Below are 144179 nucleotides of genomic sequence, written 5' to 3' on the forward strand. Positions count from 1 at the left end.
AGGGGTTCTTCAAATTGAAACTGTGGGGGAACCCCTATAAGTTCTTCAAAGAACCCCTTTTAATAATGGATCCTCAAAGAACATTTTTAACTAGCCCTCCTCCTTATTATTATTATTAATAATAATGATATGCATAACAATAACAATAACACAATATTTTAGTTCTCAGTGTTTATTATGATTTTAGTGGCAAAGCAGAATAAAAAAATCCAAATATGAGGTAAACTGCCAGCAAGTCCAATGGATATATCCTCTGGTGTGGTGATATTAATGTGTTGATGTTCTCCGTATCCATAGCCAGAATGATTTTGCAGTGCATGGTGATCTAACAGGTTTTCTGTTATATTCATCAGAGGTGTAGGGAGGGTGAAGTCCGTGAATCCAAAGAATAGTAATTGTACAGATGATTAACAAAACATGCACATGACAGAATTCATACCTTGGTTTTTGTGGTGAATGTGAATGAAAAAAACCTTTTTGATAATGGTTTTCATACACATACTGTCACGGATCCCTCCGGAACATTCATTACGCACACCTGCCCTGTATTCCAATTGATGAGTAATTGTATAAGTGTGCCCTTGGTTTACCATGTCGATTATTGTTGCTATGCCCGTTGGTCTTGTGAGTACCTGTGCTGTATGTTTTGGCTTTCTCGTGTATTGTGGATTGCGCAGATGATTACGGGTCTCATCCCGTGTGTTAATCATTGCGCGTTTGTGTTATTTAGGTACTCGAGGTACTCCTCACTCTTTTGTTTGGGTTTCAACCATGTGTGTTGTATATGTGTTTGTTTGGTCTTCGTCCCCGTGCCTTTACATGTAATTTGGGTGAAATAAAACAAATATTACGCATTCCTGAGCTTGTCTCCCGAATCATTCATACCAAAGTGACACACACCTTGTCTATAATGTAGAGGCCTATGGGATATTCATTGAAGAGGTAAGGGAGGAGGATGGTACATGTGATCAGCATAACATACCAATTGATATAACTTTGTATGCCTCCTTGTCTGTATACCTGCAGACACAGACACACAAGTGAGTAGTTCAGTCATCTGCACGCAATACAGCTAGCCTTCAACATATTCTAACAGCCTACATATTCTTACCTCTTGATATCCATTGAATTGTGTCCGTTTTCTGTTTTCGAAAGATTGGCACAAATATGAAAAGATAGATGAGATGGTATCATCATAAAACAATATACATTTAGATCATACAAGGGACAAACCTTACCTTAAATTGAGGAGATCTTTACATTCAGTTAAGTGCCTGCATCTGTTGATCTTTCAAATCAAAATGTTTAAATTGGGCAGTTAGGTTCCTGCAAGAACCCCCACCAACTAAGGAGGTTCCTCGATGAACCCCACCTCCTATGGGGTTCTTGGAAGAACCTTTTGGGGGCCATTTTCAGTGCCAAGAACCCTTTGTGATGTACTGGGCTGTCCGCACCAATCTTTGTAGCACTTTGCGTGTTCATAATATTTTGTACACTCAGTGTTCGTCACAGCGGTACAGTATTAACTTCCAGTCTGCCCATGGAAGAAAATAAATAACTTACTTAAGCTCTTGATTGTTTCTCTGTATTGAACACTGTTTTTCAGAGATGAAGGTTCTTACCTCTCCAAACCTGTCCAGCGGTAACCCAGCCTTGTCATCTAATTAAATCTTCTGTACTACTTCAGTCTTTAGCTTGATTTACAGAGGAGATCTTGGATTCAACATAATGGGCTTTGCCGGACTACAGAGAGCTTAGCCACAAACAAGGATGTCCGGAGCTCTTTGTCGTCTCTCTTTATCCAAATAATCATCTTGTGCAGCCCTGATCCCTTGTAGGAGTCTGTCATTCAGCAAGGCAATGCCTCCAATCCCTGCTAATCTGTATTTATCCAAGTAAACACTTAATCTGTATTATCCATAGGCTGAGAGGTGATCTGCAAGTGGCCAGATGAGTCCCTCTCTGGGCAATTTCACGACATTTGTTATCTGCAGATTTACGGTCTTTTTCGTGGGTAATCCTGAGATTCCCTCCACCCCCTTCAGTCTATATGTACACCTGCAAAGACATCATCCCACCAAGTTGTTAACTTCACTTCAATTTTCGTTCATGTGGCTCACTGGCTGTCTTTCTGCCCAGGTTCCTGTGATGGAAAGAGTGGGATAAGTTGCCCACCTAATCACAGGACAGCCACTGAGATCCATTCTAATTTAACAAGACAGAGGATAGAAAGAGTTTTGTTGATGCTGAGAACGGAATGTATATTTTTTTTAAATAACATATTTAGAACATTCTATGAATGTTCTAAAAGATTTCTTGTGGTTTTTAAGAAAGTTTTTTTCACATTCTGAGAACGGAATGTATGTTTTGCAACCGGGACACTCCAATTAGTATGATATGTCACGTTTCGTATGGTAGTTATTCGTTTGTGGATGTCCATCTTCCATTTCCTATGATATGTTGCAAATTACAATTGGTATGATATGTTACGAATTGCAATTTGTTGTGGCTAATGTTAGCTAGGTGACTAAGTGGCTAATGCTAACGTTACCTAGGCTAGTGTTAGGGGTTAAGGTTAGGGCTAGGGTTAGGGTTAGGGTAAAGGGTTAAGATTAGGGTTGGGGAAGGGTTAGCTAACTTGCTAATTAGTTGTAAGTAGCTGCAAAGTTGCTAATTAGCTAAAGTTGTCTGTAATAAGATTCGAACACGCAACCTTTAGGTTGCTGGATATTCGAGTTACTGTATGCGCCCACCAATCCACCCTGACTAACCAACCTACTTTCGTTTTTGTCTTGAGGAACCTTCTATCTTATGCAACCATACCAGACATAACAAATCATATTAATTTGAGTGTCCCAGATTCACATTTACTATGTTGCCTCTAGCCTATGAGACCAGGTTGGTTTTTAAATAACTTTCTTAGAAAATGTTCTGAATGACTACTGGACACTTCCAGGCCACCAGCAGAGGAATGAGAGAAATGCCCTGCAGGTCGGGTCATGCCATAAAGGTGATACCTACTCTCTCCACCTGCCAGGAGTTGAGCCGTCAGGCTTTTGTTCAAGAGTGTGTTTGTGAAATAACTGTGAGAGCACACAGCGGCATAAGAGGCCGTCTAGACATCTCACCTCGCCCTGTTCCCTCACTCATCACTTCAAAGGACCAGCAGGAATGGGTTCAGCACATAGTGTCCAGTGGCAGTGTGTGTGTGTGTATGTCTGTGTGTGTACGTCTGTTTGTGTGTGTGTGTTTGCATGTGTGCGTGTGTGTGACTGTGTGGCGAGTAGTGAGGGATGGGAGTGAGGCCCGAGAAGGTTGGTCAGACACCCTCAGATACCCTTAGTGTAAGGACCCTTAGTGTGTTTTGACAGAGTCCCCACCGTCCGGCCACTTAAAGGGATGAAAAGAGGGCCCCTTCAACACGGTCAGAGGGTTTGGCGTGTGTCTCCCTCGATTAGGCACTCTGACGCCAGCGCTGTAGAGGGGAATACAAACACCCTCAGATTTCCATCACACAGTCAGGAAGGGTGTAGCTGTACTACAGGGGGGTCTGTTGGGCTGAATACAGACAGTGAATGGCCAACACCTCCCCTTCCTTCCCCTAACTCTTCAACATAACCCTGTTCCAAATAACCAATGCATCTGATAAAGCAGTTTAATTTGTGTATAGGAGTATATGATATGTTTGAGTGCATTTTTATGTAACTTCATATATGGGAGTGTGTGTGAATGTCTGTGAGTGTTTGGTGTATGAAGACGCTTCCTATCTGTCAGATGGTGCTGATAGGGAGAGGGGGTCCATATCTCTTGCTCTTTTAAGGCAGCAACACTGAACATGCTCGGGAATGTGGAAAAAACAGAGATGTCTAAGACAGTCTTCAGATATGAAGTAAAGCACCATGTCTGCAACAGTAACGCTTCTTTCCTACTTTGCGTGTGAGTGTGTCTGAGTGTGTGTCAGAAAGATAGAAGACTGGCAGGGCGCCTGAGGTGCCAGACTCATACCCTCTCCTTGATAGAGCTGATAGCTGCCTAACAGAGCACAGTGATGAGGGAGGGGATATCCATGGATGGAAGACAAACACAAACAAGTATCACTCTAGTTTTGATCTACATTTGGTTCAGTTGTCAACTAATGTGAATTCAGTGTTGAATCAACAAAAAATATCACAATGTCATTGAATTTAGGCAAAAAGTTAGATGAAAAACAGACTAAATTCCCTTACGTTGATGAGTTTTTGCAAATCCAATGAGTTTTCCACGTTGATTCAACATTGCAAAAATCACTGAAGCTGGAGACGTATATCTCCCCCACTAACTTTAAACATCAGCTGTCAGAGCAGCTTACCGATCATTGCACCTCTACATAGCCCATCTGTAAATAGCCCACCCACCTACCTCATCCTCATATTGATATTTATTTTTTTGCTCCTTTGCACCCCAGTGTCTCTACTTGCACATTCATCTTCTATCCCTCCAGTGTTCAATTGCTAAATTGTAATTATTTCGCCACTATGGCCTATTTATTGCCTTACCTCCCTAATCTTACTACATTTGCACACACTGTATATAGACTTTTATATTGTGTTATTGACTGTATTTGTTTATCCCATGTGTAACTCTGTGTTGTTTGTGTCGCACTGCTTTGCTCTATCTTGGCCAGGCCACAGTTGTAAATGAGAACTTGTTCTCAACTGGCCTACCTGGTTAAATAAAGGTGAAAAAACAATAATAATAATAATCACATTGATAGAAATTTTGGTTGAAATGAAGTGGTGACAACAACGTTGATTCAACCAGTTTTTGCCCAGTGGGATGTTGTTTCAGTTTCCACTCCCAGATCAACCCTTCATGACAGCCTAACAGGAGCTGGGGGCTCTCGGTTTGAGCCTGCCCCCCTCCTGGAGCATTTAGATCTCACCCCCTTCTCCCCCTCTACATGTATCCATCAGTCCCAGCAATGTAACATGGCATCTACAAACACCATCCCTGCAGATTACCATGCCCCCCCACCCCGTCCTCCAACCCCCACCTCTCCACTGTCTGGTGTGTCTGGCCCCAATCTTGTTAAGGAAGTAGCCAAACACTGATAATGAGGCTCTGTGACAGAGTTCATCCATTGACAACCACTGACATCTTGCTCTGGGCAGTGAGTAGAAAACTGCAGTGACGTCACATACCAGCAGCAGGTATTTCCCTTTCATCTCTGTGTCTGGGTGTCTGGCTCACCTGAAGATCCCTGGTCAGCTCATTTACACTATTGTGTAAATGAGCTGAAAGAGGTTGGTCAGCCTAATGATTAATTCCCCTGACTCTGTCTTACTCTGTTTAACCACAAACAGGAGAGTATGAAGTCTGTCCACTGCCCTGTTTTCTTTCACACACTCCAACACTTTTTACCTCACACAAGCTTAATTGGGATATAGGATATATATAGTTGACCAAAACAGTTAGGTTTTGTGTGTAATTACACCTATAGCACTTACAGACATTCCTGATTAATAGGGTTTGCTTCACCTTCAGCAATCATGTCTAGATACTTAAACAAATGTAAAAGACACTGGATGTATTTAAGTGTTTGTATTAAGGTGAGATCTGTGAATGTACTGACAGAGTTGGTAAGCTAACAGAAAGCTTTAAAGGGAGGGAACAGGGCTTTATATACAAAGGTATGTAACATGCTACAGACTATGGTAAAACGTCATGGTAAATTATACAACAGGTGTTCAGTTTGACCATTACTCATGCATATCTACTCAATTAATCTCCTATTCTTATTCGATTATGCTATGTGTCGCAGACAGTACTTTCTCTTTTCTGTCTAAAACTAGAGCGAGCCCACATCCGATTCACACAGCAATTACAGAATGTGTCACTGTAGTTCAGCCAGAGCAGTCAGCCAGTAATCATTTTTGTCCAGTGATTAGCTACCTGTTGAAAGTAGCTTTCCCTTATCCCCTGTGCAGGCTCTGGTTGGGCTCTACTGTTCTACAGAGAGATAATAATGATGCATGGATCCCCTTGGGTGTGGCAGCAGCTCATGAACCCTCAGAACAACTGTCTTTTGGTGAAGTTATGTTTTGAACAGGAGCAGGGTAAACATTGACATAGAGGGGAGGAGAGGAGAACCAGGCGGCAGAGAAAGGAGAGAGTCTGTAGTCTCTTGTGATGAACGAGGCTCAGGACATTCCTCAAAGTGTACAGAGTCAGGGTGAGGTAAGAACATCCACACTGACATCTACTGGCTAGACACAGACACACACACACACACACACACACACACACACACACACACACACACACACACACACACACACACACACACACACACACACACACACACACACACACACACACACACACACACACACACACACACACACACACACACACACACACACACACACACACACACACACACACACACACACACACACACACACACACACACACAAACACTGTTATCGTTTGACTACAACCATCTCTCACCTACTAAAGGTGAGGCACTCAGATTCTCATGTCCTCTGGTTTTGGCTAAGGGCCTTGTTTTGTGGTGGGAGAGAGCCTCCCCTGAATCAACAATCCAAACCCCAGAGTCATGATAGAACTCTAAAAGTATGCCCTATAGTTAGGGCTTATTCAGACAGAAGATATTTGAAGCAACAAAATCTCAATTGACATAATATGTACTGTACATTATCTTTTTAATTTACATTAGCAATGGAATGTCACATGCCGAGAGAGGGTTCGGGGGTCTTGGCGACGTTACTTTCTAGCTCCGCAGGTCAAATTTACCGTAAATATCACAGCAGCCTTCACAGCAGCCTTCACAGCAGCCTCTAGCTGGTAAGCATGCAAACTATTCAACTATACAAGCAATTTTTCATCTACTATACTACACTCTTGAATAATGCAACAATACACAAGCATGTTCAGACATTTAAACGGTTTATTTTCGTGTCCATACACTCATTAATTTAGCTGCAAGACAATAACACAGCCAAAGTGGTACAGCTTCTGCTAGCTACCTTGCTAGCTAATGTTAGCTAACAACATTTGCTTCATCAGGTAAATGTATTATTGCAAAAATGATCGTTTACCCCTCTCAGACGAAGATAAAAAGTACAGTAATGTTATCATACAGTGTCATTTATATGATACAGAGCTAGGTAGCAAGCTAATAGCGTATTGAAGTTACTTTAGAACAAACCATGCTTAATTTCATCAATATCATGCAAATCATTACATAAAATTCTGATTGAAAAAGTAGTTAATTCACTGAGTTTCTGCTATCATTCTTGCTTGCTTTAGCATTAAACTAAATTACGTGTTCTGACATTCCCTTATCAATCAGCTTTTAGTGCAAATTCAGGTAAAAACTCAATGAAACAATTCTCTAACATAAGGAAGATGCCTATTACTTTCAGCTGTTTAAAAAAAATTGCTCTGCTATTAAGAATTTCACTGTAGGAGCATTTGGCTCAACGAGACAATTCTGTTTACATCTGACGGCTCGGAGGGGGAAGACCCTTGATTAAAGGCACGCCCACGACCTCCGGAGGTGGCATAGGAAACCAGACCAGTTCATAGTTTATATTACAGTAAAAGGTCTAGCCGGGGGTGTTTTCTTGAAATCTCTAGGCAATCTCTCGTAGTGAGAATAGGCCCTTAGTTTTGTTCCATCCAAAGTGGGAACAAACACATCAACAGAGCCAGACAGAGAGCCCTGTCTGGACACACTGAATTAACTCTGTCCCTCCCAAACAAAGCTCTACAAAGCCTCCCACACAGGCCTCCCTGGTTCCCGCTAGCACAGTGACACTTAAATGAGTTTCAGAGGCTGTTGAGGGAACATTAGTCTTTCCCTGACACAAAGGCTTCAGAAAAATGCAAATATGGTACAAATCACATTAGAGCCATTTAATCAGTGGGGTTACGGGGAGAAGCCCTCTCTGTGGTACTAACTTTGGAGCCGTGGCTAATTGTCTGTGCATTGTCTATGCCTGCCCTGGACAAGAGAGGCTCTGTCACAGCACCAGCCTATGGCTGGGAGAGGAACCAGAGACCCATGTTTGTTTTTGAGGTGTTCTCCTGTTTTCCTGTGTGCCACTCGTATTGTTCATGTGGGTTGTGGCTATTGTCTACTGGCCCGATAACCCACGGAGAAGCATGCATGTGTGAGTCAGCCTGGATCCCTGGGTCCGTCTGGTAGTTCTGTTTCTTTGTAGGTCTCCACCTACACAGACTCTCCCCTAGCCCATTCACTCACAGACCATAATCCCTCGTCTGACAGGACACACAAAAACAGCCAAGCCAAGCTCTTTTCAGGGCCTAAGTACCTTTTATCCCCATACCAACTAATTGAAGTTTTATGTTCTGTTTAAGTGTGCTTTTCAGGTTCAACATCGTTTTTTTCAACCCAGGAAACAAAGGGAAAGCAGTTGTTGTGGTACATTTCTTACTGTTGTTAGTCTTAATCAAATACTCTCGAGGTGAAACAGAATATAGATGTATTTTGACTTCTAGATTATTTTCATAAGAACAGTTAACCACCTGTCTATTCCTTTTGTGGTGATATTACAGTATCGATGTGAAAAGGTGTAATGAAAACAAAAATATATTGAAGAATACAAAATATCAAAATCAACAGAGAGAGTGAAACAAAGGTAATTCATGACACAATCTGCTATTACTTTGTTTTAATATTCCAAAACTGTCTGTCAGCAGTCTGTAAAACAACTTTCACAAATATACATTGTGTGTGTGTGTGTGTGTGTGTGTGCGTGTGTGCGTGCGTGCGTGCGTGCGTGCGTGCGTGCGTGCGTGCGCGTACTTACAGATACAAACTATTTTGTCTCAACATGCAGGCTTGCATATTAAAGTCCATGTCAGTCAGCAGGCTTCATTATTCCAAAGCCAACCTCAATGGCTATTGGAGGCCCCTCTCATCCCCAGAATAGTTGCAGCTCTGCGTGTTTTGACATATTACGTTTCAGCACTTCCAATATTTAAACAGTCACGGACCACCCAGGGAATGTAGCTTTGTTGCTTTATCTGAAATTTCATTGAGTGATTTGGACTTACACATTTTTTCTCACCGTTGGCCTTCATATGACACTCTTTCCTTAAGGAAAGGGAGGGTGTCATGATCCCTCTATTATCGACATGACAATCTCTATTACTTTGTGGTGTGCCACTATTAGTCCTCCCATGATCAGCATTCCACTCTCATCACACTGGAGGTGAGGACAGATCTCCTTATGATTGATCTGATCCACTCCTCCTTTGACCCAATTCACATTATCTCTGTAGCTAAAAGCAAACTGTGGAAGCAGTTGTTTCAGTCCTGGCCCTCCCCCAAGCTCACGGTGTTGGGAATGGGAATCATCCATGGGTAGTTTATGGTTTATGGGTTTAGAAGAGTAGGAAGGGTATAGAAAGATAAATATTGAGCACATACTATATCTACAAGTGGGAGGCACATACTATATGTACTCAGCTGAACTCTGTCATGTAGTTATCATTTAGAGCAGAGGTGTCAAACTCATTTTGTCCCGCAGGCCGCATTCGGTCTTCCCCGAGGTCTGGAGGGCTGCACTTTAAATGTATTATATTTCCTTGTGTCAAAATTTGCAAAACAATTGTCCTCTATCCATCCCTTTTGGAATGTTCAATGCTCCCTGACTATCTAGCTTTAGTTTCGATGACTCTTAGCAAACTGGACACAGTGAAGAGACAGGTTCATTATAATTTCTACACAGTTTTGATTTAGTTTTTGTCATTTCAATGTTGATTGAGATCGTTCCCCTCCACCAATATTTTTGTACAAAAAAATGCTGTATTTTTTTAACCGAAACCACCCACGGGCTAGGTTGAATGGCTTCGAGGGCTGGATCTGGCCCGCAGGCCGTATGTTTGACACCCCTGGTTTAGATCGTCATATTGGGCTTAGAGGTCACATAGCTCATTTGAGGAGACACTCCAGTGCCTCCAGCAGGAGCCAAGCCGAACAGCATCAGCCTCAGTGTTTTTGGGTTGGTGTCAAGTCTGTTTACACGCCGAGGAGTCTCCTTTCACAACCACCTCACACTGTACATACTTGCAAAGTGGCATCATTCACAACTTAGGAGATCACAGCCACATCACCCACACCTTTTGTAACCAATATGGGTCTATACCTTACACACTTACGTAACACGTGGGGTGAAAAAAATGCGAGAAACTACACCCAACTGCTCCTGATAAAATGACATGAGGTCTATTAAAATCATAAATGTCCCAATGCATCAAAGATGGTGCGTGTTATTTATCCAACCCTACACCTAGACATCTGTCCTTTAAGAATATATTCCTAATAGACTCAATAATGCTGAAAAAAGTCCACAAATGTGACCCCATTCTAAAGCCTGCTACTGGACTGCCAATGTTTCACTATTAAATGGAGATGGTAGAGGTACCAGAGACCAACACATAAACAGTCAGGGGAAAAGAGTACAAATAAGCTTGTCAGACAAATAATACTGTCTGAAGCATCCTGGGGTCAAGCAGAAACACACACTGACTTTCCTGCTGGCTAATGCCCCTCAGAGCCAAGATTATCTTATTAAGAGATTTGCACAAACAAGTTACAGACCAGAGGAAACTTTGAAGATCTTACGAAATGTCAGATGTTGATTATATTGCTAATCACTGACAAACCCTTCTAAGAAGCTCCACATGGCTCCAATGTCTGGCACCAAGCCATTACCTATCAACAACTTTACTGATTAACAACTTTAGCTCACTGTACTGTCCTGTAAACTAGGGTGATCGAGGATGAACTAAGCCCATATCCTAATGCTACTTCCATAAAAGTAGAGAAATCTTAAAAATGTGCACAAAATATATATTACTCATAAAAGTACATTCTAATTTATTCAGATCATGACATTTTATCATTGTCATCGGCATTGCCATCAAGTTGTTTTCAAGCAATTGGTGGCTTATTTGAGTATAAACAACTTATTTGAAAAATAAATCCGCTCACTTCACAGCACGCAAACTGCTTTATTGAAAGTCAGTAATGCTCTATTCTAGTTCTTTTGGATCTCAGTGCCACGTTTGATACTATTGATCATAACATCCTTGTTGACAGGCTGGAGAGGTGGGTCGAAATATCTGCCGTTGCCCTCGACTGGTTCAGGTAATATCTATGTAGCAGACATTCCTCAGCGAGCATGGATGGTTCAGTTTTGTCCCCAGTAACTATTTACTATGGTGTCCCTCAGGGGTAAATGCTGGGCCCCATCCTTTTTTCCCTTTACTTACTTCCCCTTGGTAACATCAACAGCAATCAAAACATTCAGTTTCACTGCTATGTGGATCACACTCAGCTTTATTTACCAATCAGACCCATTGCTGACATCAAATGTTGGATGTTGTCACGAATACCACCGAAGGTGGCTCCCCTTCCTGTTCGGGTGGCGCTCGGCGGTCGTCGTTGCCGGTCTACTAGCTGCCACCGATCCCTTTTTCCTTTTCGTTTATGTCTGTCTAATTGTTTTCACCTGTTCCTTGTTGTGGTTTTGGGATGGGTGCTATTTAGTTTTGTTTTGCCCGCTAGTGTTTGTGCGGGCTTATTGGTTGTTATGTTTGGTGATGTATCGTGTCTTGTTTTGGGTTTTTCGCTGTCCAGTGTTTGTAACAGGGTTTGGGGTTTGTTTAGCGCCAGTGTTTTGGGCATTCACCCATGTTTGGACCTGTTACTTTTTTGAAGGACATTAAAGCGTTTTCCCGTACATTTCGCTCTCTGCAGTTGACTCCTCACTCATTCACTCACCCGTCGTTACAGATGTCTAGCTATTTTTTCCAGCTGAATGATAAGAAATCAGAGGCTGTTTTATTTGGCCACCACCTTGCTAGAACCCAAATTGGAAAGGCCACGGCCAAAAACCTAGTCTTTTTGACCCTGACCTAAACCTTGAGCATGTAAAGAAGGTTGTCTAGTCCTGCTTTTATAATCAACTAAATATAGCTAAAGTCTTTCATTTCAGTCACGATCTGGAGAACGTTATACATGCTTTTATTTCCTTACGCCTAGATTACTGTACATGTCTCAGTCAGAAATCACTCCATCGTCTACAGTTAGTTCGAAAAGCTGCAGATCGGCTTTTAACAGGCCCCAGAAAATGTAACCATATCACACCTATTTTAGCTTCTCTACACTGGCTACCAGTCACTTTTAGACTAGATTTAAAATGTTATTAATCACGTTTAAAGCTAGGCTTGGTTTAGCCCCATCCTACATCTTTGCCCTTTTATCTCCCTACGAGCCAGGACGCAGCCTGAGATCCTCTGACAGGGCACTGTCGACCATTCCAAGTCTAGGTTGAAAACAAAAACGAGACAGAGCATTTGCCATTAGGGACCATAGAGTATGGAATGGTCTGCCAGAGGAGATTAGGCTTGCAGATTCAGTGACGCTTTTTAATCCCTGCTGAAGACACTTTTTATAAAGATGTTTTCAATGTATGATTTTCAAAAGCTATCTTTTATAGTTCTCCTTCATCTCTTTGTTAGTACTTTATTACTTTATGTGAAGCACTTCGTTACTTGTTATGAAAAGCGCTTTACAAGATATTATTATTATTATTATTATTATCATCAGTCATAGGCATCATCATCCTCCTCCTGATCGTTGTTGTCTTGGTCAACAACACCAAGGAGTACATATGATCAATTCCACCATATAGCGCACATGCAAGGGTCATATCAGAGAGTTTATGTTGTAATGGGGTAATCGTTTTGATATAGTTTTGGTCAAAAGGGTTAAGTGGGAGGCCTTTGACTGTAAGGAGTCAATTTGAAGACTATTATTTACATATAGTGCAGGTGCAAATGGATAATCCAGATTTCTTTCTAATCATTCTGTTGTATCCTTCTTCATTGGCACAGAGTTGGGTTTTTACAGTCCAGCAGGAGAGAATAGATATGCTTATGAGCTTAAGGGTCTGCTCGTCGAACATCTCATTCCAAAATGATGAGCATTCATATGGAGTTGGTCCCTCTTTGCTGCTATAACAGCCTCCACTCTTCTGGGAAGGCTTTCATCAAGATGTTGGAACATTGCTGCGGGGACTTGCTTCCATTCAGCCACAAGAGCATTAGTGCTGAAACAGGAAAAGGCCTTCCCCAAACTGATGCCACAAAGTTAGAAGCACAGAATTGTCTGGAATGTCATTGTATGCTGTAGTGTTAAGATTTCCCTTCACTGGAACTAAGGGGCCTAGCCCAAACCATGAAAAACAGCCCCAGACCATTTTTCCTCCTCCACCAAACTTTACAGTTGGCACTATGCATTCCGGTATGTAGCGTTTTCCTAGCATCTGCCAAACCTAGATTCGTCCGTCAGACTGCCAGATGGTGAAGCGTGATTCATCACTCCAGAGAATGTGTTTCCACTGCTCCAGAGTCCAATATCAGCGAGCTTTACACCAATCCAGCTGACGCTTGGCATTGCACATGGTGATCTTAGGCTTGTTTCCATGGCTGCTTGGCCATGGAAACCTTTCCATGAAGCTCCTGACGAACAGTTCTTGTGCTGAAGTTACTTCCAGAGGCAGTTTGGAACTTGGTAATGAGTGTTGCAACTGAGGACTGATGATTTTTACGCACTACGTGCATCAGCACTCGGTGGTCCCATTCTGTGAGGTTGTGTGGCCTACCACTTCGCGGTGGTCCCATTCTGTGAGCTTGTGTGGCCTACCACTTCTTAGCTGAGCCGTTGTTGCTCATAGATGTTTCCACTTAACAATAACAGCACTTACAGTTGACCGGGGCAGCTCTAGCAAGGCAGAAATTTGACAAACAGACTTGTTGGAAAGGTGGCATGCTATGACGGTGCCACGTTGAAAGTCACTGAGCTCTTCAGTCTGGGCCATCCTACTGCCAGTCTTTGTCTATGGAGATTGCATGGCTGTGTGCTTGATTTTATACACCTGTCAGCAACAGGTGTGGCTGAAATAGACAAATCCACTAATTTGAAGGGGTGTCCACATACCTTTGGCAGTGTAGTGTATTATCCCCTAAACTGATCTCATCTTCTATGTGACAGACAGAGATATTTCTGAAAAAAGCTACCAAAATGTGGACAAGATTGTTACAACCTGGCTCAAGATTGTAACAAACAATGGGAAACCACACACTGAGTAAAGGAATAACAAAATTCATTTATTCCATAAATAAAGTAAACACTCACAACACTAATCAGGTGAGGCATGAAGGTCAGTAAATTAAGTGTCCACTGCCAAAGTCACAATAAAACAACCAAAAGTATGCATGGAGAGAGGAATCTCTTGCTGAATAGGGAAACAGTGGCTTTATGCCACAGCAGAACTTTCACAGGTGTGCCCCATCAGCACTGACGACCCTCCCAGCTCCGCCCACCTCTCCTAGTCCGCCCACCAATCTCTTGCAGAAAGTAAGCACAGCAAAACCCAGTAGACAGAGCAGAGGGGCCGTCACACCCCCACCCATAAAAACGGGGACCTCCCATGTCCAAACAAAACCAAAATGTTTTAATAAACACAAGCAATAAACAATACAAATGTACTTGCACTCCCTGAACATCCAACCACCCAGGTCCACCACTTAATTCAACCCACACCTCCACCTCCGGCAACCATGGCGCCTGGATGCAAATTAAGAAAAAGAGAGGAAGAGAGAGACTCCGACAAATTGTCGGAGAACAGACAACACAGTATTAAACAGGACACCATCATCTGGGCTAAGCAACCCCCCCCCCCCCCACAACACGCTGCCACCGTGGGTGAAACAGAAGGACACAATAATAATTCAGGCCCTGAACTCGTTAAAAGAACAGGTTTAGTGTCCCTTGCAGGTACAGGCAAGTTTGAGGCAATAGAGGATGGGGCTGTGTAGCCTTTTTCCTTTGAGGAGTTGCAACCACATAGTTCAACTCCGAAACCTGATGTACCACTGTATATGGCCCACTACATTTAGCCTGAAAATGAGAACCAACAATAGGTAACAGAGCGAGGACTTGGTCACCAGGACTGAACTGGCAGCGCTCAGCTCGCCGGGCAAAAGGTCGCTTAATCTTACACTGAGAAGATGTTAACATTTCCTTAGCCATCTCCCCAGCTACATACAGGTGTCGCCTGAAGTCATTTGCATAAGATGACAGTTTCTTAGGGGGCTCTGTAGTACCCCAGACATCTCGTAAAACGGCTAGTGGACCACGTACTGTGTGCCCAAAAACTAGGTCATTAGGGCTAAATCCTGTGCTTTCCTGTCAAACCTCTCTAGCTGCAAGTCAACCAAGGCAACCCCTCCTCCCAGTCTCGGTCCAACTCAGTGCAGTAAGCACGCAACAACGACTTCAAGGTCTGATGGAACCTCTCCAGGGCTCCCTGACTCTGTGCATGATATGCGGTCGCAAGATTGTGTCTGATGCGAAGTTTGGCGTAACACCTGTGCAAACATGTGAGAAGTAAAGTTGGAACCTTGATCACTTTGAATCATTTTGGGTGTTCCGAAAACAGAAATAAACTGAGTCAATGCCCTAACAACGGACATGGTTGTTATGGTACGGAGAGGATAAGCAGCGGGATAACGGGTCACTGGGCACATCACCGCCAACAGGTAAATACTACCAGCTTTGGAACGAGGCATTGGGCCAAGACAATCAATAATTAGATGCTCAAAGGGTTGGCTTACTACTGGCATTGGGTACAAAGATGCTGGCTTTAAAGTCTGGTTAGGCTTCCCAGTCAACTGGCAAGTATGGCAAAGTTTGATAAATGCTGAGACATCTCTTTTCAGCCAAGGCCAAAAGAAATGATGCACAATATGGTCATAAGTCTTCCGAACACCCAAATGACCAGCAACATCCCCATGAGAGGACTGTAAAACCAAATCACGGAAGGTATATGGTACTACAATTTGAATGACAGGGTCACCCAGAAAATGGTCACCATGAGGCAGCCATTTCCTCACCAACAATTGATCCTGTAAGTAGCATCCCTGTATTACACTTGGAACATCATCAGCTGGGAGGACCTGCTCAAACAACCCTTTCAAAGTAGGGTCAGCCCGCTGTTCTGCTACCTGGTCACTATGGGAAACAGACAAAGGAAGGTCAGGCACACAAGTTACAGAATAGTCTGTCACCTCGCTGGTCCCTACACTAGACTCAGACACGGACTCAGCGCGTCTCATTGCACGAGTCACAGCACAAGCAGTAAACACTTTGGGAAACTCTGAGCACTTTCATCTGGCACCTCTCTGAGATGGGCCGAAGGCATGGAAACCACGGGAGGTGGTGATACATCTTGCCAGATCCGCCCACCGGCAAAGACATAGAATCACTGCCACTCTTTCGACAAGCAATGAGGGACGCACTGCTATGAAGACCTCATCTTGTACCAGATCTGTGGAGAGCACAAGTTTGTGTAAAGGGACAGACACAATATGCAAACCTATTCCTCGGTTCAGACACTGTGTCTTGTATCAGTCTCTGGAGAAAAAGGGAGCACTGACTGCAGAATGAAGGACTCTGAAGCACCAGTGTCTCGCAGGACTTTAACTGGGACCCTCTCTTGGTTATCTATCAGCGATACATAACCCTCCGTAATGAACGGTGAATAGATGGATGCACTGTCAACCATACCCAATGGTTCTTTTAACTGGTCCTGAGGTGGAACAATTGAATCCCTTAACTTAAAAGCAGGTGCCGCTAATGCCGTAGGCTTTACGACGCTTTAACCCCAGAAGGCCTAGCTTTAACTCTCAGGACAGGGCATTCATTTTTCCAATGACCTTTACCATGGAAGTAATTGCAGATTTTGCATGGGAACCACAGTCAACCCTTGAGACAAGATCAGGCCCAGTAGGAAAGAATTTAGTCCCCAAACTCTCCCTGCGACCATCACTGCGAAGACAAGGTTCCCCAAAGTGACCTTTATGCTTCAGCTTATATTCATCAGCCAACACGGCAGCCTCCGAGGCGGTCTGCACCTTGTGCTCATTTATGTATGTGGCAAGGCGGTCAGAGACAGAATCTTTGAACAGCTCCAGCACAACTAAACTGCACATCTGCTCGTAGATTGTAACATCCAACAAAGTGCACCATCGGTTAAACTGGGTGTGCAAATCCAGTGCGAACTCAACATAAGTCTGTTTGTTAGCTTGGCGATACGCTTCAGGAACTAACTCACAGGCGGGGAACACAGCAGCTTTAACTTTGCCATAGTTTTGGCTGTCAGCAACGCTAAGAGCCGAGTAAGCCTCCTGTGCAGTTAGCACACATTGCAACATCAACGTACGGTCGGTGTCAGAACAATTCCTGGAATCTGCTATCCTTTCAAACAGTGGAAAAAATATATCTGAATGTCATCAGGAGCCTCAAAATCCCTGTAACTGTCATTAAGAGACATGTCAGAGAGCTTACCATCTCTGACCAAATCTAAACGGACTTGTTGAAGCGTCAGTTTGGCACGCTCGTTTTATTCTTCAGGCTAGGGTCCTTTTTCAGAATTTCTGCCTGACATGTCCAAAGTAAACTGACTGTTACTCAGGCCCAGAAGCCAGGATATGCATATAATTGGTATCATTGGATAGAAAACACTTTGAAGTTTGTAGAAATGTTAAAATAATGTATGAGACTATAACACAATTGAGATCCCACGCTCTTTCAATGGAAAGCTATGGGTCCTATGTAATTCCAGCTCCCAGATTGCAATTCCTATGGCTTCCACTAGATGTCAACAGTCTTTGTTCAAGGTTTCAGGCTTGTTTCTTCCAAAACGAGGAAGAATTTAGAGTTTTGGTACAAAGAGTCACAGTTGGAAATCAGTCTGAGGGCGCGCGAGGAAGAGGACGCACACTTGCTAATTTTACTTTTCTATTGAACATACTTCTTTCCGTATTAAACATTATAGTTTATTTACATTTTAGGGTATCTGAGGATTAAATAGAAATGTAGTTTGACTTGTTTTATCAAAGTTTAGCAGTAGCTTTTTGGATTCCTTTGTCTGCATGTTGAACGAGTGGAATACTGAAATCGATCGCGCAAACTCAACAGACTTTTTGGGATATAAAGAAGGATTTTATCTAACAAAACAACCATGCATGTTGTAGCTGGGACCTTTGGGATTGCAAACAGAGGAAGATTTTCAAAAAGTAAGTGATTATTTAATTGCTATTTGTGATTTTATGAAGCCTGTGCTGGTTGAAAAATATGTTGATGTGGGGTGCCATCCTCAAACAATCGCATGGTATGCTTAAAAAGGCTATTGTAAATCGGACAATGCAGTTAGATTATCAAGAATTTAAGCTTTTAACCGATATAAGATGTTCATAAATGTTTAATATTACGATTATATATTTGAATTGCGCGCCCTACAATTTCACCGGATGTTGTCGACAGGTGTCCGTCCCGCTGACGGGACGCCTAGCCCAAGAAGATTTATTAATGAATTAATTAAAAGCCTTTCTACCTCCATCTCCTTTTTCTGTTTCAGCCTATCATGCTCTAGTTGTAGCAACAACAGTTCCTTTTACTGTTCAAAAGATAAGACACGATTAGGGGTGTTTGTAGTGGACCGAAATGTAGCCAAACCAGGAGAAAATGACTCCATTAGAATGCCGGATTCAATCAAGTTGGCATTTAGTATGGACTTAACCGTCTCTTTCAGACATTTATCATCAATCTCAATGTTATAATGTGCCGCAATTCGTAACAATTGGTCTTTAGTATAGCAATCCAGAAGCTCCTCCCTCGGGACTTGGAAGAATTCCTCAATGTTAACCATAGTTTAACAGTCATCCAACTATGGACGAACAACAACCTGCATTCGCTCCAATTGGGTACACCAAACCAGACAAAACAGAAGCACAGTGTCAACCACACAGGACAGAAAAAACAAATGGAGCTTCCCCAAGACCTATTACTAGCTCAACTCTAGACTTCATGCAGTTACTGGCGCTGGGAATTTATGCACTTCAGCCCGCTGCCGCAGAAAACTTAACTGTTCAATCTTACAATCAAAGTTTCACATTCAACCTTTTAGTGTGAAGAACAAAATAAAACCTCCTTAAGCATGTTTTATAATATTTCAAAACATTTATTTGAAAATCCAAAGTTCATCATCAATATAAATGACAACAATAATAATTGTTAAAGGTGGTTTTATTTTGTTCTTCACACGAAAAGGTTGAATGTGAAACTTTGATTGAATTTTCATAATATGTTATCATTGAAATGTGTAACAAACTGTTAAAGAGCGACTAAAAACATTTCAAACAATAAAATAATTATTGAAAGGTCCAAATCATCACTCAAAATAATGATGTTACACAAAATGGATAATATTTTACACCCATATAAATTAAACACAGATATTACACTATCGGGTCATTTTGACTTGGCATATACAGTGGGGAGAACAAGTATTTGATACACTGCCGATTTTGCAGGTTTTCCAACTTACAAAGCATGTAGAGGTCTGTAATTTTTATCATAGGTACACTTCAACTGTGAGAGACGGAATCTAAAACAAAAATCCAGAAAATCACATTGTATGATTTTTAAGTAATTAATTTGCATTTTATTGCATGACATAAGTATTTGATACATCAGAAAAGCAGAACTTAATATTTGGTACAGAAACCTTTGTTTGCAATTACAAAGATCATACGTTTCCTGTAGTTATTGACCAGGTTTGCACACACTGCAGCAGGGATTTTGGCCCACTCCTCCATACAGACCTTCTCCAGATCCTTCAGGTTTCGGGGCTGTCGCTGGGCAATACGGACTTTCAGCTCCCTCCAAAGATTTTCTATTGGGTTCAGGTCTGGAGACTGGCTAGGCCACTCCAGGACCTTGAGATGCTTCTTACGGAGCCACTCCTTAGTTGCCCTGGCTGTGTGTTTCGGGTCGTTGTCATGCTGGAAGATCCAGCCACGACCCATCTTCAATGCTCTTACTGAGGGAAGGAGGTTTTTAGCCAAGATCTCGCGATACATGGCCCCATCCATCCTCCCCTCAATATGGTGCAGTCGTCCTGTCCCCTTTGCAGAAAAGCATCCCCAAAGAATGATGTTTCCACCTCCATGCTTCACGGTTGGGAGGGTGTTCTTGGGGTTGTACTCAACCTTCTTCTTCCTCCAAACACGGCGAGTGGAGTTTAGACCAAAAAGCTCTATTTTTGTCTCATCAGACCACATGACCTTCTCCCATTCCTCCTCTGGATCATCCAGATGGTCATTGGCAAACTTCAGACGGGCCTGGAAATGCGCTGGCTTGAGCAGGGGGACCTTGCATGCGCTGCAGGATTTCAATCCATGACGGTGTAGTGTGTTACTAATGGTTTTCTTTGAGACTGTGGTCCCAGCTCTCTTCAGGTCATTGACCAGGTCCTGCCGTGTAGTTATGGGCTGATCCCTCACCTTTCTCATGATCATTGATGCCCCACGAGGTGAGATCTTGCATGGAGCCCCAGACCGAGGGTGGTTGACCGTCATCTTCAACTTCTTCCATTTTCTAATAATTGCGCCAACAGTTGTTGCCTTCTCACCAAGCTGCTTGCCTATTGTCCTGTAGCCCATCCCAGCCTTGTGCAGGTCTACAATTTTATCCCTGATGTCCTTACACAGCTCTCTGGTCTTGGCCATTGTGGAGAGATTGGAGTCTGTTTGATTGAGTGTGTGTACAGGTGTCTTTTATACAGGTAACAAGTTCAAACAGGTGCAGTTAATACAGGTAATGAGTGGAGAACAGGAGGGCTTCTTAAAGAAAAACTAACAGGTCTGTGAGAGCCGGAATTCTTACTGGTTGGTAGGTGATCAAATACTTATGTCATGCAATAAAATGCAAATTAATTACTTAAAAATCATACAATGTGATTTTTTGGATTTTTGTTTTAGATTCCGTCTCTCACAGTTGAAGTGTACCTATGATAAAAAATGACAGACCTCTACATGCTTTGTAAGTAGGAAAACCTTCAAAATCGGCAGTGTATCAAATACTTGTTCTCCCCACTGTACATACTTGGGGCGTCATGTTTACTATGCATCCTAGGGTTAAAACTTTAACTGATTGTAAGACTTTTAATAACAGTAAGCTAGGTTTCCATCCAATTTGTGATAGATATTCATGCGAGTATTCTAAAATTTGCACATTTTTCCACCAGAGATGTCTTTCCATCAAACGTACTTTTTGTAGATAAAAGGCCAGTGGCGTGTATTCATGGATGTCAAGGATGCCAAGGGAATTCATGGATTACAAATTATTATTTTGTCTCACTGTGTTTCATAATTTTCCTTTATTTCGCAAGAGCAGAATGTATCTCACCGAAAAAAGCATCTGAGCGAGCGAAACAGCACCCCTCTGTCTCTGTCTCTGTATCCCATCTATCTGTTGCTGTCTGGTCCAAAAGAGTATGACATTATTGCCACTCGTAGCATTGAATGCAAGAATGCAAGTTACTTTCAATATTTATCTTACGTATGCTTGTAAAAATGTAATGTACCTTTTGGGAGTAAAAAGTACAACATTTTTTTTAAGAATGTAGTGAAGTAAAAGTTGTCTAAGATATAAATAGTAAAGTAACCCCAAAAAAGCTAAGTAGTACCGTGAACTTTTTCTATTTAAGTACTTTACACCACTGCCATTGGCTAATTGATGTTGATGTGATTTCTGATGTGTGTATTTAAGCCCCATTATTTGTGTTCTAGGCGGCCAAAAGCTGTAGAATATACACACATTCAGGTACTTTCCGCAGGTGCTGGAATTGTAGGCAAACTCATGGGGAAAAAACGCTGCTCATGCTCCCAGATTATATTTATTTCTAACAATGTTTCAATTCTTTGGTCTTCATCAGGCATCCATTATCCCAGGTGGGGGTGGAAGGTCATATAAATTCAGCAAAAAAAGAAACGTCCCTTTTTCAGGACCCTGTCTTTCAAAGATAATTCATAAAAATCCAAATAACTTCACAGATCTTCATTGTAAAGGGTTTAACTTCTTGCCGCACGAATCCATTTTACGGGATCATTTTCGTAAACAACCGCTGAATTGGCAGCGCGCCAAACTCAAAAATAATGCTAAAAATATTTATAATCATGGAATCACAAGTGAAATATACCAAAACACAGCTTAGCTTGTTGTTAATCCACCTATCGTGTCAGATTTTGAAAATATGCTTTACAGCGAAAGCAATCCAAGCGTTTCTGAGTGTATCAATCACTGCTAGAACAATTAGCCTTAAATTAGCTTGGTCACGAAAGTCAGAAAAGCAATAAAATTAATCTTTGATAATCTTCGGATGTTTGTACTCACGAGACTCCCAGTTACACAATAAATGTTCTTTTTGTTCGATAAAGATTAGTTTTATAACCAAAATCCGCCATTTCTTTTGCGCGTTATGTTCAAAAAACCACATGCTCGTTCCGGCCCTGAAAGGCAGACACAAATTCAAAAAAGTATAAAATTCAAAAGAAATACAAAATGTATTTATAATCATGAAATCCCAAGTGAAATATACCAAAACACAGCTTAGCTTGTTGTTATTAATCCACCTATGGTGTCAGATTTTGAAAATATGCTTTACAGCGAAAGCAATCCAAGCGTTTGTGAGTTTATCAATCACTAGACAAAGAACAAAAGAATAGCTAGAACAGCTAGCCTTAAATTAGCTTGGTCACGAAAGTCAGAAAAGCAATAAAATTAATCGCTTACCTTTGATAATCTTCGGATGTTTGTACTCACGAGACTTCCAGTTACACAATAAATGTTATTTTGTTCGATAAAGATTTGTTTTATAACCAAAAATCGCCATTTGGTTTGCGCGTTATGTTCAGAAAACCACAAGCTCATTCTGGTACTGAAGGGCAGACGAAAATTCCAAAAAGTATACGTAATGTTCGTAGAAACATGTCAAAGGTTTTTTATAATCAATCCTCAGGTTGTTTTTAACATACATAATCGATCATATTTCAACCAGACGGTAAACTGTTCAATTCTACAGAGATAGAAAATGTCGAGCCAAATCTCTCCTGCGCAGGAACCAATCAAAGGACACCTGGTCATCCACTGATGCGTTTTGATAAATATCGCTCATTTTTCAAAATAAAAGCCTGAAACTATGTCTAAAGCCTTGTCACATCCTGAGGAAGCCATTGGAAAAGAAATCTGGTTGATATGCCTTTAAATGGAGGAGGGGCAAGCAATGGAACAAGGATTTTTTTTAAAGCACTTCCGGGTTGGAGTTGCTCAGGTTATCGCCTGCAAAATTAGTTCTGTTATACTCACAAATATTTTGACAGTTTTGGAAACTTTAGAGTTTTCTATTCTAATCTGTCAATTATATGCATATTCTAATATCTGAGCCTGAGAAATAGTCCGTTTACCTTGGGAACGTTTTTTTTCCAAATATAAAAATTCTGCCCCCTAGCTTCAAGAGGACACTGTTTCCCATGCTTGTTCAATGAACCACAAACAATTAGTGAACATGCAGGTTTTGTCTCACCAGTGGTGATGGTCGGATTCGTGTTTATCATCGATGGAATGACCGTTACACTGAGGCCTGTACTCTGGAGCGGGATCGATTTGGAGGTGGAGGGTCTGTCATGGTCTGGTGCAGTATGTCACAGCATCATCGGACTGAGCTTGTCATTGCAGGCAATCTCAATGCTGTGCATTACAGGGAAGACATCCTCCTCCCTCATGTGGTACCCTTCGTGCAGGCTCATCCTGACATGACCCTCCAGCATGACAATGCCACCAGCCATGCTGCTCGTTCTGTGTGTGATTTCCTGCAAGACAGGAATGTCAGTGTTCTGGCCAGCGAAGAGCCCGGATTGGGAGCGCGACCTGTTGGATCGGAGGGTGAGGGCTAGGGCCATTCCCCCCCCCCCCCCCCTTTGCAGGTGCCTTGGTGGAAGGGTGGTAACATCTCACAGCAAGAACTGGCAAATCTGGTGCAGTCCATGAGGAGATGCCCTGCAGTACTTAATGCAGCTGGTGGCCACACCAGATGCTGACTGTTACTTTTGATTTTGACCCCCCCTTTGTTCAGAGACACATTCATTAATTTCTGTTAGTCACATGTCTGTGGAACTTGTTCAGTTTGTCAGTTGTTGAATCTTGTTATGTTCATACAAATTTACACGTTAAGTATTTACACATGTTAAGAATGCTGAAAATAAATGCAGTTGTCAGTGGGAGGACATTTCTTTTTTTGTGTGTGTGTGTAGTACTCGGCGACTTCCGGAAACAGGAGGTACATTTTTTATAACATAGGTTCACAATATTAACATTCAATGTATCAAAATATATGATCATACACAAGGAATGTGATCAATATTTACGTACACATACAATATTCAATTAGGATTTAAAAAGAATTCTAGTTAAACTCCTCGTTAAGTCCAAGAGGAGAGGCGGCCACACACAGGGAGTGCTGCAGTCCGGAGGCATGGTGGAACCGTTGTGCAGCTGTGGTGTGGTGAGAGCACATAGAAAATGGAGTTTGTTTGAGAGGAAATGGACATCTGCCTGCTGTGCCCCTCTGTTTTTGTGTGTATGTTTGTTCTGTGTAAGGGTGTAGGAGCTGGGGGGGAACAGATCCCCTCCCCCAATGTTAGAAGCAAGTAGAATTACCCCCCCACAGTCAAATAACATTTTATTTGTCACGTGCTGAATTTGTAGACTTTACTGTGAAATGCTTACATACAAGCCCTTAACTATATTTTTTGAACGGCATTGTTGGTTAAGAAAATATTTACTAAATAAACTAACGTTTAAAAAAGAAATGCATAATGGGGGTACCAGTACCGAGTTGAGGTAATTTGTAAAGTGAATATGTGTAGGTGATGAACAGCGAGTAGCAGCAAAGTTAAAAACCAAGGGGAGGGGTCGATGTAAATAGACCGGGTGGCCATTTGATTACCTACCATCTGTAGCGCCTTACGGTCAGATGCCAAGCAGTTGCCATACCAGGTGGTGATGCAACCGGTCAGGATGCCCTCGATTGTGCAGCTGTAGAACTTTTTGAGGATCTGTGGACACATGCCAAATCTTTTCATTCTCCTGAGGGGGAAAAGGTTTGGCCGTGCCCTCTTCACAACTGTCTTGGTGTGTTTGGACAATGATAGTTTGTTGGTGATTTGGACACCAAGGAACTTGAAATGCTTGACCTGCTCCACTTCAGCCCCGTCGATGTTAATGGGGGCCTGTTCGGCCCTCCTTTTCCTAAAGTCCACGATCAGCTCCTTAGTCTTGCTCACATTGAGGGATAGGTTGTTGCCCTGGCACCACAATGCCAGGTCTCTGACCTCCTCCCTATAGGCTGTCTCATCGTTGTCGGTAATCAGGCCTACCACTGTTGTGTCGTCAGCATACTTAATGATGGTGTTGTAGTCGTGCATGGCCACGCAGTTGTGGGTGAACAGGGAGTACAGGAGGGGACTGAGCATGCACCACTGAGGGGCCCCAGTGTTGAGGATCAGTGTGGCAGATGTGTTGTTGCCTCCCCTTACCACCTGGGGGTGGCCCGTCAGAAAGTCCCGGATCCAGTTGCAGAAGGAGGTGTTTAGTCCCAGGGTCCTTAGCTTAGTGATGAGCTTTGTGGGCACTATGGTGTTGAATGCTGAGCTGTAGTCAATGAACAGCATTCTCTCACAGATGTTCCTTTTGTCTAGGTGGGAAAGGGCAGTGTGGAGTGCAATAGAGATTGTGTCATCTGTTGGGGCGGTATGCTAATTGGAGTGGGTCTAGAGTTTCTGGCATGATAGTGTTGACGTGAGCCATGACCAGCCTTTCAAAGCACTTCATGGCTACCGACGTGAGTGCTACGGGGCGGTAATCATTTAGGCAGGTTACCTTCACTTTCTTGGGCACAGGGACTATGGTGGATTGTTTGAAACATGTAGGTATTAGACTCATCAGGGAAAGGTTGTAAATGTTAGTGAAGACACTTGCTAGTTGGTCCGTGCATGCTTTGAGTACACGCCCTGGTAATCGGTCTGGCCCCGCGGCTTTGTGAATGTTGAACTGTTTAAAGGTCTTGCTCACATCGGCTACAGAGAGCGCAATTACGCAGTCGTCCGGAACAGCTGGTGCTCTCATGCATGCTTCAGTGTTGCTTTCCACGACAAGACACTGTGAGTGAGAGGAAAAGGACTGTGCAGCACCATCATTACTCACTGCACCAGGTAAAGTAATTGTTGTTGGCCACAACCAAGTAAGGTGAGGCAATCTGCAGCTCAAACAGTAAAGCATGTTTGGTAAACTGATTTGGTAAACCGCGGTGGGATGGGGCTTCAGAAATGTAACCACTCTAAAATTCATAGACAGAGCTATGCATACAAGGACTGACCATCTATAAGATCAAAAGTATAGTTTTAACCCTCCTGTTGTGTTCCGGTCTAATTTAACCCATTTACAAGTTCTCTCTGACAAATGTAGTTCATTTAATCTGATTGTCATAAGGTTCCATGACTTTGTCCACACAGGGCATCTGAACACACAAAATACATTTTGATGATTTTCATTTCATTTTGGGTGTTTTATTTAAGTTTTGTACACCTGTGGTGTTCCTGGTCAAAAATGACCTCTCATTAGAAAGGAATGGGTGAGACTACAATTAGTGTATAAAATTGAGTTCAGGCACATGCCCATTCATCAGATGGACACACTTCCTCTCCTAGAACCCCACATGCTATAAGGGCACAAGGCAAGACCCAGATGCAGATGGTTTGATTCTTTGATATTTATTATAATCCAAAAGGATAGGCAAGAGAATGGTCATGGACAGGCCAAAGGTTCAGAGTCCAGGAGGTACAGAGTGGCAGGCAGGCTTGAGGTCAAGGCAGGCAGAATGGTCAGGCAGGCGGGTACAGAGTCCAGAAACAGGCAAGGGTCAAAACCGGGAGGACTAGCAAAAAGAGAATAGAAAAAGCAGGAGTACAGGAAAAACACGCTGGTTGACTTGAACATACAAGACGAACTGGCACAGAGAGACAGGAAACACAGGGATAAATACACTGGGGAAAATAAGCGACACCTGGAGGGGGTGGAGACAATCACAAGGACAGGTGGAACAGATCAGGGCATGACACATGCATGTGTGTTTGAGCACACACACACCTCAATCCCCTTCTTGGCTTCCATGGCAACCCCCACGGGAACCTTTCCCCAATAGAATCTTTCCCCCACGGGAACCACACCTGTTTGCATTCTCACAAAAAATCCCAACATTGTTTCAATAATATATAGAATTTTTCTCGCAGCTCTGGTATATAAAGCTTTTTTGAGGCCTTGCTCACAATTCATTCTATGGCAGCACAATGACCAAACGATATACTGTAAGTGAGGCTCTTGATCATATCTTTGATCATGACACTGGTGAGGAGGAGAGAGGCCAGGAAACTGACAGTGAAAATGCTGTTCTCGCAGCTCTGGTATACTCAAAAACAAGTTGTATGAGCTCAGGTTAATGAGGCCTACAGGCCATAAATAGCAAATAGAAGTTCAAAACTTGTAATGTTCACAAGAACTTAAGTTGATAAAAAGATCTAACACAACATTAGGTGATAATATATGGATTATTATGGATTTATAATCAGCTGTAATGGGTCGGTCATTTTGGACCGGGAACACAGAATTAATTAACATGAAACGAACACAACAGGAGCGTTAACCATGGTTTGAGGCTATACAGTGTTTGTTTACAATGACATTGTTTACAAACAATAGAGTAAAATAAGCTTTTATGGGTTGAAGCCAAGAATACTTAGTCACCGTCTTAGTCTTCATCATAGGGTTAGCAATGGGTGTGCCACCAGTCAACAAGAGGGCAAGAACTATAAGGTTCTTTGCAACTGCCCGCACACCACCCCTAGCAAACTAGCAAATTAGAGTGCTTTAAGATTAGATGTCTAACTTCATCACAGTGATTATGAATCATGCAGGTGTGTTCCATGTGTTAAGACTTTGGTGCTATCATGATCATGGTAGGAGAGGGACAGCCATGAACAGACCGACAGGGTGAGAGCGAGAGAGGCCACAAACCAACAGGTAAGATAGTCAGAACTGCCTCTCCAAGCCCAGAGTTCATAGACTGATGATATGTCATAGTGTGAATAATCTGAATTATCATATGATTTCTGATTAAATGACAGCAGCTTAAATTACAATGCATTCAGAACATATTCACACCCCTTGACCATCTCCACATTTTGTTGTGTTTGATTGTTTTTTTAAACATTTTTGAATAAGTCTATACACACACACCATAATGACAAAGCGAAAAGTGTTTTTTATACATTTTGGCAAATGTATTAAAAAAAATTAAACAGATGCCTTATTTACGTAAGTATTCAGACACTTTGCTATGAGACTTGAAATGGAGCTCAGGTGCATCCTGTTTCCATTGATCGTCCTTGATGTTTCTACAACTTGATTGGAGTCCACCTGTTGTAAACTTAATTGATTGTACATGATTTGGAAAGTCACACACCTGTCTATATAAGGACCCACAGTTGACAATGCATGTCAGAGCAAAAATCAATCCATGAGGTTGAAAGAACTGTCCATAGAGCTCTGCGACAGGATTGTGTCGAGGCACAAAATGTCTGCAGCTTTGAAGGTCCCCAATAACGCAGTGGCCTCCATCATTCTTAAATGGAAGATGTTTGAAACCATCAAGACTCTTCCTAGAGCTGACTGTCTGGCCAAACTGAGCAATCGGGGGAGAAGGGCCTTGGTCAGGGAGGTGACCAAGAACCCGATGGTCATTCTGACAGAGCTCCAGAGTTCCTCTGTGGAGATGAGAGAACTTTCCAGAAGGACAACCATCTCTGCAGCTCTCCACCAATCAGGTCTTTATGGTAGAGTGGCCAGACGGAAGCCACTACTCAGTAAAAGGCACATGACAGCCCGCTTGTAGTTTGCCAAAGGGCACCTAAACACTCTCAGACCATGAGAAACAAGATTCTCTGGTCTGATGAAACCAAGATCGAACTCTTCGGCCTGAATGCCAACCTGGCACCATTCCTACAGTGAAGTACGGTAGTGGCAGCATCATGCTGTGGGGATGTTTTTCAGAGGCAGGGACTAGAGACCAGTCAGGATCGAGGGAAAGATGAACGGAGCAAAATGCAGAGATCCTTGATGAAAAACTGCTCTCGAGCGCTCAAGACCCCAAACTGGGGCGAAGGTTCACCTTCCAACAGTACAATGACCCTAAGCACACAGCCAAGACAAAGCAGGAGTGACTTCGGGACAAGTCTCTGAATGTCCTTTAGTGGCCCAGCCAGAGCCCAGACTTGAACCCAATCGAACATCTCTGGAGAGACCTGAAAAAACAGCTGTGCAGCGACGCTCCCCATCCAACCTGACAGAGCTTGAGAGAATCTGCAGAGAAAAATGGGAGAAACTCCCCGAATACAGGTGTGCCAAGCTTGCAGCTTCATACCCAAGAAGACTCAAGACTGTAATCGCTGGAAAATGTGCTTCAACAAAGTACTGAGTTAAAGGTCTGAATACTTATGTAAATGTGATACTTCAGTTTATTTTAAATGCGTTTGCAAAAATGTATCATACAGTAACTACTGCAATGTTGTTTTATTGCATATATCCACATTAACAGTCACACTGATATTCAGTACATTGTGACTGGCCAAGGCCCTAAGACTGATTGTACAGTACCAGAGTACTGCTAGGCCCCACTTAGAAATGGGATAATTTACAAGCCTAAGTTAAGATTTGTCTGTATCCTTTTCTCAAATCATGAGAATAGTTTTTCTTTTTATCCAGTGGCATGCCTGCAGACCTCTGTATTAAAACAATGTCAGTCGCTCTTATGCCCCTGGCTCTGTGATTGTTCTTTTTTTAATTAGCATGGTTTTCAAAGTAATGAATAGAAGAACTGAGAAGTGAAACTAAGTATGGATAAAAAACGAATATGGATTGATGTGCTGAACTTAACATTTTTGGGAGAAAACCATGTCTTAAAAATAAATGTTTAAAAACTGTTCCTTTGTCTGTCTCTGCTTGCTCAACATATCTCCTAAAGAACCTGTCACTTTCCACCATGTGACATTTCCACTAAGGCCAGAAGGACAAGGGCAAGAAAGGGAGAACAGATTTTGTGCCAAGTTTGACACCATAATTCTAAAAATCCCATTTGCTTGTTGTCCTCGGTCTTCATGCAAATATGTTGGGCTATCCCTGTCTTTCAGAAAAGCATTGCCACAAGTGCCCTGATGCCTGTAGATTCTCCATTCCTAAGGTTCTGACCTTTCAATGTATTGTTATGTGGGTCAACCAAGCCTCCAGAGAGCGAGATCCCCGTCAGAGCTGTATCCAAGGCTTTCCTCGCTCACCTGAGTTTACTCCATGCACAAGCAGTCTCTTGACAGAAAGAAACGTGAACATCTGCCAGTTTTCAGCCACTGCCCTTCATTTGAGTTTTGGCACACTAGTTTGTAAATTGACAGGTGATAAGTTCACAAATATCCCACCTGACAGGCTGTGAGGGACAAGGAGAGGAATTACCCTTTGAACAGGTACACAAGGAGCCAAAGAAGGCCTCCTCTAGGCTCCAGGCCATGGCAGGTACCCCATGGTGGTGGGTCACGTAGTTCTCATTGTGGAGACCCAGCTCTAACACACACTCTGAGAGGCCAGTCAGCCTAACACACACTGACAGCTGTCATATGGTACATGGCATCATTAACACACAGACCACTAGATCTATGTCATCTTCCTTACAAGTCCCCCCCCCCCCCCCCCAAAAAAAAAAAGAAACAACAACATGTACAGCAGGAGAAAGCCCCAAATTCATCATGACACACTTCCATCCTGAACAGGAGAGAATGAATCCTATTGAGTTTATTGCCAGGAGCAGAGGTGCCAGTCACTCAGTCCAAGAGAAAACATGTCATAAAAGGCCACTAGTTTCCTGATGAGATCTCATCCGTCTCTGTGACACCAGCAGGGACAGGGCGTTGAGCGAGGGGGATGGGGGGACAGTTGTCAAAGGAAAAGGCCAGTAGCTCAAGGGTTTGTTGTCATTTAGATCCAATCGCAATCCAGCGCCCAATCCAACCTGACAGGTTGCATATGTTAAAAAGTCAATCTTCGCTACCAGCCAAAGATCCCCAAAAATAACAAAACCACAAGCTGGAAGGGAATAGCTTAAATGTCATTAGACAAATGTGCAGTTTTTTTCCCTGTGTCTTTTTTGTTAATCTTACCTGTTCATCCATGAAAACATACAATTAGCCATGAGGCATGTTTGGTGGCCGAGCATTATACTGTGTGTGGGTCAGTCTGCCCTGGGCCATCGGCGGCCATCTTGTGTCTCTCAGAGATTTCAGCATGCTCTATCTGGGTGTCTGTCTGGGCTGAGAGGCTGCAACAGCTGAGGCTTTGATATACTAAGGCTCATCTGAGTCTGGTACACCAACTATGCATCTAAACATGTGTGTCTGAAAGTAAAACCATTTCAAACTTATTAGAGAGACTATTACAAATAGGTAGACTCTTTTTACGTTCTGTGCCTTTAGCATTTACTTTGATCAGATTTATGTTTCTTCTGAATGTGTAGCCTATATAGAGCTGTGACCTCTGTGTGTTTGTGCCGCAGCTGCATGTCCCTGTGACACACAGCAGGCCAGGCACTGTTATTGTCACTGACCTGTCACTCACCCTGGAAGAACAACCAGGTCATCAAATGTAAAATTCTCACTTTGCTTGTGATAAGAAAATGGTCATGTGCATGAGAAATATGGGCTCACTGAGAATATAGATATTGGATGTAGTGAGGAAAAGCCTTTAACGGGGACATAATCCCTATTGAGCGCTTGTGCACTGTGGTATGTCTTGTCAAATCATAACATAGGACCTCAACACCCTGACCCCTGGCTGGGCTTGGCACCATTATTGTGAAAGGGTAAGAATAATTTGTCTGGAGACTGTTAGCACAGGGTACAGAAAACTGTCAATAACAGCTTGTGGCATTTGGGCCATGGGGAGGGAGTGACAACGGCCAGGGACGCATGCCTACTTGCAACCCCCTTCCCCCCACACCCTCTCTTCCTCCATCCCACCCTCTCATCCTTGGTGCTGGATACTCAGAGGGATCAGGAACAAGCTACAGAATTCAGATATAATGCAGCCTGAGTCCACTTCCCCATGTCCATCCGAGTGGAAGGGGGGAAAATCAAAGCCTGTCACTCTGCACAACTCTGGTTGTCAAGGTGAACGTCTAGGAAGTGTCAATCATCTGGCCTTGTCCCCACGGTGACAGAGGCAGTCAGGAGAGCCTTTGACATTCTCTGACAGGTAGGCAACAAAAACAACAACAGCAAATTATGCCCAAAATCATTTTAAAAGGTCAGTTTGCTCCTTGCCGAAGTATATGCAAAAACGTTTATTATGCTTCACTAAACACAAGAGATGCAGATAAGTTTTTCTCTTAAGTATTCAAAAGCCTGGTTGCATTTTACGTATCTGCAAAAACAAAGTACACTCTATTTGATATTCTATTTGTGAATTGTCAATCTGCTATAGTTTCAGAAATGGCTCCGCTAGCACCTCCTTTAGTCTATGCAAACAGATGTATATTACTGCCTGATGCTGGAAGTACTGAGGCAGTATGATTATCTGCACCGGCAGGCAGGGAATCATGAATGAATGAATGTTTCTGTTGGAGGTTACATTTTAATGCAAACGTTTGTTTAAGAAAAAAAATAGATTATGATTACAATAACATTTAGTCATAAATTAAATGGATGAATTTGGAACTATATCCTTCCCAACATTATTTCCCAATCTCTTTTCTAACTTCTCTTTTGATTATCATAGTTATTGTGAACATGGCCATAAATCAAATGGAAGCTAAGGGAATCCCACATTCTAGAATGCAAATAAATCACATTCCAGTGGCTATTGTTTATCACAATGCCCTAGAACAGGGGTGTCAAACATATGGTGGTTTGAGGAAAAAAAAAAAAAAAAAAAACGGTGAAAAACGAACTCAATCGACATTGAAATGACCAAAACCAAATCAAAATTGTGTAGAAATTATATTGGACTTACATCTATAGTCTCTTCACTCTGTCCAGCTTGCTAACAGTCATCAAAACGAAAAGAGAGACAGTCAGGGAGCATAGAAAACTCAACTCAAAAAGCAATGTAGAGGATTTTTTGGGCAGCAAGGAAATATAATCAATTGGTTGTCCCTAGAATCATGGTTGCCGTGAAAATTCTCTTGACTGTTCCAATGTTCACCTTAACATTCATACAAGCAAACTTCTGATATTTGAAGCATAGTGGAAGACATTATAAGCTTGCTTAAAAAAAAATGTTTAACAGAAAATAAATAGAAAAGTCTCCCAACAACATTTGGCGATGGATAATATGTTTTAAACATTTGTTATTACAACCTGATTTGAAATTACATACGGACAATTATATTACAGGAAAGGCCGAAAGGGTTCTCGCCCTATAGTTTGAAGTTTTACATGTACCATGGTTTTGTTAAGATATTTGACATTGCATTTAGGTCTATATTCATCATGAAAACTCCTTTTGCAATTCTGTTCAAAAATGACACGTCAACTGTTTTGAGCATGAGTTTATCATCCATGAGACTCACGTCGTCTCCTCCAGCGATGGGCATGGATACGGACAGGGTGACCTGGAGATAAAGCCAGAGGCCACAGGGCTCTTCCAGCCCATCCATGGCGTCCAGAACCTCTCCTATGCCTTCGTGCCTGTGTATAGGTCATCAATCAAACGACGCCACGATCAGTCTGATGATGAAAAGGAAACGTTCCAAAGATAACAGCCTCTCATTATGAACTCCCCACAGGTTCTTAGTTCAGCCTAACAAACCTGTCAGACATCCCTGTAAATTATATGTGCATATATAGCAAATAGGATATACCAAATAGGATATAGCAAATACAAGGAAATGTAAATGTATCTCTTTTTCTTCCTTGTCCAGAGCAGTGGACCAAGCAGTCACCGAATCCTGAAAAGAGCCTGGCACCTTACCAAATCAGTGATGAAGGCAGAGAAAGACCGTTGTCATATATATGACCAATCCGAGTGATGACAACAGCAGTCGTTCTGTCATGCTGACCCTGGTTGTGAAGATGTCCATACCAGTGGTACCCACCAATGTTGATCCATCCTGAGGAAGACCCCTGCACGCTGGTCCTGCCCCCCAAGAAATGCTGGAGAGAGGCCCTGTCTGACTAATGCTACATATTTACCTAGTTTAATAAAGCTATCTATTATTAACAGTCTGATTGTGACCTGTCCTCTCATCATGAATCACCAAATAGGTCCAGAATACATAGAAACAAAATGGCACAATCAATATACAACAGAAATGGTCTGATATTAAAGTCCAGGTTCATGCCAAAAGGCTGAGGGGTTTTTAGTTCAGCATTACCTTCATTTCAATAGCGCCCTGTTCAAAAGAGCCACAGTGTTACCATTTCATGACACTCTGTGATTTCAACACACAATTCAGCTGTCTTTTCGTCCTACAAGAACTCCTATTATTTATCACCAGACTAACACAAAAAATCCCCACTCATCCCCTCTTTCTTTGCTCTTTCTTTCCCATCTTGGCAGAGGAGCTGTTGTGTTTTTGTTGTCCCCTGTGCAGTAATAAAATCAGTGTGGCTGCCTGCCTTCGCTCCATGCGCTGATTGTAACTGGTGCAGGCGGTCAGGCGGTCTCCAGAGAGGAGCATTGATCTAAAAGCCCTCTCCTCCACTCATGTCCCCGCTGGGTGGATTTTCTCCCTGACTGAGCGTGGCTTCACACTGAAAGAGCATCTCCACTGGCTTGGAAATGTGGCGGAGAGGTCAACTACAAGTTCTTGCAGTGAGCAAAAAACTTCTCACTGCAGGGCTCAGTGAGAGAGTGTTCTGAATGGTGTTCGGAAGGGAAGAGGAGGCTTTGGTATCAGGATGGACAGCAGCAGCAGCCCAAGAAGAGCTCTTCTCCCTGTGCCAGCACCCCCCACCACTCCCCCCTCTCTCTTTCTCTCTCTCTCCCTCTAACCCCCACGTCCCCTCTACCGCTGTGGGCCCAGGCTGCTGGGGAATGGAGCAGGAGGAGTAGGGGTCGGAGAGAGAATGGTATCAGCTCACACTCTGCTGTGTGTAGAATACTCACTGAGGCTTATTAATAATTTCCTGCAGTCAAATGACCAAAGCGTCCTCTAGTGGCCTCAAGGGTGGAATGTAATTAATATTTTTCATAATTTCATAATTGATAAACATTATTTTTTTTAAGAAAAAGAAAATCACGAGTTTCTATGTCAAACGGTTTTGTTATATTTCAGTCTTCTGTGACGTATATAAAATGTAATAATAGATAACTATATCTGACATGGTACAGGTGTCTTCTTTTTTTTAAGCCCATAACAATGTGTGTGAGGTGTATACTTTTGTTTCAAAGTAGATTTGTTTAAGACTATCAAGAAACACTCTGTGTGACCCTGCAGTAAAAGGTATTAAAGAGACAAATAAGAGAACACTGCACCCCTGAGCAGAACACTGCACCCCTGAGCAGAACTCTGCACCCCTGAGCAGAACACTGCACGCCTGAGCTGGATTGTGAAATCAAGCAAGGCCATACTTCCTCAGGTCTGTAAAGGTGGGGACAGGAAAACAAGGATATGACTTAATAATTAAACATCATTCTTTGCGTGCTGTAATGTCGAAGCAACAAAAAAACCTGTTTGTCAACATTTGCCAGGGTTCCCCAGAAGAGCATTTGTCCTACAAGTGCACTCCAATTCCATAAAGCGCTGTGTTGAAATATTAATTACACAGAATTTACTTTCATCATAATAGCTGCAGTCACTTCAGCTCGTCTAAACTTTAGCGCGTAATCCTACAACAACACAGATGGCAGAGAAATACACTTAGTGAAGGCCTGTGAAAATATCTCAGCAATATCATACAGGAGATAAGCGGTCCAGTTACAGTGTGTTACACATTAAGCAACCTAGTGTATTTTTATTACCTTTACAGTATACAGACCAGAGAGAGACATACAGCTTACAGACAGGGCTTGGCACATATGTACCAGGAAAACCATATCAAATGCATGCATGACTACACTGCTGACTACACCACATAACATTAACACAGCCTACCGTAACTAGAGATGATTGTATTTTCAATGCATTTCAATGTGGTGCAATTCATCAAGAAAGGTGCTGGCTTTTCCAAACAAAACCGCTCAAATATTTGATTTGATCAAGTATCTTTCTTATGGATATACCTTGCAATGTGTTGTCTGGTTATGACGTTACCTTTCCTTTAGCTCTCTGACGCCCCAGTAGAGGCTGGTGGGAGGAGATATAAGAGGACGGGCTCATTGTAATGGCTGGCATAGCATGAATGGAACGGAGTCAAACATGTGGTTTCCATATGCTTGATGTGTTTGACTCCGTTCCATTGACTCCATTCCAGCCATTACAATGAGCCCGTCCTCCTATAGCTCCTCCCACCAGCTTCCTCTGGTATGCACCATAAATTGCATTGCTGTTTTTTCCTTGAATAATGGAGGGTGTCAGCAGCATCATGGCCACATAAATGAAACATGGAGAAGAAGCTCTACAGAGGCAACATGCACCAGGATGCACATGGAGATGTGAAATTATTCACACTCTGGACATCACAGACATGATCCCACCAAGGACGGTGGAGCCCAACTACATCTACCATGTTGGGACAATGGAGTTGTGGCATGATGTTACATTGATAACAAACTATGGACAACAACATGATTTGACCAATAAACATCACATGACTCAAATCCAATCAAATTGTATGCGCCGAATACAACTGTCACGAACGTCGTAATCCTCCTCGTCTGAGGAGGAGCAAGGATCGGACCAAAGCGCAGCGTGGTTTGAATACATACTTGAATTTATTTAACGAAGACGAAACGAAGAACACTTGACAAACTAACAAAACAATAAACGAACGAACGTGAAGCTATACTACTAAGTGCAGACACAGGCAACTTACGTAATGACAGACAATAACCCACAACCCACAATACAAAACAGACTACCTAAATATGGTTCCCAATCAGAGACAACACAAAACACCTGCCTCTGATTGAGAACCATGTCAGGCCAAACTAGAAAACCCCACATAGAAACAGACAACATAGAACTGCCCACCCCAACTCACGCCCTGACCATACTAACTAAAGACAAAACAAAGGACAATAAAGGTCAGAACGTGACAACAACAGCTGTAGACCTTACCGTGAAGTGCTTACTTACAAGCTAAACCAACAATGCACAATTTTTTTAAAGTAAGAAAATATTTGCTAAAAAATCTATAAAAAATGTAATAAACTAAAGTAAGAAAAAAAGTAACACAATAAAATAACAATAACGAGGTTATATACAGGGGTACCGGTAACAAGTCAATGTGCGGTGGTACAGGTTAGTCGAGGTAATTGAGGTAATATGTACATGGAAGTAGGGGTAAAGTGACTATGTATAGATAATAAACAGCGAGTAGCAGTAGTGTAAAAAAGGGTTCAATGCAAATAGTCCGGGTAGCCATATGATTAACTGTTTTGCAGTCTAATGGCTTGGGGGTAGAAGCTGTTCAGGAGCCTTGTGTACAGCGTGCCGTTCGGTAGCAGAGAGAACAGTCTATGACTAGGGTGGCTGGAGTCTTTGCCAATTCCTAGGGCCTTCCTCTGACACCACCTAGTATAGAAGTACTGGACGGCAGGAAGCTTGGCCCCAGTGATGGACTGTGCCGTACACACTACCCTCTGTAGCACCTTGCGGTTGAATGTCGAACAGTTGCCATACCAGGCAGTGATGCAACCAGTCAGGATGCTCTCGATTGTGCAGCTGTAGAACTTTTTGAGGATCTGAGGACCCATGCCAAATCTTTTCAGTCTCCATAGGCGGAATAGGCATTGTCGTGCCTTCTTCACGACTGTCTTGGTGTGTGTGGACCATGATAGTTTGACAGTGATGTGGACACCAAGGAACTTGAAGGTCTCGTCCCGCTCCACTTCAGCCCTGTCTATGTAACTGGGGGTGTGCTCGGCCCCCCTTTTCCTGTAGTCCACGATCAGGTCTTTTATTTTGCTCATGTTGAGGGTGAGGTTGTTGTCTCTGACCTCCTCCCTGTAGGCTGTCTTATCGTTGTCGATGATCAGGCCTACCTCCGTTGTTTCGTCTGCAAACTTAACGATGGTGTTGGAGTCATGTGTGACTATGCAGTTGTGGGTGAACAGGGAGTACAGGAGGGGACTAAGCACGCACCCCTGAGGGACCCCTATGTTGAGGATCAGTGTGGCAGATGTGTTGTTGCTTACCCTTTCCACCTGGGGGCGGCCCGTCAGGAAATCCAGGATCCAGTTGCAGAGGGAGGCGTTTAGTCACAGGGTCCTTAGCTTAGTGATGAGCTTTGAGAGAACTATGGTGTTGAACGCTAAGCTGTAGTCAACAAACAGCATTCTCACGTAGGTGTTCCTTTTGTCTAGGTGGGAAAGGGCAGTGTGGAGTTCTGCAATGTTGACTAAAAGATCTGCCATGTTGCCTGCTGAGTAAAGTATTGGAGGGGGCACTGCTGTGTACAACCACACATCTATGAACAACAGACGAGTGAACTAAGCTTCAGACATAAAAATTAACGGCTGTTATAACATATAGCAATACGGACTGTATATGAATTGATCTGGAAAAGTGTGAACGCTTCAAAATGATTACTGTAGTAAAATTAGTGCTGAGAGACAACATGAAAGACATTGAATTATTCATCTCAATAGCAAAACAGAACAAAGTGGACAACAAAGCATGTATCAATGGGCTCCTATGGGTAAACACACAGCTTGTAAACTGATACAAGGGAAGGTTCAATGTGAATTGTGAACTGAGGTTTAGGAGTGGACATAATTTATTATACATGCTAGCTGCCTATTGTCACTGCATCCATCTGCACAATGAAGAATTATAGGATGCATAACATAACAGTAATAGGACAACATTGTAAGGGCAACATGTTTGTACATGGTAGCTGACCAGTGTCAAACAATGTCCTCTGTAGCCATCTAGTGGATTAGCAAGGCAACTGTAATTTTAGAAAGGAAAGATCCAAACCAAGAGGAATTCATTGAGAAATAGTATATGTGTGTTTTATTTTTTTCTCTTGGGAGAGAAGGCTATCCTGTGGCCACAGGGTGAGGGACCGCTGTCTGAGTGAGAGGTGATGTGATTGCACCAGGTAGCCCTTGATCTCTGTGTAAAGTGTACGGCAATTTCTAAATTGGTTCCCGAAGCTATCCTCCTCTGCTGCTGTTCCACATCCCAGAATTCATTGCTGTTGAAACACCAAGCACATACTGTACACAGGCACTCAATATCACTCACTACACACATTCAATTCATCAGTGTATCAAAGACCCCAGCTCTATGGATCAGGAGTCTCCTTCAGAGAGGTGTTCTGGTACTGAAAGCAATTCACAGCACTATACTCAACAGCTTAGAAGGTGGTGTAATTATCAGAGATCTGAGCTTATTCTTTTATATTGTCCTCTATCCATTGCTTTTTGAGTTTTATGTGCTCCCTGACTGTCTATCTTTCAAGTCAACCTCTTTTTACATCAAAGTGACGAACCCGTCATTTCCGACACAAAGGCAACACAACTACTGAGCTACATCAAGGAGAAGCCACGTTCAGCAACATCCTCAAATAACAACTCTATTCAGCCCTCTCCTTTTTCAACCTTTCTCTTTTCAAACTGTGATCAGTAAGGCTATATCCCTCATAAACAAATAGTAAGCCTATGGCGTGTGTTGCACCACAATACCAGGGATCAAGCTGCCTCCTTAGCCCCCCGTTGCGGTGGAAAGCACAGGTTCTGGTTACCTGCCGTCCTTCTCAAGCTTGTTTGCCATTAAATATTACAATGCGCGATAGAGTGGAGGTGAATGTGACCCCTTTTTCGAGCTGTCAGTCAGGGAGAGAAAGGCTCCGCTGATGTGCCAAATAAACAGAGTGCTTGGTGGCAGGTAGGGTTACAGCCCTGCTGGAATTGGTACACACTCGACTCCAGTTGCCCATGACAGGTGGATCGCTTTACCTAAGGCTGCCACATGAAATAGTCCGTTCCAAGTGCCGTCCTCCGTGATAGAATAATTACTTATTCATCACAGTGCCGAAGAGGGGGAAAGTGGTGAATGGGGTTCCTTGTCAGCTGCAGTGCAGGAAACAGCTGACATAAGAGTATCTGTTACACGTCCCCCCAATCCACCCCACCCCAACCCTTCACCTTGGAGATGCCTGCCACAGTCTCAGCTTCACTCACACAGTCACCGCAGCAGACCAGGATTTACCTCTGGAATGCAGGTAACAACCCTCCATCAGAGTGACCCCTTCCATCCTAAGGTGGCTAAGGTGGCTAAGGTGGCTGAGATAAGGTATTTGCCAGTGTCCTTTACAGACAGGCCTTAGTTAACAGGTTATCAGTCTTTTCACTCGGCAGAGGTAGCCTGATACCCAGCAGCTTCTGGGCTGTGGGGAGAGAAAGGAGAGACAGTGGCCTGGCCTGTGTGAGACTGAGATCTCTCTCTCCCTCTCTCCTGCACGGCTGTTCAGACACCTGAGAGCGGCTACGCTGTTTGGGCAGTGTGAAATCTCACACGGCCGGCCGTTCCAGGGGACCTCTGGCTCAACTAAGCTGGCACAGCCTCACAGTGGCCCCAGCAGCTCTCCTCTGGTTCCCCTGGTCTCCTCTCCACCAGACCCCACTGAAGGGCTCTCTAGAGAGCTCCTGTCACAAAGCATCTGACTGTATCCCGGGCGTCACGCACTAACCAGCAGATGAACTCCATTCAATATTTATCACGAGTGCTCTCAGGATCACTGTGAAGCTGGGCATTTTAATACGCTGAACAAACATATAAACACAACATGTAAAGTCCCATGTTTCATGAGGTGAAATAAAATATCCCCAAAATGTTCCATATGCACAAAAAGCTTATTTCTCAAAAATGTTTGTTTGTTTACATCCCTGTTTATGAGCATTTCTCGTTTGCCAAGATAATCCATCCACCTGACAGGTGTGGAACATCAATAAGCTGATTAAACAGCATGATCATTACACAGGTGCACTTTCTTCTGGGGACAATAAAAAGCCACTCTAAAATATGCAGTTTTGTCACACAACACAATGCTGCATGTAATTTGCATGCTGACTGCAGGAATGTCCCCCAGAGCTGTTGCCAGAGAATTGAATGCTAATTTCTCTTCCGTAAGCCGTCTACCAACGTCGTTTTAGAGAATTTGGCAGTACGTTCAACCGGCCTCACAACCTCAGACCACGTTTAACCACACCAGCCCAGGACCTCCACATCCGGCTTCTTCACCTGCAGGATCGTCTGAGACCAGCCACCCTGACAGCTGTTGAAACTGAGGAGTATTTCGGTCTGTAATAAAGCGCTTTTGTGGGGGAAAACTTATTCTGATTGGCTGGGACTGGATCCTGAGCGGGTGGGCCTGGCTCCCAAGTGTGTGGGCCTATGCCCTCCCAGGCCCACCCATTGCTGTGCACCACCATCATGTGAAATTCATAGATTAGGGCTAGGTGAATTTATTTCACTTGACTGATTTCCTTATATGAACTGTAATTCAGTAAAATCTTTGAAATTGTTGCATGTTGTGTTTATATTTTTGTTCAGTATACTATAGACATGTTGTTTTTTACTTGTTATTTATATTTGTTATTCACTGTGCATTATTTCCTCATGTCACTATTTTTATTTGGTATCTTATCTTTAACTCTGCATTGTTGGAAATGGACCCATAAGTAAACCTTTCACTGTTAGTCTACACCTGTTGTCTACGAACCACGTGACAAATAAAATGTGATTTGATTTGCATTCCAGGATGTCAATCAGCGATGGAGGGAGGGAGTGATAGCATCTCCGGCGACTTTCCTCCTCGATGGTGCCTATTGTAACAGTCTGCCAGACTCCAGGAACGTGTAACTGAAGTCACACTGAGCCCATTGAACTGGTTGTAAGCAATATGTTCCTCTGTGTGATAGGTGAGCAAATTAACACAGTTTCTTTTCACTGCAGGACTCCTGATACCCAGGGTGTTAGTTACAAATGCATTTGATTTTCAATGACTCCTTGCAATAGCTGGCATAGAGGGACGGAGAGCAATGATAGGCCTCCACTGATCTTTTGGCTATTTTTATTACAGAATTTTCAACAAGCTTTCAAACCCTTGTGAAAATAAATGTGATCTATGTATTTCAATCAACATGAAACCTTGATAGCTGGGGAAAATAATTACTTTGGAAATTTGGTGACATCTTGGTGAGTGTTGTAGAACATGGCTGTGTGATACATTACTTCACGGCCAGAAAAAAAACATACTGTCATTATCAATTGCAACAAAGCTCTTTTTTTATCTCCAGAACTTTTTACTCACAAGGTAAAGCACACTCTCCCCAGGTAATTTTACATTCGGATTTGATTATTTCCAAGCCATTTCCCTGGTTCTGTGCATGTGGTTTTGTACATATCCAAAAGAAAGACGGGACATTGCTGCTGGGCATGTCCTGGCTGGATTCTGCTGCACTCTGTTGGACATTGGACAACAGAGCAGACAAACACAGGTAAAGCCAAATATGGAGACACTTGCAGTGTTAGTAAATGCCCACTGGGTGGCAGGGTTTAATTGCCTCAAAGCAGCATGTTAGTTTGTTGCTTGCTTTGTCTTGAATGCAGGTGCTATTGCTATTTCTATGTTTTCCAAGTAATTATGAGAGAGAGAGAGAGAGTGAGAAGTGGTCCATTGCTTATTACAGAGTTATTACACCACATAGATCACTACTACTTCCTTCACAGAACAGCGCAAACTGGCCCTAACCAGAATAGAAAGAGGAGTGGGAGGCCCTGGTGTTTACTCAAAAATGAAGAATAATATTCCAACACGGAAAACACAAAAATCCAAAGCACAAGAACACGAACCCACATGACAAACAATAACGCACAAAACAGAGAGGGAAGCCAGAGGGTTAAATAAGGAACATAATTAATGGAATAGAAATCAGGTGTGTATAATGAAAACAAAACCAAACGAAAATGAAACATGGATCGGTGGCGACTAGAAAGCCGGTGACGTCGACCGCCGAACGCCGCCTGAACAAGGAGAGGGACCAACTTCGGGCGGAAGTCGTGACAGTACCCGCCCCTTGACGCGCGGCTCCAGCAGCGCGCCGACACCGGCCTCGGGGACGACCCGGAGGACGAGGCGCAGGGCGATCCGGATGGAGGCGGTGAAATTCCTGCAGTATAGATGGATCTAGGATGTCCTCCACCGCACCCAGCATCTCTCCTCCGGACCGTACCCCTCCCACTCCACGAGGTACTGAAGGCCTCTCGCCCGACGTCTTGAGTCCATGATGGCTCGCACAGTATACGCCGGGGCCCCCTCGATGTCCAGAGGGGGCGGAGGAACCTCCCGCACCTCAGACTGCTGGAGCGGACCAGCCACCACCGGCCTGAGGAGAGACACATGGAACGAGGGGTTAATACGGTAATCAGGGGGGAGTTGTAACCTATAACAAACCTCGTTCAATCTCCTCAGGACTTTAAATGGCCCCACAAACCGCGGACCCAGCTTCTGGCAGGGCAGGCGAAGGGGCAGGTTTCGGGTCGAGAGCCAGACCCGGTCCCTCACTGCGGTAGCGGTCGCCTGATGGCCCGTTGTAGACGCACATGAGCAGCGTCCCATGTCGCCTCCGAGTGCCGAAATCATTCATCCACCGCAGGAGCCTCGATCTGGCTCTGATGCCACGGTGCCAGGACCGGCTGATAACCTAACACACACTGGAAAGGAGATAGGTTAGTGGAAGAGTGGCGAAGGGAGTTTTGGGCCATCTCCGCCTAGGGGATGAAAACCGACCACTCCCCCGGCCGGTCCTGGCAATAGGACCACAGAAACCTACCCACATCCTGGTTGACTTTCTCCACCTGCCCGTTACTCTCGGGTGAAAACCTGATGTGAGGTTGACCGAGACCCCCAGGCATTCCATAAACGCCCTCCAGACTTTAGACGTGAATTGGGGACCCCGATCAGAAACTATATCCTCAGGCATCCCGTAGTGCCGGAATACGTGGGTGAACAGGGCCTCCAGTCTGTAGAGCCGTAGGGAGACCGGGCAAAGGAAGAAGACGGCAGGACTTAGAAAACCGATCCACAACGACCAGGATCGTGTTATTACCCCGTGCCGGGGGAAGATCCGTCACGAAATCCACCGATAGGTGTGACCACAGTCGTTGTGGAACGGGAAGAGGCTGTAATTTCCCTCTGGGCAGGAGTCTAGGTGCCTTGCACTGTGCGCACACCGAGCAGGAGGAAACATAAACCCTCACGTCCTTAGCTAAAGTGGGCCACCAGTACTTCCCAGCAAGACAGCGCACTGTCCGACCGATGCCAGGATGACCAGAGGAGGGTGACGTATGTGCCCAAAAGATCAAACGATCACGGACATCAAACGGAACGTACAGACGCCCAACTGGACACTGTGGGGGAGGGGGATCCGTACGTGGCGCCCGCTCGATGTCCGCGTCCACCTCCCATACCACCGGTGCCACCAGGCAAGAAGCTGGAATTATGGGAGTGGGATCCGCGGACCTCTCCTCCGTGTCATACATCCGGGACAGTGCGTCTGCCTTAACGTTCTGGGAACCTGGTCTGTAGGATAGAGTGAAAACAAAGCGGGTGAAAAACATGGCCCACCTCGCCTGGCGAGGATTCAGTCTCCTAGCTGCCCGAATGTACTCCAGATCGCGGTGGTCACTCCAAATGAAGAAAGGGTGTCTAGCCCCCTCAAGCCAATGTCTCCACGCCTTCAGAGCCCTGACAACAGCCAACAGCTCCCGGTCCCCCACATCATAGTTTCGCTCCGCCGGGCTGAGCCTCTTCGAAAAGAAAGCGCAGGGGCGGAGCTTTAGTGGCGTACCCGAGCGCTGAGACAGCACAGCCCCTATCCCAGCCTCGGACGCATCCACCTCAACTATGAACGCTAAAGAGGGATCAGGATGAGCCAGCACGGGAGCCGGGGTAAACAGAGCCTTCAGCTGACTAAATGCCTTGTCCGCCTCAGCTGACCACTGCAGCCGCACCGGTCCCCCCTTCAGCAAGGAGGTAATGGGAGCTGCTACCTGACCGAAACCCCGGATAAACCTCCTGTAGTAGTTGGCAAACCCTAAGAACCGCTGCACCTCCTTTACCGTGGTTGGAGTCGGCCAATTACGCACGGCTGAAATGCGGTCATTCTCCATCTCTACCCCTGACGCTGAAAAGCGGTACCCTAGGAAAGAGATAGACTGTTGGAAGAACAGACATTTCTCAGCCTTGACGTACAGGTCATGCTCCAACAGTCGACCAAGCACCTTGCGCACCAGAGACACATGCTCGGCGCGTGTAGCGGAGTATATTAGAATATCATCTATATACACCACTACACCCTGTCCGTGCAGGTCCCTGAAAATCTCATCTACAAAGGATTGGAAGACTGATGGAGCATTCATTAACCCGTACGGTAGGACGAGATATTCATAGTGCCCAAATGTGGTGCTAAATGCCATCTTCCACTCATCCCCCGCCTTAATACGTACCAGGTTGTACGCGCTCCTGAGGTTCAATTTTGTGAAGAAGCGCGCCCCGTGCAAAGACTCTGTCATACTGGCTATGAGAGGTAGATTTGATTCAAACCTCGATAGTCTATACACGGGCGCAAACCTCCATCTTTCTTCTTCACAAAAAATAAACTCGAGGAGAGAGGTGAAATGGAAGGCCGAATGTATCCCTGTCCCAGAGATTCGGTGACATATGTTTCCATAGCCGCCGTCTCCTCCTGTGACAGAGGATACACGTGACTCTTGGGAAGTGCAGCGTCTACCAGGAGATTTATCCCACAATCCCCCTGTCGATGGGGTGGTAATTGAGTCGCCTTCTTTTTACAGAAGGCGAGTGCCAAATCGGCATATTCGGGAGGAATGTGCACGGTGGATACCTGGTTTGGACTCTCCACCGTAGTGGCACCGAAGGAAACACCTACACACCTCCCTGAGCACTGACGGGACCATCCCTTGAGAGCCCTCTGTTGCCACGAAATAGTGGGATCATGAGAAGCCAACCAGGGAAGGCCCAACACAACAGGATACGCAGGAGAGTCGATCAGAAAGAGACTAATACTCTCCTCATGACTCTCCTGCGTTATCAAACGGAGTGGAGCTGTGACCTCCCTGATTAGCCCTGACCCCAAAAGACGACTATCTAAGGCATGTACAGGGAAGGGAACATCAACAGGAACAATAGGGATCCCTAAACTAAGTGCAAAAGTACGGTCAATAAAGTTCCCAGCTGCGCCTGAATCTACTAGCGCCTTATGCTGGAACTGGGAAAACTCAGGAAATGCTATATACAACCACATGTGTGCAACAGAGAGCTCTGGGTGAGGTGTGTGCCTACTCACCTGAGATGATCCACCAGTGCTCCGCCTGCCACCTCTACTCCCTGGAGAACCTCCCCAGCACTGACCAGCAGGGTCTCCTCTGCGGCCACAGGTGGTGCAGGGAATGGTCCCCCCTCCGGTCCCCCTCATAGCAGCACCCCCCAGCTCCATGGGAGTAGGATCAGAGGTGCTGGGGGATGGAACTGACGGACCCCGATCCGGACGTCCGCGGGAGGCCAACAGGTTATCCAACCGGATGGATAGGTCCACCAGCTGGTCCAGGTTAAGGGTGGTGTCCCTGCAGGCTAGCTCCCTACGAACGTCCTCTCGTAAACTACACCTGTAGTGGTCGATCAGGGCCCGCTCATTCCATCCCGCGCCGGCAGCCAGAGTTCTAAGGTCCAGAGCGAACTCTTGAGCGCTCCTCATCCCCTGTCTTAAATGGAACAAGCGTTCCCACGCCACTCTCCCTTCAGGTGGATGATCGAAAACCGCCCGGAAGCGTGAAATCTTCGTAGTTGTCCAACGTTGGGCCTTCTCTTCCCCAGATGGCGTTGGCCCAGACCAGTGCTTTTCCAGTCAGACAAGAGATGAGGGCGCTCACTCTCTCGCGTCCCGAGGGGGCCGGCTGAACAGCTGCCAGGTAGAGCTCCAGCTGGAGTATGAACCCCTGGCACCCGGCAGCCGTTCCATCATACGCTCCCGGGAGCGAATCCACCTGGATCCTGATGAAGGAGGTGTGGACATCTGTGTCGGTTGTTGTGGGACCTGGAGAGGTGCTGATGGGTTGACCGGAAAACCCCCTCTCTCCCATCGTTCCATGGTTTTCAGCACGCGATCCATGGCTGTACCCAGACTCTGTAACATGGTCGCGTGCTGCTGAACACGCTCCTCCATTGGGAGAGGAGGGCTGGCTGTACCTGCTGACTCCATTTGACGGTGCGTTATTCTGTGGGGGTGTTGGTGAAATGGAGAAAGGTGGAGTCAGGCGCAGGACACAGAGATGAGTATAGTCCGACAGTACTCAAAAATTAAGAATAATATTCCAACACGGAAAACACAAAAATCCAAAGCACAAGAACACGAACCCACATGACAAACAATAACGCACAAAACAGAGAGGGAAGCCAGAGGGTTAAATAAGGAACATAATTAATGGAATAGAAATCAGGTGTGTATAATGAAGACAAAACCAAACGAAAATTAAACATGGATCGGTGGCGACTAGAAAGCCGGTGACGTCGACCGCCGAACGCCGCCCGAACAAGGAGAGGGACCAACTTCGGCGGAAGTAGTGACAGAGAGTCGAACAGGTCAGGGTTCCATAGCTGCATGCAGAACAGTTGAAAGTGCAGCAGCAGCACGACCAGGTGGACTGGGAACAGCCAGGAGTCAACAGTCCAGGTAGTCCTGAGCCATGGTCCTAGGGTTCATGTCCTCCGGGAGGGAAGTGAGAGAGGGAGAGAGAGAGAATTAGAGGGAGCATACTTAAATTCACACAGGACACCAGATAAGACAGGAGAATTACACCAGATATAACAGACTGACCCTAGCCCCCCCGGCATAGACTATTTCATCATAGATACTGGAGGCTGAGACAGGGGTGGGTCGGGGGACACTGTGGCCCCTTCTGACGATACCCCCGGACAGGGCCAACCAGGCAGGATATAACCCCACCCACTTTGCCAAAGCACAGTCCCCACACCACTAGAGGGATATCAACAGACCACCAACTTACTACCCTGAGACAAGGCTGAGTATAGCCCACAAAGATCTCCTCCACTGCACAAGCCTGAGGGAGCGCAAAACCAGACAGCAAGATCACGTCTGTGACTAAACCCACTCAAGTGACGCACCCCTCCTAGGGACGGCATGGAAGAGCACTAGTAAGTCAGTGACTCAGCACCGTAATAAGGTAAGAGGCAGAGAATCCAAGGGGAGGGAGGGGAGCCGGCCAGGCAGAGACAGCATGGGTGGTTCGTCGCTCCAGTGCCTTGCTGTTCACCTTCACACCCCTGGGCCAGACTACACTCAATCATAGGACCTACTGAAGAGATGCGTCTTCAGTAAAGACTTAAAGATCGAGACCGAGTCTCAGTCTCTCACATGGATAGGCAGACCATTCCATAAAAATGGAGCTCTATAGGATAAAGCCCTGCTTCCAGCTGTTTGCTTAGAAATTCTAGGGACAGTAAGGAGGCCTGTGTCTTGTGACCGTAGCGTATGTGTAGGTATGTACGGCAGGACCAAATCTGAGAGATAGGTAGTGGCAAGCCCATGTAATGCTTTGTAGGTTAGCCGTAAAACCTTGAAATCAGCGCTAGCCTTAACAGGAAGCCAGTGTAGAGAGGCTAGCTTGGTGGTAAAATCATCTAATTTTGGGGTTCTAGTCAAGATTCAAGACACAGTTCCCGCTCAGCCCAGTCAAAACTGTTCGCTGCTCTGGCACCCCAATGGTGGAACAAACTCCCTCACGACGCCAGGTCAGCGGAGTCAATCACCACCTTCCGGAGACACCTGAAACCCCACCTCTTTAAGGAATACCTAGGATAGGATAAAGTAATCCTTCTAACCCCCCCCCCCCCCCCCCTTAAAAGAGTTAGATGCACTATTGTAAAGTGGTTGTTCCACTGGATATCATAAGGTGAATGCACCAATTTGTAAGTCGCTCTGGATAAGAGCGTCTGCTAAATGACTTAAATGTAAAATGTAAATGTAAAAAGATTCTAGCAGCTGTGTTTAGCACAAATTGAAATGTATTTAGTACTTTATATTGGTAGCCAGAGAGTGGATCATTGCAGTAGTCTAATTAGAAGTGACAAAAGCATGGATTAGTTTTTCTGCATCATTTTTGAACAAAAAGTTTCTGTTTTGTTAAATGTTACAAAGATGGAAAAAAGCTGTCCTTTAAATATTATTGATATGTTAGTCAAAAGAGAGATCATTGCCCAGAGTAACGCCAAAGTCCTTCACAGTTTTATTTGAGACAACTGTACAACCATCAAGATGAATTGTCAGATGCAACAGCGGATCTCTTTGTTTCTTGGGACCTAGAACAAGCATCTCTGTTTTAAAAGTAAAACATTTGCCGCCATCCACTTCCTTATGTCTGAAACACAGGCTTCCAGGGTAGGCAATTTTGGGGTTTCACCATGTTTCATCGAAATGTATAGCTGTGTGTCGTCCGTATAGCAGTGAAAGTTGACATTGTGTTTCCGAATGACATCACCAAGAGGTAGAATATATAGTGAAAACAATAGTTGTCCTAGCTTAGTAGAACCCCCTCCCCCAGTTTAGACAGGGCTTAGACTAGGGGGTTGAGTGAGGAACAACTGATTCGGAGAAAGTGTCAGTCCTGCTGCCTCCCCAAAACCCATCAGGTTATACTTGAAGGACCTGTTTTAAACATGGACTCATTTCAACCTATTCCGTCTCCATTGTGAGTCTGCGTTGAGATAAATAGCTCCAAATAACAACAAGAAGGCCTATTTATAATCAAAATTATAACAATCATGTCAGGCAGACATACAGACTGCTTTAACGGTTTCACTCAGTAACATGATGGGGAACAGGGAAAAGTTACTGATCAAGCAGACAGACAAGGTATTGCAGACTGTCTGTAATTCGCCCAATTGGCGTTAGATCTGATCTTACCACATCTCTGGCAGCTCTGGGTAAGTCATAAGGGTCAAGGCTACACGTTTACTGGGGACACAGGGGCCTTTGACCAGCCAAACTGTGGTGCGTCAGCCAGGTGATGGTCCAAAGTACAGTTCAGGTTCTGTATAATGAGTAGGACAGTCAGGTTTGGGTGTGGGTAGGGATCCAGTTGCAAAAGGGAAATCTCCTGTACCATGTCCCAACTCCCTCAGTTTATTTCAATGAAAATCTATAGCTGCTCATTAGGTGCAACAACAACAGTTTTTAATCATTGGGGGACAACTACTGAGATAATGACAGTCTATTTAACAAAAATAATCCACCCTACATCAGAGCTTGATTTGTTCTTTTAAAAGGACAAGAAACACATATTGCCTGTTGTTCTGAAGTAAAAGTAAAAGTTGTTCAAAATATATATCGTAAAGTACAGGTAACCCAAAAAACAACTGAAGTAATAGTTTAAAGTATTTTTACTTCAGTACTTTACGCCACTGCTAAATGGTGTGTACTGCTAAATGGTGTGTATGCTGTTATGCAATATCTTGTACTTGGTATGGTTCCTGGTACGTTACACATCATACCCTGTGTTTTTTCTTTTCTTTTTGTTAAATCAGAATAGTCTGGAAACTATTGTACGATCAGAAATGACTTTGCCAGCCTGCCAGGGAGGATAGGTTTGAACAGATCAGGCCATACTGGACCAAACACGTGGGATGGTAGAAATGTTTTCTTATTGGGCACACCTCCTCCCAGTCAATTCCAGTTTTGTCTCTTTCTGCCCGCCTCGGATATTTTCGGGGAATCCGATTGGCCCGCTACTGCAACACAGCCAAGGTCAGAGGTGGATGGCCAAAAGTAACCCATCTTCGCATCATACCACTCCCTACTGTTAAATGCGCCTCTTGTAGTCACATTAGCTCATCATAATGTGTTTTTTTGTCATCACCGGTTGGAAAGACATGTCTGACACCAGAGTGAATTAAATAAATCACCACCAATCCTTTGGGATCAACGATTCAGGATTGCTTGTCGGTTTATTTCTCACGGTGAGTACTGAGTCTTAACTGTTAGCTTGCTAGCATAGCTAGGTGATAAGCTAATTAGCTACACTGACTGTAAGTTACAGTAACGTTAGCAGACCGGTATCTTGCTAGCTAGCTGTCCGACACCTCACATGCTGTTGTAATAACTTAGCCAACGTTAACAAGATACCGGTCTGTCTTTCTAGCTAACTACCTAGATAGCCAGAAACTATTTGTGAAACCTCCCTGCTCATTCACATCGACTAGAGTTCTATTGAGACTAACGAGTGTTTTTTGATTTATATGATTTTGGTTAGCCATAACGCGACACAACATTACTAGCATGATTTGATTTAATTTGCTTGTTCGACATTGGATTCCCATCCATAAGATAAACCAGTTTTGGACCAGGGTGCGGGGCGACATTTGTTTCCTATCGTTATCATTAGAGCCTATCATTATCATGTGGGGTACGTCTATGTTCAGTGCTGTTCGCTGCATTGTTGGGCTTGTTTTTCAGGTCCAGCAAGCAGCTAAAACTAATGCTGGCAAGGTGTGTCTGTCTTGTTCTAGTTTCTCTGCTCGTGCACAGTTGTAGTTTAAGAAAATTATACCCTCGCAAAGACTAGCAAATAGCGAGGCAGACCATGCCTTTCAAACCAGTGGTTTTGGATTGAAGTTTGTTGTAACTATATGTGTATGTATGTATAAATAAATATATATTACAGTTACAGTAAGCATTTTATTTAAGGAGGATGGGGAGGTAATGCCCTCTGTACCATTATTTTGCAATGTCTTGCAATATGAATGCAGGGTCAACATCATTTTTGTGAAACTCTCACTGACGCAATCTGACAAACAGCAGCCAATGCCAGGACGGCCTGGTGTCATCACGCTGTGGCCCTGACTTACTTGAGGACTCAGCGCTATCTCCAGCTTTATAAATACTTGTGGTTTTGACTCTCCTCATCCACTCCTTTCCCTCCACAGTGTTCGCAGCCTGCCAACGTGGTGACGGTCCAGCCATGGCACAGCAGGACGCGCCTGCCAATAAGGCTGCTGCCCCGAACCTTGCTGCGCTGCACTCCAACTTCATCATCGGCTCTGTGTCGGAGGAGAACTCTGAGGATGAGATCCTGGGAAAGCCAGACCTGACGCTGGGCCTGGAGGAGAAGGAGCACTCCATATCCCCCACTTCTAGCCTCAGCTCAGAGAACAGCACCTACGAGATGGGCTTCGACCACATCGACGGCCCCCACATGAGGTCAGAACCCGGGCTTTTCTCTCTGGTTTGTGTTCCCTGAGCCTCTCTGTTTGTGTTGTGTTTCCAGGCATGGCAACCACACAGAGGTGTTTAATCATAGCATCTATACTGAGGTTACCAGTATCTCAATGCCTTATACAAAATGGTACTGCACAGTTTTTTTTGCAGCAATAATCTGGCCCCAGTTGTATGGGATGGAGAAACCTCCAATACAGATATCAGACGAGTCTGGAGAGGAGTATTCTGAAATGGCAGCAGCAGGAGAACACTGGGTTCAGTGATCTCCCCCTGGCGGGCCTCCCTTGCTTCTCTGCTGTGGGTGGGTGGTGTGTGTGAAAAACGTGGCCAGGCCAGCTTCACACCATGCCTGCTTGCTATAGAGGAGCTGTGTGTTCTGGATGGACTGCCCTCCCTGCTGCTGTCCCATTGCCAACAACCTCAGCTCTGAGCCCTGAGCTCTCCCTGGAGCCTGGCCTCACCAGCTCTCCTTTGTATTCAGTGGCTCTTTTTACAGCCACTGGGACTAGGCTCTAGAGAATGGACATTGTGAATGCAGATGTGGTGCTGGCCAGAAGAATATGTAAACATTCGTACACATACAGTAGGCTCAGGCTATTCATTTAGAATGGTGTTCAGATTTGTTTCTCAGTCTTTCTTGTTGCGAACTCTGTGTTTCGTATGTAGGCTATTCTAGTGAGTTTTGGTTCAACTATATGCCTGCCACAGGTTTGGGCTGTTGTTGGAATTGAATAGTTGTAACAGACTGACGTGAGAGTCAGGCCTACTACAGTCAGTCTAGCAGTAGGGTTTTAGTGTTGTGGTGGGCCAGAATACTGACGAAGAAGTAAATATCTGTCTCCAATTCCACTCACACTGCTGTTCACCTGTCAGCTAACTCTTTCCACACACCTGGCACTACTTTCCAAAGCCATGATTGGAAAATAGCGGTGTACAGTACACACTCTTATATTAGCTGATGGGGCAATCATTCCGTAGCATGATAGAAAGAACTTGATATCTGAATCACATTCCAATAGTTAAGTATAACCAAACATCATGCTCAGGTATTTACCTCCAGTCTATATGGGATTGTCTGAGGTTGCAGGCTGTTATGATGTACCTTTCTGACAGAGATAGAGGGAAAGGTTTTTCATGATCCTCTTTTAGCACCTCACGTTTCAGTGATTAGTTTCACAGCTCTCTACAGCTGACCTGTCCTGTGTGCCTGAGTATGTGATGGGGAGGGTTGATGATGAAACCGGAATTACTGGCAGAGCCCGCAGCTCTCTCCCATAGGACAAGGGGGAGCTCAGATGGTGGGAAGTGCCCTTCTCTGGGAGCTTCATTCTCTGGGGCTTCATTCAGAGGCTTCTGTCTGTGTGTCTGTAGCATGCCATCATGATGCAACAGTGCAGTGTCAGGCCACAGCAGCCGGCCGAACGCACACTGAGGGGTTCTGTCCCTGACACACCCTCCTGGGTGACTGGATCCATCCTCCCACTGGCTCTCTCTGAGGGTGCAACCTAGTTTAGGTGCCCTATTTTTTTCCCCCCTGAGGAAAACCTTGCAGGTTGCCCTAGCATGTTAATAACATGTTAGGATTGAGCTCCTCCTGCGACTGGTTGGTGATGGTGTGCTGTTCCTTTTTTTTAGTCGTGGAAGATCTAATTGTGTACAGTTCAGAAAAACGAGAGAACATTTAGTCTTCTCCTCAGGGGCCGATATGCCTACTCAGTTAAAGACAAGGACATTGATTTCAAGTATTTTTTTTACTGTAGGTAGAGTGGACTGTTTACATTGATCCATGATGGTTCTGTCCCTTGATGTGACCATTAGAGCACTAGTTTTAGCAGTGTCTTGATATTAGTAAGCAGTTATGTTTTGAGGAGGAAAAATGTTCTGCCTTGGCCAGTGTCCACCACACAGTCTAATCTAATCACAGTAGCTCTTTTATCATCGCAGCTTTGTTATTTTTTTGTGTTAGGTTGCGCCTACCCAACATTTTCCAGGAATAGGCTTGTCTTGTGTTACTATGCGTATCCAGAGTATTTTCAGATTTCTTTATCAACGAATGCAGCAAAAAGTAGTGTAAATGTAAAATGCACATAAAATCAATAGTGTAATATTTGGATTCAGTCTTGTCAGGAGAACTGTTGTGTACTCAACTTTGGTCTAATCATTTTGCCATTATCCAGGCTGTATCACAACCGGCTGTGATTGGGAGTCCCATAGGGCGGCGCACAATTGGCCCAGCGTCGCCTGGGTTAGGGTTTGGACGGGGTAGGCAGTCCATTGTAAATAAGAATTTGTTCTCAACTGACTTGCCTAGTTAAATAAAGGTTAAATAAAAAAATTATACAATTATCTCAACTGTTCCTTTTCAATTGCTACTGTGGTTATGCTTTTCATGTTTCCTCTGTAAGAAACATTTAAATGTAGCCCTATCCATTTAGGCCAATTCCCAGGAGTGTGAAGGGTTAAAAGACAGCTGAAAGCTCAGTCAGCCAACAAGGTCACAAAGATCTCTATTGGTGTTTTTCCTGGCCGAAGAAGGCTTACGCTTAAATTAGACTTGGTGTAAAAAGACGCTGCAACTGCGTTCCACGCACGTGCTGATGGCACGGCTGGTGTAACATCTCTGATGGATCACAGTGACTGTTTCACCAGCGCTGGTCTTGAGCTACGTGTGCGCTATGCTTACGCTACGTGTCAAGTGTAGTTTGGGCCGTTAGCCGTATGCTTGTTGTGTATGTTGACTGTAGCATGAACTTTCACGTCTTCTTATTATAGAAGTTATTATGGATGAATGTAAAATAATATGTTGATGACAAATGCTGGGGGATCGTGACCCCCCCCCACCAACCTTACACTACGGTGTTCTCTTCATGCTGAAGTAATTTCAGTTGTTCACACAGACCGAGCATGTCTGGGCTGCACCTGGTCAAGCAGGGCCGAGACCGGCGTCGCATCGACCTGCAGAGAGATTTCACCGTGGCCTCCCCCGCCGAGTTTGTTACCCGCTTTGGTGGGAATAAGGTCATCGAGAAGGTAAGGCCAGGGCTTCTTTAGCTTCTAGGGCCTGGTTTTACCATATTTTTGACATACAGTCATTTCAGAGGCTAGTCCCCCGCTCACACCTCTTCCCATCTCAGGTCCTCATTGCCAACAACGGCATCGCAGCGGTCAAATGCATGCGCTCCATCCGCCGCTGGGCTTACGAGATGTTTCGCAACGAGCGCGCCATCCGCTTTGTCGTCATGGTAACCCCTGAGGACCTGAAGGCCAACGCAGGTGAGCTTTACATTACGGTATCATCACAACTAGTAACAGCGGAGTAGCCGTGTCTCTATTCTCTACCCAGCCCCTCTAACTTTGCTTAATGAACCAGAGAGAGACAGGACAAAACTCCAGCCAGTCTAATGTGTTTAAACAAGCAGACCCACTAGGCTTCCAAGAATGGACCAGAGCAGGATGTCTGTTGGTTTAAACCTGCACTGCACTGAACAGGCAACCCTGACCTAGTTCAGCAGAAAGGGCTTTGTCTGATTGTGTAGAAAATAATGGCTTTCTCAAAATGCTATCATGTGTAAATGGTTTGACACTGGTGGTGATGTTTTAGATGTGATGATAGCAAGCTAATATTTAGAGACGAAAGATGAGATGAAATGTTGGACTGTTATACATGCTATTTTATGGGCAGAGCAGAGCTAAACAGTTTTCACCCCACTATCTTCTACAGAGTACATAAAGATGGCCGACCACTATGTGCCTGTGCCAGGAGGGACCAATAACAACAACTATGCCAATGTGGAGCTCATTCTGGACATTGCCAAGCGTATACCTGTGCAGGTACTCCTAAACATCCATTTATTTAGGCCTAGAGTAGACTTTCTTCTAAATAGTGATTGAACTCTCTTGTAACCTGTATTTGAACTTGTTGTGTTTGTAATGATTTCTCCAGGCTGTATGGGCTGGGTGGGGTCACGCCTCAGAGAATCCCAAACTGCCAGAGCTGCTCATGAAGAATGGCATTGCCTTCATGGGTAAGACTGTGTTTCCTACTATCTCCTCTCCACTGAGTCTTCCAGCCACACACAGAGCCATGGATACTGCTTTTAGCCCCTCTGTCCTGTAAGATGATGTGTTCTGTGCCTACTTCCAGGTCCTCCTAGCCAGGCCATGTGGGCACTAGGGGACAAGATCGCTTCATCCATCGTGGCTCAGACAGCTGGCATCCCAACCCTGCCCTGGAGTGGAGCAGGTATGTCTGTACCGTTGAATACTCTGGATGGCTTTGAAGTAAGTGTGTTGTCAGAGACTGATCCCGTGGTGTGTGTGTGTGTGTGTCTCAGGGCTAACAGTAGAGTGGTCAGAGAGCGACCAGAAGAAGAGGATCATCAACGTTCCCCCGGATCTGTATGAGCTGGGCTGCATCCATGATGTGGAGGCAGGACTGAAGGCTGCGGAGGTGGTGGGCTACCCCGTGATGGTGAAGGCCTCCGAGGGAGGTGGAGGAAAGGGCATCCGCAAAGTCAACTGTGCTGATGACTTCCCCAACCTCTTCAGACAGGTGAGGTCCAGTCTAATTCCAGTATCACTATATGGTTATGATGGGCTGAAAGACATGTTCAGTATGATTTAGATTCTGACTAACCCATCATGCTCCCTTCTCCTTGGCTCAGGTCCAGACAGAGGTTCCGGGCTCACCCATCTTCGTGATGCAGCTGGCCAAACACGCTCGTCACCTGGAGGTCCAGCTCCTGGCCGACCAGTACGGCAATGCCATCTCCCTGTTCGGCAGGGACTGCTCTGTACAGCGGCGACACCAGAAGATCATAGAGGAGGCGCCCGCCACCATCTCCACCTCAGACGTGTTTGAGGACATGGAGAGGGTATGGCACAATTTGTGCTATTGGATGGAGACATTACCATTGAGGGAGCCATGTCAATGTGTTGAAATTTGAGAGGGACTATGGCCAGATGGACTCGTTGCTCTGTGGTTAGGTTGCCAAGTTGTGACTGTGTCTGTTCCTCACTCCTCAGTGTGCGGTGAAGCTGGCTAAGATGGTGGGCTATGTCAGTGCTGGCACAGTGGAGTATCTCTACAGCCAAGATGGCAGCTTCTACTTCCTAGAACTCAACCCTCGTCTGCAGGTGGAGCACCCCTGCACTGAGATGGTGGCCGACGTCAACCTGCCTGCTGCACAGCTGCAGGTCAGTTTCAGCAGCAATGTGTGTCCAGCTCCTATTCAGTCTGTGTCGTACGTCTCTGTTGTGTAGGCACACCTCACTGCTCTCGATGGTTAGTTTCATCCCGGGCCTCTGTCTCCATGGTAACTGGTTAGGTTGGAGTGAGCTAATGTGCAGAAACATGAAAAATCCACCCCTCCCTCTTCCTCCTCCTCACCACCCCTCTGGGGGTGTTCCAGACACCTCCAGCATCAGTGGTGGTGGTGTGTCACGTGTCCACTCAGCAGTATGTAGGTCTGTGGTGGGTCACGTGTCTACTCAGCAGTATGTTGGTCAGTGGTGGGTCACGTGTCCACTCAGCAGTATGTATGTCTGTGGTGGGTCACGTGTCCACTCAGCAGTATGTTGGTCAGTGGTGGGTCACGTGTCCACTCAGCAGTATGTAGGTCTGTGGTGGGTCACGTGTCCACTCAGCAGTATGTAGGTCTGTGGTGGGTCACGTGTCTACTCAGCAGTATGTTGGTCAGTGGTGGGTCACGTGTCCACTCAGCAGTATGTATGTCTGTGGTGGGTCACGTGTCCACTCAGCAGTATGTTGGTCAGTGGTGGAGGACAGACCGACAGAGCTGCTGCTGTAGGGGAGGGATATACTCTCTGTCCACCTATCCGCAGCGTTGACACTGTCTAATCTCACTGGGCAGGAAGGATCAGACGGACAACAGTGGGATACAACAAGCTGTGATTCCTCTCAGTGAGATGAACAAAGGTTTCTCAAAAGCATCTTAAAGGCCCAGTGCAGTCAAAAATGTGATTTACTGTGTTTTTATATATATTTCCACACTATGAGGTTTGAATAATACTGTGAAATTGTGAAAATTATGATAATGCAATTTTTTTGGGCTCCCGAGTGGTGCAGCGGTCTAAGGCACTGCATCTCAATGCTAGAGGTGTCACTACAGACCCTGGTTCGATTCCAGGCTGTATCACAACTGGCCGTGATTGGGTGTCCCATAGGGCGGCGCACAATTGGCCCTGCATCATCCGGGTTAGGGTTTGGCCGGGGTGGGCTGTCATTGTAAAAAATAATTTGTTCTTAACTGACTTGCCTAGTTAAATAAAAATTCAATGGTGTAAGAGCTGTTTTGAAATTTTCACACTCAACTGTTTCCCATGTGTATCAAGAATGGTCCACCACCCAAAGGACATCCAGCCAACGTGACACAACTGTGGGAAACATTGGAGTCAACATGGCCCAGCATCCCTGTGGAATGCTTTCAACACCTTGTAGAGTCCATGCGTCAACGAATTGTGGCTTTTCTGAGTGGATCAAATGGGGGTGCAACTCAATATCGGGAAGGTGTTCTTAATGTTTTGTACACTCTGTGTATTTAAATCATATTGAAATACATTTCATGTCCAATCAATTGAGTTATATTTTGCTACTTTCAGTTTATTATTTTTTGCCTGAATTTATTTAATGATGTGTAACAACGTCTGTGCAATGATGTGACATCTGTGGTTTAGTGTATTATTATTGGGTAAACATAATAAGCCGCCTCAGACTATTTGTAGCCATCGGTGGTAATATCTCTATAGGAGCTGATCCATCGTCAGTATCGACACATGGTTTAACGACACATTTAGCAAACTTTCTCTCTGCGTGGTGTTCTGGGGAAAGTATGTCACAACTTCTGCCGTAGGAACGATAATGCATCATTAAAACACTTAAGCCTAAGTTCCATCGCTATCAGGAAACTGGGCCCTGGCCAGGAAGAGGAGAAAGTTAATAACCGTGTTCTAAGTGAGAGAGAAATATCATTCAAGACCCAATGTTCTTCTATAGTCAGCCAATTAAAACGCTAGCAAACATTTTTATTATTAGATTTTTTTAGGGGGTGGATCAGCTTTAATATTGCAGATGGTAGCTTCCATCAATGTAATTGTCTGCATCATTTCCCATCCCCCATATATTTTTGGGTAAATATACATTGCCAAGAGTGCGCAAAGCTGTCATCAAGCCAAAGGGTGGCTATTGTTGTTTAACACTTTTTGTTTAGGTTACTACATGATTCCATATGTGTTATTTCATGGTTTTGATGTCTTCACTATTATTCTACAATGTAGAAAATAATAAAAAATTAAGAAAAACCCTATATATATACTCAGCAAAAAAAGAAACGTCCTCTCACTGTCAACTGCGTTTATTTTAACTTAACATGTGTAAATATTTATATGAACATAACAAGATTCAACACCTGAGACAAAAATTGAACAAGTTCCACAGACATGTGACTAACAGAAATTGAATAATGTGTCCCTGAACAAAGGGAGGGTCAAAATCAAAAGTAACAGTCAATCTGGTGTGGCCACCAGCTGCATTAGTACTGCAGTGCATCTCCTCCTCATGGACTGCATCAGCTTTGCCAGTTTTTTCTGTGAGATGTTACCCCACTCTTCCACCAAGGCACCTGCAAGTTTCTGGATATTTCTGGGGGGAATGGCCCTCACCCTCCGATCCAACAGGTCCCAGACGTGCTCAATGGGATTAAGATCCGGGCTCTTCGCTGGCCAGAACACTGACATTCCTGTCTTGCAGGTAATCACGCACAGAACGAGCAGTATGGCTGGTGGTATTGTCAAGCTGGAGGGTCATGTCAGGATGAGCCCGGAGGAAGGGTACCACATGAGGGAGGAGGATGTCTTCCCTGTAACGCACAGCATTGAGATTGCCTGCAATGACAACAAGCTCAGTCCGATGATGCTGTGACACACTGTTCCAGACCATGACGGACCCTCCACCTCCAAATCGATCCCGCTCCAGAGTACAAGCCTCGGTGTAATGCTCATTCCTTCGACGATAAACGCGAATCCGACCATCACCCCTGGTGAGACAAAACCGCAACTCGTCGGCGAAGAGCACTTTTTGCCAGTCCTGTCTGGATCAGCGACGGTGGGTTTGTGCCCATAGGTGACGTTGTTGCCGGTGATGTCTGGTGAGGACCTGCCTTACAACAGGCCTACAAGCCCTCAGTCCAGCCTCTCTCAGCCTATTGCGGACAGTCTGAGCACTGATGGAGGGATTGTGCGTTCCTGGTGTAACTCGGGCAGTTGTTGCCATCCTGTACCTGTCCCGCAGATGTGATGTTCGGATGCACCAATCCTGTGCAGGTGTTGTTACACGTGGTCTGCCACTGCGAGGATGATCAGCTTTCCGTCCTGTCTCTCTGTAGCGCTGTCTTAGGCATATCACAGTACGGACATTGCAATTTATTGCCCTGGCCACATCTGCAGTCCTCATGCCTCCTTGCAGCATGCCTAAGGCACATTCACACAGATGAGCAGGGACCCTGGGCATCTTTCTTTTGTTGTTTTTCAGAGTCCGTAGAAACGCCTCTTTAGTGTCCTAAGTTTTCATAACTGTGACCTTAATTGCCTACCGTCTGTAAGCTGTTAGTGTCTTAATGACCGTTCCACAGGTGCAAGTTCATGAATTGTTTATGGTTCATTGAACAAGCATGGGAAACAGTGTTTAAACCCTTTACAATGAAGATCTGTGAAGTTATTTGGATTTTTACGAATTATTTTCAAGACTCATTCGTTTAACAGGAACTTCCTTCTACTACAGACCGGAACTGTTTCTTCTTCCTCAGATTTCCATGGGGATTCCCCTTCACCGTATCAAGGACATCAGATTGATGTATGGTGTCCAGCCCTGGGGAGACTCTATGATTGACTTTGAGGGTCTGTCCACGGCCCCCTCCCCACGGGGACATGTCATCGCTGCACGCATCACCAGTGAGAACCCTGATGAAGGTTTCAAGCCGAGCTCGGGCACAGTGCAGGAGCTGAACTTCCGCAGTAACAAGAATGTGTGGGGATACTTCAGTGTGGCCGCGGCCGGAGGCCTGCATGAGTTTGCAGACTCCCAGTTTGGCCACTGCTTCTCCTGGGGAGAGAACCGAGAGGAGGCCATCTCGTGAGTACACACACTAGGGGAGAAAATCATGTAAAGTTAATTGTGTTTTGTGTGTGTGTTGTCAGTAAGACCCAATGATGTGTGGTAACACCTCTCCTGTGTGTGTTCAGTAACATGGTGGTGGCCCTGAAGGAGCTGTCGATCAGAGGAGACTTCAGGACCACAGTGGAGTACCTCATCAAGCTGCTGGAGACTGAGAGCTTCCAGCACAACACCATCGACACAGGCTGGCTGGACAGACTCATCTCCGAGAAGATGCAGGCGGAGCGTCCTGACACCATGCTGGGCATAGTGAGCGGGGCTCTCCACGTGGCCGACGTCAACCTGAGGAACAGTGTCTCCAACTTCCTGCACTCTCTAGAAAGGTCAACACTATTTTAAGCATTTTAAGAACACACACAAACACACACACACACACCATCTCACTCTCCTCTCTTCTCCTCCTCTCTCCCCCTCTACAGAGGCCAGGTGCTGCCCGCGCACACTCTTCTCAACACAGTTGAGGTGGAATTGATCTATGAGGGTACTAAGTATTGTCTGAAGGTGACGCGTCAGTCCCCCAACTCTTACGTGGTCATCATGAACAGCACCTCTGCCGAGGTGGACGTCCATCGCCTCAGCGACGGGGGCCTGTTGCTCTCCTACGACGGCAGCAGCTACACCACCTACATGAAGGAGGAGGTGGACCGGTAGGATGGATGGAAGGAAAGAAAGATAGATAGACAGAATAGATGCATTCTTTATTTAAAGGAATGTTGAGGTTAGCTTGGGGTTGATTTGGGCAATGGACTAAAAGAGATTCTTTCCCCGCCAGGTACCGCATCACCATTGGGAACAAGACGTGTGTGTTTGAGAAGGAGAACGACCCGTCGCTGCTTCGCTCGCTCTCAGCAGGGAAACTCATCCAGTACACCGTGGAGGACGGGGGGCACGTGTTCTCTGGCCAGTGTTACGCTGAGATAGAGGTGTGTGTGTGTGATATAGTTGTGGCCATGGTCACACACTCCGTTAGTAGAGCAAGCAGCCATGTAAACCGCGTGTGTAACTGTGTCAGGTGATGAAGATGGTGATGACTCTGACGGCGCTGGAGTCTGGCTGTATCCACTATGTGAAGAGGGCTGGTGCCGTGCTGGAGCCTGGCTGTGTCATCGCCAAGCTGCAGTTAGATGATCCTAGCAGAGTCCAACAGGTCAGTAAGGGACGGTGTGTCTGACACTGGGGAATTTAGCAATTTTTAGACTAAATATGCTCCTTGTATTTTGTAATGGAAACGTGGATAGCTATACAGTACGTTTTGATGCAAGACTAAAAGTATGTTGTAACGTGTGTGTCTCAGGCGGAGTTGTACCACGGGGCGCTGCCCGTCATCCAGGCGGTGGCATTGAGAGGAGAGAAGCTCCACAGGGTCTTCCACAGCACCCTGGACCACCTTGTGCACGTCATGAATGGCTTCTGCCTGCCTGAACTCTTTTTCAGTGGGAAGGTAAGTGGTCCATCACAGCACACACAACAATCTACAAACAAAAGATGGCAGTATTCTGTGTTTGTACGTTAATCAATATCAGTTGGTAATATTGTGAATGTGTGTTTCCCCAGCTAAAAGAATGGGTGGAGACGCTGATGAAGACTCTCCGGGACCCCTCTCTGCCTCTGTTGGAGCTGCAGGACATTATGACCAGTGTGTCAGGCCGGATCCCCCTCGCTGTGGAGAAGTGCATCAAGAAGGAGATGGCCCAGTACGCCAGCAACATTACCTCAGTGCTCTGCCAGTTCCCCAGCCAGCAGGTACACACACACACACACACACACTGTATTATTCAGGTTGGTTATTGTATTATTTATGGTTCTGTGGAGTTGATATGCAGAGTTCATTAGGAATACACCTGACTGATTTTGCCTGTTCTTCCAGATTGCCAACATCCTGGACAGTCATGCTGCCACTCTGAACAGGAAGTCAGAAAGAGAGGTGTTCTTCATGAACACTCAGAGCATCGTACAGCTGGTGCAGAGGTGAGTCCTGCTCTCAGCTTCAGGGCTTTAAATGACCTGATGATACAGTTGAAGTCGGAAGTTTACATACACTTAGGTTGGAGTCATTAAAACTCGTTTTTCACTATAGTTTTGGCATGTCTGTTAGGACATCTACTTTGTGCATATGACACAAGTAATTTTTCCAACAATTGTTTACAGACAGATTATTTCACTTATAAATCACTGTATCACAATTCCGGTGGGTCAGAAGTTTATATACACTAAGTTGACTGTGCCTTTTAAACAGCTTGGAAAATTCTAAAATGGCTTTAGAAGCCTCTGATAAGCTAATTGACATAATTTGAGTCAATTGGAGATGTTCCTGTGGATGTATTTCAAGGCCTACCTTCAAACTCAGTGCCTCTTTGCTTGACATCATGGGGAAAATCAGAAGAAATCAGCCAAGACCTCAGAAAACAATTGTAGACCTCCACAAGTCTGGTTCATCCTTGGGAGCAATTTCCAAACGCCTGAAAGTACCACATTCATCTGTACAAACAATAGTACGCAAGTATATAAACACCATGGGACCATGCAGCCGTCATACCGCTCAGGAAGGAGCTGCGTTCTGTCTCCTAGAGATGAAAGTACTTTGGTGCGAAAAGTGCACACTATCCCAGAACAACAGCAAAGGACCTTGTGAAGATGCTGGAGGAAACCGGTACAAAAGTATCTATTTCAACAGTAAAACGAGTCCTATATCGACATATCCTGAATGGCCGCTCAGCAAGGAAGAAGCCACTGCTCCAAAACCGCCATAAAAAAGCCAGACTACGGTTTGCAACTGCACATGGGGACAAAGATCGTACATTTTGGAGAAATGTCCTCTGACCTGATTAAACAAAAATAGAACAATTTGACCATAATGACCATCGTTATGTTTGGAGGAAAAAGGGGAAGCTTGCCAGCTGAAGAACACCATCCCAACCGTAAAGCACAGGGGTGGCAGCATGATGTTGTGGGGGTGCATTGCTGCAGGAGGGACTGGTGCACTTCACAAAATAGATGGCATCATGAGGTAGGAAAATGATGTGGATATATTGAAGCAACATCTCAAGACATCAGTCAGGAAGTTAAAGCTTGGTCAAATGGGTCTTCCAAATGGACAATGACCCCAAGTATACTTCCAAAGTTGTGGCAAAATGGCTTAAGGACAACAAAGTCTAGGTATTGGAGGGACCATCACAAAGCCCTGACCCCAATCCTATAGAACATTTGTGGGCAGAACTGAAAAAGCGTGTGTGAGCTAGGAGGCCTACAAACCTGACTCAGTTACACCAGCTCTGTCAGGAGAAATGGCCCAAAATTCACCCAACTTATTGTGGGAAGCTTGTGGAAGGCTACCCGAAATGTTTCACTCTAGTTAAACAATTTAAAGGCAATGCTACCAAATACTGATTGAGTGTATGTAAACTTCTGACCCACTGGGAATGTGATGAAAGAAGTAAAAGCTGAAATAAATAATTCTCTCCGTTATTATTCTGACATTTCACATTCTTAAAATAAAGTGGTGATCCTAACTGACCTAAAACAGGGAATTTTACTGGGATTAAATGTCAGGAATTGTGAAACTGAGTTCAAATGTATTTGGCTAAGGTGTATGTAAACATCCGACTTCAACTGTACCTAGCAACCCATACGCACACAAACATGATTCTAAAGACACATACTGATTCATACTGATTCATACATTCATACTGATACTGATTCATACATTCATACTGATACTGATTCATACATTCATACTGATACTGATTCATACATTCATACTGATATTGTCACTGACCATGACATTTTGTCTCTCTGCCCAGGTACCGCAGTGGCATCCGTGGTCACATGAAGGCCGTGGTGATGGACCTGCTTAGGCAGTACCTCAAAGTAGAGGTCCAGTTCCAGAATGGTGAGGAACATTGGACTCTACTGCTGGCATTAACAGGCTATGTAAAGCAATGGGTTTTCCTGAGTTGGTATAGGGGAAATGGAAAGGATTAGCCTTTGATTATTAGTCCTGCCTGTCTTTGATTTATGAATAGGATTCAATGGTCTTCTCAGGACTGCACTTGCTCTATTTGTCCACATGAGGGTACTGTTACACAACAAACTTTTAATTTGCACCTTCCTTTGAGCTCCGGTTGATTTGATTTCTCTTCTGAATCCTGTATACTGTGTGTGTGTGATTCCAGGACACTACGACAAGTGTGTGTTCACACTGCGTGAGGAGAACAAGAGCAACATGGCCAACGTGTTAAACTACATCTTCTCACACGCCCAGGTCACCAAGAAGAACCTCCTGGTCACGATGCTCATTGTAAGTCCTTCCCTCTTTAGAAATACATTTGTCATGTGTGTTAGACAGAGTTAACTGTGTTCTCCCTGTGTGTAGGACCAGCTGTGTGGTCGTGACCCCACCCTGACTGACGAGCTGATGGCCATTCTGACAGAGCTCACCCAGCTCAGCAAGACCACCAACGCCAAGGTGGCACTGCGTGCCCGCCAGGTCCGTAATGCATCACTTCCTGTATCTCTAAATGTTCTCTTGTTTTTGATTGGTCAGGCTTAGTGTTGTCATCTTCTCACTCCCCTCTGTCTCCTCCTCAGGTGCTGATCGCCTCCCACCTCCCCTCCTACGAGCTCCGCCACAACCAGGTGGAGTCCATCTTCCTCTCTGCCATCGACATGTACGGGCACCAGTTCTGCATCGAGAACCTGCAGGTAGGGACCATGGCCGTTGTTGACTTTTTACTGCCATTGCTGGAGGCCATTCAGACACTCAATGAAGTAGAAAGCTTTTCAAACCACATTTTATTAGGCACATACACATATTTATCAGATGTTTTTGCGGTGTAGCGAAATGCTTGTGTTCCTAGCTCCAACAGTGCAGTAGTATCTAACAATTCACAACAATACACACAAATCTAATGTAAAATAATGGAATTAAGAAATATATAAATATTAGGATGAGCAATGTTGGCGTGGCGTTGACTAAAATAGAATAGAATAAAGGGGCCTCCCGATAGGCTCAGTGGTCAGAGGCACTGCATCGCAGTGCTATCTGTGCCACTAGAGATTCTGGGTTCGAGTCCAGGCTCTGTCGCAGCCAGCCGCGAGCACGGGAGAGCCATGGGGCGGCGCACAATTGGCCCAGAGTCATCCGGGTTAGGGGAGGGTTTGGCCTGCAGGGATGTTCCTTTCCCATCGTCTCTAGCCACTCCTGTGGCGTGCCGGGCGCATTGCACGCTGACACGGTCGTCAGGTGTACGGTGATTCCTGCGACACATTGGTGCGGCTGGCTTCCGGGTTAAACAAGCATTGTGTCAAGAAGCAGTGCGGCTTGGTTGGGTTGTGTTTCGGTGGACTCGCGGCTCTCAACCTTCGCCTCTCCCGAGTCCGTACAGGAGTTGCAGCGATGGGACAAGACTGTAACTACTAATTAGATATCACGAAATTGGGGAGAAATAGGGGTAAACAAAACAAAAATGAACAGTAGAATACAGTATATACATATGAAATGAGTAAAGCAGTATGTAAACATTATTAAAATCACTAGTGTTCCATTATTAAAGTGACCAGTGATTCCATGTCTAAGAATATAGGGCAGCAGCCTCTAAGGTGCAGGGTTGAGTAACCGGTTGGTAGCCGGCAAGTGATGGCTATTTGACAGTGGAATGAGATCACAATGATATTTCTCTGCACTTTCATGATTCTGAATTCTCTCTCCTTTGGTAGAAACTGATCCTGTCCGAGACGTCCATCTTTGATGTGCTGCCTAACTTCTTCTACCACAGTAACCAGGTGGTCAGGATGGCTGCCCTAGAGGTGAGAGGAAGGAGACAGTGTTTTTTCTGCATTCAAAGTCACAATAGCTGGTTGCCCAGGCAATTGAACAGCTTTTGACACTGTACAAAGAGTGACATTTCATGGTAGAGGGAAAACTCCTCCACTGTATCCAGATCTCTACCCTGTTCTAACTCCCTTGTGTTCCCCATCCCAGGTGTACGTACGTAGAGCCTACATCGCCTACGAGCTCAACAGCGTCCAACACAGACAGCTAAAGGACAACACCTGCATCGTAGAATTCCAGTTCATGCTGCCTACCTCCCACCCCAACAGGTACACACACACACACACACTCTGCTGCATGGTACCCTGGTGGAGATGTGGTGTTGCTCCTATATATACTGGTCTAGGGCTGAGAATGCTTAATAGCAGGACTGGAGTAGGGAGTAGGGAGGCTTGATCTATAGTCAGGTGTCTTATAGAACCATCCCCTTCCCCTAATAAGAGAGATGAGAGCTGACAGAGACAAGAGTGTGTAAGGTTCTGTATAAGGACAGTACTGTCTTTCATTATCTCCTGAACGGTCCAATTCTCATCCACGGTAACATGGTTATTTTATCCCCCCACCACTGTTCACCCCCTGAAAGATACTCCTCGTGTGCAAAAGCAGGTATTCTGTGAGAGTACAAATACTTTCCCTGGTTTACCAAGAATGTGTGAGTGGAAACTAGCTAGTCTCTTGTCAGCAAAGTCCCACTTTTGTTGATCTCTCTCTCTCTGGTCTGTCCTCTGGATGACTGCAAGATTGTTTTCAACTTTCTGAAGATATGTCACATCTATTTCAGTAACACACAAGCAGAGAGAAACTCTGGACTTGTACTGTACGTGGGCAATTCAACAGTAACCAAGTGATGCTGAGACTTCGATTTTTCACTTTGAAATGTATGTCTAACAAAAACCATTGATTTGCAAAGTTAAACCATTGACTGCTGTGCTCAGATTGTTGCATGTGACTGGTTTATCCCGCTTAAAATGTTTTACCCATTTGCATTAACCAGGCTTGATTGGCTTCCTCATTGGAACGAAGCATGTCCCCCACCTCAGGAATGAACCAATACGAAAGAATAGGCCTCTAGGAAGGCATAGAACTATTGTGGAATTTTTAGAGGAGTAGTCATAGAGTTTAACGTGGGGGTTTGAGACAGTACATGTGATGTATGACAGTGCCCTAAGGTGTCACCACTGACGTCTTGCTAGAAAAGGGACATGCTCTGACGATCTTCCAGCCCTTGTGCTGCCACTTGTTAGTTCATGAAGCCCTTGAGAAGGCAACAAGAAGTCCTACTTCACGAGACATTTTGATTTATTAGGTTGTCAAGAGTAACAAAATGTACCACATGAGACAGTAGAAAATCGAATCCATAATATGTAGTCTCAAGCTTTTTTATGATTCACACACACTCTTCTGAGTGCTTCCTCCTCCTGATGTCTGCGTAACTAACCAGTCAGTGTTGTCTGATTGCAGAGGTAACATCCCAACTCTAAACAGGTACAGTACACTTTCTTCTTCTTGCAGCCATTATGTAGACCTGTAGAAGCTGTAGACTAGAAAGCGGCATAGTCTACCGATCATCTGCAGGGAATGTAACTGAAAGCCGTAATGCCTGCTACCTTTTGTGTAAAGTGTATGTTGTGGCAGGACGAGGTAACGTTGGGCATTGGACGTGTTTGGCTATGCTGCTTGTTCTGTTAAGTGTTACTAGTTATCCCATAAATGAATCAGGTTTTTAAAATTGGAGCTGAATCTGGTTATGGGTGCTGTATTAAATGAATGGCAACAGCATGGCATAATGCAGCGTACTGGGAAGACTGAGTGTCTGTCTTACTGTCTGTATATTTCTGTGTGTGTATTGTAGGTGTGTAGAGTGCATTCGGAAAGTATTCAGACCACTTTATTTTTTCTACATTTTTGTTATGTTACAGCTTTATTCAAAAATGTATTAAATGGTTGTTTTTCCCTCATCAATCTAGACTCAATACCCCATAATGACAAAGCAGAAACGGGTTTTTAGGTAATTTTGCTGACTTATGTAAATGTGATATTTCATTTTTTTTTATATATATATATAAGTATTCAGACACTTTACTCAGTACTTTGTTGAAGCACCTTTAGCAGTGATTACAGCCTCTAGTCTTCTTGGGTATGAAGCTACAAGCTTGGCACACCTGTATTTGTGGAGTTTCTCCCATTCTTCTCTGCAGATCCTCTCAAGCTCTGTCAGGTTGGATGGGGAGCATCGCTGCACAGCTATTTCCAGGTCTCTCCAGAGATGTTCGATTGGGTTCAAGTCCGGGCTCTGGCTGGGCCACTAAAGGACATTCAGAGACTTGTCCCGAAGTCACTCCTGCTTTGTCTTGGCTGTGTGCTGAGGGTCGTTTTCCTGTTGGAAGGTGAACCGTCGCCCCCGTCTGAGGTCCTGAGCTCTCTGGAGCAGGTTTTCATCAAGGATCTCTGTATTTTGCTCCGTTCATCTTTCCCTCGATCCTGACTGGTCTCCCAGTCCCTGCCCCTTGAAAACATTCCCACAGCATGATGCTGCCACCACCATGCTTCGCTGTAGGGATGGTGCCAGGTTTCCTGCAGATGTGACACTTGGCATTCAGGCCAGATAATCTTATTTCTCATTGTCTCAGAGTCCTTTAGGTGCCTTTTGGCAAACTCCAATCGGGCTGTAATTTTCCTTTTACTGAAGAGTGGCTTCTGTCTGGCCCCTAGACTATAAATGCCTGATTGGTGGAGTGCTGCAGAGATGGTTGTCCTTCTGGAAGGTTCTCCCATCTCCACAGAGGAACTCTCGAGCTCTGTCAGTGACCATTGGGTTCTTGGTCACCTTTCTGACCAAGGTCCTTCTCCCCCGATTGCTCAGTTTGCCCAGGCGGCCAGCTCTAGGAAGAGTTGATCGTACTAAACTTCTTTCATTTAAGAATGATGGTGGCCACTGTGTTCTTGGGGACCTTCAATGCTGCAAGCATGTTTTGGTACCCATCCCCAGATCTGTGCCTCGACACAATCCTGTCTCAGAGCTCTACGGACAATTCTTTCGACCTCGTGGCTTGGTTTTTGCTCTGACATGCACTGTCAACTGGGACTTTACAAGCATTTCTCTACACTCGCAATAACATCTGCTAACCATGTGTATGTGACGATAAAATTTGATTTGATAGAGGTGTGTGTGCCTTTCCAAATCATGTCCAATCAATTGAATTTACCACAGGTGGACTCCAATCAAGTTGTAGAAACATCTCAAGGATGATCAATGGAAACAGGATGCACCTGAGCTGAATTTCGAGTCTCATAGCAAAGGGTCTGAATACTTATGTAAATAATGTGTTTCTGTAAAAAAAAGAAAAAAAAGAACTTTGTCATTATGGAGTATTGTGTGTAGATTGAACATTTTTTAATTTAATCCATTTTAGAATAAGGCTGCAACTTAACAAAATGATGAAAAAGGGAAGGGGTCTGAATACTTTCAGAATGCACTGTATACTTACTGTGTCTCTACATTGTTCTTCTCTGGAATTGGGGAGTCAAAAGATGTCGTACGTTACTATAATATTCTGTGACAATGTTCTCAAATATTTCTGTGTGAGATGTCTTGTTTTGCCTTGTGCTAGCTGTGCTCTGAATGTGCTGCTTGCTGCTGTCCTGTCCTCTCAGGAGACTGTCTTCCCAGCCCCTGCCCCGTCTTCGGACTCGGGACATTAAGCCTGTGTCTGTGGACAGTAACAAACAGGACCCTAAAGCACAGGATGATAAAACAAAGGATGATGCTAAAACGGAGGAGAATAAACCTCCAGATACGGATGACTCTGTGGACAGGTTGGGCCCCATAGAGACTCTAGGCTATAGCATTCTGTGGGCTAACTTCTTGGCCTCTCTAAAAGAGGACTTGGCCTCTGTGTGGATGGGAGAGGAGGACCTCTGAATACTAAAAACACCTGGTGGAACCATGGGTCTTTCTACTATGAATTTGGCCAAGGAAAAATGTACAATGCTTCCATGTTCACTAACATTATGCAGATATCTGCTCTTCTTTCACGTAATCTACCTCTTAGCATTTAAATACTGCTGCTGGGCTACTCCGTGAGTACTACATCCAGATCTAGAAGATGCCTATTTATTTATTTTTTCGGATCCTGGTTCACTGTTCTCTGTGAGAACACTGTGCTGTATTAGTATGGAAGTGAATGAGGAGTCAGAATGTTCCTTCTGTCCCAGCAGCTGATCACAGATATAATAAATACTGCTGTGGGATAGAACTGGTTGGTGAGGGGGCTCTTTTAAGGTGAACTCTCCTATGGGTCAGAGATGGGCCCTGCTCCCTGCTCTGGCCCAGCTCTGGGCTAGTGAGTGAATGTGTGTGCTGCAGGACCCCGGTCTAACGGCTGTCTGTTGTTGCCCCAGGATGTCGTTCTCGTCCAACCTGAACCACTACGGCATGGTCCACGTGGGCAGCGTGAGTGACGTCCTCCTGGACACCTCTTTCACCCCACCCTGCCAGCGCATGGGAGCCATGGTCTCCTTCCGCTCCTTCCAGGAGTTCACCAGGTGAAGGCTGGGCTCTCTGACCTTTTTTTCAAATTCATTACATTATGACTTTTATTATTTTCCCATATTGGGAAATGGTGTTATTGAATTGGAGCTGTAATACTGAGATATTACCTTAAGTGTGTGTGTGTGATGTCTAACCGTGATCCTTTCCTCTTCATCAGGAACATTAAAGATGTGATGAGCTGCTTCTGTGACTCTCCTCCTCCCAGCCCCACCTTCCCAGAGGGTGTGAACCCTGTGCTCTATGGAGAGGAGGAAACCAAGGTCAGTACTGTCTGCTAGTACTGATTCTGATGTGTATTGTAACACGACAGTGTATTGTGACTGAGAGAGCCCTTTGTTCAATGCATGGCATCAACGTAGTATGACCTTCCTGTTCTTCGAATAGTCGCAATAGATACTTTCTCTCTGAATGATATGACTGATGTTTTGCCTGCATGCGTCTTGTGACCCAGAGTATCCAAGACGAGCCCATTCACATCCTCAACGTGGCCATCAAGACTGACAGTGACATCGATGACGACGGCCTGGCCGCCATGTTCCGGGAGTTCACCCAGACAAAGGTCAGATGTTTAGGATGAGCCTTTCAGGAAGTACACCTGGACACCTCAGTCGCTTACACTTTCTCTTCCTGTGTCTTCTTCCCCCAGAAATCCCTGCTGTTTGAACATGGCATCCGCAGGCTGACCTTCCTGGTAGCTCAGAAGGTGAGCACTAGGACTCCCACTTCCCTACTCTGCCCTCGGTTCTCTAACCTACTCTTCCAATCACCGTCAACGATCTTATCTTAATCACAATGATGCACGTTGACTCTACAGACATCCAGACGGCACGAGAGAGTCACGCGTTTAATTTGGAATGGCCTGTAATTTGACCGTCATTTGATCTCAAATTTGGCTGTTTTGCTTGCTGTCTGTCTCTTCTCTCTTTTCTCTCTCCGTCTCCTTCTGTCCCTCTGTATCCATGTCTTGCCTTTGCTGTGGGGTTTGTGCTGACAGGATTTCAGGAAGGCAGTCAACTGTGAGGTGGACCAGAGGTTTCATGTGAGTAGTGGGAAGATGTGGACGATAACTGTGGAACAGTACAGTTTGTCTTCCTGTATTGTCAACCCTTTCCCTGGACCACTCGAAGTAGCTTTTCGTTGGATTCAGGCAGATAATGACGGCATTTGAGACTAAAGACATTTGGGTAAATGCCAGGTTCCCTTCTCTCGCCCTGCATCAGCCCTTTGAATGCTGCCCTTTCTTTTGACAAGAGAAGAACAGGCTCTGATGAGAGCTAATCACTGCCATTGGTGAGGCCCTCCTCCATATGTGGGTTTGTGTCTCATACAGTAGAGACTCAGTTCCTCTGAATCGCCCATCCTCTTCAGACCACACAGACCAGTGTATTCACACAATAAATCCTGTATTCGCTGTTATACTAACACCAAATCAGACCTATATACAGGCTTGTAGTGGGCATTAGTGCCCCAGACTAATACACAACTGTCCTGTTATTATATACCGATTGAGTTGATGAGTGTGTTTGCAATTAGTCCGGTATTGTTTGGCCAAGTGGGGTGCGATCCTCAAAGCCAAACCTGACAATCAGGCTTCTAGCTAGAGCGTTCAGAAATACAAATCACTCCCTGTGAAAAAGAGAATGTTTTATTCATTAGATTAGCTGTCGCTGCTCCCCTGCTTCCTGTTGCTGTCTGTCATTATGTGAAAAGGCAGTTTGGGAGAATACACTGTAATTCCACCCTCAGACACCAGCACAAATGGGAAGAGATCAGGGCTGTTGAATGTTAAACAGGCGCTTCCTGATCACAGACCGATGCCATATAGTGTTCCTCCTCACTGTCACAGCAATTCACATAGCGCTCATCACAGCTCATTGAGGGGGGAAATGTAGAACTGTAGAAGGAAATGTAGCCACTTAGTGAGGTTAGAAGGTCATTCTATTCTCTAGAGGTCATGTCTATTTTCAGTCTAGCTGGTTCTGTAACTTAGTTGCAGCAGAGCAGGGATTCTTGAAATCCTGGACTCAAAGCCCTAACTCTCTCTGTCTGTATTAACCAGGAGACCTGGTAGGTTGACAACGTGTGTTCTTGCAGCATGTGGATCTGTTTGTGTAACTGTACTCTATCTCTCTCTCTCTCTCCTCACCTGTCTGTCTTTCACACAGAGAGAGTTCCCCAAGTTCTTCACCTTCCGGTCCAGAGACAAGGTGAGTGTCTTCTGTGTGTCAATCTGAACACTGACTTTGTGAGCGACCATAAAATAACAGGTAATGGGCCTCCCAGGTGGCGCAGTGGTCTAAGGCACTGCATCGCAGTGTTAGCTGTGCCACCAGAGACTCTGGGTTCGAGCCCAGGCTCTGTCGCAGCCGGTCGCGACCAGGAGTCCCATGGGGCGGCGCACAATTGGCCCAGCGTCGTCCAGGTTAGGGAGGGTTTGGCCGGCAGGGGTATCCTTGTCTCAGTGCAGTGCACGCTGACCAGGTCGCTAGGTGTACGGTGTTTCCTCCGACACAGCTGGCTTCTGGGTTGGATGCGCGCTGTGTTAAGAAGCAGTGTGGCTTGGTTGTGTTTCGGAGGATGCATGGCTCTCGACCTTCGCCTCTCCCGAGTCCGTGCGTGAGTTGTAGCGATGAGACAAGACAGTAACTACTAACAATTGGATACCACGAAATTGGGGAGAAAAAGGGGTTACATTTTTTTTTTTAAATAACAGCTAATGGTCTGCTCAGTGGTAGTGGTCAATGAACAGGTTCAATCCATCCCAAAAAGATAAGGGAATTCATATTTGAAGTGCTAACACACAGACTGAATATATAACTTAGATGAAAGATGAGCCCAAGTGACCATGCTTCTCAATGTGTAGACTAGAGTTACAGCGGAAGAGTGTCAATTTCACATCATGGCAACAATAGAGGTGAGGCAATTTGAATAAGATGGTTGCAGAAAAAGTACCTTTCCTCTTTCCTTGCTCACCCCTTAGTTGGCACTGAAAGTCACTCCATTATGATCAATGATGGCTCTTCCCCTGCCTAGGCCCCTGATAGTCTCACTACAATGGCACCACAAAAACTCATTACCGTAATTAACTATTTAATTATGTCCCCCATTTAAGAGAAATGACACCCATTAGCAGTCTGCGATTGCTTTTGATTTCATTTACTTAATGCAGTGTATGGCTGGCGGGCACCCTCTAGTCTCATACAAACCCAATGCTCCTGAAACAGCTAATTGGATGATGGTAGGCCTTGAGGAAAATGCATTCCCATTCCTTGAACCCTCAATTGGTTGGTGTGACAGTATCTTGCTGTGTGTGACGGTGTCTTGCTGTATATCTGATTTTCCCCCTGTGTGTCTAGTTTGAGGAGGACAGGATCTACCGTCACTTGGAGCCAGCGCTGGCCTTCCAGCTGGAGCTCAACCGCATGCGTAACTTTGCCCTGACCGCCATCCCCTGTGCCAACCACAAGATGCACCTATACCTGGGCGCTGCCCGCGTGGAGGTGGGAACAGAGGTCACCGACTACCGCTTCTTTGTCCGGGCAATCATCCGTCACTCAGACCTGGTCACCAAGGTAAGGGCGATAGTGATACACGACTTAAATGCCTGTGTGTGTGTGTGATTAATACACCTGTTCTGTTTGTGTGTGAAAACGGGCCCCTCTCTGACCTCTGCTCCTGTCCTGTGTCTTATCTCCAGGAGGCGTCTTTTGAGTACCTCCACAACGAGGCAGAGCGTCTGCTGCTGGAGGCCATGGACGAGCTGGAGGTGGCCTTCAACAACACCACCGTACGCACCGACTGCAACCACATCTTCCTCAACTTTGTCCCCACCGTCATCATGGACCCCTCCAAGGTCAGTGGCAGCACACCCAAGACCTGTACATACACTGTTCACGTGTACATTGCGTTTATCCATGTTTGTTCACTCTACATGTAGTGATGCGTTTTGGTGCTGTGTGTGTGTTTTTTATATGCTTCATTCGTAACCTCTGTGTGCACATGCTCAGATTGAGGAGTCTGTGCGCTCCATGGTGATGCGTTACGGCAGTAGGCTGTGGAAGCTCCGGGTGCTCCAGGCTGAGCTGAAGATCAACATCCGGCTGACGCCCACGGGCAAACAGATCCCCATCCGCCTGTTCCTCACCAACGAGTCAGGCTACTACCTGGACATCAGCCTGTACAAGGAGGTCACCGACTCCCGTACGGGACAGTTGGGGCCTAAAGACCGACAGGTGGGGCACTCGCACGTCTTTCATCCCCCGCGGCCCACACTCCCAAGCAATCACAGGCAGGGGAAACAGCCTCACACTGAACCCTCACCTCCCAGAATGCACGTTAATGGGCACCTCCTGGTTCATGCTCAAATATTTGGAAGTTTAGTTAAGAAATAAATGACATGTCATCTGTGGATCAGTCAGTCTACTGCGTAAAGTGGAGCTGAGGGTTCTGTAAGTTGTCTGCCCAGCCTCTAGCCTGTTGGACAAGACTAGCAGTGATCATGGTATTTTTGTGTAGGAGAACAGGTAAGTTGCATCCATCTATATATCATCCCATTCCATTGCTATACCAGGGTAAAAGTTCCATGAGTCATACAGTCATTGGCAGAAAGCATATGCAGGCAGCTAAGATTGGTAGAAAATAATGCCCCAACTACTACGGTGGAGAAATAATGAACTGTAACGTTTCCCATTAGTTTTTCTGGGCAGGTGCCATATTCGCTGTATGATGTTGAATATGAGAGAAGAGTTGTAGTTTGGAGCTGGTCGATGGCGCTGAGTTGAGTGAGGATCCATTGCATTGTCCTCAACCTTATTCATCAACACTTAGCACAGGCGTGGACAGGCCCATTCTTACCTTGTTCTCATGGGCCCCTTGACATGTCTCAGTAGCCAGATGTGTGAGATGAACTCCTTATTTTATTCTAAAAGGACTTTATTGTGTGAAGCACAAGAGAAACAGTGTTCTCATTCTGAGGAGTCCATATCTCTCTAATGAGATGACACGGCTCAGGTTTCCAGGTCTGGTCAAAGGACCTAATCAGACGGAACAACTGATAGGGATGGTAAAGAACATGACTTCATGTTCTCCTATTGCAGATAGAACTCCATCCACAGCTCCGGTCAGCGTTGTCACCGCTTCCTGTTTCTTGGAATAGGCTCCATGGCGGATATCTGTCTTCGTTACATTACATATCGCGTACTGTGTTCTCTGTGTAGATATGTGTGGCAGCTAGTGTCTGTGTGTGGTGAGTGACTCTTATGTCCTCTCTCCTTCAGATCATGTTCCAGGCGTATGGGGACAAGCAGGGACCTCTGCATGGCATGCTCATCAACACCCCCTATGTGACCAAGGACCTGCTGCAATCCAAACGCTTTCAGGCGCAGTCCCTGGGCACTACTTACGTCTATGACTTCCCTGAGATGGTCAGACAGGTATGGACCTCGACACAACAGCTCAGTGGTCACAGTTGCTGGTGTACATAAAAACATACTATCATGTTTGAGGTCAACTGCATGTCAATCAAGGAAGTTAATTGTAACGTTTCCCATTTGTTTTTTGAAATTCAATGCATGAAATGAAGGTCTCACAAAGTAAAATAAGGGGACATTTCCAATTTATAAATACAAATGTCTCCCCTGAATTTAAATGGAATTGATGTCAATCCTGCATGTTATCACTCTACATTAGAGGTCTGCGCAGGACTGATTTATTCATCCCACGCAAAAATAACTTATGAAATAGATTAAATTACCAGAGATTCACATGGCCCTTATATTGTATTACTGGGCTATATCAGCCAACATGCTAGATGTAGTTTGAAGAGAGCAGAGTTGGAGAAACTTGCACTTTCTCTTGAGCTATTATTATAGCCTACCTTTTAGGAGTGGGGAGATTTTCAGACGGTGACAAATATGGGTGATCAATATTTATTACTAGGCAATGTAGTAAACTATAGCCTAATTTATATGTAGGAAGTACATTTCCTTGGAAAGATAACTGCCCCGTGCTTCTCCGGTCATGCATAGGCTATAGCCTACTTTGTTTAATTGAGCCCACACGCGTACCTGATCTCGCACGTATGGCTACTGAACTGGAAGCAGCAACAATGATGCGAGTTCATACTTGCACTTTGTCTTGAGCTATGTTAAGCATACAGGATGTAGCCTTCCTTTTAGGAGAAGGAATTGCATGCGCAGCGCTCGCTCACCATGGTAGCCTTTTCCTTTTCACCCATGATCACATTCTTTGATTGCACCTCGACTCACGTTGGTCGAGCGGCCTCCTTCTTTCCATGATCAATATTTATTCACACATTACTGGTGAACTATAGTCAAATCATATTGAATTTCCTTGGGAAGATAACTGCCACGTTCCCATTTGGGCAGCCGACTGTATTTCATTGAGACTTGCATCGCCCAATAAGGACAGAAGAGGTTAACTTAACTTCAAGCAGCAAATTCTGAGAGTGTGTGAGTAATGTCACAAAGATGTACTTTTAATACAGTAGGTAGGCTAATGCATACAAAGCAGAAAGATGACCGTTTCCAAATAATCTGAGAGACAACAAAAATATTTTCATCCCAAAGTTACCTGTCTGACCGGCCGCTCCCAACCGCAGCATGAAAAATGACGACCGCGCCGCAATGATCTCTGTTGGGGCACTGCAGCCCTCTGTTCTACAGTAAGCGTGTTATACTGAGAGTGAGCAGCAGTCTCTTGACTCCTCTTTCTGGTTCCTCTTTCCTCCAGGCTCTAAAGAAGCTGTGGCAGTCCACTCAAACCTTCGCCCACCTGCCCAAATGCCCTCTGCCCTCTGAGCTGCTCACCTTCACAGAGCTGGTCCTGGACCCACAGGGACAGCTGGTGCAGATGAACCGTCTACCAGGAGGGAACGAGGTGAGGAGTAACTCCTTTAAACTTGCAGTTCCATTTCTGATCTGTAGGTGTCTCTGTGTTTCTTTGGCAGGATTGTTCAGTAGCTGTTTGCCAGGAATTGTCTCTATACATATGTAAATGCAAAGAAGAGTAATGCCTCTGCTTTGTTTGCTGAGTTTGTCTCATCCCCACTACATAAATGAATATGTTTACCTGTGTGTGTCCCTCTAGATTGGCATGGTGGCCTGGCGGATGACGCTCAGGACCCCAGAGTACCCGGCAGGGCGTGAGATCATTGTGATCAGTAATGACATCACACATAAGATTGGTTCGTTTGGGCCGCAGGAGGACCTGCTGTTCCTGCAGGCCTCTGAGATGTCCAGGGAGAGTGGCATCCCTCGTATCTACATCTCTGCCAACAGTGGTGCCCGCATCGGCCTGGCAGAGGAGATCAGACATATGTTCCATGTGGCCTGGCAGGACATGGCAGACCCCTACAAGGTCAGCTGGCAGAATAGGGCATGGGGGTGTAGATGTTCTGTTGAAGAATTTAAACTCCAGTTGGATTTGGAGATTATTTGTGTTGTAGGACTCTGTTAGCAGATGTCTCTGCCCATGTACACTACACAACCAAAAGTATGTGGACACCACTAGAACATTGCTGCAGGGACTTGCTTCCAATCAGCCTCAAGAGCATTAGTGAGGTTGGTCATTGATGTTGGGCGATTAGGCCTGGCTCGCAGTCGCCGTTCCAATTCATCCCAAAGGTGTTCGTTGAGGTCAGGGCTCTCTGTAGGCCAGTCAAGTTCTTCAACATCGATCTCGACAAACCATTTCGGTTTGGACCTCACTTTGTGCACGGGGGCGTTGTCATGCTGGAACAGGAAAGGGCCTTTCTCCAAACTGTTGCCACAAAGTTGTATGCTGTAGCGTTAAGATTTCCCTTCACTGGAACTAAGGGGCCTAGCCCGAACCATGAAAAACAGCCCTCGGCGGTCCCGCTCTGTGAGCTTGTGTGGCCTACCACTTCGCGGCTGAGCCGTTGTTGCTCCTAGACGTTTCCACTTCACAATAACAGCACTTACAGTTGACCAGGATAGCTCTAGCAGGGCAGAAATTTGACGAACTGACTTGTTGGAAAGGTGGCATCCAATGACAGTGCCACGTTGAAAGGCACTGAGCTCTTCAGTAAGGCCATCCTACTGCCAATGTTTGTCTATGGAGATTGCATGGCTGCATGCTCGATTTTATACACCTGTCAGCGACGGTGTGGCTGAAATAGCCGAATCCACAAATTTGATGGGGTGTCCACAAACTTTTGGTCATGTAGTGTATGCATGTCCCTCGCAGACTGCTAATTCAGTCTTTGTTTCTCTCCACAGGGCTTCAAGTACTTGTACTTGACCCCTCAGGACTACAAGAAAGTGTCTGCCCTGAATTCTGTTTACTGTGAACACATAGAGGACAAGGGAGAGTCCAGGTGAGTCCAGACATTACCCCTCAGCCATATTATTATTCACTGTCACCCTATTCAATACAGATAATACATCCAGCTCACTGGCCAGCGGAGAAAGTGTGAAACTACAACCTGTAAGAGAATCAATGGGCTGTGCATGAATACACATGAAAAGCCCCTCGGACAATGGGAGAAGGAGGATGAAGTGATGAGGTGTTATGTGTCTGACAGAGCCTTTCCTTGTTCAGGTACAAGATCACTGACATCATCGGGAAAGATGACGGTCTGGGGGTGGAGAACCTGAAGGGCTCCGGGATGATCGCAGGAGAGTCCTCTCTGGCCTACGACGAGGTCATCACCATGAACCTGGTACGCACCGATGCACTGGATGTACCGACACACACATGCACACCTAAACACACAACTACTTACGGTCTGTCATGTTACTACTTAAGTGCTACTCTTACGAGGCGGAGGATGGCAGATGTAAGAATGTGTTTACACGGATCACTGACTTGACTAGGGGTTTCCTAAGCAGGCTGTGTGTGCTTCTCTCTCCAGGTGACGTGTAGAGCCATAGGCATCGGAGCCTACCTGGTCAGGCTGGGTCAGAGAACCATTCAGGTGGAGAACTCCCACATCATTCTCACTGGTGCTGGAGCTCTCAACAAGGTAAGAGCCAGCATCACTCCCCTTTCCTGGTTGTACCTCATGGCACACGAAACTCTCACTGAAATACTGAGAGGTATTCTGCTAGGATGCAGCGTTCCAATGCGGCCTCTGGGCAGGGACATTAGCTCTTTGTCTTTTTCCATAAGAGGTCAGCTGCAGCACTCACTATCGTCACTAACAACAAGACTACACATTATTAAATGAACCATCTATAAAACAGATACAGTGAGTGTCTTTTAATACTCTTTTAATTGTCCTGTTGTTTTTTTTGAAGAGAGGAGGAGACATGTTAATGTGTTTTTGCACTGTGCTCCGTCGTCTGTGACCCAAGTAGATTGTTCCTGAGTTCATGCAATTAACGCTTCTGCATTTTAATCTGGATTTTCACTGTTAATATGTAATAGTTGGTCATGCCATTTATTTTGCAGTTAATTTGAGGAAGAGGCCAAAGTGGTGTGTGTATATATTTGTGTTGTACTGTAGAGATGGCCATTGAATAGATAGGATATATCCCTTAAGAGTGAACAATAAAACGGACAGCTCCCTCTTAACTAGGAGGCGGAAAGACGGTGTCACGTCTGAATCGAAGAATAGAAATTATAATGGTGTTTTCTGATCCTCTTTCTCTCACGCTGTGTACATTTTTCCGGCTCAGTGATCAGGCCCTCCACTCCCCTCGCCTCTCCCCTCCTCTCATCTCCCCAGTCATACTGCTGCAGCTCCTGGTGGGATAATAGAAAGAGAAGCGTCAAGTTGTTATTTGCATAGAAATGGCAGTGTGACGCCTGAGGCTGCTGCTGGGGAGAGGGACATCCATATCATTTGTCTCCAATCAGAATGAAAAGTTTTGCTGAGGCAGATTTTTTTTTTTCTCTCTCTCGGTGCTCCACGGGCACTGACTACCCACCGCTTCCTCTCTCCCTCCGTCTCTCCTCCTCTCCCTCCGTCTCTCCTCCTCTCCCTCCGTCTCTCCTCCTCTCCCTCCGTCTCTCCTCCTCTCCCTCCGCCTCTCCTCCTCTCCCTCCGCCTCTCCTCCTCTCCCTCCGTCTCTCTCCCTCTCCCTCCGTCTCTCCTCCTCTCCCTCCGTCTCTCCTCCTCTCCCTCCGTCTCTCCTCCTCTCCCTCCGTCTCTCCTCCTCTCCCTCCGTCTCTCCCCCTCTCCCTCCGTCTCTCCCCCTCTCCCTCCGTCTCTCCCCCACTCCCTCCGTCTCTCCCCCACTCCCTCCGTTTCTCTCTCTCCTCTCTCCTCCCTCTCTCTCTCCTCTCTCCTCCCTCTCTCTCTCCTCTCTCCTCCCTCTCTCCCCATCTCCCCATTTTTTTCTCTCTCTCGGTGCTCCGCGTGCACTGACTACCCACCGCTTCCTCTCTCCCTCCGTCTCTCCTCCTCTCCCTCCGTCTCTCCTCCTCTCCCTCCGTCTCTCCTCCTCTCCCTCCGTCTCTCCTCTCTCCCTCCGTCTCTCCTCTCTCCCTCCGTCTCTCCTCCTCTCCCTCCGTCTCTCCCCCACTCCCTCCGTCTCTCCCCCACTCCCTCCGTCTCTCCCCCTCTCCCTCTGTCTCTCCCCCACTCCCTCCGTCTCTCCCCCTCTCCCTCCGTCTCTCCCCCACTCCCTCCGTTTCTCCTCCTCTCTCCTCCCTCTCTCTCTCCTCTCTCCTCCCTCTCTCTCTCCTCTCTCCTCCCTCTCTCTCTCCTCTCTCCTCCCTCTCTCTCTCCTCCCTCTCTCCCCATCTCCCCATTTTTTTCTCTCTCTCGGTGCTCCGCGGGCACTGACTACCCACCGCTTCCTCTCTCCCTCCGTCTCTCCTCCTCTCCCTCCGTCTCTCCTCCTCTCCCTCCGTCTCTCGTCTCTCCTCTCTCCCTCCGTCTCTCCTCCTCTCCCTCCATCTCTCCTCCTCTCCCTCCGTCTCTCCTCCTCTCCCTCCGTCTCTCCTCCTCTCCCTCTCTCCCTCCGTCTCTCCCCCACTCCCTCCGTCTCTCCCCCTCTCCCTCCGTCTCTCCCCCTCTCCCTCCGTCTCTCCCCCTCTCCCTCCGTCTCTCCCTCCGTCTCTCCCCCACTCCCTCCGTCTCTCCCCCACTCCCTCCGTCTCTCCCCCACTCCCTCCGTCTCTCCCCCACTCCCTCCGTCTCTCCCCCACTCCCTCCGTCTCTCTCTCTCTCCTCTCTCCTCCCTCTCTTTCTCCTCTCTCCTCCCTCTCTCCCCATCTCTCCTCCCTCTCTCTGCATTAACATGACTCCATTCCAAATTTACATGACAAATCTGCTCATGACAAAACACAACTACATGCACGTTTCCATTTGCAGGTTTTGCTACAAGCGCGCGTGTGTGTGTGCGCGCTCGTTTTCGGATGCTGGTTGCTAGAGAAATGTCAGATTGTGTGTGTTACAGTCTGTGTTACAGTAAATGTGGAAAATGTATCATGTGTTTTTTTATTTTTTTATAGAAAAATAGGAAAATAACAGATGTATCCATTTCGCAGTAAATCTATAGTTTTTACTATAATTGTTTACTATAACATATCAAGTTGATGATTCCCAGTTTTCCACATTGGCAGTAAGTCTATAGTTTCCTATTTTTAAGCTTTCTGTAACATTATCAAATGGATGTGTCACAGTTGAATGTGTCCATTCACAATGATGGTCCATCCATTCAGCAGTAGCCATGGCAACAACAAAAAACACACATTATATCCCCATAGACTCCCTGGTTCACCAAAGCTGTATGAAGAGGACATACACACATCTTGATATACTAATTTCATTCACTGATGGACATCTTTCTCCTGTTTGTATGGTGGCTGGATAGTAACTACTTGCACAAATATCTCAGTGGGCCTATGTCCCTCCACCCTCCCTCTCCCTCTGCTGTGGAATCTTAATGAACCCAGGCCCAGCCCGGTGGCACACAGGCCCTGCGTCTGCCTGTCAAGGTGACTGCAATGCTTGCTGGGGCCGCGGGCTGCCCTGACAGCTTTAGGAGAGCGCCCAGGATTTGTAGCCAGGGACATAACCATTAATGGTAATAAAGAAAGTAAATGATGGCCAAAGAGGTGAGAGCTGAGAGTGAGCAACGAGCGCCTCTCTGTGTTTTACTGAGCTGTGTCCCCTGCGCGGCCGCCCGCCCTTGTGTGTGTGTGTGTGTGGCGGGAGAGGGGAGGTTAATGGGTCCGGCAGGTCACAGGAGCAGTTTGGACGCCAAAATGAGTTCAGTGGCCTCCATGCCATCCTTCATTAGCCTCTCACACCAGGAGTGACGCACAATAAACCAATATACACACACTCATACAGGCAGTCTCGTACACGTGCTATTCAGTGTGTGTGTGTGTGTGTGTGTGAGAGAGAGAGAGAGAGAACGTGTGTGTGTGAGAGAGAACGTGTGTGTGTGAGAGAGAGCGTGTGTGTGTGTGAGAGAGCGTGTGTGTGAGAGAGCGCGTGTGTGTGAGAGAGAGGGAGCGTGGATGTGTGTGCGCGCTTGTCTTTCTATGTGTGTGGGGGCTCATAAACAGGCTGTGAGGCAGTGTGCAGTGCAGGCGGGCAGCTCTTTGTCATGGCTCCTGTCGATAGTGTGGGTGGATAGAGTGTCAGCGAGGACAAATCTCCGGTATTAATTCACTCTGGAGGTTACCAATAACGCGGCCGCCTGGGAGAACGCCAGGTGCCCGTGGCGCCCAGTGAACGCCGTGATAGTGATCCCTGGCCACCGATCGACAGTATTGACGAGGCCATGGTGCGGTGAGGAGCAGCAGGGTCCCTGTCACCTGGGGGATAGGTCTGTGTCTGTGTGGGGGATCCTATTGATCCACAGCCCCGGGGACACCACCCTCCATCCCCAGCCTCAGCGGGTTTAGATCGTCCCTGTAGGGAGAAGAATGGGTGTCACAACATAAAATAGCCATTACCTACCCATGCCTAATGTGTAAATATTGTTGGTGGTCTCTCAGCTTGTAGTTTGTAGGGAAATTGGCTAACATGGTTTGGTTTGACACATGACTATGGAAGAAATCACGAATGGTAAACAGAATGTGACATCAACCCCATCTTATTTCTCGTAGGTGCTGGGTAGAGAGGTGTACACCTCCAACAACCAGCTGGGTGGGATTCAGATCATGCACAACAACGGTGTGACCCACAGCACTGTGTGTGATGACTTTGAGGGAGTCCACATGCTGCTGCACTGGCTCTCCTACATGCCCAAGGTAACCATCTGCTCTTATCAGCATTTAACCCATTGTCCATCCATTTAGGCTCGTCTAATGCACATGTACCTTTACGCTGTCAGCTTTTCAGTGAAGCTGGGTTAAATTCATAGTTGATGTTTACACCCCCTTCTCCCCCAGGACCGATCTAGTCCTGTGCCCATCATCAATGCCAAGGACCCCATAGACCGGCTGGTGGAGTTTATTCCCACCAAGGCCCCCTATGACCCCCGCTGGATGCTGGCAGGACGCCCCAGCCAGAGTGAGTACCCTCCTTCCTTCCTCTCTGAGATGAACATTTACAGCACTACACAAACCACAACTACTTTTCCCTTGCCACACTCATCACTTAAATCGCTGTGCAATAAAGGATCTTCATAATTCTCTCCTATCATCATAATAATCACTCACTTGTAGTCGTATTCATCCCCTCCTCCAGTCACACTAGTGCTGAAACAGCAGCTCTTCACACTTTAGTCTGAGTGTCATTTAAAGGTTGGCCTGCGATTTGTGCTATGATCATTTCAGGCAGATCTCCCAGAGGTCAGGGGTTAAACTAATTCCTGTTTGTTAGAGAGGGTTATAGGCTCTCCAGACACTGTGAGAGACACCGTGAACCCTGGGCAGCATTCTAGCTGGGTGGATGAAGAGAGAGATAGCAGGGGAATGGATGGCTCATGTTATACATGCAGGGTCAGGCCTGAGCAGATTCCATATCAGTGTAATTACAACTTTGGGCAGGGGGAGAGATTGGGGCCGGCAGGGCGTGCGGTGTGGGGGGGAGACCGGTCTTTAGTTGTGATGAGTGGGGAGGCTTAATTGAATGGTAACCTCTTAGACTAGCCCTGTCTCGCTCACTCTGCCAGGAGCAGGAGAGCTGAGCTAGGCTCTTTACAGCCTCATCCGTCATGGGACCTGACAAGATTAGAGATTTCTGTTTAAAAATAAAAAACACTGTTTTTGCTTTCATGGATATGACAGGAGTAGAATCTGGAGGGGGGAAAAACTTTTTTCTGCCACGTAACGGAATGTTTTATTTCTTATTTACAAATGTTTACTTTGTAATAATAAATTATTTAAGCTCCATCTCCTCTCTCTCTCTCGCTCTCTCTCTGCAGCTCCAAAGGGCCCGTGGCAGAGTGGGTTCTTTGACCATGGCTCGTTCTCAGAGATCATGCAGCCGTGGGCTCAAAGTGTGGTGGTGGGCAGAGCCAGGTAAGGAACCACATCACTCCACTGTTTTTAAGCAATATAGACACACTATTGTCCTTTGATAAACATACCACGGGCCTCGGGTATAACTGGTACGTAAATGTCACACTGAATATTTGCATGCACCATTTTTGAAAAGAAATCTTGCGTATAGAAATATTGAGATATATAAACTTGGCGCACGCCGTACATACGTGTGATTCCCATTATAAATCAGATCTGTCATAAAACTGCATGCGTGAATGAGCATTATAACTCCGCCATGCACATTTTATGGTGACAATAATGCCCTTTATTTGCTGTATAATTTGGAACTATTGGCATTAAACCACTTCAGTTAAAGAAATTAATAATTTGATCACATTTCTGTAGAGGTGTGGGCAGAATGTTTGAATCTTTTACAGTGACTTTTTCAAACTAAACATACATGCTACCTATAGCGAGTGCCAAGCACTTGATTAATTGTATGTTCTAAACTATTTAGCCCTGCAACTCCCCAATGGGCTCGGGAGAGGTGAAGGTCGAGTCACGCGTCCTTCAAAACATGACCCGCCAAACCGCGCTACTTAACACCCGCCTGCTTAACCCGGAAGCTGCACCAATGTGTCGGAGGGAACTCCGTTCAACTGACAACCGAAGTCAGCCTGCAGGCGCCCGGCCTGCTACAAGGAGTCGCTAGAGCGTGATGAGCCAAGTAAAGCTCCCCCGGCCAAACACTCCCCTAACCCGGACGACGCTGGGCCAATTGTGCGCCGCCCTATGGGACGGCCGGTTATGACACAGCCCAGGTCTGTAGGGATGCCTCAAGCACTGCGAAGCAGTGCCTTAGACCGCTGCGCCACTCGAGAGGCCCCTTTGGCAGTAACTTATGCTGTATTTGACGGACTGTGACAGCTTCTGAAATAAAAAAGACTATGTCAAACTATGTCTAGGCTACTCATAAAATGTACAGTAGGTTACCAACAGTAGTAGCATGGAATGGCATACAGCAAAACCTGAAATACATAGCCTATCTGTTAACTTGGCTACTAGGCCCAATTTAGATGAGAGATACATATGGGATAGTTTGTTGTATGGCTACTTCAAGATTTGAACCCATCACGGCCAGAAAAGGTGAGGAATTTATTCTGCATTGGTTCTGAAAATAAATAGGAATAGATTCCTATGTCAAATTATTTTCGCTCTTCTCACTAACAGTAAATGGCCGCATCTTGTTTTTATGAATAGGCTTATCATATTCATTTGCACAAAATACTTGCCTGCCTGCTTGAAATATAATACTTCAACCACTAGAAAATGTACGTACGCATGGTGTAAAGTCTGCGTGGAGGAAAGGACATTCTCACGCCAAGTTTTGTTTTTATAAAATGGCAACTTTTTGCGGGAAAGATGGCGCACGCATGTTTTGGGGTATATTTGTACATGTGCAATGTTTATAAATGAGGCTCCAGACCATTACCAAGTCTATCTCACAAGGGTCATCTTGGTCACCACATCATTTGTTTAGAATGTATGTCGTTCTAGAACAGGATGTTGTGTGAGCCGTGCAGGAAATAAGTTACATGGTCTATCTGATCATTCCACTGTCTAGAAAATAATGTGGTCATGCAAGTCCATCTACATTTCCCAGTACTGAAACCCCCTCCTGCCTGATATCTGATTTGAGAGTTTTGGGTGAAATGCGGAAGACACATTTCAGTTGAATGCATTCAGTTGTACATCTTACTAGGTATCCCCCTTTCACATAGCTAGCACACCCATCTTAACCCCACACATTGACCTGTCTGACCTCTAACGCCTGACCAATCAGCCCTCAGGGGTGCATAGTTGTGTGTCCTGATGTGACCCTCTGCTCTCTCACAGGCTTGGTGGCATACCTACTGGAGTGGTTGCTGTGGAAACCAGATCAGTGGAGCTGGCAATCCCAGCCGATCCAGCAAACCTGGACTCTGAAGCCAAGGTAAGTTCCTCCTAATATACACTGGCCTGTGTCCCAAATACAGTTATACTCACATAAAGACGCACAGAAACGCATGATCCCTAGTAACCCTTTGTGTCCTGCTCTCAGATCATCCAGCAGGCAGGCCAGGTGTGGTTCCCTGACTCTGCGTTTAAGACGGCACAGGCCATCAAGGACCTGAACCGCGAGGGCCTCCCTCTCATGGTGTTCGCCAACTGGAGGGGCTTCTCTGGAGGCATGAAAGGTACCAGAGAATGGATGTTTATATATCTGTCAGTTATACCGGCAGGTGTGGGTTTTCAGTCTCATATCAAATTCCTCTCCTGTGCCTCTGTCAGACATGTATGACCAGGTGCTGAAGTTTGGAGCCTACATCGTGGATGGGCTGAGAGAGTACCGCCAGCCTGTTCTGGTATACATCCCTCCCCAGGCAGAGTTGAGAGGGGGGTCCTGGGTGGTCATAGACCCCACCATCAACCCCCGCCACATGGAGATGTACGCTGACAAAGACAGTCGGTAAGTTTGACTTCTAACCATAACCCCTCTCGGCAGCATGCCAAAGACAGAAGTCACTGTTTAGACACTCGACCAATGCACGGTTTGATGTAGGCTCTGATCAGTGACATTATGATGTCAAATGTAGAGCCTCGGACATCTTGATGAATCCCTCTCTTCTCTGCTCCACAGTGGTGGAGTGTTGGAGCCAGAGGGGACGGTAGAGATCAAGTTCAGGAAGAAGGACCTGGTGAAGACCATGAGGAGGGTGGACCCGGTCTACATGGGCCTGGCAGAGAGACTGGGTCCGAATCCTAGAGCTTTATTCATACTTTCTCACATTCCCTCTGTCTCTTTATGCAGTTCTCTCTCTGTGCTCTCCACTATCCCATTTGCTTTGCTCTTTCTCCTTCTCTCCCTCTGTATCCCTCTCTGTGAGGGAGGAATGATAATATCTAGCGGGGCACGTGTGCGTGCGTGTGCTGTAATTCCCTGTCACTCTTGTTCTTTATCTGAGGGTGATCGTATCGTCCCTGCTCTGTCCCCTGGGGAGATGTGTCAATCACAGCAGGGCCAGATCAATCAGCAGGGCCTGCTGTCTCCCTCCCCGCCCTGTCCTCCTACCTAACCCGGCCTATTGATTTTCCTCTGGGCTCACAGGAGCACCATGGAGCCATAGAGCTATGGGCCAGCGCCGGGCCTCTAGGGGCTGTGGTGGGGAGGCTGACCGATTTGGCCCAGGCAGAAATCAATCTCTGCTGACAGGCAGCACAGCAGCCAGCGATTCTGGAGAACACTGAACCACAACAGACAGTGATACTGAGAGCTGAGCCGAGCCTGCGCTGTACAGTCATAAAGAACCCATGCTGAGCAAATGGGAGGGAATGTATCTTACCTACCTCCTGAACAATTTCACATAGAACCAACATAATGCTCATGCTAATGGTACCGCTTGCCTTGGGGTAGCAGAACAGTCCAGCCACCCGAGTCATAGACTGTTCTCTCTGCTACCGCACGGCAAGCGGTACCGGAGTGCTAAGTCTAGGTCCAAGAGGCTTCTAAACAGCTTCTACCCCCAAGCCATAAGAATCCTGAACATCTAGTCAAATGGCTACCCAGACTATTTCCCTCTCCACACCACTGTTACTCTCTGTTGTCATCTATGCATAGTCACTTTAATAACTCTACCTTCATGTACATACTACCTCAACTAACCGGTGCCCCAGTACATTGACTCTGTACCGGTACCCCCTGTATATAGTCTCACTATTGTTATTTTACTGCTGCTCTTTAATTACTTTTTACTTTTATCTCTTATTAGTATCCATATTTTTTCTTAAACTGCATTGTAGGTTAGGGGCTCGATTTGATTTGAGTAGCTGCTTCCCCAAACAATCCCGCTGTCATACAGAACAGATACAGTGATAAAAGGAGGTGGAGCCCATCCCAAATGCTCACGCTGTCACATTGACACAATGTCCTTGGAATGTTCTCGGTATGCAGCCTGCTTGCATCAGACCTCACTGAATAATCTTTGGTTTGTGTTGTAACCCTCCTGGCCATGTCTCCTTCTCCAGGTACCCCGGAGCTGGGCCTGCCAGAGAGGAAGGAGCTGGAGACCAAACTGAAGGAGCGGGAGGAGTTCCTGTTACCCATCTACCACCAGGTGGCCGTGCAGTTCGCCGACCTCCACGACACCCCGGGACGCATGCAGGAGAAGGGCGTCATCACGGTGAGACGACACGCTCACGTTGAACATGATCAGAACACGGATTGTCAAATGAAATCGCATTTTATTGGTCGCATACACGTTTAGCCGATGTTATTGCAGGTGTAGCGAAATGCTTGTGGTTCCTAGCTCCAACTGCTGTAATATCTAACAATGCACACAAATCTAAAAGTAAAATGATGGAATTTAGAAATATAAGGCCTCATCGACTTGTTTGGAGGCTTTCTCTGCTGTCTCCTGAAGTCCAAGTCAGCTCCTTCATTTTGGTGATGTTGAGGGAGGTTATTTCCCTGGCACCACTCCGCCAGGGCCCTCACCTCCTCCCTGTAGGCTCTCGTCATTGTTGGTAATCAGGCCTACCACTGTTGTGTCGTCTGCAAACTTGCTGATTGAGTTGGAGGCGTGCTCGGCCATGCAGTCATGGGTGAACAGGGAATACGGGAGGGGGCTGAGCACGCACCCTTGTGGGGCCCCTGTGTTGAGGATCAGCGTAGCGGAGGTGTTGTTGCCTACCTTTACCACCTGGGGGCGGCCTGTCAGGAAGTCCAGGACCCAGTTGCACAGGGAGGGGTTCAGACCCAGGGCCCTGAGCTTAATGATGAGCTTGGAGGGTACTATGGTGTTGAAGGCTGAGCGGTAGTCAATGAACAGCAGTCTTACATAGGTATTCCTCTTGTCCAGATGGGATAGGGCAGTGCGATGGTTATTGTATCAGAACTGTATTGAAATGAAGGTCGCATAGCTATATGTGAAGAAATATTACATAAAAAATTGCTTTTTATGGTGTCTCATTCCAATACACAGAACTGTATCTATGCGGTATGTGAGTAACCAAGCCTGTGTTACCTACAATGCAGTAGACTTGTGCAGTCGATGACATGCCTAGGGAATATAGTGTTCAGTAGATGCCTAGGGAAAAGAGTGTTCCAATCTCTCTCAGGCTGTGAGACGTGTCTTTATAATTACCTGCTGATGACCCGGCCCATCACCTCAGCAAGCACAGAACAGCCCCAGGCAGGATTCCAAGCTCTCTCCATCACACACACACGTACGCACAATGGGTTCATGAGAGGAAGGCTGCTAGGGCATTTCTGTATACTGAAGTATCTCTATAATAGATGACAATCTCAGTTGCTCTCAAGATGCCTGCAAATGCAACAGCACAATTATCAGTGATAGATGCCTGCAAATGCAACCGCACAAGAATCTGATTGACAGCCACACAGGTGCTCAGTAGAATACCAAGGACAGATTACTTCTCTGGAGACTCTCCTGCACTCAGAAGTTCTCATATCATGACGTACAAAGATATTCTCTTCAGTTCAAAATCTGTTTAGTTATGTAAATTGAGTCATGTCATATTTTTTTGGGGGGGGGCAATAATTACACAATATTAGATTATATTTACATTTTCTAATATCAGTCAGCCAGTATTGCTTGTCGGTGAGATATCTCATCTCTGAAGCTGTGCTGTGTGTGTGTGTGGTTTCTCAGGATATCCTGGAGTGGCGGACATCACGTCACTTCTTCTACTGGCGTCTGAGGCGTCTGCTGCTGGAGGACACGGTCAAGAGGAAGATCCAGGTGGCCAACAGCGAGCTGACCAATGGACAGATCCAGGCCATGCTGAGACGCTGGTTCGTAGAGGCTGAGGGGACCGTCAAGGTGACTGTCCACTACCTGCTCCTCCACTTTCCTCAAACCAGCCCTCCACAGCACAGAGACACTGACCGTCACTGTCAACTAGAGGCTGCAGATTCATGAGATTATACATCTATACCTTCCTTCAGTCTGGTTTTAGTCAGAAAACAATGTATAATAATCAGGTCAATTTCCAACCAGAAGTTGTAGTGTCTCGGTTATGGCTAGGTAGAAATAACTATAGGTGATAGAAAATATGTCCCTCAGCCCAGACTGCTGCCTTCAGGGGTGACTAGAAAAAGCCCAGCTCCTGAGGTAGACTGAGAGTATATCTTTAGAAGCGGCCGTCTTGTTAGCTAATACATTACCCCAATCAGGGCCGGCTATCTTAAGCTACAATTAATCTGAGCCCTGGCACGTGCAGATAGGAGAGCCACGCGCTGTTTCTTAATTAAAAGCAAACGGATTAAAAATGATTAATAAGGGCATTAAATGTTCTTGCGGACTACAAGCAGGAGAGCTCTTAAAACAGCGTGAGGCCATTACCGCCCTCCCAATCTGCCTAAGCCCCCGTCTGCCTTTGTTTGGGATCAGAGACTGGCTGCCCTCATGAATATGGATTTCTCAATCAGGTTCAGTCAAAAAGGCATCAGGGACCTACTTTGTAGCTCTCGCACTTTCACTTCTGATAGGAAAATGTAGTTTCATTTTTTCCCCCCACTCATTCGGACAAGCAAGGTTATGAGAAAATGATTGTAGTGCTCTACTGCCCGAAACAAACATGAGTTCAGATGTGGGTTTTTCCACTGATATGGATAAACCTTAGCCCCAAAAAAGAATGTCACTGAGAAGTTGGATTAAATCTTCCTCTCTTCTCTCTCTCTGTGTGTGTGTGTGTGTGTAGGCTTATCTGTGGGACAGCAATGAGGAGGTAGTGGAGTGGCTGGAGAAGCAGCTGAAGGAGGAGGAGGGGGCCAGGTCTGTCATCGACGAGAACATCAAGTACATCCGCAGGGACCACATCCTCAAGCAGATACGCAGGTGAGACAGACCGCTTGTTTAACAGGCATATCTAACCTGATCTTCGGGATTTGACGTAATTGGACAAATGTTGATTTTTGACCCATTAATTGTTTTTTTAAGCGCTGTTTCCATTTAGTAAGTACTCTCCCTGCTTGCTAGAAAATGGAGAACTGCCGTGGCATGTCACTGGAAACCTACCAGCCTTGAGATGGCCGGTATAAGTCTACTCAAAGCCTTGTATAGTACCATATGTTTATGCAGTGGGATATTTCCTGGTGTCAGGAAAGTGCAATGTCACTGATTCCCACAGAATCTATTTATTCCATGTACAGCCAAGTAAACAAAAGGTTACATCTCCTTAATCTCACTAGGGTTCTCTTCTCTCCTCCTTAGCCTGGTCCAAGCAAACCCTGAGGTTGCCATGGATTCCATTGTGCACATGACGCAGCACATCTCCCCTACACAGCGTGCTGAGGTGATCCGCATCCTGTCCACCATGGATGCCGCCCCGGCCGCCACCTAGAGGGCCTCCTCTCCCCAGCCTGGCCCCACTGTCTCAGGTGCAGTGGAACTGTGCCAGAAACTGGGGCTGGAGGAGCCAACATGGCAGCCCGCGGAGGCTGTGCTGTTACTGATGAAAATGTTGTCAATGATCCTGGAGGGAGGGGGGAGAGCTGAGACACAGGGCAATGGTTTTATTTATACGTCTGATGTCCAGGGTAATGCATTTATACGTCTTACAGAATGTGTTAGTTGTGATATCTATGTAAGTGCAAAAATGATAGACAAAGCCAAGACCAGAAACTATATAACTAGCATGAATGACGACAAGCTTGGGGACCACACAATTGGCCAAGGTGGAAGCAGCTCTTCATTTGCGATCATAATGAGCCTCTGTCCTATTGGACAGGAAAACATGCATTGAGTTTGAGTGTTTTGATGGCGATCTTGACAATAAAATTGCAGCAGATTGTTGGGAGGGTTTGAGGGTGGAGGGTTTACACACCTTTGCACGGCGCACTTAATTACTGATTAAACCCAGGGTAGGAGGTGGAGCATGGCATTGTGATGGGGATAGCGTGTCGTTCTGCCCTGGGCCTGGAGAGAAGAGCCCAGCAGGAGGCAAGAAGAGGGCCCTATTCAGACCCAACCACCCCACACTGGCCCTGGGGTGAGCCATTGGGCAGGCAGGCACACACTGATGTGGGTAGAATAGCAGCTGTCACCACCTCTCTGAATGCACCTTACTGTTCTATTACTTACATTAGGCTTCAGTTCAGCACAGCTTTTTCTATAGTATACTAGAAGACTGACACAAAAGCAAACACTAATGGTAATTGGTGCCATAATGGTTGAGAATTCCATTTTTCCCTCCCATGGGGTATATTTTTTAAGAAAATATGTAAAACATTTAGGTGACTAATTTATTAAATGGCAATCATGTTAGAGAACACTAGAATTATACATTCAGTATTACAAAAGGTGTGCTTTTAAAATGTTCTGTAAATTTGTTTATTTTGAAGTTACTTTTTAATTTGTGACGTACTTTACATATTGACTTTCCAAGGAGAAAATGGGTCGTCACTAGTTAGCATGGCTAAAACCTTGCCTGTTTTAACCACATGCCTAACCTTAAAGACCAAAAAGCTACGATATAGCCATTTTAACTTTGTCTGTGGTAACTAGTGACACAGAAAATGATAGTATTGTGTAAACTTGGTTATGCTCATTGAGGAACAGTGATAGATCCTGGATACTGTAGTTTCTTTATGGCAAAGTGATGGTGGCCTAGCTGCTGGAGAGCCTCAAATTTAACATAATATTTGATTCAATGTAAGGTAAAAATTGTATTTTGCCTAGATGAGAGGAAATGTAGGATGACTTCATGCACAGTGCTAGTCTTAAGTTCTATTTGTCTATTGCTGGTAGTCCTGTTACTAATGAGGTGATTGGTTGAATGAGAAAGGTGAATGTGTTTACTGTAGTGAACTCGAATTACCTCAGTTCAAAATTAATAAAATAAAGCTTACCTGGTTTGACAGATTTGTTTTGCTTTTTCAAGCGGAATGAAACGCGGCAAAAGCAAGATTGAGTTGGCATTTCAAACTCAACTGGAGTCACATTGCATTATTACAAAATGATTTACCATTAAAAGGATCATCCCAACACTGGAATTCTGCCAAATGCAGTGAGGAAAAAGTATACTTGGAGAGACATTTTACTGACTACTCCGAAATGATATTCTCTTCTCATGCATCAACCCACAGATGATCAGTGGCACTTTTTTTTTTCAAACTTCAACAGTCTTAAAAGAGATGAGACAGATCAAACAAATAGTGAGGGATCCATCTCATCCCTTTTGTTTTTTCCCCCCCCGTCTCACTTTCATATCGTCCCCTTGGCTCCGTCAACTCTATTACCATCCTACCAACAAATATGTAAGACAAATTGAGTTGCATACACCCAATACCCATCACAATTATGGGAGGCCCAATAAGAAAATGAGTCATTCGGTGGTATAATTGGAAATGTGCCTTGCCTGGTCTCTCCGGTCTCCCAGAGGGCTTTGCTCATTTGTGGAGGCACGCTAGGCTGGCTAATTCCAGCACTAATCACTGACAAACTGCAGCATCAGGCCCTTCCTACTCCTACTGGAGCAGAGAGAACAGGATTGTTTGGAGAAAGTTAGAGGAATTGCTTTATGCAGGTTTGGCATGGCTGCTTATTAGGCTGCAAGTGTTATCCCCCAAAAGTAAAAAAACAAACTCCACTACAATAAAACATTTAATCACCAACAAAATCTGCATTTGTTAATTTCTCCTCCAATAAGTCAGCAGGCATAAATCACCTTGGTATTTATTCACAGAAAGAGACATTTAAAAGGGGATAATAGAAACAAGTTGGCAAAAATGTAGTTTTTCCTGATAGTATCAAAATGTGTAGAGAAAGCAGTCTCTTCAAGCCTTTGAAGCAGAGTCCAAACCAGTCAGGTCCAGTCTGAACTAACCTCGAGACTGATACTGTCCATAAGCTTTTAGAGGAGCAGGACTGGACCAGAGGAAGAGGTATATTGTGTTTATCTCCTGGGTTCTGTCTGCCTTCTGTGCTGTCCACTCTCCTGCTCGCTCAGTGCATGTCACTCCCGCACCGCACTTTCAGCAAACGAGTTCTTCCCGAATAGTGAGCGATACAACTCAGTCCTACACAAACAACAAAAATCCAAGTTTAAACACTACTTTTTTTTTCAAGAACAATAATCATGGTAAAAGTATTATCAAACCTGGCTGTCACCAACAGACTGAACAGTTGAATGTGACTAAAGTGGAAATCAGTGGGTGAGAGAGGGATGGAGAGGGGGGAGAGAAAGAAAAGGGAGGATATGGGGGAGAGAAAGAAAGGGAGGAGAGGTTTCGATTCATCGGGAGAAGGAATAATTCCACATTCATGCGTCTCAACGACTTGACGGCACTTGAGAGACAATGCCAGTGACCCAGTTGCAGGATTCCAATTAGGGGGGTAATATGCAACAGTCCAGATGAGAGGAGAGACAAAGAGGGGTCTTTATGGAGCCCAGGGCCTTCTGATTACTGCGTGAACACAAGTGCCTGTCACTCTGTCTGGGGCTGGCCCGCCGATGACAAAGAGCAGACAAACACACAGCCAGGCAAGGATGGAATCAGAGGCCCCAGCTGCTCTGAACTGGACTGCCTTCCTGGAGACTCATCTCCCCTAACCAGCTCAGTCATTTCAATCAGTCAAATGTTCCAGTCCAAGTGGCTCTACTCAGACAGACAGATAAATACGGCCTAATTTTGAGACGGGGCTGGTTTAGTTTGTGTCCGACTATCTGCACATACAATTATTTTCTACATCCATAAAACATGTTCAGGGTATACATGCAAATGTACAGCAGGTGAAGCCTGTGTGTCTGTGCATTATGAAACAGACACTAGATGGCGGTATGTGATGTCTCAGTTAATTGTGTTGAGATTATTAAAAAGAGTCAAGGGAGTCAGTTGGCCTGCACTGGTCTTGTCTGAGTGCAGCCAGTCATGTTAAGACTGCTTGTGGGTCCACTTCAATGGGATAGGACAACAGCCAAAGCTCCCACACTGCACTGCTCCGTTTACTGCAGTGGACAACCATACCGATTAAAATCTATTACAAAACTGGGTCCACTACAGCATAACCAGTCAGTGCAGGTTCCCTGTTCCCGTGTTGAGTTAAAGAGGGGCCTTGTGTTGCTCTCAAGGGGCAGCCAGCCTGTATCCAGCCACAGGAGGGACTTAATCCGCAATCCCCATTTGAAATGCGCCACCAGGGTCAAGGAATACAATACACTCTGATCATCACCACGTAATGCATACATTCTCATTCTGCCTGAGCTCGGTAAACATCGGGTGGGGAATACTGAGGAGGACCGGGATGACGGGGGCAGAAAACCCAGGCTGATATAGGACTGACCGTCTCTGTGTGCGCAATGGACAGAAGACAAGAGACAACAAGGGAGCTGAAGTGTGTGTTGAAGGTGCAGCCTGCCTAAAAATGTAATATCCTATGTCACATGCCGATGCAGAAATGTGCCATGATGAATGTCTCAATACCTTCTAGAGGTCTTAAATGTGCCTGTCATGTATGCATGTATGTATGTGTGCGCACATGTATGTTGTCCCTGTGTGCCAGCCCCCCCCCTGACATTAACATTCATGGAGCCAGCGGAGCATGGCGGGCTGTGTCCGTAAAGCCAGCGCAGCGGTAGAGGAGAGCGAGGAGAGAGGGAGGAGGGGACGGGAGGTATAGAGGGTGAGGGGGGGTGGGCTGTGTTAGGGCATTCAATCCCAAAGGTCAGCCAGTGTGGCTCTCTGGGAAAGGTCAACGGCCAGCCTGATGCAACGGCCATACATCACCATTATTACTGTAGGCCATTGATTGCTATGGAAATGAGGTGGGAGGTACACGCGGCAGGGCTGGGGAAGGGCAGCCCATTGTGCAGTCATTACAGTGTTTAGAATGCCTGTCGTCTGTCGTCTCACAGCGACCACAACACACGGCCTCCGCTACTCCACCTGCAGTATATACTGGAAGAGGACAGATAAGAGGGAGAGAGGCAGAGGACGCGCCTAGCCATTTACTGTCCCCTCCGTCTCAGGTGTGCACTGAGAATCAATATGGGCCCACTAGCATGTGGAAACTGCGACACTCATTCTATGTCCTTTGTAAACTCACCTATAATAGGACAGTAAGCAGCCTACACATTACAACTGAAGAACCTGTTCATCTCATTTAGAAATCCCACCAACATTCACCGGCCAACTACAGAAGGTGGCAGATAATAGTACAGGGGGAACAATGCAGGTGTAAGAGCAGGCAAGCAAAGCAGGGCACAGGGATTTATGAGAGGGTAGCTGTCCAGGGGACAGTCATTTCAGTTGTATGGCTGTGACAGGAGAATAGAACACTGAGACCTGTGACTAACAGCCCCAAGATAAAGGAGGAGGTGATGGGTTGAAGAACAGGTCAATATTGCCATGCCGGTGGTGAAGTGCGCTGCCTTTACGCCTGTGATGCGTCAACAACAAGGTGCTCACCGTGCGCCATCATTCATGGAGGTGTGGTCGATGGGGGCCATGAAGTTCAACAGCTTACTGTGGACGTGGAACCTAGACAGACACACGAAAGCACACATACACAAACACCATCAGAAATAGAGCACACACACATTCAATTATGTAACTGTGGTTTGTCCATTAATACATGTGAGTGTGAGTGTTTGAGTCCATTTGTTTGTGCTGTGTGCCTGTGTGTAGAAGATAAACAGAGAAACAACGGGTACAAAAGGCCCCAAATAAAAGGCTGACCTTTCCACTTGGAATAAATGGAGAAAACAAACGCTGTAATTGCAATTCTTCCACCGGCAAATAGTTTTATATGTATAAATACAAATTATCAATTTGAGTCCTCAAATATTTAATCAGGCCACATGGAAATGTAATTTACATTAACAGAGGGGGACATTTTCTATAAAAAAGATAATTGAAATAACTGAAAGGACTATAGATAAACTGGCATTTAAACCAGCATCGGAGGAAGTGAAATGTATTAGGTATTTTCATAAATTCTGTCACTGGAGTCTCCCTGGAAAGAGAAATAAAGAGCGTGTTCTGCAGTGGACGGTAAAAACAGAAAAAACTGAAATATTCTAGTGAACCTGGATTTCTTCACCATTTCTCCGTTCCCTCCACTCACCTGACTTTGCGGCCCTTGCTGGCCTTGGTGTCCACTTTCTTCTTGATCTTACTGCGGAGCTTCTGAATGGCCAGCCATTGTCTACAAGAATAGGAGAGGCGAGGGCCCCGATCAGAAAAACCCTAGAGGGGTAACCCCACATCCTAGCACCACACAAACAGATGCATGTACACACACATCGCTCACCTGCCCATAGCCACCTGGTCGTTGGGGTCTGCAGCACTTGTCTTACGTTCAATAAGCTCTCGCAGAAGCTGAGATAAACAGAGTAAGGGGAGAGGAGGGAAAGAGCGCAGAGTGGGAGACTTAGTTTCGCGTTTCAAAACAGTATTTAGTTTCGTGTGTGTAGACATCTTTATCACCCCCGTTCATTCACCAGAGCACAGAGCTCTCCCTCTCTGTCCCAGCAGCAAATCCTTTCACTTAAATCGGAACCTCTTCATCAGTGTCAGCCCAGCAGCCAATCCCAGGACCCGGGCCCAGACCTCCCAGCCTCTGCCAGAATTAACCACTGCTGAGCATCAGCCTCAGTTAGCAGAGCAACAACATGCCAGGACCCCAGAGCATCATCATCACTGGACCTCACAGTACAACATCTTAATGAGCTGTGGTGGAGAGGACAGCTCTCATTCATCATACAGTCACACAATCCACACAGTCCCACAGTACAGGCAGTGGTTCCACTACTCATCCATGTTCCTTTGAGTTCCCCCCCACAGATAGTAACGCCATGTCATGACTAACTGGACCATTTTGTTTAAAATCAGCCACCATGCATCTCCCTGACCCCCATCAGAAGAGAGATAATCTTCATTAATGTCCCCAATTAAGCCCCCGGCTCTCCTCTGCTAGTATGGGGCTTGGTTTTTCTGTATGGCCAGCTTCCAGTCCCTGAGACAGGGGAACACTCAGTGTACACCCTAGTCACAGTGAAAAGATATTTACATACACCTTAGACAAATACATTTAAACTCCGTTTTTCACAATTCCTGACATTTAAACCTAGTAAAAATGCCCTGTCTTAGGTCAGTTAGGATCACCACTATTTTAAGAATGTGAAATGTCAGAATAATAGTAGAGAATTATGTATTTCATCCATCACATTCCCAGTGGGTCAGAAGTTTACATACACTCAATTAGTATTTGGTAGCATTGCCTTTAAATTGTTAACTTGTGTCAAACGTTTTGGGTAGCCTTTCACAAGCTTCCCACAATAAGTTGGGTGAATTTTGGCCCATTCCTCCTGACAGAGCTGGTGTAACTGAGTCAGGTTTGTAAGCCTCCTTGCTCGCACACGCTTTTTCAGTTCTGCCCACAAATTTTCTATGGGATTGAGGTCAGGGCTTTCTGATGGCCACTCCAATACCTAGACTTTGTTGTCCTTAAGCCATTTTGCCACAACTTTGGAAGTATGGTTGGGGTCATTGTCCATTTGGAAGACCCATTTGCAACCAAGCTTTAACGTCCTGACTGATGTCTTGAGATGTTGCTTCAATATATCCACAAATTTTCCTACCTCATGATGCCATCTATTTTGTGAAGTGCACCAATCCCTCCTGCAGCAAAGCACCCCCACAACATGATGCTGCCACCCCCATGCCTCACAGTTGGGATGGTGTTCTTTGGCTTGCAAGCCCTCCCCCTTTTTCCTCCACACGATGGTCATTACGGCCAAACAATTCTATTTTTGTTTCATCAGACCTCAGAAAAGTACAATATTTGTCGCCATTTGCAGTTGCAAACCATAGTCTGGCTTTATGGCGGTTTTGGAGCAGTGGTTTCTTCCTTGTTGATCGGCCTTTCAGGATATGTCGACATAGGACTTGTTTTACTGTGGATATAGATACTTTTGTACCTGTTTCCTCCAGCATCTTCACAAGGTCCTTTGCTGTTGTTCTGGGATTGATTTGCACTTTTCGCACCAAAGCATGTTCATCTATAGGAGACAGAAGGCGTCTCCTTCCTGAGCGGTATGACGGCTGCGTGGTCCCATGGTTTTAGAACTTGCGTACTATTGTTTGTACAGATGAATGTGGTACCTTCAGGCGTTTGGAAATTGCTCCCAAGGATGAACCAGATGTTTTTTTCTGAGGTCTTGGCTGATTTCTTTTGATTTTCCCATGATGTCAAGCAAAGAGGCACTGAGTTTAAAGGTAGGCCTTGAAATACATCCACAGGTACACCTCCAATTGACTCAAATGATGTCAATTAGCCTATCAGAAGCTTCTAAAGCCATGACATCATTTTCTGGAATTTTCCAAGCTGTTTAAAGGCACAGTCAACTTAGTGTATGTAAACTTCTGACCCACTGAAATTGTGATACAGTGATTTATAAGTGAAATAATCTGTCTGTAAACAATTGTTGGAAATATTACTTGTGTCATTCACAAAGTAGATGTCCTAACCGACTTGCCAAAACTACAGTTTGTTAAGAAATTTGTGGAGTGGTTGAGAAACGTGTTTTACTGACTCCAACCTAAGTGTATGTAAACTTCCGACTTCAACTGTGTACATATACACACACGTCAAAAGTTTTAGAACACCTACTTATTCAACGGTTTTTAATATTTTACTATTTTCTACATTGTAGAATAATAGTGAAGACATCAAAACTATGAAATAACACATATGGAATCATGTAGTAACCAAAAAAATTGTTAAACAAAATAAATATATTTGAGATTTGAGATTCTTTAAATAGCCACCCTTTGCCTTGATGACAGCTTTGCACACTCTTGGCATTCTCTCAACCACCTTCAAGAGGTAGTCACCTGGAATGCATTTCTTAAGTTTGAGCCAACCAGTTGTGTTGTGACAGAGGTAGAGGTGGTATACAGAAGAGGTGGTATACAGAAGACAGCCCTATTTGGTAAAAGATCAAGTCCATATTATAGCAAGAACAGCTCAAATAAGCAAAAAGAAATGATAGTCCATCATTACTTTAAGGCATGGTCAGTCAATCTGGAAAATGTTAATCAAGTGCAGTCGCAAAAACCATCAAGCACTATGAAACTGGCTCTCATGAGGACCGCCACAGGAAAGGAAGACCCGGAGTTACCTCTGCTGCAGAGGATAAGTTCATTAGAGTTACCAGCCTCAAATTGCAGCCCAAATAAATGCTTCAGAGTTCAAGTAACAGACACACCTCAACATCAACTGTTCAGAGGAAACTGCATGAATCAGGCCTTTATGGTCAAATTTCTGTAAAGAAATCACTACTAAAGGAACCCAATAAGAAGAGGAGACTTGCTTGGGCCAAGAAACACGAGCAATGGACATTAGACCGGCGGAAATCTGTCCTTTGGTCTGATGAGTCCAAATTTGAGATTTTTGGTTCTAACCGCTGTGTCTTTGTGAAACGAAGAGTAGGTGAAAGGATGATCTCGGCATGTGTGGTTTCCACCGTGAAGCACGGAGGAGGTAGTGTGATGGTGTGGGGGTGCTTTGCTGGTGACACTGATTTATTTAGAATTCAAGGCACACAACCAGCATAGCTACCACATCATTCTGCAGCGATACGCCATCCCATCTGGTTTGCGCTTAGTGGGACTATCATTTGTTTTTCAACAGGACAATGACCCAACAGACCTCCGGGCTGTGTAAGGTCTATTTGACCAATAAGGAGAGTCATGGAGTGCCGCATCAGATGACCTGGCCTCCACAATCAACCAATTGAGATGGTGTGGGATGAGTTGGACTACAGAGTGAAGGAAAAGCGGCCAACAAGTGCTCAGCATATGTGGGAACTCCTTCAAGACTGTTAGAAAAGCATTCCATGCCAAGAGTGCGCAAAGCTGTCATCAAGGCAAAGGGTGGCTATTTGAAGAATCTCAAATATATTTTGATTTGTTTAACACTTTTTTGGTTACTACATGATTCCTTACGTGTTATTTCAGTTTTGATGTCTTCACTATTATTCTACAATGTAGAAAATACCAAAATAATTAAGAAAAACCCTTGACTGAGTAGGTGTCCCAACTTTTGACTGGTACTGTATATTTAAGCAATAAGGTACGAGGCGGTGTTGTATATGGCCAATATACCATGGCTAAGGGCCGTTCTTGTGCGCAACACGGAGCTCCTGGATACCGCCCTTAACCGTGGTATATTGCCCATATACCACAAATCTCCGAGGTGCCTTATTGCTTTTATAAACTGGTTACCAACGTAATTAGAACAGTAAAAATAAATGATTTGTCATATCCGTGGTATGCGGTCTGATCTACCACGGCTGTCAGCCAATCAGCATTCAGGGCTCGAACCACCCAGTTTTTAATACATCTTGTTTCCTCATCCTTGGTCAGGACATAGGTTAGGAATATGCATATCTTGCAGTTCCTTAGTGAATGTAACTGTTAAAGCTCCATTGGCGCTACATAATGACTCTAATCCAGTGTGAGTGATTGCTCTGTTCACAGATATGGTTAATGACTACGCCTCCGTTGTACTGAGCAGTGTGGAGAGTCCTTATACAGGAGTCAGCATCACACAGACAGACAGACAGACACACACACACACAATGGTGATTTATGGCATGCACAAAGTTGCTGACTAAAAAAAGTTTAGGTAAATGCAAACATCAGTCCAGCTCCTGCCGTGAGAGGTTAGCCACATTAGAATGCAGGTATTACTGGAGCATGACTGGAGCATGGAGGGCTAAGTCCCACCGGGAACGGCTCCGAGCTGCACTTCGGGAGCCTTCGTGCTGGGGAGACTAAGCGGACGGGGCGGTGTCCTCTGAAGGACAAAACTACAATAACAAGGGCGGTCCCTGTGCTTCACCCCACACAACGTAGTGCCACCCTATAGCTTGGAGTATCGTGGCAAGCCAGACTCACAACACCATGTGTAGAGGTGCACTTTACCAAGATCACAGCAGGTCGAATTCTGATGCTGCCTATCTCCTGCACAATAGTCTCTGTCCACTTTAATAAGACAATAAAACATTTTAGGAATGGTTCAGTCCTTGAGTGTAGGAGAATGTTTCATGCAGAAGGGCTGATAATTACCTGGTGATAGAAATCATCATCATCAAAGATCTCCTCGTCCAGGTCTTTCAGATGCGTATTGGCTTTCAGCACCTGCTCTGTCCCCTAAGAGAGAAACAGAGGAGATAAGAGAGAGCAAAGGGATGAGAGAGAGAGGGGGAGGATGGGTGAGAGCCAGGGAGAGGGGGGGGGGGGGAGAAAGCTCTCTGTCATGTAGCGTTGTGCAGGAGGTGAAGCCATAAACTCCAGATGTAACACCCCAGATAAACAGGCTGCTCTCCAGATAAAGTGGCACCTCTGGAGGAGGGAGAGGGATGGCTGAGCCGCGCGGGGCCCTAATCTAAAACTGCTGAAACAACCCCTCTCTCTCCCGTAATATATTAACCAACCTGCAAATGCTCCTCGCTTTGAATCATTTTGGGCCGCGACACTGCCTACATTTCAGGTTAGTATAGTTCAGTTGCTGGCTAGATTCAATTAAGATACAGAGATAAATGTATCCCACTCAGTTAATGCTGTAACAGCTTAATACAATTAGCTGGAAGGAATCTGACTGAGGGGGGTATCATGGTGACAGACTCCACCAACCAGAGCAGCAACCTGAACTATAGAGCTTCTTGTACAGTTGACCCAAGGGGGATGTGTTCTCGCTAGTACGGATACCAGCAGTCAAAAGAACGACACTTGGCTACATACACTATCTGGTTGCCTTCGCAACATGTTTTTAAAAATATATATATATTTTACCGCTATTTTACCCGGTAAGTTGACTGAGAACACGTTCTCATTTACAGCAACGACCTGGGGAATAGTTAGTGGAGAGGAGGGGGATGAATGAGCCAATTGTAAGCTGGGGATGATTCGGTGACCGTGATGGTATGAGGGCCAGATTGGGAATTTAGCCAGGACACCAGGGTTAACACCCCTACTCTTACGATAAGTGCCAAGGGATCTGTAATGACCTCAGAGAGTCAGGACATCCATTTAACGTCCCACCCGAAAGACGGCACCCTACACAGGGCAATGTCCCCAATCACTGCCCTGGGGCATTGGGATATTTTTTAGACCAGAGGAAAGAGTGCCTCCTGCTGGCCCAGCAACACCACTTCCAGCAGCATGTGGTCTCCCATCCAGGGACTGACCAGGATCAACCCTGCTTAGCTTCAGAAGCAAACCAGCAGTGGGATGCAGGGTGGTATGCTGCTGGCAAATGTTACCTATCCTACATAACCCTCCCTCCTCCACTCCAGTCTCACCTCTCCCTCTGCAGTGGTGGTCTCAGGTACAGGGGCAGTGGCCTCTAGCTTGCCCAGGACTCTATACTCAGAGCGTCTGGTCTGGGTGCGTCTCAACAGCCTGTCCTTGTCCATTAGCACCTGTTCCACCTGGATCAGGATGTTTCTGTCAAATGCCCCAAAACCCTGAGAGAAGAGAAGAAGAGTCAGAAACAAGACCGTAACACAGTTACAACATCACCACCCTATGCAGAAAAAGGAAGAGCATTCGATTATTCCTAATGCAGTATGTCTAGTGAAAACACCGGAACAATGAAGGGGAAAAAATGACAATATGAAGCCTGGTTTTTAATTGGCATGTTAGCCCTTGGTTTATGAGAGCTATGAAATTTGAGTGCTGAAGTGTGCTTAGGGACGGATGGTGCCATTATGCACAGTGCATGCAGATGGAGAACACACACACACTGCAGTGCAGACTGGTTAGGTGATAAGAGCTAAGCTCTGTGCAGCTGGTGCATGTGGACGTGTGTCCTTGCTTGGTGCAGATGAGTGTGTGTGTGGGGGGCGGAGAGGGACCTTGCTGCTCTTTCCCATGGTCAGCTGGGTCTTGTCGTGCCATTTTTGCAGCGTGGCATCGCGGTATGGCTGGAAGTCAGCGAAGCGCTTGGCCATGAAGTCTGGGTACTCTGCCATCTCCAGCTTCCGTTTGGGATGACCTGTCGGTTCCACTGCTTCCTTCAATTCCTCTTCATCATCACTGTGAATCTCCTCCTCACTATATTACAGAACAACAACATAATACTCAACCATCAATTCTAAAGCCATAAGGAGGCTGAATTCAAGGGCATTTCAGAGAAATGTTGCATCCTATTCACGTTAATCAGGACAGTGTTTCATGTGGCAGAGCACTTCATGTTCCGTCTGTGGACGTGGAGGAGAGGCCGTGCTGACCTGTGCGCTCCCCAGGTGTTGCCCAGGGAGATGGGCCTGGTGTCTGGGTTCTGATGGAGCAGCTGGTCCTGTAGCTCCAGTAGAGACCTCTGGAGAGCCTTCAGGGCTTTGTGACCTTACAGAACATCATAGAGAGAACATGCTGACAGGACCTTATAAACTAACAGAGCGATATGGGAACCAAGAGGGTAGAGTGAAGCAGACATGTTATGAACATAGTGTGGTCTGAGGTAAAGTTTACATTGGTCTTTATGAATTTGGGAAGCATCAGTTAACTGTGAAAGTCAATTCCTCAATATTAGCCTCAAAAATGTGTAGAAATACACTGAAGTTATGCCACATAACAATAGAAAATATGCCACATAACTTCACTTGTCCAACAAATCTATAAAGTATTGCCCCCAAGCAGGACTGATTAAAATCTTTTGGAGCAGTTCCGCCTCAGCTTTTGTTAGTCCACATCTTGTCAACATCCACTAAAACAAATTTTCGAGACTTTGCCCTCCAAATCATAGGGCGTAGGAAAAGAAAGGAGGTGGGGAACACTTATGATTCTGTCCTCTTCAACTTTAATCAAAAGTACACTGGCACGCCAGAGCCCCCTCCCTCCCTTTCATAATAATGGGCCGCTAAAAATTCAGGAGGCAGGATCCACATCAATCACTCGCCAGATTTGAGTCCAATGCAATAAATATGTAAATGAGGAGAAGCCAGTGTCTCGTAGCTTTGAGATCAGCGCGTGAAGGGAAAAAAAAGGAAAAACTGTATTAATTGCCCGTGGCCAGCGGAATCCTACTACTGTAGGCATTGATTATAAAATTGTATGAGTGATTTGAGGGAGGTGGAATACCACCATGCCTTGAGCAAAAAATAGTATTAGAAGAATCAGGCCAAATCGGTCAGGTTTAAACAATAATGAGAGAAAGGAAAACTAGCTTTCACATATGATTCCACTGTGGAAACCAGAAGGATTAAGATATTTCTTACAGCAAAAGAGTGGAAATGTTATTTTGTTATGGCAATCTTCTTGTAGAAATGTTCTCACGGACAGCCTAGCCTATTACTAGACAAATAGTTGGAATTATTTTCTACCCACTAATTACTACAACCATAACACTAGCACCAACCTTGTCCATTATGATTAAAAATTCATGTTTCAAATGCCATTGCATTTAAAGTAACTTATTTTACGCACTCATGATCATTGCATATGCAGGCAAGCGATACAAATGTTCTACATTGTGTCTGGGAGATAACATGTCTAGACAAAACATTCAGTATTATGCCCACATCATTTACAGGGTTGTAAACTTTATTTGTAATGCATGTTATTGTCCTTTGCCATTTACTTTTTATTCAATTTTCCCCTGGAGAACAATAAAGTTAAATTCATTTCATATTGGTGATAGCTGTAAAATAAAAATGTAATGTTTAAAATGCAAGCAGAAACAAAAGCACTCACTATTCTTCAACGCTCCAGCAAACTCTGCTCCGCCCCTCTTCTTGAACTCTGGGAAGGTATGTGGTTGTGGCAGCTTATTGGCTGTCAGAAGAACTTTCTGCATTTTAATTCGCCCCTCAAGTAGCTGGTCCCAAAGAGCTGTGGAGATTTAATAAAATAAATGACATGGTTGTCTACTGAGAAAAGGAGGTGATAAAATGTGCTTAAAGGTATAGTTTACCTTGACTTGTCAAGAGTTCCAGTGGTGTTGGATAGTCATAGCCAGCTATCTAACATAGCATCCCTCTGTTTGAGCCAGGTGTTTGAATAGGCAAAACTAGCTCATGGTGAGAACCATGAGCCTCCTAGGTTTTGTAGTGATGTCAATGTACCCAGAGGAGGACTGAAGCTAGCTGTCCTCCGGCTATACCATGGTGCTACCCTACAGAGTGCTGCTGAGGCTACTCTAGACTTTTTTGCAACATAGTGTGTTTTAATCAATTATTTGGTGACATGTGAATATATTTAGTATAGTTTAATCTAAAAAGGATAACTTGAATGTTTTACTATTTTTATTTTTTTATGAAATTCACTGAGGATGGTCCTCCCCTTCCTCCTCTGAGGAGCCTTCACTGGCCTATAATCACAAATACATACCAAGTTGATCTTTCACAGCTTTCCCTTTCTCCACCTCTTCATCCACTTTCTCTTTAGAGAATGTCATCACAGCTCCCACATCGTCAGCTTCAATCTCCTCCTCTTCACTCTCTCCATCCTCATCACCACTTTCTTCATCATCATCATCATCTTCGCTCTCTCCAAGATCATCCATTCCCTCTGTTAGCTTATGGAAGTCTGTCACTGAGGGAAGTGTGATGTCAGTCTCCTTCAGCTTAGACACCAAGCTTTTCATTTTAGCGATGTCATTCTCAATCTCTTCATCATCGTCATCATCTCCATCTTCAGCCTCTCCATCCTCCAGATCAACATCGTCATTATCTTCCTCCTCCTCCTCTTCGTTTTCATCATCATCATCGTCATCATCCTCTCCTAAAAAGCCACATTAAATTTGAATGACAACACCAGGATTCAATTTTAGATTTGAAGTAAACTAAGAAGGAAAAAAATGTAGCAATTCTAACTAATGCAGGCAGATAAGGTTGTAGATGGCCTTCCACTCAGCACCTGAATAACAGTACGGATGCCGTGTACACAACATCCTAAATGCTGTAATCAGTTGTCTTCAAGGTTTAAATTGATTGCTGCATGGCCCCGTGTTTGACTTGCAAATCTCTGCCTTAATCAAGGCATTTTGTTTGGATAAACAGCGATTAGCTTGATTAAAAACAAAGCTATTCCTCCACTGAATAACCCAAAAAAACAGACCACTAGTAGATGTAGGCCTAAGCTATTATACGGTAATAAAATGTCTACACTTGATATGACCATGCACAGCTGAGCATAGAATAGAACTGGACTTGATTCAATTGTAAATAAGAAACCTACATCATTCCATTAAAGCTATGGTCTCCTGTTCGCCAGCAATTTGCCTTGTGGTACTAATCTAGGAGACATTACAACATTATAGAGTCCAGTGTGGCATGAGGCACATTTATTTCTATACTGAACAAAAATATAAAACGCAAGTTGGTCCCATGTTAAATGAGCTGACATAAAAGATCCCCGAAAATGTTCCATACGCACACAAAAAGCGTATCTCTCTCAAAATGTTGTGCACAAATTTGTTTACGTCCCTGTTAGTGAGGATTTCTCCTTTGCCAAGATAATCCATCCGCCTAACAGGTGTGGCATATCAAGAAGCTTATTAAACAGCATGATCATTGCACAAGTGCACATTGTGCTGGGGACAAAAGGCCACTAACGTGTGCAGTTTTTTTCACACAACACAAAAGCACAGATGTTTCAAGTTGAGGGAGCGTGCAATTGGCATGCTGACTGCAGGAATGTCCACCAGAGCTGTTGCCAGAGAATTTAATGTTAATTTCTCTACCATAAGCTGCCACCAATGCCGTTTTAGAGAATTTGGCTGTACTTCTAACCGGCCTCACAACCACAGACCACATGTAACCACGGCAGCCCAGGACCTCGACATCCGGCTTCTTAACCTGCGGGATCGTCTGAGACCAGCCACCCGGACAGCTGATGAAACTGTGGAGTATCTCTGTCTGTAATAAAGCACTTTTGTGGGGAAAAACTCATTCTGATTGGCTGGGACTGGATCCCAAGTGGGTGGGCGCGGCTCCCAAGTGGGTGGGCCTATGCCCTCCCAGACCCGCCCATGGCTGCACCCCTGCACAGTCATGTGAAATCCATAGATTTGAGCCTATTGAATTTATTTCAACTGACTGATTTCCTTATATGAACTGTAACTCAGTAAAATCGTTAATTGTTGCATGTTGAGTTTATATTTTTGTTCAGTATCGTTCATTTTGAACCAAATGGTGGTCAGTTACATATTGTAAAAGTGCCCCTTACAGAACCACAAGAGGGCAGAATTTTACAAGTGACCATTTTCAAATGCAGTGACAATAAATAAATACACCCTACCTTCCCCCATCCTAAAAGGTAATCATGTATCTGATTGACTAAGTAAAATGAATGTTACTACCCTATTGCTTCTTCCAAGCCAACTTTGTCAGATCGACAATTGGGCTAATTCCATGGATAGAAGGAAAAAGGGATGCATTTCAAGTACCCAAACCACAGCTCTCTGTCAACTTTCTTGACAGGTTCTTTATTTATTTTCACCCATGGTCAGCTGCATTGACTATCCTACATATATGTTTAACATTATTATAAATTACACATTCATGTTCGTACTCACCAGACCCTTCCATCTCCTTCAGCAGGTTTTTACGAGATATTGCCTTGCCCAGGTACCGTTTGTCTGTCTCTTCCAGCAGAGTGATAGCTTTCTTCCGGAGCCCACTCAAGGTAACCACAGCTTCTTCATCATCATCATCATCATCACCCTCATCAAACGCTTCTACCACCTTGGCTTTCGTCTCTGGAAGGAATCAAAACAGTCAGATTGAATGACCAAGAGACAAGTGCCCATAGTCTTATCTGATCAATATACAAAGTGGCTGGCAAGTTATCAGAGCCAGCATGTTAGAGATAGGCTAACTCAGACGACTTGTCTTTAAGAGAAAGACAAGTCAAGTTGAATAACTATGACAGGATAAAGCACCTCTCCATAATGTCATGTTCATGTGTATATTGACCCGCAGCCAGGGTGAGAATACTAATCACAACATCAAGCATAATTGCTAGCAATGAATATGAGGTTTAGAGAGAGCGATAAGAATATTAGCTAGCTAGTAACAGCCAACGTGTCGTGAAAAAAATCAACATAACTAGCTAGCAGCAACAGTAGTTGCTAGCAGGATCAGCTATTAGAATGGCGCAGTGCAGTGGCTCCCGTCCTACATTCATTGTGCTCTGTTTGAACCTTCAACAAACACATGGCTATGTGGACGGTTACCAGTTTACACGGTGGTCATCAGAACAGGTTATGGAGAGGTTTTTGGTAAATTTGTGATTTCAGTGTGCTAGCTTGCTTGCTAACTGTCTAGCTTGCATGCAGTTGCCACGCGCCTACCTGGCGTGTGTGTAATGACTTTATACATAAAAACGGAAACATTGTCTTCAAATCGAAAGCAAAATATACCTGTTAAACATGACAAACAGTGCAATATACCTTCATCGTGATCGTCCTCTGGATCTGTGAACTTGGGCAAAGGATTTAATAAATCCTCGAGCTGTTGTGATATGTGGCCAGCCATCGTTCAATGTACTCACTCACAACTCACACATGTTACGCTTACGTCATCAAGACGCGACTCACAGATAGAAATAGAATAATAGAACTGCTACAGCGCAACTTCAATCAGGCAGAGGTTGTTTTTTAGCCTACGCAATATGGATTACTGAAATAATTAAGATAATGCAGTGTGGATGACTAATATCCGACTTAATTGTAGTTAAACACCGTAAACCCTGTAGGTAAAGTATAACATCTACTAAATGGTAAATACATAATCGACTTTCTATATGTTGAGGTAGGCCTACTTCTATAATTACAGTGCCGCCGCCGCCACAGGGTTGTGACTGACAATATTTGCTGTCAATTCATACATGTAGGACCTAATTATCATGTTAAAAATGTAAATACTGCATTTGGTGCATTTGAGAAACAATCAAAATAGATATCACAGTTTCTTAATTTACAGTAGCCTACAACTTCCGTAATGCAAGGCATCTCTACAAACCCAGATGCTGCTTATTGAGTCCTGTATCTTCTCAAACGATCTGATGTCAATTTACCTGTTGATGGAGAGCTGAGCAGCAGCGGAGATGTCGATGTGGCCCTCTGTGTACTGTAGTCTAATCAGTGAGTGGATTATGGCCCACTGGGCACACTGGTTGAATCAACGTTGTTTCCACATTGAATAGAAGTTGAATTGACGTCTGTGCCCAGTGGACTAGGTCTACTGGGCTTTTTATTCAGGAAAAAATATAGTTTTTTATTTCAAGAAAGAAAATACATTGTTGCAACCACATGTTTTACATTATTGGACTATGGTGATATTCTGTACATGAATCCCCGGACGCTGAAAACGTGGATGTCGATTAAGGCAGCCCCACGCAACTCTCTGATTCAGAGGGGTTGGGTTAAATGCGGAAAACACATTTCAGTTGAAGGCATTCAGTTGTACAACTGACTAGGTATCTCCCTTTCTTACCTGCACACACTAGACACACTTTACCATGTGTAACCAACAATTGGGCTTGTTCGAAATTGCAGCCAACAGTGTAGGCAGCTGCCGACTGACTTATCTTCAAAGAACATTGCATCATAAATAACTACTCATTATTAGTTGTAGATCAGTGTGTCAATCACAATTTACCCATGATACATTACAGTTTTGATGCTCTCGAATATGGCCAATTCCTCTTAAACATCACTATACCTTATATCAGTTAGCAGGATAGCCATCCTTAAAGGGGATGTGCAGTCAATAACGTGATTTCCTGTTTTTTAATGATATTTCCACACTATAAGGTTGAAATAACCCACTGAAATTGAGAAAATTAGGATAATGCCCTTTTTGTGTAAGAGCTGTTCAGATGGGATGGAACTTTTGGCCCACATCATGACATCACAGTGTTATCTGATTATAATAGACCAATGACTGTTCATCTGGGTAAGAGGGTGGGCTCTAGACCATCCTATCAGCCTGTGCATGTAAAGTGCATTTGGAACCCTTGACTTTTTCCACATTTTGTTACATTACAGCCTAATTCTAAAATGGATTACATTTTTAAAAATCATTGTCAATCTACACACAATGCCCCATAACAACAAAGCGAAAACATGTTTTTAGAAATTGTTGAACATTTAAAAATAAAAAAACAGAAATACCTTATTTACATAAGTATTAAGACCCTTTGCTATGAGACTCGAAATTGAGCTCAGATGCATCCTGTTTCCATTGATCATCCTCGAGACATTTCTACAACTTGATTGGAGTCCACCTGTGGTAAATTAAATTGATTGGACATGATTTGGAAAAGCACACACCTGTCTATATAAGGTCCCATAGTTGACAGTGCATGTCAGAGCAAAAACCAAGCCATGAGGTCAAAGGAATTGTCCATACAGCTCTGAGACAGGATTGTGTAGAGTAAACAGATCTGGGGAAGGGTACCAAAAAAGTTCTGCAGCATTGGAGGTCCCCAGGAACACAGTGGCCTCCACCACCCGGCCAAACTGAGCAATCGGGGGAGAAGGTTCTTTGTCAGGGGGTTGACCACGAGCCCGATGGTCACTCTGACAGAGCTCCAGAGTTAATCTGTGGAGATGGGAGAATCTTCCAGAAGTACGACCATCTCTGCAGCACTCCACCAATCAGGCCTTTATGATAGAGTGGCCAGATAGAAGATACTCCTCAGTTAAAGACACATGACAGTCTGCTTGGAGTTTGCCAAAAGGCACTTACAGGACTCTCAGACCATAAGAAACAAGATTCTCTGGTCTGATGAAACCAAGATTGAACTCTTTGGCCTGAATGCCAACTGTCACGTCTGGAGGAAACCTGGCACCATCCCCACGGTGAAGCATGGTGGTGGCAGCATCATGCTGTGGGGATGTTTTTCAGTGGCAAGGACTGGGAGACAAGTCAGGATTGAGGGATGATGAACGGAGCAAAGTACAGAGAGATCTTTGATGAATACCTGCTCCAGAGAGCTCAGGACCTCAGACGGGGCAAAAGTTTACCTTCCAACAGGACAATGACCCTAAGCACACAGCCAAGACAATGCAGGAGTGGCTTCGAGACAAGTCTCTGAATGTCCTTGTGTGGCCCAGCCAGAGCCCAGACTTGAACCCGATCGAACATTTCTGGAGAGACCAGAAAATAACTGTGCAGCGACACTCCCGATCCAACCTGACAGAGCTTGAGAGGATCTGCAGAGAATAATGGAAGAAACTCCCCAAATACAGGTGTGTCAAGCTTGTAGCATCATACCCAAGAAGACTCGAGGCTGTAATCGCTGCCAAAGGTGCTTCAACAAAGTACTGAGTAAAGGGTCTGAATACTTACATAAATGTGATATTTCTTTCTTTTTTTTTCAATATATTTGCAAACATTTCTAGAAACCTGTTTTTGATTTGTCATTATGGGGTATTGTGTGTAGATTGATGCAGATTTTTTTAAATCCATTTTAGAATAAGACTGTAAGGTAACAAAATGTGGGAAAAGTCAAGGTGTCTGAATACTTTCCGAATGCACTGTAAATATCTTCACATTTGTTTACTAATGCCCACACACTCAGACTGAGCATTTCCAGGGCCAAAGGAAGCTCAGGGAAATAAATGATATTAAAAATACATTTTGGAGTTATTTTCATGAAATAAACCCACACAGTGATTTATTAGACATACCAGTGATGATTTAAAAAAAATCAAATGACAGAACTTTAAGCCCTTTATTCACCCTACCAATTCATTGACATTACCGTCTGAGATCAAAGAACTGTGTTTTATATAATGTTTCCAACAGAAGAACTGAGTTTCCTTTAGCTTTGCTGCCCCATCACCCTGAAACCCTTAGCAAAAACACTTACAACTGATCAATTTATTCTGATTGATGAAAGGGGGACTGCTGACCACAGATTGCACATTTTAAACATGCACTTTTAAGTTATCTTGTGCACTTTGCACTGTTTTAACGTACGTTCTTTGTAATGTTTTATGTTGTGTCTCATGTGTAACTATATGCTGCTTACTTGGCCAGGCCTCACTTGAAAAAGACATGTAGATGTTAATGAGACTTCTCTGGTTGAATAAAGGATGAATAAAATATACAAATCTTTCAGTTTTTTGAACATGTTTTATTATACAGTGAATGGTCTTATATGCACTGTAGATCACATAAGCTTAGGTTTATCAGAACAATAAAATACATCATATGAGAGTTGATATTTCAAGAATATAGCAGCTGCTGGTGGCATATTTGACCATCAATGTTTAATCATTGGGACTTTCATGACACAAAATAAAGCATTTTGCACAATGGTTGTTCAATTCAGTGATCTGCTTGAAGTCTTTCAACGTTAGACATCCTCATGAAAGAAAGTTCTACAATGTAACTCATTCGGTTAAAAAATGCTACTACATTTCTTGTAGTATGTTCAGCAATTGATGATACAAAGCACTTACAATATTGTGCTTTTATCCTTATTTGGCAACTGTCTATTTGTGTTTTTACATTTCTTCAAAGTAAACACAATAATACAAACTAGCACAGTGAGGAACCACGACCATAATATAAATAGAATAAATACAAAAGTTTGGTTTGTTGCTTGAAAGATGTTCTCCATCTGAATCGAGAGGTTTCAAACAATGCTGATATTCAAACCCCTGAAGTACTGTAAATATATACGTAAACAGTTGACTGTTCTATGTCCACCTCAAACCATTGTCCATCGATTTTTTTGAAGGTTGACTTCATCTTAAAATACAAGTTATTTTCTATTAAATAAAGGGTTATACAACTTTTTTAAGTTTTCCTTTTGAAGGCAAACTGTCTAGGATTTGGCAAAACACAGAAATATACAGAGAAACAAAAAAATGTATTGAGAAATAAGCACAATTACCAAAGCCATCATAAAAGCTTTTGGTCAAAAATAATTTTGATCTGATATGGAGACCCTATAAAAACAAAAGATCTGCTGAACGCTCGTACAGCAGTCACCATTATATGACTGCATTGGAGTCTAGACTGTTACTGTGTGTATCTTGAAATAAAACTGCAACATCAACACAGCAGTACAGGAACTTGGAGACAGGTAATAAATTAAATGCATATACATTTAACTAACGAATGAATGAATAAATAAATAATATAAATTAAACAAGGATACTTGCTCAGGACTTAATTTGCCTCCTAAGTCAATAGTTAACCTTGGCTTCATAATGTCTTGTGGGCTACCAGACAGTGCCTTCGCTCATCTCTGAGGAGGGGTGTGACAGTTGGTTGCTGTAGCCGCTGCCATTGAGGGACAGTGATGTGAAGGGTGTGCTGGGGCCACACATCTCACTGGAGATGCTGTGCATTGACCCAGGTCCGTTGGGCTCTGGGCTAGGTGAGTCCGCTGGATGGTGAGATATGATGTCATTGAAGCACTGCACCTCACTGGATGGGTGATGCCCAGCTAGGTGATGGTCCATGCCCCCTAAAGGGGTGCCAGCGGGGCCAGAGGAGAAGCCTAGGTCCCCTGGGGTCTGGGCCTGTGACGATGGGGGGCCTTGGGTGTAGTACTCAAAATTTCCTCCAGGCCCATAGTATTCACTCTGATAATCTGCAAAAATATACACCCGAATATTTATGAGAAATGCTTGTGTGGTGAAAATAAAACTATAACAAAATGTATTATACTGGTACAACGCCACGAGAATGTCATTTGAATTACAAGAAAAGTTTAACTAATACATTTGCTGTAGTATAGAGTTAATTTGACATAATAGTGACTTGCAGGATGACAGTATTATAAAAACTTAAAACAATGACAACTATTGCCTATAATCGAAAAAAACGTATCTTACTTTTAAATGTAGCCTAATTCAAACAGTATGCCTAAACCTATTGCCAAAAAAATCGATATAAAATGCATTAAAACACCTCTGAATAATGAATCATATTAGGAATTAAAACAAAGTAAAGGATTAACATACGTGAATGGCTCTCATAGTCAAAGTTATAATCTGATCATCTTTAAACACAAAGTTATTTGGGTGGACCATGGTCAATATTCAAGAACTTACCACCATAGTATGAGAAATGACCGTTGGGGATCAGCTCCCCGGGTTCGAGTCGGTCGACCAGAGTTCTCATTCTCCTTGGACCGCGGAAAAACGCGTGCCTTCTTGCACCCAGCACGCTTAACTGCTTCATGCGCCGCTCTTTAGACCGCCGGTTTTGGAACCATACCTGCACACCACAAATAACATGAAAAGAGATGATTAAAATGAAGTTTATACGCCGGCCAAATATTTATTTTTTGCATCAAAAATGTATGCAGCTGGTCTGATGACATGTTGTGAGATGTCATTTTAATAATCATGACGTGATTAGCCTATATAGGCCTAGTATACCTATGTGGGTCCTTGGCTCACCTGTCACTGTTTAAGGATCTTTAACCCTCAGTTTATCTATCGTCTGTTTCGTGAATACCAGGGATTTAACAACTCAAATTACAGGATACAGGTGAATTGATAGGATAGACTTACCGATGTGTTGTCAACCAATGGCCTATAGGGTTTTCAGTCACAATTACCACAACATATACTAGTCTAACAATTACAACATAATGATACCTAATGAATAGGCTAATTTCAAAATCAGAAAACAGAGTCATTTGCATTGATATGCATATAGATAGATGTCATAAAGCATTAAGAACGTCAGGAGAATGTGTGCATCTGCAACACTTTCGTGGTAACCAGTTTGCATATCTTGCCTTCTGCCATTATTGACGAAGGTGCCATTGTTAAAAATACTTTCTCACAGACGAATACGAATACTGAAAATAGACATCTATCTGATTTTACATGTGATATAAGCTAAAGGGAAATAGACTCTTACCTGGATTACTCTCATGTTGAGCCCTGTCTCCTGCGCCAGCTGTTCTCGGATGTGTCGGGTGGGTTTTGGCGTGGCCGCGAAAGCAGCTTTGAGGACCTCCAGTTGCTTGGCTTTAATGGTGGTTCGCGGCCCACGTCGTTTCCCCCCTACGTTTTGCTCGTCGTTTTCATTGCTGCCCACCTCTTTATCGGATAAATGTCCGATTTCCGAATCTTTACTATCATCCTGTGGGTCTTGGGAATCTGGAGATAGACTTGGGTCACTGCAAGTCGTGACTGTGAGATGAAAGAAAGACGAAATGAAATGATTTGAAATGTATTCGTATGTCTTTATACTCTTTAACAAATAGACAAAAAATAAGCGTCAAGAATACAGTATCATTATTAGGATATTATTATTATTAATATTGTTATTGTTAGCATTAGGCAATAGGCATATTAGCCAACTACTTTTAGTCCTATTATTAATGGTGGTGATGATAACATTAATGAAGAAAACAATACATTATCATTCCTATAGGCCTAATAATATTTTAGCTTTAATATTTTTCATTGTCATCAACAACATTGTTTAGATTTGTACTGTTATTAGGCCTATCCGGATGCTGTTATCATAATTATTTTCGAACTACATTTTTTTTTATATAAATGGAATATAAAGCAATAGGAAAAATGAGAAAATAATGATTTACAAGAGGCTTCAGAAATATATGGAAATATAAACACGGGTTTGCGGTTCCTAATTGTGATGTGGTTCAAGTCATGTTATGTTCCATACCTGAGAGGAGGGTTGTGTCCTTTCCGTTGCTGTTGCTTAGATAATCCTCTTTACAAACAAACTTAAATTCATCTAGAATGTACATTTCCTCTCCGGTGGATAGCTGTTTGTTACACATCATACACGTGAAACAGTTCAGGTGAAACACTTTGCTCTTTGCCCTTCGAACCAAATCGTTGGGCGAGATCCCCTGGGCGCAACCTCCACACTTTGTGCCAAATCTCCTAAAAGAAAGAAAGCAAAAAATAAATACCATCAGCGACTTAACATTGCAGAGCAGACAGAGTAGCAGCAAAGAGCTACAGAAAAGATTCACATCAGATTACCAACTAAATGGCATCATTATTGGCTAAATTATAGATGTTTACACAAATGACATGCGTTTTTCATGACGCAAAATAACTGTATTTTCAGTATTTTTATGCTACAAATCTTCTTGATGAGATTCCAAGTGATTATAATGACATATCAATTTCTTATGCTTTATTTTAAACGTTGATCTGGAAATTACAGGCTACACTGATGTTGGGCCTGCCTGCGAGGTAACGAAAGCCAGCCATTATATTCATTGTACGTGGGCCTTTTTCACACAGATAACCAGTTACTCAACCACCGTAAATATAAGATCCTAGTTTAGGTTTTTAGGCTAAATAAATTGTTATAAATAAATATATATATATATCTTATATTTAGACCTACGTGTTGTATAACTATGATTACCTAAAACTATTATTCAAGAAAGTCCACACCGTTTATTATTAGGTTATTGAATGGAAATAATTCAAACATTCATTAAAAAAAACGTTCCATTATTGAAATACATCCTATTTAATGCTTGAAAATAACAAAGCCACACTTAACTGTTCAATTTTGCAATGTGGCCTATTTATGTAAATATATGTGTATTCAAATAGTTAACAAACGCGTGTGGACTGGAGGTCTGTGATTGCAGTGTGGGTTTTTTCAAGCTGATTTATTATTCAAATCCACTTATCACATTTTCACTAGAGTCTCAACAAACAAACGGGTGTGCGCCGACTGATTGAACTGAGGCGGGATACACTTCCGTCAAGAATCCTGGCATAATTCTCATCCCCGCTTGTCTGGCAGCCTTTCCTTGTAAACAAAGGACGATTTCCTTGAATCTGTCACAGAACATGGTGATATATGCTTATAATGTATCAGCTTTTGGTGGATCACCACACATAATCTGGGCATCCTGTCTCTGGTTTGTTAAATTTATGTCGCTCATGAGGATAGATTAAACTATCTCTAAATTGACACTAAGCATGTAACCATGTAGCAAAAAACATAATCTTGCAATAGAATTTAGTAATTATAAAACTTGTATTTTACATCATCTGTTGTTCATTTGCATAGTTCTGCTTAATTGGTACCCATTAGAAGCAAAAGCTCTTCCTCACAATATTGAAAGGCATGTGCCCAGGTGTGCTTACCTAAAAAAGTCGTTTTTGCAGTACAGTCTCCCTTCCCGTGAAAAACATTTTTCTGTCAAATTGCATTTACAGTCACAGCACTGTACGCACTTAATGTGCCATGGTCTGTCCAGAACATTGAGTAGAAACCTGTCCAGAATAGGTCTTTCGCAGCCGGCACAGTGAACCATGTTTGGATAATTCCAGCTATTCCCAGGTTGAACGTCTTCCCTGTTTGTCCCAAATCAAAGCGATGTGTCTCCTTGGTTGCTTTGTTGATTTGGAGAATGACCTGCTCTAATCCACTCCTTCGACAATCCAGAGTATGCAGCTCATCCAGACGAATCTCTTAACAATGAGTTAGCATCATCATATCCTGTGAGCTCAAATATTATTGCATTCCTCTCGCATGCACAGGACAACCATAGGCTATACAAAATAGTATCAATAAAAACAAAAACGAACAAATAATTTAACAAAGTGAATACATTTCACAAGCAAGAATGCAAACTTGAGAGCAGCAAGGCCTCCCCTTGTCCATCAAGATGAGCCGAGAGGAGCGATCGTAGGCTAATATGATTCAGTGAATCTGAACAGGCATCATGCCACTACAATTACGCACGAATACATAACTGCCACACAGCCAATGATTACTGCCAAAGCAGAAAACTACAACAAATATGATAAAATCTGTTCAATTTCTTGTAAATTCTGTAATATTCCTTCGATTCTTCGAGTATAATGCACTCTTTAGTCCAAGCTTCAGTAATATGCGTGCCTCTGAAAGCGCAAGAACTAGCCTTTATCCGAGCCTCCTGACGTCATGTTGAAACAACACCTATCAGCAGCTTGCTATTGGAGTGGCAATTACCGTGCCCTCTAAACTCTGCCGTACACTAATAGGGAACAGAGGACTATTGCCCCATATCTTTGAAACCGTCGTATTACGGTCGTATTATTTTAGAAAAGCAATTTTCCCTCGATAAAGCAAGCATATAGCCTATTCCAGGTCGAAGCGCAGCTAGGGTCTCCGGGTAGGATACATTTAATAAGGTACAGTAGTATTTCATGAAAACAACCGCTTTTCTTGTAGCTTAAAGTCATTTTGGCAGAGGAAACGAAGTTCGTTTTCGCCTAACAGTATTTGTAAATATCACTTAGAAGTCTATCATTATGGATTGGCTTATATAGTTTGTTTTCACGTCTTTAGAGAGGAGAGAAAGTGAATAACGCGGACGCACTAAAGTTCACAGATCGATTCATCAAACGGATATGTATATCTGACACAGAGATATTTAGATTGTTCAATTAGAAACATACGAATAAACACCGGAAATATGTGACAGACTTCTCACTTGTCTTTGAAAGGAAGGAAACCAACCCACCTCAAATGTGGCAAAAGGACAAGGCAAAACGACAGAGGTAGACTACTTTGTGTTGTCAGACTTGGATGATAATTACATTTTATCATTACTAAAGTGGGCTATTAAACCCCACATTAAGAATTAGTTTGTATGACACTAAAAACTGACAAAAAGTTTTTTTTAAATGAATTGTCTTCATTTATGTTTCATTATATGGCTCTTAAATTCAAACACTATCTGAATGTTTTTCACAGAATAAACCAATTTCAACCTCCAGAAATGTGCATGGTCGTTGATGACTGTATTTTGATGTCTTCAACATGTAGGGTAGCCTACATTTTGTCTAACTAGAGTTGAATAACATAATTGTTATAACCTTGCTATCGACTATAACACATTGTTAATTATTATAGTCAATTGGGGTTATTATTTATTCACTATTTAGGTCTACTCTGTATACATTTTATTAGCCTGCATTGTTTTCCAAAATGTCTCTTTATAATACTGCATTAAAGCAACATAGCGAAAGAGTAGCCTATAGGCCTGCCGCCTGAGAATAAAACTGTGGCGCCGTGACAGAAATGACAAATCATCATGACTTCATCCTCTGCAGATGAGGGGAGGGAAGGGCTCTGGAAAGTCTGAACACGAGCTTTATAGATTAATGTTTCCCTGCGCTTATTCTACATTTCTGGTGAAAGAGAAGGATCAATAATGATTATAATATAATGTCTAGCGATAGGCGCTCCCTGAAAGATATTATCGCGCAGTGGGCAATGCACTTGGGACAGTCTGCTGGGCTGGGAACCGGGAGATAGCGGATTTTCATGCCCAGACTCCCACCGGCCACAGCCCTGCGCGCTCCTGATATCTGTTGCCCAGGGAAATGTATAAACAATCAACCATGTGGACGACTGAAATTGTTGTGATATCGTCCCATTCATACTGAAATATAAATCCAGGTCTATTCTTGTAGGCCTAGCTACTCATATTTTGTATTTATTTGTATAAGCTAGTGTACGTGAGCAGCCTTTATACCTTTGTAGGCTATGGTAGGCTATAATAATGAATTAACTGGATCAAATAGCCTACAACATTTAGTGTAGTCTGCGCTAAAAGGTACGCAGTTTATCATAAGATTGAAAATAATCAGGTATGAAAACAAGCTGTAAGTAATGATGAAAATATTAATTAAATCCGTGAGGAAAAATATATGTTTGTATTTGCATTGCAGCTACTGACTCTTCCGAACAAAAATATGTGGCACAAGAGAACTTGATTGAGTGGAGTAGATTATGGGGGGCTCGCGCATGAAAATCACCACCTATTCCATTCTCCTTCAGAGCCTTGTGTGTGTGAAAGTACAGACCTTGTCGAAGATAGAGCCACCACCGGTGGACGGGCTTAATGTTATAGCCCATAGATCAGGAGAGAGGCGACGCTTTATTTTCGCCAGGAGAGAGATAGTTCACCACCGCCTTGCGGTTTTATGTTGGGGATATGTCAAGCAGATGAAAAGAATGGCTAATGCATAAGCAAAACTCGGTGGTCCCTGCACTGCGCGCATTGAGATAGGGTCTGGTGAGGATTTAGGGTCGGTTCGAGGCCCATGCATTTTGAACTCAAGGATATAAATTGATAGTGTAATTCACACATACGCATGCACGCGCGCGCGCGCACACACACACCATAAGTTAAAAAATAAAAAATAAAAACTCAGACATAAATAGAATAGGCCTAATTCTGTTCACACATTCAGCAGTCAATATTCAATAGTCTTAAATTGTAAATATTGTTTTTCACACTGAAATTATTTATGGCACTCTGGAAAACTATTATTCTTGCTGTCTCAGGTTAACTCAGCACTAATAATAAAATATATTTTTTCTTATTTTTGGACCAATCAATTGCACACGCACAGGGTCTATTCAAATGGCTGTGGCTGTAGCTGATGGATGGCTGAGTGCTGAAGTCTACCTTCTGTATCCTATACCCAGAGGCTGTGAGAACCTGTAAATCACCCAAACCACGGTACACTGGGGCCCCATCATTTCAAACACATTGCTGTTCCCCTGGTTACGATATATTTGAATAGATGCATGTGAGATGCAAGCAGAGAATAGGCCTGTGCACTTGAGAGAAATGAGCGGCGGCTGATGGGAAAGACCTGGCTGTCACACCTGCTTCAAGTACCAAAACACAATATGCAATGCATGCAGTTCTTATATCAAATGTGATATTATTCATAAACATATGAAGATCTTATTCCCAGAAAGGATCTGTTGATGAACACCTACTGTCAAAAATAACAGGCTGAATTTTAACTTTATACTAAGATTTACATTTAGGCTACCAAGATGTTCAATTCCAGAATTCACCCCTCTCCACCGAACTGAAAGACACCCAATAATCCTACACAACCCCCACTCCCTCTCTTACAACACCCTCTTCATCCCCCCTAGAATCCTAATGTTACCCTCCCTTGACCCTGTAGAATCTCTCTGCATCACAGTGGGTTACTGTTACTAGTAATACTCAGACTCTTCCCCACACTGAGCGAAGCCTTCTATCCTGACTTATACCACTCTGATCATTCTATTTCACTAGGGGATTTCTCTACTATATCCAGCAGAGTTACTGAGAATTCCTCCTCACCTCTGTTCTCACCTTTCACCTCTGTTCTCTGTCACACTACTGTCTCTCCCTGAGAATGTTACTGTAATGACCAATGCTGGTGGGAGGGAGTGTTTGATACAGTGTGATCTGGTCTTGTAAAGGACGTATTTGCTAGCCACAATGTGGTTCTGTGTACTTAAATATTTTCAATACTACCTACCTAATTACAATAAATATGCAATTTTCAAATGGCCTTTCAATGAATAATCCAATATTCCATTATCCATTCTGCTGAGGTTGCTGTAGTGTTGTCTAACTCCATACAAAGAATCCACAAGGCAGGATACACTGTGTGAACCTATCAGCAATCCTGATTGACTCTCAAACATTTCAAATGCAACATGCACCAATATGAGAGACCTCTCGATGACAGAAATCTGTTGCAACAAGTCAATGGAAAGTTTACGGATTGAAAATGATTTGCTTGGTGGTATTGGGTGCTGTGGGGCTGGGAGTCTCCAGCTGGGTTTGTGTTTGTCCCTCTGTGGGAGAGAGCGGGGTGTTGATTGGGAGCCTGGCCCAGTATACTGGCCCCCAGCACCACTCCAACACACAAGAGGTCTGAACAGCTCTGGAATCAGGCAGGGTGCACGTTGTTTGTTTTGGACTCAGAAAGCATCTCATTAGTGCGTGTTAATTGCAGCTAATTGGCTCTAACGAGATGAACAGACAACCCGGTGGGATCATTCATACAAATAATTTGTAGAAAACAAAATTAATTACTAGATGCTAATTAAAGCCAATTAACACTGATTAAGCAATGCTGGTTATGATATGGGGAAGTGATAGATAAAAACAGTAAATACAAAAAAGCATAAAATAACAGCAACATATTAACACGTCTAGGGCTCACGAACCCTCTGAAGTAAGTTGATCTTCACCTGCATGTACAGCACTTTACCAGCTGTTGTTGATCTAACAAACAATGTAATAACTCATGTTGCTCTCTCTCAGCTGATTAATCAGAGACTCTCCTATATTGTCAATCACACTTCACCAGAGCTGGATCCACTAATCAACCACCACTCTGTTCTGAAATTCATAATGGCTTCACTGTAACACTGCAATATTAAGGGCCTCACCTCAAACGATGGAGAGTGATGTGGAGAGAGAGAGTGAGATTGTATGTTCACACTTGTTGCAGAAACAGGGCTGGGTGAAAGAGCAGATGGTTTGGTCTTTGTTGTGGCCCTTTGTTAATGGTGATTGTCGTGGTAGCAGGAATCCCATGGCAACTGGCTCTCAGATATGGGCTTGTGGCTCAGCTGCCCTGCTAGTCCCAAAGAGGTGACAAATAAAGGTTTGGAACACTTAATAAAACCAAGACAAGCCAATCGTATTGCATGTATAACGTGTATTCATAGAGGTAGTTAGTTCTATGAACATGAGATAGCTGTCAGGCTCTACTGAGACAGGATTTGAAATCCGCATCAACCCTCTTTCTGGACAGCTCATTAGTGTATCCTACACTATATATACAGTACATACAGTACATACACTATATATACAGTACATACAGTATCCTACACTGTATATACAGTACATACAGTACATACACTATATATACAGTACATACAGTATCCTACACTGTATATACAGTACATACAGTACATACACTATATATACAGTACATACAGTATCCTACACTATATATACAGTACATACAGTACATACACTATATATACAGTACATACAGTATCCTACACTGTATATACAGTACATACAGTACATACACTATATATACAGTACATACAGTATCCTACACTGTATATACAGTACATACAGTATCCTACACTGTATATACAGTACATACAGTTTCCTACACTATATATACAGTCCATACATAACATACACTATATATACAGTACATACACTATATATACAGTACATACAGTATATATATATATATATATATATATATATATATATATATATATATATATATATATATATATATATATATATACAGTACATACAGTACATACACTATATATACAGTACATACAGTATATATATATACAGTACATACACTATATATATATATATACAGTACATACAGTACATATACTATATATACAGTACATACAGTATCCTACACTATATACAAAGTATGTGGAAAGCCCTTCAAATTAGTGTATTCGGCTATTTCAGCCACACCCGTTGCTTACTGGTGTTTAAAATTGAGCACGCAGCCATGCAATCTCCATAGACAAACATTGGTAGTATTGGTAGTAGAATGTACTTACTGAAGAGCTCAGTGACTTTCAACGTGGCACCATCATTGGATGCCACCTTTCCAACAAGTCAGTTCGTCAAATTTCTGCCCTGCTAGGGCTGCCCCTGTCAACTGTTACTGATGTTATTCTGAAGTGGAAACATCTAGGAGAAACAACAGCTCAGCTGCGAAGTGGGAGGCCACACAAGCTCACAGAGCGGGACAGCTGAGTGCTGAAGTGCGTAACGGGTAAAAAATCACTACCAAGTTCTAAACTGCCTCTGGAAGCAACGTCAGAACAAGAACTGTTTGTCGGGAGCTTCATGAAATGGGTTTCCATTGTCAAGCAGCCATACACAAGCCTAAGATCACCATGCGCAATGCCAAGCGTCGGCTGGAGTGGTGTAAAGCTCGCCGACATTGGATTCTGGAGCAGTGGAAATGCGTTCCCTGGCAGTCCGACGGACAAATCTGGGTTTGGCGGATGCCAGGAGCACACTACCTGCCCGAAAGCATAGTGCCAACTGTAAAGTTTGGTGGAGGAGGAATAATGGTCTGGGGCTATTTTTCATGGTTCGGGCTAGGCCTCTTTGTTCCTGTAAAGGGAAATCTTAACGCTACAGCATACAATGACATTCTAGACCATTCTGTGCTTCCAACTTTGTGGCAACAGTTTGGTGAAGGCCCATTCCTGTTTCAGCATGACAATGCCCCCGTGAACAAAGCGAGGTCCACACAGAAATGGTTTGTCGAGATCGGTGTGGAAGAACTTTACTGGCCTGCACAGAGCCCTGACCTCAACCCAATCGAACACCTTTGGGATGAATTGGAACCCGACTGCGAATCAGGCCTAATCGCCCAACATCAGTGCCCGACCCCACAAATGCTACTGTGGCTGAATGTTCCAACATCTAGTAGAAAGCCTTCCCAGAAGAGTGGAGGCTGTTATAGCAGCAAAGGGGGGAGGGGGGGGGGGAGACCAACTCCATATTAATGCCAATGATTTTGGAATGAGATGTTCGACAAGCAGGTGTCCACATACTTTTGGTCATGTAGTGTACGTTGTGAGAGGGCTCGGTTCTGACTAATTTAGACTCAAAGTGGTTCAAAATACAAAAAGTACGAATACTATTAATGAAATCATTGAAATCATTGAACCGCATAAAAGTAAGATTAACTGATATTTTTTTCATTGAATTATCTCAACATTCTTGGTACTGTAATGTATATTTTGCAGTGATAGTTTCACCTTTTCACACCTTTGCGTGATGTTTAGTTGGAGAGGAAGCAGGGTAAATAACACAAGAGGCACCAGAAGGCTACCTTGAGAGTGTTAAGCAAGGTTTAAGCATCCTGACACACACAACACCTGCACCTCCTGTCCTCTCAGCAAGCAGCCCCGAAGGCCATTGAGAAATGACACACTTCAGCAATTTTTCAGGGCAGCAAGAAGTGGGGCAGCACTAGCCCCCTCAGTGCAGCACACAGCACATAGAGTGCTCAGAAAAAGCAAAGCACACCAGAACAGTCCTTGAACACTCCAATATACTGTATATGCACAACACCTACAATACCAGTCAAAAGTTTGGACACACCTACTCATTCAAGGGTTTTTCTTATTTTTACTATTTTCTACATTATACGATTATAGTGAAGACATCAAAACTATGAAATAACAAATATGGAATCATGTGGTAACCAAAAAAGTGTTTAACAAATCAAAATAAATTTTACATTTGAGATTCTTCAAAGTGGCCACCCTTTGCCTTGATGACAGCTTTGCACACGCTTGGCATTCTCTCAACCAGCTTCACCTGGAATGCTTTTACAACAGTCTTGAAGGAGTTCCCACATATGCTGAGCACTTGTTGGCTGCTTTTCCTTCACTCTGTGGTCCAACTTATCCCAAACAATCTCAATTGTGTTGAAGTCGGGTGATTGTGGAGGCCAGGTCATCTGATGCAGCACTCCATCACTCTCCTTATTGGTCAAATAGCCCTTCCACAGCCTGGAGGTGTGTTCGGTCATTGTCCTGTTGAATGACAAATCATAGTCCCACTAAGCGCAAACCAGATGGGATGGCGTATCACTGCAGAATGCTATGGTAGCTATGCTGGTTAAGTGTGCCTTGAATTCTAAATAAATTACAGACAGTGTCACCAGCAAAGCAGCCCCACACCATCACACCTCCTCCTACATGCTTCACGGTAGGAACGAAACATGCGGAAATCATCCGTTCACCTACTCTGCGTCTCACAAAGACACGGCGGTAGGAACCAAAAATCTAAAGTCATCAGACAGATTTCCACCTGTCTAATGTCTATTGCTCGTGTTTCTTGGCCCAAGCAAGTCTCTTCTTCTTTTTTATTTTTTTATTTAACTAGGCAAGTCAGCTAAGAACAAATTCTTATTCTCAATGACAGCCTAGGAACAGTGGGTTAACTGCCTTGTTCAGCTCGGGGATTTTATCTTGCAACCTCTCGGTTCCTAGTCCGCTCTAACCACTAGGCTACTTGCCTCCCCAGTGTTTTTTAGTAGTGGTTTTAGTAGTGGTTTCGAGATGTGTCTGTTATTTGAACTCTGTGAAGCATTTATTTGGGCTGCAATTTGCTGGTAACTCTAATGAACTTATCCTCTGCAGCAGAGGTAACTCTGGGTCTTCCTTTCCTGTGGTGGTCCTCATGAGAGCCAGTTTCATCATAGTGCTTGATGGATTTTGCCAATGCACTTGAAGAAACTTTCAAAGTCATTGAAATGTTCCATATTGACTGACTTTCATGTCTTAAGGTAATGATGGAATGTTGTTTTTATTTGCTTATATGAACTGTTCTTGACATAATATTGACTTGGTCTTTTACCAAATAGGGCTATCTTCTGTATACCACCGCTATCTTATCACAACACAACTGATTGGCACAAACACAAGAAATTCCACAAATTAACTTTTAACATAACCTCATGAAGCTGGTTGAGAGAATGCCAAGAGTGTGCAAAGCTGTCTTTAAGGCAAAGGGTGGCTTGTTTAACGTTTGTTTAACACTTTTTTGGTTACTACATTTTATTTTATACATTTTTGTATTTATTTTTGTATTTCACCTTTATTTAACCAGGTAGGCCAGTTGAGAACAACTTCTCATTTCACAACTGCAACCTGGCCAAGATAAAGAAAAGCAGTGCGACAACAACAACACAGAGTTACACATGGGATAAACAAACGTACAGTCAATAACACAATAGAAAAATCTATATACAGTTTGTGCAAATGTAGTAAAATTAGGGAGGTAAGGCAATAAATAGGCCATAGTGGCGAAATAATTACAATTTAGCATTAACACTGGAGTGATAGATGTGCAGATGATGATGTGCAAGTAGAGATATGGTGGTGCAAAAGTGCAAAAAAACAAAAAAAACAATATGGGGATGAGGTAGTTGGGTGCGCTATTTACAGATGGGCTGTGTACAGGTGCAATGATCGGTAAGCTGCTCTGACAGCTGATGCTTACATGATTCCATATGTGTTATTTCATAGTTTTGATGTCTTCACTATTATTCTACAATGTAGAAAAAAATTGAAAAAAATTAAGAAAAACCCTGGAATGAGTAGGTGTGTCCAACTTTTGACTGGTGCTGTATATGTAACTGGACAGCTAGAGGTGAATATATATGCATGGGATTTTGCTGTGTTTTCCTATCATTTACCAAATGTGTTCCTCTCATCCAGTTGACTCGTGATTGTGTACTTGCCAAGTGCTTGCCCTGCTGGCAGTGTTTGGTCTGTGTGTGCCAGTACAGTATGACTGCGGAGGGTAGGGATTGGAGAGGTAGAGCTCTCAGGTATAAGTCTTCTCCAGCCTGCCAGCTATGAACCACCTCCAGCCCCACGGCTTCTGGGAGAGCCCATCAACGCCACGGCCAACAGCCACAAAGAGAAGAGGCTTAGCTGTAATCCGTATCGACCGCCTCTCCCCTCGTCTGCCAATTCATATCATGGATTTGTCTCGCTCAATGATGTGTATTCATCAAGACACACCCTGTTAGTCCATACCATTGATAGTCCTCAATTCTACCATCATCATTCAGGGCTCTACCAAAACTACCACAAAGGGAGAGGGAATGGTGCAGACAAATAAACATTTACATACCAAAGCCACCCAGGGAGAGTACAGTACATTAGGTTAATGAAGCAGGCTTCAGTGTCTCTAATAAAACAGCTCTGCTCAGTATGTTGGTGAATCAATCACACAGATCATGGTACAGTTTTGTCACGGAATAGACATTAAAAATCACCAGGGATTTCTCAGCTGACCCTCAAGATTACTTGAGTAACTGTTGGCTTGATGAAGCTGGAGGGCATAAGATGCCAGGCCAACAAGACCTGAGGGTATGTGCTATGAGGCATTGTCAGTTCATACAATACTGTACAATATTAAGCTACATTAAGCCATGAGGCTACATTTATATCAATAATTTGTTTAAGACAGGCAAAGTAATTTGACATTTCAACTAAGACATGTTTTATCTTGTTTGATGGTAAATGCATGCATTTTTTAAAATGGTAAAACAATAAGCAATTTGATAAATATGTTAATGTTAGGGAAAAGAGAGGCTAGATGAGAATGATAACATGAGGGAGGACCCAGGCAGTGTGACAGGGGTTGTGTGAGTGATGATGAGAGAGAGAGGAGGAGAGAGGGTTAGGTAGAGGACAGGGGAGAGCAGGAGAAAGGCTCCCCCAGGAGGAGAGGAAGCCTGGGGGCCTTGCAGTGAGAGGGCCCTGGGGACAGTGTGCCTGGAGCCCAGTGATGATGGTGATTGATGCAGGCACAACTCAGACACCCCAGACGGTCAGGAAAATTAAAAGGCTATTTTGTAAAGTTGTAAAGAGCAGAATGTCAGAGGGGCTGATGCGCCCCCTTTCCCCCTCCTCTCCTCTCCTCCCCACTCTGTCACGCTCACGCTGCAGCTTCTGTTTGGTCTCTTTAGTGTCATCAACCCCTCAGGGATAGGAGCTGTTATACGCCTTTCACTCACACTGGCCACGTCTGTGAGGCCATGCTGCTTCACTCTGTGTGTGTGTGCTGTATGTATGTATGTATGTATGTATGTATGTATGTATGTATGTATGTATGTATGTATGTATGTATGTATGTATGTATGTATGTATGTATGTATGTATGTATGTATGTATGTATGTATGTATGTATGTATGTATGTATGTATGTATGTATGTGTGTGTGTGTGAGAGCGAGAGAGAGAGAGAGAGAGAAAGAGAGAGAGAGAAAGAGAAAGAGAGAAAGAGAAAGAGAGCGCAAGCGAGAGAGAGAGAGAGATTGATGAAGTATTCAAAATCTGTACAACATCATAGTAGGATGACACTCAATAAAACAGCAATACATTTTGCTAATTGGAATTCTACCATGTTTTGAGTAATAATCCTATCTCATCCGTAAACACAGCAAATATGCCAATATCAGTCAGGCATATGAATTTACTTTCAGTTCCATATATAATAACCCAGACAACATTAAGTCTCAGCGTCTGTAAACCATAAAAGAGGAACTTCCCTCGCATTACTCTCTTATTTGTAGATCATTTCTCTTCAATTTGAATATAATTGACCCGTATGACCTGAGGATGCACCCGGGCCCTGGATGGCAGCCCTGGCTGGGAGCAGCGTGTGTGGGGAGAGGAGATAGTGAGACAGCCTGTGTCGGGGTGGAGGTGCAGCCTATAGGGAGGACACACACAGCAGAGGTCAAACCTGTGTCAAGTGGGGCGTGGAGGCCAGCTGAGCTGCCCTGCCCCATGCTTTGTGCTCATTTAAGCAGCCATGGCCAGATACCGGGGGTGCATGGGAGGTGGGTTGGGGTGGGGGTTTTGGAGGGGTTAATGGGGGAGAGGAGGGGTGTATTGGGGCTTGATGAAGCTGGAGGGCATATGGTGCCTGGCCGACAAGACTTGAGGGTAAGAGAGACCTGTGGTGTGTCCCTGTCCAGAACACATGCCAACTCTCACACAAGCCAATCACCTGCCCCATATCCCCAACCTGTCCGTGTTTAACCTTTTGTCAATAGGGGGAGCTGTTAGCATTATTTTTTTTTTTACATTTCCAAATTAAACTGCCTCGTACTCAATTCTTGATCGTACAATATGCATATTATTGTTATTATTGGATAGAAAACAGTCTATAGTTTCTATAGGAGTTGAAATTTTGTCTCTGAGTGGTACAGAACAATTTCTACAGCACTTTTCATGACAGGGTTCAGATTTCAGAAATTTTTACCTCTGATCTGGGGTCTGTTTATAAGGCCACAGTGAATGCTATGAAGAAACCGACACTACCTACGTCTTCCTCTGGGTGTCTGTACGTCATCACGTTTTCAATGAAGTCTATGGGACGTTCACAGCCATTATAAATGACAAAAATGTACAGAGACCCCTCTTTCTCAACGTGCGCCTCAAGCGTGAAGGCCATCGGACCTGCCTCGTTCCAAATCGTTTTCTAACCAGCAGTATTTCTCCGGTCATGTTTTCAGTCGTTATAGTTGTTAAAAACATCATAATGTAGTGAATTTTAACCGTTTTATATCAATTTATATCCGTTTAGTGCGATTTTGAGGAATTTCTTTGTCGTGCACTCTGAAAGTTTGGACACGCTTTAGGGTGTCGGTCGTTGGTGATGGACATTTTGAAGGACAGAGGACATCTATCGACCAAAAGACGTTTATAACATAGAAAGGATACATTGCCCAAGAATATGATGGAAGATCAGCTCAAAGTAAGCAATATTTAATATGATAAACCGTGTTTCTGTCGAAATATTTTAAACGCATACATCGCCATTTTGTTTGGTATAGCTTCACTTGGCCAACCCTGTATTGAAAAGTAAGGATAATTTTAAAAATGTAAATCAGCGGTTGCATTAAGAACTAATTTGTCTTTCGATTCCTGTCAACCCTGTATTTTTTAGTCAAGTATATGATTAGCTTTTAATTAAACTAGATCACTCTGATAGATGACGTCAGACATATTGAGGCTTGATTTCCTAGTATTTTCATTGTGTAACCACGGTTTTGTATGGCTAAATATGCACCTTTTCGAACAAACTGTATATGTATGTTGTAAAATGATGTTACAGGAGTGTCATCGGAAGAATTCTGAGAAGGTTAGTGAAAAAATTAATATCTTTTGGCGGTGATTACGTTATAGCGCTCTTTGGCTGGAATCGATGCTCTGGTAACGTTGGAACATGTAGTATGCTAACTTATCGATTTATTGTGTTTTCGCTGAAAAACGCTTAGAAAATCTGAAATATGGTCTGAAATCACAAGAACTGGGTCTTTCCATTGCTATGCTTTGTCTATTTTTATGAAATGTTTTATGATGAGTAAATTGGTCATACACGTTGCTCTATCTAGTAATTCTAGTGGATTTGTGATGGTCGGTGCAATTGTAAACTGTGATTTCTACCTGAAATATGCACTTTTTTCTAACAAAAACTATCCTATACCATGAATATGTTATCAGACTGTCATCTGATGGTTTTTTTTATAGGTTATTGGCTATCAATATCTTAGTTGAGCCGAATTGGTGATAGCACCTGAAGGAGTAAGAAACTGATGGAGTTAGAATAGTGGTGTATTTTGCTAACGTGTTTAGCTAATAGATTTACATATTTTGTCTTCCCTGTAAAACATTTTAAAAATCTGAAATGGTGGCTTTATTCACAAGATCTGTATCTTTCATCTGGTGTCTTGGACTTGTGATTTAATGATATTTAGATGCTACTATCTACTTCTGAAGCTATGCTATCTATGCTAATCAGTGTGTGGGGGGTGGGGGGTGCTCCCGGATCCGGGTTTCTGAGGCAGTAAAAGTTAATGCTCCTTTCAGATAAGTTACACAGATATCATGGAAAATATCACTCAAAGTATCACCTTCATTAGGTCATTTAAAATGTTGCTAATATTTAGGCTTTCATTGCAAATTGCACCAATTCCATATCCAATCATTGTTTTCTTTCTTTTATATTGTTGGATTTTTATTCATGATTTAGTTAGGGTTCTGATATGGGGAAAAATATTCCGTTGTAAGTTCTGGCTATAGCCTCACTACCAACTATGATTTCTCTCCATAAACATAGCGTCAAGCAAACCCCATAGCTATTTTAACAGATGACATAAAATGATAATTGACATTCAATGATCTGATGGGTGATGAGTATGACATATTCAATTAAAATCACAAACACTTTCCTGATGGTTAACATGGTTTCTACCATGTTATCAGGTTCCTCTAGATTGTTGGTGTGAGGGTATGTTGTGAAGGACTATATGATGTCATAGAGAGCGGAGTCCTGCTTATAAGGAGGGCCAGTAACCATGGGTGATCCATGTTGGAGCTGTAATCAGGCCTGTGACCACGGCTCCTAGCTGGGTAATATGACTGGCCTGCTTCAGCTTATCATCTGCACCCACGCTACTCCATCTTCTCACTACAGACAACAGGGAGGGAGAACACTGTATCAATCGATCTGTGCTCACACAGAAATGTGCTTCTCAGGGGTCACTGAGTCTGGGTAATATGTACATTGTCAAGTCAATAGGAAAATATTAGCCAAACTGTTGTGCCTGGAGAAGGAAAAGATGTGGGAAAAATACAGACACAATCTGGTGTGCACACATGCATGCTCACGTCTAGGCTTGTAGTACAAGCATACACGTATTCACACACACACACACACACACACACACACACACACACACACACACACACACACACACACACACACACACACACACACACACACACACACACACACACACACACACACACACACACACACACACACACACACACACACACACACACACACACACAGCTTGTGATTCCCTGTGTGTGTCTAGCAGCAGTGTCTGATCTCTGAGTTGTATGCGTGAGGGGTAGTCCAGGATGCTCCATTAGAATAAGAGAGCACCGTGACACACGGGGAGGAAGGAGCTCCACAGACTGGCGTCCCGAGGCAGCCGCCCACCCTTGTGTTTTCAGCTGGCCCCTCTTACACTCGCCCTTTCATCCAGTCCTCTCAGTGGGACCCAGCCCGATCCCGTGCACCAAACAGATGGGCGCCTCACAAAGGCCCCCGCGCTTCAGCAAGCTGGTGTCCTACATGCCCGATTACACCTCAATACCAAAGTTAGAATTGATACAGTGGCTCGTGGGGACTTTGTTTATGCATGTGGGCGTAGGGCACGGAGAACAAAAAAGCAAGAGGTAGTTAGAAAGCCATTTTCCTTTCCGCCGTTACAGCGCTGCACGCGTGGAGGAGGAAAATGATGCTCTGGTGAACCTGTGTCTCGTTCTCTAGGGCTGCGTTTGGAGGCAGTGTTCAGGTTAGGTGTGACAGCAGACACATTCATATGCACTCCATGGATTTATGTGCTGCCAGCCGACCATGGAGAATTCGAAGGAGGGAGACTTTCCTTTTATGAGAAGGAGAATATCACTGAGGAGAAAAGAAAATGCTGATTTACTGTGAGACATCCAGTTCAATAAAAAATGAATGAGAATGAACAACATGAATCATATTAAATCAATGAAGATATAATAAATGTGTCCTTATCCAACTGTACCCAGCAATACCTTTGTTTCCTCTCAACACCACAGTTCAACATTTTAGGTGGGAATAGATATAGTGAGATAGGGCAGCGGATAAGGTTACAGAAATACGTTGTTGTATCTCAGGTATTAGGAAATGTATTAACTTTAAATCCTTTGCTATAAAGCAGTGTTCACCAACTGGCGGCATGCGGGCTGAATTTGGACCACGGGTGGTTTTATTTGGCCCCCCAAGTTTCTGAGCAAAAAAATATAAGAAATTTACTGTAAAAACACCAGGAAATCAGCTACAAGTGATTTCAATTTAGGATATATTTTCCTAAGTATGCTCACGCATAATAGAGAGACACGTGATCGTATACAAATGTAAGCAAGGTTTTAAATGATTATGATCAAATATTATATCTTCCTGCGGTCAATTTGCAGCCGACAAATTATATGTAATTATGTTCCGGCCCACCGACCATCCGCTCAAGAAAAAAACGGCCTGCGGCTGAATCTAGTTGATGACCCCAGCTATAAAGTAATAGTATAAAATTCTGTTTCGTATGAAGGGCCGCCCCACCTCCACCCCACCTACACCCTTCAGTGTTGCTTCTGCACCTCCAGCATACGGTAGTACTCAGTCAATATAGTGATTGTATCTACAATGCTGTAAACACCAGCCAAGCGTGCATTAAGTGATAGTGGATATTGACAGGGAGGAGGCAGATACAGACAAAATAAACCATGAAGTATGTGTAGATGTAGGAGAAAGAGAGAGACAGAGAAACAGAGAGAGGGAGAGAGAGAGACACACAGACACAGAAACATAGAGAGAGAGAGAGGGAGAGACAGAGAGAGACAGAGAGAGACAGAGAGAGACAGAGAGAGAGAGAGAGAGAGAGAGAGAGAGAGAGAGAGAGAGAGAGAGAGAGAGAGAGAGAGAGAGAGAGAGAGAGAGAGAGAGAGAGAGAGAGAGAGAGAGAGAGAGAGAGAGAGAGAGAGAGACGGGGGGAATGAGAGAGAGAGACGGGGGGAATGAGAGAGAGAGAGAGAGAGAGAGATGGGGAGAGACGGGGGGAGTGAGAGAATATACTAAAAGGCAGTAACACTGCATTGGTCACGATTTATCACAGCTCTTTGCAAGTACATTATAATAGAATAGAAATGGAAATACATCATATTTAGCCATGGTCCATGGATATACACTGCACATGCAGCTGCATGACTAGAAACATCTGTCTACCTACAGAATTCTTATCCACAATGAACGTTTGTGCTTTCTGCTGTGTTCAGGTTTTCACGTGTCTCCCTTTCCCCATCTTTCTCCATGATCCCTGATGTGGTGTCTTCTCTGTGTGTGCGCGTGCATGTGTGCGTGTGTATCTGTAAGCGTGCACATGCTCATGCCTGTGTGTGTGTCAAAACAGCACCTTTAGCCATCATATCCACATTTTTCATCTACATAAAAAACAAGCCGGGCTCTTATCAGCAGCCACTGTCCTTTTATTCCTCCCTCACTGCCCTCCCGTTCCTGTCTGGGCTTCAAGATATGCTATTCGTTGTGTAAGAATATCCTGTCGTATAATTACCATACATTACCCTGTGCTCATCTCCGGATTAATTCTTCATGTGCATAATCGCATTGGGGCTTTTTTCCTCGCCCAATGTGAAAGGTGAGCCACGGGTAAATACAAGCTATCATTGATTGAATATCAGCCACATACTGTGTTGACAAATCTTGGCTTCAGGACGCTAGCTGTCTGTAGAGAGAGATCTAAAAAATGGAGTATTGATTTCCACAAACTATGCAGCCTAGAGTATATATGTATGTTACCAAGTGGAACATTTCTACATCATCACCAAAGTAAAGTATTAGATAGAAAAGAAGGGAAAATATAATATACGATTATAAAGTATATTCTGATGGTTAGATATGATTCTACCCTCTGGATTGTAGATGTCAGAGCAATAACCCTTAGTTAACTACCAATGATCAGTGAGAAACGGCTTTGAACGGCTTCATTATAATTTACTTAACAGGTGAAACCAAATAAACTAAAGTTTGATTGAGTTAAGCTTGGAGTAAATTGTGGAGAAACACCATCTATCCTTGTTTGTACCAGATGTGTGTGAGTTGTTTACCAAGCAGCCATTGTTCCCTGTAGTTCCTATAATCAAATCAAATCAAAACCAAATTGTATTTGTCACATGCTTGTAAACAACAGTGAAATGCTTAGTTATGGGCCCTTCCCAACAATGCAGAGAGAAAGAAAATAGATAAATAATAGATCATTTGAAAAATAATAACACAAGCAATAAATGCACACTAAGTAACGAGAACTTGGCTATATACACAGGGTACCAGTACCGAGTCGATGTGCAGGGGTACGAAGTAATTGAGGTAGATACGTACATATAGGTAGGGGTAAAGTGACTAGGCAACAGGATAGATAATAAACAGTAATAGCAGCGTACATGATGACTCAAAATAGTTAGCACAAAAAGGGGTCAATGCACATAGTCAGGGTAGCTAGAGAGCCAGGTGGAGGGAAGGCCAGGACAGGCAGGGTGGGGGAGAGGAGTGTCCCAGCCAGGATTAACAATGGACATTACCCTTTCCCTGTGAAAACAGCTGGAGTTCCCACCTCCACTCCCCCTTCACTCCTTTCTTCCCCAAACAACTGACCGCCCTCTTACAAGCTGCACTCTCCCTGAACGTTGACCTCACACCCTGACTCCTAGACTCACCATTGGTCACACTCCAAACTCCAATATACATAGTCTTCAATAACAATGCGTAGTTATATTTAAAGTCCCAGTGCAGTCAAAAACGTGAGTTTCCTGTATTTTATATGCATACAGTTCAAGTCGGATGTTTACATACACTTAGGTTGGAGTCATTAAAACTCTTTTTTCAACCACTCCACACATTTCTTGTTAACAAACTATAGTGTTGGCAGGTTGGTTAGGACATCTACTTTGTGCATGACACATGTCATTTTTCCAGCAATTGTTTATAGACAGATTATTTCACTTATAATTCACTGTATCACAATTCCAGTGGGTCAGAAGTTTACATACACTAAATTGACTGTGCCTTTAAACAGCTTGGAAAATTCCAGAAAATGATGTCATGGCGTTAGAAGCTTCTGATGGGCTAATTGACATCATTTGAGTCAATTGGAGGTGTACCTGTGAGTGTATTTCAAGGCCTACCTTCAAACTCAGTTCCTTTTTGCTTGACATCATGGGAAAATCAAAAGAAATCAGCCAAGACCTCAGAAAAATAAATTGTAGACCTCCACAAGTCTGGTTCATCCTTGGGAGCAATTTCCAAATGCCTGAAGGTACCACATTCATCTGTACAAACAATAGTACGCAAGTATAAACACCATGGGACCACGCAGCCATCATACCGTTCAGGAAGGAGATGCATTCTGTCTCCTAGAGATTAACGTACTTTGGTGCGAATAGTGCAAATCAATCCCAGAACAACAGCAAAGGACCTTGTGAAGATACAGGTACAAAAGTATCTATATCCACAGTAAAACGAGTCCTATATCGACATAACCTGAAAGGCCACTCAGCAAGGAAGAAACCACTGCTCCAAAACCGCCATAAAAAAGCCAGACTATGGTTTGCAACTGCACATGGGGACAAAGATTGTACTTTTTGGAGAAATGTCCCCTGGGCTGATGAAACAAAAATAGAATTGTTTGGCCATAATGACCATCGTTATGTTTGGAGGAAAAAGGGAGAGGCTTGCAAGCCAAAGAATATCATCCCAACCGTTAAGCACGGGGGTGGCAGCATCATGTTGTGGGGGTGCTTTGCTGCAGGAGGGATTGGTGCACTTCACAAAATAGATGGCATCATGAGGTAGGAAAATTATGTGGATATATTGAAGCAACATCTCAAGACATCAGACAGGACGTTAAAGCTTGGTCGCAAATGGGTCTTCCAAATGGACAATGACCCCAAGCATACATCCAAAGTTGTGGCAAAATGGCTTAAGGACAACAACGTCAAGGTATTAGAGTGGCCATCACAAAGCCCTGACCTCAATCCCATCGAAAATTTGTGGGTGGAACTGAAAAAGCGTGTGCGAGCAAGGAGGCTTACAAACCTGACTCAGTTACACCAGCTCTGTCAGGAGGAATGAGACAAAATTCACCCAACTTATTGTGGGAAGCTGGTGGAAGGCTACCCAAAACGTTTGACCCAAGTTAAACAATTGAATGGCAATGCTACCAAATAGTAATTGAGTGTATGTAAACTTCTGACCCACTGGGAATGTGATGAAAGAAATAAAAGCTGAAATAAATCATTCTCTCTACTATTATTTTGACATTTCACATTCTTAAAATAAAGTGGTGATCCAAACTGACCTAAGACAGGGAATTTTACATTTTTAAATGTCAGGAATTGTGAAAAACTGAGTTTAAATGTATTTGTCTAAGGTGTATGTAAACTTCCAACTTCAACTGTATATATTTCTACACTATGAGGTTCGAATAATCCTGTGAAATTGTGAAAATTAGGATATTGCCCCTTTATTGTAAGAGCTGTTTGAAAATACGTTTTGGTGGGAACATCACCAGACGGTAAATTAGTTAATAGACCAATAAGAAAGAGAGTTCCAAACCTCTCTGCCAATAACAGCTAGTTTTCAGTTTTCCTTACCCACTCAGACCCCTCCCAGACTGTTTTAGCAAAATTCTTGCTTGAGAAATGTTTCTTTGCTAAGAAGCTATTTTTTTTTTGTTGACAATTTTAAATTAAAACAATCACAGTAAGGTACCTAATTGTTACCAATAAATGTTTTGATGTTGGAAAAAAAATGTCTGCATAGAACCTTTAATAAATAAAAACACATTGTCAAACCTAGATCTCTTGAGGAGAGATTGTATGACTGCTGTTCTTTAAACCTACTCGTTTAATAATCATCTGTCTCAGTAGTGGGCCATATTGGTGTGTAGTGCCACGAGGCTGGTAGGGAGTGAGGAGTGAGGAGTCTGTGATCACAGAGTGACATGACTACAGCTGAGACTGTCCAAGCCTTGGCTCGCCCCGCCCCTGTTTTGCATGTCTCATTTGAATATATTGAGTGGGCCATCTGTAAGCCATTTATCTCATTCAAAAAGCCGTTAGGACTGCTCTCTCCTCCCCCCGATCCTCCCTCCAGCCCTGTCAACACATACAAATCAACACATGCATTCACACATATGTATGCAAACACACTTATGCACATAAACACAAATAGATGCACGCAGACATACTTGAACAAACAACACACACACAGTCAGATGCTCCATCAACAAATACAAGCACACACAAGCCTGAGAACACTTTATATTTGTCTTATCCCTTTCCACTATCCATCCTCCTTCCTACACTCAGAACAAATGATTCCAAACGGGTTCTTCGGCTGACCCCGTAGGAGAATGCTTTTTGGTTCCAGGTAGAACTCTTTTGGGTTCCATGTAGAACCCTCTGGGGAAAGGGTTCTATATGGAACTCAATATGGTTCTACCTGGAACCAAAAGGGTTCTACCTGGAACCAAAAGGGTTCTACCTGGAACCGAAAAGGGTTCTTCAAAGTAGGGCTCTGCAAAGTATTGAATTAATTTGATTTCAAATGTATGTTTTAGTGTGATGTTCCAAATGCCTGTATCGCAAGAATGACGTTTTTTTCTTCTTCCGTTTTTATGAGCGTTTATGTATTTTTGGTCTCATCATCTTCGCTACTTCTATGCTGTTTCAACTCGCTACGGTTTGGTCCAACTGAATCGGTCGATTCTCCTTCTAATAATACCCTTTTTATGTCTCAACTCCCAAAATGTAGAACAGAGCAGACCCCACTAAAATGGGAGTATCAACAAACATGATTGTGGAAAATCTATGCTCAGTTTCTGTCTCGTGCGGCATTCCGTTACCACGTACCGTTAGCAGCATTTTAGCCACATACTGTTATGTGCTAGTTGTCTAGTCTGTGTTTTATAAATGTGCAATGAGCATAAAAATATGCATTTTTATAAGGAATTGGCAACTCACTTGATTTCAACACCTAAACAAAGTGAACAAGCTGTGTGGTTCAAACAGTTGGAGACAGACAGGAGGGTGTATTCATAACTGTTCAACTGTTCTACCTTGTTAGCAAGCAAATAAATCCAAGTTGGCTAGACTTTAAATATAAAGATTAGCAGGCTGCTTAATAACACATAGGCTTGTGCTTGAGAGATTGTTTATGAGACCTGTTTATGAGATGTCAACTCAATATCTATTCCACGTTGGTTCAACATAATTTCATTGAAATTACGTGGAGACAATGTTGATTCAACCAGTGTGTGCTCAGTGTGATGTTAATTTCTATAATGCCTGCTACCAGAAGTTGGTCATCATTAGTGGATGTCATGGTTCCACCTGCCACTAGAGGGCGGCAGAAACTGTCCTAGAGACATTAATGACGCTCAGGTGTGTCCTAATACTCATTATGATTTCCCTGTTAAAAGAGGTGTGTTTTCTGGTTTCCTTTGCAGACACTTGAATTGTTTACCATGTGTGTTTGTTTCCTGAGTCAGTTTTTAAGACTTAGTGTTTATTATGCTACTGCGGCTGCTGTTTATTAGTAAAGTATTTATGTTTATCCTTAACCACTGATTCCTCACCAGGTCTCTTCTCTGCACCAGGGTCCAACCTAACCATGTCACAGCAAGCTTCTGCCCAAACATGGACCCAGCAGAGATCACCCAGATCAAGAATGTTGTAACCCACCAAGGTGCACTGCTGGGGCGGCAGCAAGGAACAACTCTCCCAAATATCAGAGACCCACCGGGCACTTACCGACTCCCTCCAACCACAGTCCAACCTCAAGGAGCCAATGCCCAAGTCTCATCACCCAGTGCTACAGGTGTAGCTGTAGCTCCTCTAGGGATCCTGCACCGGGAACCCAAAATCCCAGCCCCCAAGCGGTATGACGGCCACCACCCTTCCCTCCCATCATCCATACGACTGTGCCATAGAACTCCTATCCTGGCTCCACACCTCCCCGGGGCCATCTGTACTCCCTCTCGACCCCTGAAGCAGCAGTCAGGGACAATTACATCTGGGAGTTGCTGGAGGCAGGTTTCATTCGCTTCTTCTTCATGGGTAAGAAGGATGGAAGCCTGCATCCTTGCATCGATTACAGAGGGCTGAACCCCCTTTCCCCCTACCCCTGATGTCAGCCGCCTTGGAGTTGGCCCAAGGGGCCCAATTTTTCACCAAACTGGACTTCCGCAACGCTAACAATCTGGTGAGAATCAGGGAGCGAGTTGAGTGGAAAACTGCCTTTAACACCCTAGTGGTCATTTAATCATTGAGTCATGCCTTTCAGATTGTCGAACTCACCGGCAGTCTTTCAAGCATTGGTCAATGACATTCTTATGTTGAATTGGTTCGTCATTGTTAACCTCTACAACATTCTGATCTTCTCCAAAACCCTTCCGGAACACATACTGCACGTCCGCCGAAGTCCTGAGATATCTCTTGCAGAGTCAACTATATGTCAAGATAGAGAAGTGTGAGTTCCACATATCTCAAGTTTCCTTCCTGGGTCACATTATCTCTACCGCAGGCATCCAAATGGACCCTGTAAAGGTTGAGACGGCATCCAACTGGCCCCGTTGAGGCGGCATCCAACTGGCCCCATCCCACCTCACTCAAGCAGGTCCAGCTGTTCCTCGGGTTTGCCA

At 44.3% G+C, this 144179-nt stretch overlaps 3 protein-coding genes across 12 annotated transcripts; 1 reads left to right on the plus strand and 2 right to left on the minus strand.

Annotated features, from left to right (window-relative positions):
• Window positions 1-51083: 51083 nt before the first annotated feature.
• LOC139537188 (acetyl-CoA carboxylase-like) lies at window positions 51084-95386 on the plus strand. 9 transcript variants are annotated; one of them, XM_071338215.1, is made up of 52 exons: window positions 51102-51261; window positions 52228-52501; window positions 55396-55549; window positions 55654-55792; window positions 56241-56350; window positions 56463-56544; window positions 56664-56762; window positions 56854-57071; window positions 57184-57393; window positions 57545-57715; window positions 61342-61667; window positions 61778-62032; window positions 62129-62356; window positions 62482-62632; window positions 62722-62856; window positions 63004-63150; window positions 63264-63452; window positions 63577-63677; window positions 65510-65598; window positions 65882-66006; window positions 66082-66195; window positions 66297-66410; window positions 67425-67514; window positions 67690-67808; window positions 69001-69024; window positions 71194-71355; window positions 71941-72084; window positions 72249-72351; window positions 72543-72650; window positions 72738-72794; window positions 73086-73130; window positions 74257-74298; window positions 75448-75663; window positions 75789-75944; window positions 76099-76323; window positions 77368-77523; window positions 78842-78988; window positions 79199-79468; window positions 80350-80447; window positions 80672-80792; window positions 80985-81095; window positions 85142-85285; window positions 85427-85547; window positions 86404-86500; window positions 88361-88457; window positions 88566-88701; window positions 88796-88973; window positions 89145-89257; window positions 90530-90684; window positions 92176-92346; window positions 93227-93363; window positions 93739-95386. In XM_071338215.1, exons 2-52 carry the CDS (start codon window positions 52263-52265, stop codon window positions 93866-93868), a joined length of 7269 nt encoding a protein of 2422 aa, XP_071194316.1. In that variant the 5' UTR covers window positions 51102-51261; window positions 52228-52262; the 3' UTR covers window positions 93869-95386. The 9 variants fall into 9 exon arrangements, with proteins under 9 accessions (XP_071194325.1, XP_071194316.1, XP_071194317.1 ...); XM_071338216.1 differs by having other exon boundaries at window positions 55405-55549; XM_071338217.1 differs by having other exon boundaries at window positions 55417-55549.
• A 799-nt stretch (window positions 95387-96185) lies between these two features.
• Window positions 96186-112060, minus strand: aatf (apoptosis antagonizing transcription factor). The gene is made up of 12 exons (XM_071338225.1): window positions 111928-112060; window positions 111052-111234; window positions 108864-109256; window positions 108228-108365; window positions 106766-106880; window positions 106391-106589; window positions 105836-106000; window positions 104601-104684; window positions 99778-99845; window positions 99592-99672; window positions 98934-99005; window positions 96186-96545 (listed from the first exon to the last, which is right to left on the minus strand). Exons 1-12 carry the CDS (start codon window positions 112010-112012, stop codon window positions 96482-96484), a joined length of 1647 nt encoding a protein of 548 aa, XP_071194326.1. The 5' UTR covers window positions 112013-112060; the 3' UTR covers window positions 96186-96481.
• A 3541-nt stretch (window positions 112061-115601) lies between these two features.
• On the minus strand, window positions 115602-121370 carry LOC139537191 (LIM/homeobox protein Lhx1-like). Of its 2 annotated transcripts, none has more exons than XM_071338227.1 (5): window positions 120610-121370; window positions 119153-119376; window positions 118376-118617; window positions 117556-117721; window positions 115602-117092 (listed from the first exon to the last, which is right to left on the minus strand). In XM_071338227.1, the coding sequence occupies exons 1-5, from the start codon at window positions 120777-120779 to the stop codon at window positions 116719-116721; spliced, it is 1176 nt and encodes a 391-aa protein (XP_071194328.1). In that variant the 5' UTR covers window positions 120780-121370; the 3' UTR covers window positions 115602-116718. The 2 variants fall into 2 exon arrangements, with proteins under 2 accessions (XP_071194328.1, XP_071194327.1); XM_071338226.1 differs by having other exon boundaries at window positions 118376-118650; window positions 120610-121369.
• Between the last annotated feature and the right edge of the window lie 22809 nt (window positions 121371-144179).

This window comes from Salvelinus alpinus, chromosome 13 (assembly GCF_045679555.1).
Source record: "Salvelinus alpinus chromosome 13, SLU_Salpinus.1, whole genome shotgun sequence".
Taxonomy (NCBI): Eukaryota; Metazoa; Chordata; class Actinopteri; order Salmoniformes; family Salmonidae; genus Salvelinus; species Salvelinus alpinus.

Excerpts from the sequence above, each read along its gene's own strand:
- LOC139537188 (XM_071338215.1), top strand. The coding sequence starts at position 52,263 with ATGGCACAGCAGGACGCGCCTGCCAATAAGGCTGCTGCCCCGAACCTT. Across the intron at positions 67,809-69,000 it reads CCTACCTCCCACCCCAACAG|AGGTAACATCCCAACTCTAA; the intron begins GTACACACACAC and ends GTCTGATTGCAG. Across the intron at positions 86,501-88,360 it reads GTGGTGGTGGGCAGAGCCAG|GCTTGGTGGCATACCTACTG; the intron begins GTAAGGAACCAC and ends GCTCTCTCACAG.
- aatf (XM_071338225.1), bottom strand. The coding sequence starts at position 112,012 with ATGGCTGGCCACATATCACAACAGCTCGAGGATTTATTAAATCCTTTG. Across the intron at positions 106,590-106,765 it reads AACACCTGGGGAGCGCACAG|TGAGGAGGAGATTCACAGTG; the intron begins GTCAGCACGGCC and ends TCTGTAATATAG. Across the intron at positions 104,685-105,835 it reads CCACCACTGCAGAGGGAGAG|GGGACAGAGCAGGTGCTGAA; the intron begins GTGAGACTGGAG and ends TTTCTCTCTTAG.
- LOC139537191 (XM_071338226.1), bottom strand. The coding sequence starts at position 120,779 with ATGGTTCACTGTGCCGGCTGCGAAAGACCTATTCTGGACAGGTTTCTA. Across the intron at positions 119,377-120,609 it reads TGCAAAAACGACTTTTTTAG|GAGATTTGGCACAAAGTGTG; the intron begins GTAAGCACACCT and ends TCTTTCTTTTAG. Across the intron at positions 117,722-118,375 it reads TCAACATGAGAGTAATCCAG|GTATGGTTCCAAAACCGGCG; the intron begins GTAAGAGTCTAT and ends TGTGGTGTGCAG.